We start from the raw sequence: 144179 nt of genomic DNA on the forward strand, positions 1-144179 counted from the left end.
AATTGGACTCAAAAACACACAGAAATGTTGAGATCACTGCAAACAGACATGTTAGCAAAAACAAAATTAGATACACGTGACAACACGATCGATCTTGTAATCCGAGTCATCCCAGGAAGATGCGGATTCACGTACCTAACCTCTAATGAGGGAGAAAAGGTACCAATTTCAATTAAATCTCACTTGTACACACAAGCAGAAAAAGCATTCAGTCACACAGAAAGAACTGTGAACGCAGTGCAAATCGCATTAGCAAATGAACGAGAACTAGCACACGGCAAACGGATTAATATCCTTACAGCGGAATCCGCCTTCGAGGCGCTATTCAGCCCAGTAAACCTGCCTACAGTGTCACTGGATCCGAAATGGATACAGTACATAGATTCTCTAGGAGCGGAAGACGTGAAATACTATTTCGCCCCGCAATTTGAAGAACTGAATGATTTAGAATATGAAGAAGAATATCCTCTGCCAATCGAAATCCTGCCTCTCCCACAATACGCCTGTATAATCTATACAGATAGCTTTGTACAGCATTTTAATGTAGAGAGAAAATCCTACGATGCAGCATGTGCGATCATTAAATGTCGTTGGCTGTGCGGTAAAATCAAACCGAAAATAACAAAAACTGAATCAGTTAAGTACTGTTCGGCTCAAAGAACTGAAATCAGATGTTTAAAGATGGCGCTCGAAAATGCAGAACGCGAATTCCCCACACTTATAGTGTGCGATTCTCATTTTTGCGTCAATTCTTTCAATAACAAACTGCAGAGTTGGATCGAAAACGACTACAAAGATGACACAGGTGCCACAATAAAGCATAAAAAGCTCTGGAACGAGGTAGCTCTTTTACACAAAGAACTACAAAAGACTCACGTGATTCACGCACAGAGTCTTCAACGTGATGGCGTTCACGTTGCAGGGAATTCATTGGCTAAAACAGCCACCGCGGAAGCAACTAACCCGGCTTCCGTAGCCACAAAAAAGCGTACAGATAAATACATAGACGGGGAAACCATGCTGGCAGTAAAAACGACCGTAAATGGCGACTGTGCAGCACTACCCGTAAACTATCCACTCAATTATGCATACATAATCGATGCAAACTCCGTTCCGTTTGCTCGAATCCCTGGAGTGGGGGATAGAGTAATTCCAAACACGAACAGGAGAATATTTTTAATAGCAGATGCACATATGGGTTTGGGTCTGAGACACCAAACAATTAAGGTTTCTCTGACTGAATTACAATCAGTATACTGGTGGCCAGGAATGAGTGTAGAACACCAAATATATGCAAACAACTGTGAAAACTGCAATAGGGATCGCAGTAGCGAACCTTGCTACCAGCTACCAGTCAGAAAGAGCGTAACGCTGCCTGCACCCCAACATGCGTCCTATTAATTAGTTAAGATGAAAAGCATTTTAAAAATGAGTCCTCCAGCACTCGGCTGACGCCTAGAACTGTTATAAAAGATTAGCGAGTCCATATCGGCACATACGCAATTACCACGTTCCATTCTGACCAGGGTCCTGCCTTCAGCTCTCGAGCCTATAAGGAGGCCATGGCTAGCATGGGGATTGGGTTGCGGTATTCTTGTCCGTCGCACAAGTGTGGTAGAGAGAAAAAACCGGGACATAAAGCAATCTATAACAGCGAAGGTATTAGGTTCAGGCGCTGGGTGGGTCAAACATTTAATAAGTGTCCAGACTAGTCTTAACAACATGCCAAGAAATTCTCTAAAAGGTTTCAGCCCATACGAACTATTGTTCGGAATTAGAATGAACGTTCAGGACCTCGATAGTCAAATGTCAGTGGTACAAGAAGAAACAAAGCAGTTTGAAGTAAAAGACTGTTTGGCTGTTTTACAGGAACTGAATGAAACAAGAAAATCATTAAGCAACATAAAGTTAAAACAACAGCCAAGTACCACTGACGAGGCACCACCCGCAACAGCCCCAGCAAGGTCTGTCTGGATTCCAAAGATTGGGGATCTAGTCAGAGAAAAGATCGCGGTGAAGAAGGAATTTGGGCCTTCTTACAGAAAAGCAGTACCTGTCTTGGCAGTCACCGGAACAAGATCAGTCGTGCTACCGCCCCTTGCTGGTAAAAAGGAGAACAGAGTCGTGTCCATCGACCTGGTAAAACCACAAGCATGTGGCCTATAATCAACAGTAGGCCCAGTGGACTCCCAAGAAACAACAGAATACCCAAACTTGCAACAATCCAAGAGGTTCAAACTGAAAGACTAATCACATTCGATCAGCCTGCAGTGCACAATGAAGGACTATGCAATAATGCCATGGAACTCGTGCCTCTTGAAACACAGATTGAAACAGTTCGTCAAGAAACAACACCAGTCTACAATGATGTGGCATCAGAAAGTGCTACCGAGAGACAGATTGAAAGAACAATCCCATCAATTGACAGAACTGCCTCTGGTTATTTCATCAACTTCGACAACTTCTCTGAAGATTTAAACAACCCCGAAGTGATGCCAGAAACAAAAAAGTCTTTTAAAGAAAAAGCAACGGAACTCTTTCATCAACTGAAGGAAATCTACCTTGTTTCCCCTTGGCTAGAGTTCTGGTTCGGTCTAGGTGTATTTTTCCTCCTGCTTTGGCTCATCATGGTACTGTGTTTGGGAAAATTCATTGAAGGAAAATATATTACAATGGACACAGCAAGTCAGAACATCAACCTAGTCCTGAAACCACACAGATCATCCCACGTGAAGAAAAGAGAACTGTCAGCAGTAAATGTCACAGCAATTCCAATACCTGGTGGGGTAGTATGGGAGAAAACAGACTATGAGATCTATGGTCCGGTCCAAATCCTGAAGTATCCTCATCAACTAAAGGTTTCCTTAAGTGACTTTGTTACACCAAGTACATTCTCTGATGATTGGGACTTTAACAGTATTAATGACATGATGTCTGATTTAGTAATGTCAGCTAGATTCACAGATCATGATTATTTACAAGGTTCATCTAGTTATGAGCAGTTATTCTGTTACACCCACTATGGGGATCATTACTTGCATAAATCTGCACAGCCTAGAAATGTTTTTATGTATAATCAATGGGAACATTGTTCTACACCACCTAAAAGCAGTTCTAAAGCGTTTTTGAGAAATTCAAATATTTTTCAGGGTTTAACACCAGTGATGCAGAAACGTTTTATTATAAACTGTTAGATAAAACAGGAATGAAAACAATGCTGACAAATTCTAAATTGATATATTCAGAAGCATTTTATGACAAAATGATGACATTTGGTTTTGATTATTGGAAAAATAATATTGAAACGAAAACAATTTGGGGTACAAATGATTGGCAGGTGCAAGGCACAGAAGCACTATTTAGAACCTGCATGATACCAGAACAAATGTTATTTTTGAATGACACAGTACACCAAACATCTTGTCTTGGCCTAGCTAAGAACAAAGAACTTAAAACACCGTCTATACCAAAGCCAATACCTGAAAATACAACAGCTGATATTGAATTAGACGTGTCACAAATTTTACATTTCAACAGAACACATCCTGATTGGAAAAAGTGGTTAATCTGGCCTACAGACACAAATAGCTGTCAAGATAGGTTCCTGAATAAAACACAGGGATTAAAAATGACCAGATTAGACCCGAGATACTCCCAGAGACAACATCCAGGGATTATAACAACATACAGTGTAGGGAAACTCTGCCTAGAATGGCTAACTACATCCACACTGGCTGAAATTAAGCAACACTTGTCTTTACTAAAAGATGGTGCTGATTTGCGCGATTTCATTCTTGGACCACGCAAACAGCGTCAAAAGCGTTTCATAGCGACCAGCATCTATGCTGCTTACAACGAGGCTTGGAAAGTAAAGCAAATTGAAACTGCTGAAAAGATACGAGAAATTGATCGTATTAATTTGGAGAAATCATTTTCTGTGGTAGACAATGGGTTAATGACTCTGTCTTCCAGAATATATTCATTGGACAATATTGTATCCTCTGCCTTTGATGTGATAGACAGAGATTTGCTAATGTTACAACATGGCCAGTCTCAATTGCGCTCTATTATAGAATTAGGCTGGACGTTGCAAAACCTTCGTTCAGGCTATGTGCCTTGGCGTTTAATCAACACAACGTCATTATTTTCCAGTTTTAACCTTACTGATAAACAGATCAGTTTGGCACAGAAAGGAGCAGACTAAACAATCCTGAGCATCGAAAGACTCAAGAGATTACCATTGACAATGTCAGAAAGTCCTGTCATTGAATGGATAATACACGGGATTATCACAATTCCGATAACAACTTTCCGATTTAAAAAGTGCCTTGAGTACATACCTGCGGGCCAATATGAACAATTGGGTAAAGGATATGTAAAATCCGAATGGAAATTACCATACACTCATTCTTGCTATAGTGACAGCGACAAAAATGTATTTCTTAGTGGTGAGAACTGTAAACATTCACTAAGCGGTATACTTTTGTGTCAGGGTATTAATTTACACGGAGCATGTGATGGAAATTCAAACAACCTTTCATGCCACCAGCTAGTCACACCTGCAACTCAGATAGAGCCCTTCTTTATGCAACTTTCGAACGGGAGTTACATTCTTAGAACGGATCACAGGTGCTGTGGCCTCGCGCCAGGGACAAGTTATCTAGTACAAGTAACATCCACGGTCAAATGCTGTATGCAAGCATTGTTCCCGAGCGGGCCTCCAGACATAGTGACTCCCCTCTGGCCTCGTCTGAATCTCTATTCTATACGAATTGAAACATTAAGCAAAATGAAATCTGTGCTTTTACAGACAACAGTGCCTATAACGTCATCTAAAGAGACGTATGATCTTCTAGTCGCAAGGACGGCTACTGAGGTCCATGACCTTTTATCAACAAATTGCCCCGTGCATTTCGTAGAAATGTGCGGCCAACTCCTTAACATGTCTAGTGCAACAAGCATCCCAGGCATATTTAAGACAGTCTTTACGGGACTGCTAACACCCTTCCAGGCAATTTTGGGAATCTTTCCTAATTTTGTGCACTCCATTTTTGGTGGTATTCCACTATTTTTGGGACTCATCGCAGGGATTCTATTTTTGACCATCCTGCTACGTTATGGCAAGCCTCGGCTCAGACATAGCTCCCATGGGAATGGAAGAGACAATCCTAGCAATGCGCTACAGGGACAGGATAACTAACGTCCTCGGATTGGCCAGGCTGAGAGATCTAAACATGACCTGGTTCCTTTCATTCAGACCGATATGGCAAAATTGCATTTTACCTGTGCTACGGTGTATGCTTTGCGGAGAGGAATGCGTGTTGGACATCTGTCTTTCACTTCCATCTATAGGATAAACAGGAGGGAACCCATAAACCAAGTTGGGATGGGTGTAGACTGTAAGTGTAAACAATTCCCAACAGGTATCAATAGGAAGACAGTTCAAAGGATGTATGCAATATGCATTACAATTGAAAAGAAAAGGAGTCACTGTAAATTTGAGGACAAACGGGTATTATTCACCATTTAGAAAGCTAGGCAGGTCTTTTTGCAACATCATACAGTTAAAGCAGCACTGTATACAATAAATGGGGTGACAACCCGGTGGCACTTGGTGCAAGTGGTATATACATGAATATGTACAGTGAGTAGTGACGGTAGTGCAAGTGCAGGGGTGAAAACAGCGTGGTCGGCGCAAAGTGACAGTGAAAAATACACAGAGTAATGGCTCCAGGGATTTAGGTAGTAATCACTTAAAACAAGATTCAATTCCAGGAGTACAAAACAGGTAAAGCGCCATAAAATTAGGCTGTATTGTCGACGGCGTTTCGATCCTCTTCACTCGGGATCATCATCAGGACGGGGTTGTCGGGGGAAGACAGTGAAATCCGCTGCTGTCAAAAGTCGTGCAGTCGGAAGGGCTGGAAATTAAGGTCCGGAGCTGAAAGCAGGGGTGTCTTGAGTAGACGGTGAATATCTGCGTCTGAATCAATCAGAGGTATGCCGGGTGGGTGATTCCAGGGTGTAGCTTCAGGCATTCATTGCCTGAAGCTACACCCTGGAATCACCCACCCGGCATACCTCTGATTGATTCAGACGCAGATATTCACCGTCTACTCAAGACACCCCTGCTTTCAGCTCCGGACCTTAATTTCCAGCCCTTCCGACTGCACGACTTTTGACAGCAGCGGATTTCACTGTCTTCCCCCGACAACCCCGTCCTGATGATGATCCCGAGTGAAGAGGATCGAAACGCCGTCGACAATACAGCCTAATTTTATGGCGCTTTACCTGTTTTGTACTCCTGGAATTGAATCTTGTTTTAAGTGATTACTACCTAAATCCCTGGAGCCATTACTCTGTGTATTTTTCACTGTCACTTTGCGCCGACCACGCTGTTTTCACCCCTGCACTTGCACTACCGTCACTACTCACTGTACATATTCATGTATATACCACTTGCACCAAGTGCCACCGGGTTGTCACCCCATTTATTGTATACAGTGCTGCTTTAACTGTATGATGTTGCAAAAAGACCTGCCTAGCTTTCTAAATGGTGAATAATACCCGTTTGTCCTCAAATTTACAGTGACTCCTTTTCTTTTCACTTCCATCAGCAGTACCAATGGACGTCGATACTTTGCTAAGTCCAATAACGGCTCACGCATTGTGTTGTCCCCAGCGGCTACCAATCCTGATGACGGCATTTGTGGAGACTCCTGTACTACAGCCATGTGGTAACAGTGGAGCGAGTGACAAAAGCAACATCACCCAGGTACAACGTTCTGTGAGCATTGCTGGTCCTGCCTTCGATGACAGCAATCATTCTCACACCTGCCAAGTTACAGCGCTATCTAATTTGGTTGAACTATCACCTGATTTTGTAGACCAATTCTTTGCGAGCCTGTCTGATACGATGTTCTCACCCATAGAGAAACAATAACTTTTTAAACTTTTGAGAAGCTTTCCGATACACAGTGTTCCCACGAACTCTGAATTCGGCCTTCAGTTTTGATCAACAAAAACTGCCAGGAGCTTTGGAAATCTATTTTCTTTGAATTGGACAATTTTTTCTAATATTGACCTTTTTTGGCACGAACAATTCTTTGCTTAACGTAAAAACTATTCTTAGAGAACAGAAGCTTCACACTTCTATTTCTAAACACATCTAGAGACATAACAACATAACACCAGCCTCTAGCACACATGTTATTACAATGCATTTTTATGTGATGATTTATCTCGCATTTTCTTCTGTCAGAGATACTTCATGTGTAATTCTTTATGCAGAATCGTTCATTGATTTCATATGCAATACTTTTTGAATGATTACTATGCTTTTAAAACTACGTACAGTACCTAAATTCCATGTATTACAAGTACGCCTATTTCGAATGCATTCATGTATTTTGGGGTGGGCTATGTTACACAATGTTACACATGCATCTAATTGCTTAGTTTTAGTAATTTTGATGGACATTACCCGTGGAGTGGGTGTTGCGTGTTAATCTAGGTTCCTGATCGATACTGTGACCTTATGCCCCTATTCGGCTATAAATCACTTTATTCCCTATATTGGCATAACCGTTCAAGTGCGATTTTCTGTAAAGTCATCTCTGGCCTCACACGAACAGAGCCACAGAGCCACATTCCAGCATGACTCTCTGCTACTTCCTTTGCGACCAATTAGTGCAATGACAGAGCAGCAGTCACTATCTGATATTCCTAGATAACACTCCGAGTTCTTCAACAAGATAAAAACTTAGCAAACCTGGAAATCCCCGCTTGCTATGTTTTGATTAGTAATGGAACTCTAATGAGCAACTGATAACTGTCACTTCCTAGTGACATCTTTAATTGACGTCTTATGTCCAGCAAACTTGCGTCAAAGCCGGCACCTGTCAGGTATAAATATTACCAACGTTGCCTTAAGCAATGAGAGAGATACGAGCTGTGAGTTCGTTGCCTGTTGCTGATGCCAGCTGCCTGCATGACCCCGTGTTGGTAAAAACTAGCACTCTGTCGCTGCAGCCTGCTATCCTGTGGTGGTGAAGCTACTGATTACCATTATCGCCGCTACAGCGCGACCTATGGTGCAGTACGCTTGAGGAGCCGTGCAGCCGTCCTCTGCGAAGACATCCAGCCCAGCTGCCCGCGGACGCTGTCACCCCTCCTTCCTCGACGCGCTGAGAGAAGCCGCTGCCTTTCTCGTGCAGAGAAATCCAGTCCCGGCGCTTCCGGTTTACCCTCGCAGGTGACTGGGATATCGAGAGAGACCCCTGAAGGAGATACCAATCCTCCATCATTCTATTCAGAGGTATGGTGTTGACTAAACCCTTAGACGAGAATTCTTGAAACAAACCTTGGCAAAACCAACTTAACTTAAGCTACTTACTTACTCCCCTTCTCACGTGTTAGGCTTAGGTCAGGCACACTGGGGTAGGCTTAGTTAGAAGCACCAGTTGAGTATGTTAGCCTAATGTATATATGACTGTATATATGTTTTATTACTTTTAAACCATTGTATGGCTAAGAAACCATATCAATGCTTTTACAGTTCTATTTCGCAATTCTTATCTTACTGTACGTACTTTTTATAATAACAGTTATTGCAATTGTGGCAATACATTTCTCTTGTACGAGAAGAAAGACTGTTCAATAAATGTTAACCTTTATTGATACACGCCCGTCTCTATTTCTCTACATCTCGTGAAAGTAAACTGCACCAGACTGACTGAGTGAAATCTATGTCTATTGTTTCACACGACCCTAGAGATCGACTCTTGATCTGAGGAGCAAAGTTGTCATGTTGCACGGTTGTTGGAAAACTGAATCCCTTCTTGTCTGTGCCAAGGAAGCTGATCACTTCCTATGCAGAGAAGAAAGTTTCCAGTGACCTCTGAGCTAGTTGGTAACACAACCTAATTAAGTTTAGCATAGTCAGTGGAGGCCTGGAATATAGCCAGTTCCACGTCGATACTACTGTTTATGTTATTCCAATGCGCAGGGCCTAGTGGGAAACTAGGAACTACACTACAGATCGATATATCATGAAGGGTCCGTAGGGGACAAGGAGGGAATGAGGTAATATAAATTTTGCGATCGATTGTGTCCCCTATCTTAGACCCCAACGACTCCGTGTACACGCTACAAGTACATGTATGTTCCCTCCCCTTCAAGCTATGAAGACGCAAATACATTTGCGTCCAACGTTAACATGTCCTCTTTCAGATCCACCATGAATGGGTCAAATAGTCCGTTCCTAAATATGCCATGCCAACGTCTTTATGTAATGTACTTTACACGTTTTTCAGCTCTGGCGAAGTAGGCCCCGAATTCTGCCATCGAGCCTTTTCCTGCCTTCTGACTCTGAATCTCAAACCTGGGCTTGCTTCTGTACCCATGACCTCTGCCTCACTCCCTGTGCGGCTAACGGTGCTTGGCTCAGCCTGTTGCCTGCCAAGACTGTATTCAACCTTCGAATTATCTGCTCCACTCCTCAAAAATACATTCCTGTCTAGTAGTTTCATGTCAACATCCTTCCAGCTGCAGAGCAAAGGGCTTGGCCTCACTGTCTCTATGCAAGTAATTCATGGCTCTGTTTCCATGGTAGGCCCATGCCCTCCCTCGCACCCCTCGCATCTCATGCAGACACGTAGACGCTCATACACGCACTCACAGTCAGTATAGAATAGCCTCTTGTCCGAGAGACCTTTTCCTTCCAGATAATACAGTTCCTTAAACATGAGATATTAGATACGATTTGGGATTAGGTTGATCTGACATCTAGACATCTGTCTCCACATGTAGGGCTAAATGTCAAGTCCCCCTTCACCCCTCAAGTTACACGTACATTACACGTCATGCCGCTGCGCGCGCATCTCTGCCATGTATTTCTGCTGACACTGCCGGATTCACTCATGGATCCGCCTACTTGTGACATCATGATAAATGACGTTCTTGTTCACGCCTTCATGCACGCCTATTGTAACGCCTTTTTGTATTACGTACATGCATTCTTATCTCTCTTCTCAGCTGTTACGCCTCCTGCATATGCCTTTACTGTAATGCATTGACTATATATATGAATGCCTGTCAATAATGTATTGTCGCATACTTGCATACCCGCATATTACCATTGACTCTGTCAGTCTGTCCCTTCCCGAACCCATGTGGTGACGGAACGGTATGCCACCTTGGCTCGAGCCAATATGCTAATCACCCAATTCCTTTTATAGGAATAAAACCCTTTTTGAGAAACCTCAATTATCACGGATTTTGCCTCTTATTTATTATGAGTTATTCTTATTGACTTTACCGCATAGAAATTCAGTACCAGGTAATTAATTTTACCACAGGGCGTAGGCCGTGGCCACGTGGTGCAGCAGCGGGGCCTCGTCGGAAGCAGGCGCACCTCCTCCACGCCGGCCGGCGAATAGAGGGAGCGCGGGGATCGCGCAGGCGGGGCCGAGGAACACTCACCCGCGGGAAGACACCGCAGTGCACCAGCTCCGCGAGTCCCGCCAGCTGAAGGCGCTCCCTCACGGGAGGCGCGTGGGCGGGTCTCGGGTGTAGGACGAGCCGGCACAACGGAGCGGGTGGGCACCGCAGCAGGAGCAGGCGGCAGCGGGCACACGTGGGGAAACAACTGGCCTTGTCGCCAGTGTGGAGTCGTCAGGTAGGCCCTGACACGTGGCAGTTGGCTAGTGTAATAAGGACAATAGACACTCAGTATGGATTAGCCGGAAAGACCTCGAGCGGTCTTCCGCATGTTTATTTATACCCTGGCGCGAGCCCGCCCCGGGGTTGTGCGTGAGTGCGTGGGGGAAAAGTTACAATGTAGTGGAGAGCCCGAGTGGCTCTCTACAGTCACAACAACTGCTTTAAGGTAAGAATGAGGCGCACATCTAGGAAGCCGCCAGCACTCATGGTGGTCGAGTCCTTGCATTACTGCAAGATAACGTTTTATTCAGATGTTAACAATGTCTAGTTCTTATTGATCATTAACTGCATCCTGATAGGATGTCATTTTTAAATAAAGCCACACATTTGTAAAAGTCATATAAATAAATGAGCAGGTTTCATGAATCTGAGTGGATACAAAAGTCACTTTTCACGACCTTTGGTGCTGGTAGCCTTTTCAGCAGGACTTGGCTGTGGAGTTGGGGATGTGTCTGTTCCAGATGTGTGTTGGTGTGTTCGTCTTGTACCGCACACATATTCATTCCCGGTGGTGGCACAGTGTTAGGGACAGAGAGGTTGTGTGTCTGAATGTTCTCCAGAGCTGTGGTCACTCCGACCAGCCCCCCCAGCTCACTTCGGATGTGCATAGGTCTCCTGGCGAGAGTGGTGGCGGCCGCTGCTAATCGAGTGGTTGGTCTTATAAATGCCTATTAGTGCACCGCGTGGTGCTGGAACCTGCAGAGCTGCCGACGCTGCTCCTTCTCGTGTCCTTTCTGTGAGGACAGCATTGATTAGACATGCCTTGCAGATGCCTGTTTATTTATGAGTTTATCTATTGTCGGTGTTTGTTCCAAAGAGGATAACACGGTGCTCTGGCAAGCCAAGTGACAAAGGCAGAAGTACTGAGCGAGGGAGGAATAGGATAATCAGTATTTTAGAAACAGCCAAGTTTTCAGCTTCTCTCTGAATCCAAGAGAGTCATTAGAGCAGCGGAGATCTCGAGGCGCTAGGTCCAGTGTGCAGCGCCTAGATGGGTGAAAGAACGGCCCCAGCTCTTGCCTTTTTCACTTATTGAGTTTTAGTGAGGGCAAGACTGGCAGATCTCCACTTCTTGTGGGGGTAAAACTCTAATTTAGGTTGGAGGGTCTCAGGACCTTTGTGCAATGCATAGAGTGTGAAATCAGCCCTCAGACGAAGCAGCCAATGCAGGGTTCAAGGCCAGCAATGCAGGGTTCAAGGCCAGCAATGCAGGGTTCAAGGCCAGCATTGCAGGGTTCAAGGACAGCAATGCAGGGTTCAAGGCCAGGAATGCAGGGTTCAAGGCCAGCAATGCAGGGTTCAAGGCCAGGAATGCAGGGTTCAAGGCCAGGAATGCAGGGTTCAAGGCCAGCCAATGCAGGGTTCAAGGCCAGGAATGCAGGGTTCAAGGCCAGCAATGCAGGTTTCAAGGCCAGCAATGCAGGGTTCAAGGCCAGCCAATGCAGGGTTCAAGGCCAGGAATGCAGGGTTCAAGGCCAGCAATGCAGGGTTCAAGGCCAGCAATGCAGGGTTCAAGGCCAGCAATGCAGGGTTCAAGGCCAGCAATGCAGGGTTCAAGGCCAGCAATGCAGGGTTCAAGGCCAGCAATGCAGGGTTCAAGGCCAGCAATGCAGGGTTCAAGGCCAGGAATGCAGGGTTCAAGGCCAGCAATGCAGGGTTCAAGGCCAGCAATGCAAGGTTCAAGGCCAGCAGAAGCCGAGCGGAGTCTATCTTGGTTGCATTTAAGGTTAGCAGCCATGTTTGTAATCACCTGCAGGTGGCAAAATAGATGGTCCGACATCCCACAGTAGAGGGCGCTATCACAGTCCAATCTGCTTCCAACCAGGGCTTGGACTGTGGTTCAACCTCAGTTGACTGGAGCTCAGTGGAACAAATTCTTAAGTTTCAAGAGACCACAACTTTTGCCACATTCACTGATGATTTTCTTGCACAATGTTAAGGACTCATCAGTCAGGATCCCAGGATTTCTTACCCCTTCTTTGTTTAGGGTCAAGTCCCAAGGACTCCAGCAACCGAGATGGGTCGTGGGCGCCACCAAAAGGCAGAGCATTTATTTTTTCAGCCTTCAACTTCAGGTGATGAGTTTTCATCCAAGTGGCACCTCCTTGGGACTGATGTACTCACGAGAGCATCTAAGGAGCCGGGTATGAGGCCGCTCTGAGATGCAGCTCAACCGCCAGAAGCAGATGCTGAGGTGCGGGAGGTGTTGAGTGGGCGATGGATGAAACAGATGTGAGGTGGGGCGTGCACGCATGAGTGTGCGGAACACAACAGGGAAGACGGTCTGGGAGCAGAGTTTTATATGGAATATGTGGATTTGTTGTGTGAGCCACTTTTGAACATGTGTCTGGAGGCATTTGAAAGAGGGGTTCCACCTGATACATTTAGAGAGGCATATATTGTGATTTCACGAAAGCCCGGGCGTGACACGACTGAATGTGAGTCATATCACCCATTGGCCATGAGGAATGTGGACGCCAAGTCGTCGGGAGTCTCGGTCCACTGGTTCGCCTGATCAAGCAGGTTTTGTTGGAGGACTCACCACCATCACCAACATCAGGAAAGTGTTTCTTATAGTGGAACAAGTTCAAAAAGGGGGTGAGCCTCGTGCAGTTCAGCTTTGACGCACATAAAGCGGTCGATACTGCGGATTGGCGGGATACGGTGCGCGTATTGAGAAGGCACAGTCTGGGTAAACAGGAGTACAATCACTCTACACTGAGCTAGGACGAGAGAAGGCAATAGACTCCCTAACAGCTGGATGGTGACTCGGGCACCAGACAGGGGTGTCCTCTATCTCCATTCGTATTCACATCAGTTATTGAGCCCCTATCGAGGCTGATAAGGGCTCGACATCAGAGGGAAAGGGTAATGGTGTGACCGCAAAGAGAAATGATTTCTTCATATGCTGGCGATATTTTATTGACTGTCCAGGACCCTGTAGGAACGTGGCCCATTGTATATAACACGTTTAAGGAAGTAGGGGCCCATTCAAGATCAATGCTTAATACAGATAAATAAGTTATTCATCCAGTCCAGGCACCGCAACGAGCAGATGAAGCTGTCAGTCATAATAGGTTATGGGGAACACCCGTAAGTACTTCGGGGTGCACCTGTGCCCCAGTGTTCAAGGTACAGGTGGTACTGATTCTAGGGTGTCCCATTGCGCCTTCGGTTATTGCTGTAATTTGATCTCAGCACTCAGAATCATGCTATCAGATGCCATATTCATCTGTGAATTATCTATATAATATGCTCCCATGGAATCATGGAAAGGAGAAGGGGATGGATGGAAATTGTTCAATGTCATTATTGTTATGATGTAAAACACAATAAAAATATATATAAAAAGAAGAACAAATGAATTTGTAAGATTCGCTGCTGTGTAATTCTCTTCTATACACGTCACAATTAGTGCTTTCCAAATAGCAATTCCTAATAAATCACTATTTGTGAACAGCAAACAGTGACCTTCATGCATGTGGCCGTTTGTCACTGGAAGTTGGTGACATTTCTTTAGGCAACATTTCTTTTTCATTCTCATAAGACTCATTTTGAACTTTTAGTTGGATGAAGGCTCGGTATTGTTTTTTGAGAAACCTTTTTTCAGTATTTACAACCATGTGGTATTGTTCTCTAAATGTAAGCTGCAGAATAGTGTGAGGAGCTGGATGGGGCTGGATGGGGCTGGATGGGGCTGCATGGGGCTGGATTGGGCTGGATGGGGCGAGATGGGATGGGATGGGGCTGGATGGGGCTGGATGGAGCTGGATGGGGCGGGATGGGGCTGGATGGGGCTGGATGGAGCTGGATGGGGCGGGATGGGGCGGGATGGGGCTGGATGGAGCTGGATGGGGCTGGATGGAGCTGGATTGGGCTGGATGGGGCTGGATGGAGCTGGATTGGGCTGGATGGGGCTGGATGGGGCTGGATGGGGCTAGATGGGGCTGGATTGGGCTGGATGGGGCGGGATGGGGCTGCATGGGGCTGGATTGGGCTGGATGGGGCGAGATGGGATGGGATGGGGCTGGATGGGGCTGGATGGAGCTGGATGGGGCGGGATGGGGCTGGATGGGGCGGGATGGGGCTGGATGGGGCTGGATGGAGCTGGATGGGGCGGGATGGGGCGGGATGGGGCTGGATGGGTTGGATTGGGCTGGATGGGGCTGGATGGGGCGGGATGGGGCGGGATGGGGCTGGATGGGGCTGGATGGAGCTGGATGGGGCGGGATGGGGCGGGATGGGGCTGGATGGAGCTGGATGGGGCTGGATGGGGCTGGATGGAGCTGGATTGGGCTGGATGGGGCTGGATGGAGCTGGATTGGGCTGGATGGGGCTGGATGGGGCTGGATGGGGCTAGATGGGGCTGGATTGGGCTGGATGGGGCTGGATGGGGCTGCATGGGGCTGGATGGAGCTGGATGGGGCTGGATGGGGCTGGATGGGTTGGATTGGGCTGGATGGGGCTGGATGGGGCGGGATGGGGCGGGATGGGGCTGGATTGGGCTGGATGGGGCGAGATGGGATGGGATGGGGCTGGATGGGGCTGGATGGAGCTGGATGGGGCGGGATGGGGCTGGATGGGGCGGGATGGGGCTGGATGGGGCTGGATGGAGCTGGATGGGGCGGGATGGGGCGGGATGGGGCTGGATGGGTTGGATTGGGCTGGATGGGGCTGGATGGGGCGGGATGGGGCGGGATGGGGCTGGATGGGGCTGGATGGAGCTGGATGGGGCGGGATGGGGCGGGATGGGGCTGGATGGAGCTGGATGGGGCTGGATGGGGCTGGATGGAGCTGGATTGGGCTGGATGGGGCTGGATGGAGCTGGATTGGGCTGGATGGGGCTGGATGGGGCTGGATGGGGCTAGATGGGGCTGGATTGGGCTGGATGGGGCTGGATGGGGCTGCATGGGGCTGGATGGAGCTGGATGGGGCTGGATGGGGCTGGATGGAGCTGGATGGGGCTGGATGGGGCTGGATGGAGCTGGATTGGGCTGGATGGGGCTGGATGGAGCTGGATGGGGCTGGATGGGGCTGCATGGGGCTGGATGGGGCGGGATGGGGCTGGATGGGGCTGGATGGAGCTGGATGGGGCTGGATGGGGCTGGATGGAGCTGGATTGGGCTGGATGGGGCTGGATGGAGCTGGATGGGGCTGGATGGGGCTGGATGGGGCTAGATGGGGCTGGATGGGGCTGGATGGGGCTGGATGGGGCTGGATGGAGCTGGATGGGGCTGGATGGGGCTGGATGGAGCTGGATGGGGCTGGATGGGGCTGGATGGAGCTGGATGGGGCTGGATGGAGCTGGATGGAGCTGGATGGGGCTGGATGGAGCTGGATGGGGCTGGATGGAGCTGGATGGGGCTGGATGGGGCTGGATTGGGCTGTATGGGGCTGTATGGGGCTGGATGGAGCTGGATGGGGCTGGATGGAGCTGGATGGAGCTGGATGGGGCTGGATGGAGCTGGATGGGGCTGGATGGGGCTGGATGGGGCTAGATGGGTCTGGATTGGGCTGGATGGGGCTGGATGGGGCTGGATGGAGCTGGATGGGGCTGGATGGGGCTGGATGGAGCTGGATGGGGCTGGATGGGGCTGGATGGAGCTGAAAGGGGCTGGATGGGGCTGGATGGGGCTGGATGGGGCTGGATGGAGCTGGATGGAGCTGGATGGGGCTGGATGGGGCTGAATGGAGCTGGATGGAGCTGGATGGGGCTGGATGGGGCTGGATGGAGCTGGATGGGGCTGGATGGGGCGGGATGGGGCTGGATGGAGCTGGATTGGGCTGGATGGGGCTGCATGGGGCTGGATGGGGCTGGATTGGGCTGGATGGGGCTGGATGGGGCTGGATGGAGCTGGATGGGGCTGGATGGGGCTGCATGGGGCTGGATGGAGCTGGATTGGGCTGGATGGGGCTGGATGGAGCTGGATTGGGCTGGATGGGGCTGCATGGGGCTGGATGGGGCTGGATGGGGCTGGATTGGGCTGGATGGGGCTGGATGGGGCTGGATGGGGCTAGATGGGGCTGGATGGGGCTGGATGGGGCTGCATGGGGCTGGATGGAGCTGGATGGGGCTGGATGGGGCTGGATGGGGCTGCATGGGGCTGGATGGAGCTGGATGGGGCTGGATGGGGCTGGATGGAGCTGGATGGAGCTGGATGGGGCTGGATGGGGCTGGATGGAGCTGGATGGAGCTGGATGGGGCTGGATGGAGCTGGATGGGGCTGGATGGGGCTGGATTGGGCTGGATGGGGCTGGATGGGGCTGCATGGGGCTGGATGGAGCTGGATGGGGCTGGATGGGGCTGGATGGGGCTGCATGGGGCTGGATGGAGCTGGATGGGGCTGGATGGGGCTGGATGGAGCTGGATGGAGCTGGATGGGGCTGGATGGGGCTGGATGGAGCTGGATGGAGCTGGATGGGGCTGGATGGAGCTGGATGGGGCTGGATTGGGCTGTATGGGGCTGTATGGGGCTGGATGGAGCTGGATGGGGCTGGATGGGGCTGGATGGAGCTGGATGGAGCTGGATGGGGCTGGATGGAGCTGGATGGGGCTGGATGGGGCTGGATGGGGCTGGATGGAGCTGGATGGGGCTGGATGGGGCTGGATGGGGCTGGATGGAGCTGGATGGGACTGGATGGGGCGGGATGGGGCGGGATGGGGCTGGATGGGGCTGCATGGGGCTGGATGGGGCTGGATGGGGCTGGATGGGGCTGCATGGGGCTGGATGGAGCTGGATGGGGCTGGATGGGGCTGGATGGGGCTGCATGGGGCTGGATGGAGCTGGATTGGGCTGGATGGGGCTGGATGGAGCTGGATTGGGCTGGATGGGGCTGCATGGGGCTGGATGGGGCTGGATTGGGCTGGATGGGGCTGGATGGGGCTGGATGGGGCTAGATGGGGCTGGATTGGGCTGGATGGGGCTGGATGGGGCTGGATGGGGCTGCATGGGGCTGGATGGAGCTGGATGGGGCTGGATGGGGCTGGATGGGGCTGCATGGGGCTGGATGGAGCTGGATGGGGCTGGATGGGGCTGGATGGAGCTGGATGGAGCTGGATGGGGCTGGATGGAGCTGGATGGAGCTGGATGGGGCTGGATGGAGCTGGATGGGGCTGGATGGGGCTGGATTGGGCTGTATGGGGCTGTATGGGGCTGGATGGAGCTGGATGGGGCTGGATGGGGCTGGATGGAGCTGGATGGAGCTGGATGGGGCTGGATGGAGCTGGATGGGGCTGGATGGGGCTGGATGGGGCTGCATGGGGCTGCATGGGGCTGGATGGAGCTGGATGGGGCTGGATGGGGCTAGATGGGGCTGAATTGGGCTGTATGGGGCTGTATGGGGCTGGATTGGGCTGGAGGGGGCTGGATGGGGCTAGATGGGGCTAGATGGGGCTGGATTGGGCTGGATGGGGCTGGATGGGGCTGGATGGAGCTGGATGGGGCTGGATGGGGCTGGATGGAGCTGGATGGGGCTGGATGGGGCTAGATGGAGCTGGATGGGGCTGGATGGGGCTGGATGGGGCTGGATGGAGCTGGATCGGGCTGGATGGGGCTGGATGGGGCGGGATGGGGCTGGATGGGGCTGGATGGAGCTGGATGGGCCTGGATGGAGCTGGATGGGGCTGGATGGGGCTGCATGGGGCGGGATGGGGCGGGATGGGGCTGGATGGGGTGGATTGGGCTGGATGGGGCTGGATGGGGCTGGATTGGGCTGGACGGGGCTGGATGGGGCTGGATGGGGCTGGATGGGGCTGGATGGTGCTGGATGGGGCTAGATGGGGCTGGATTGGGCTGGATAGTGCTGGATGGGGCTGCCTGGGGCTGGATGGGGCTGGATGGGGCAGGATGGGGCTGGATGGGGCGGGATGGGGCTGGATGGGGCGGGATGGGGCGGGATGGGGCTGGATGGGGCTGGATGGGGCTGGATTGGGCTGGATGGGGCGGGATGGGGCTGGATGGGGCTGCATGGGGCTGGATGGGGCTGGATGGAGCTGGATGGGGCTGGATGGGACTGGATGGGGCGGGATGGGGCGGGATGGGGCTGGATGGGGCTGCATGGGGCTGGATGGGGCTGGATGGAGCTGGATTGGGCTGGATGAGGCTGGATGGGGCGGGATGGGGCGGGATGGGGCTGGATAGGGCTGCATGGGGCTGGATGGGGCTGGATGGGGCTGGATGGGGCGGGATGGGGCTGGATGGGGCTGCATGGGGCTGGATGGGGCTGGATGGGGCTGGATGGAGCTGGATGGAGCTGCATGGGGCTGGATGGGGCTGGATGGGGCTGGATGGAGCTGATTGCCTGGTCAAAATTCAGGATCTATGAGTGTTGCAAGGATTCTGCTCATACACAGAACTGTGCACAGAGACCCCGGACCTCAATGAATTGTGGTGGACCAAAAAACTCACCTCAGCACCTAGAACCCCCTAACCCACTAGCATCAGTGTCTCATTAGCTCTTCATTCTATAGCAAAGGTACAGATGATTAGACAACCCCGAACATGCGACTTAGCATACACTCAGGAATGGTGGGAATCACGAAAACTCTTTGTTATATTCTCATACCAGTCCACACCAAGGGTAAAAAGAGACACAATAAAGTTTCAAATGTTTATTTTAACAACATGCTCTAAGGTGCAGTATTTTTGCTAGCATAAGCAGACATAGGATTAAAAATAATACAATCAGCATTGTTTCAATTCCATAAAACACAAAGGGAGAAATCATATTATAATGATAGTGCCTTATGTACCACCCTCCCTAGCTAGGAACTATGTTTTATAAAAATAACAGAAGGTCTCTTAGCCTTGAATGGGGAACCCCATACCTCCAAGATCAGTAGAGACTAATCATATCAGGATCTGCAAAAAGCTCTCTCTCTGGAAACAGATTTTCTCCAAGTGTTCAAATCATGCATGCAGTGTACTATTAAAGGCGCCAGAATTTCAGCTAGCTGCAGCTGCATGCATGTTGTGTCTAGATCAAGAGCTGATCAGCCCGAACAACACCTAACATTGTTTTGATAACCTTGTAGGCTTCAGCACTCACTGTGCAGACTAAGGTCGATATGTAAATCTAGGGATATTGAAAACAAGCCATTCTCATGTGAAGAGTTTCACGCAGCCTAACTTACAACAACAGTTACATGTAGTGTCGTGTGCAAATGCAGCAAAAAGGTAAAATGGTGCTTAAACTTCTAATAAGCCTATGCTAACATAGCAATGAGTGCAAGCAGGGCCGTGCCTTCACTACATGAGCAAGTAGAAGACAAGCGTTGTTTGCAGACCGCCTGCTGTTAGTGTGTGGGGCACCATTCCAAGGTGTACAAGCTGGAATAGGGTGCAAATAAGGTCTAAATTGTGAACATGTTAAGGCATGAACCTTGTGCATTTGGTACTCACTGTGTGCATTATATACACCATGAGAGGTCAACATTTGTGGTCTATATCCCCCTTGGTGCGCTCCCACTGCCTTTTCAAACTGGGCTAGCAGAAGGACCAAGAGGCAGACTGCAATTCCAGCAAGTGTTTTCTGTGAGTGCTTAGGTGTAGTTAGGTGCGAGAAAGGGTGTGACCAGAATGAATGATTCTGGCTGGTACCTCTCCACATTAGCATATTTATTACCAATTAAAAATCAAGGAATTAGAAATAACTGTGCTTACGTGGATTTAGAGTGTAGAATTTTGTATGCGATTTCCAATCACAGGGGTTTTAGCACACACTTTTACAACCACCTCTGAGCAAGTGAGAAATGTGTGCCTAAAGGCGGGTGCAAGGTAAGGGGAGCATAGTGGGGTAACTAAGAGAATGGAAGGATAATACCTGTATTAGAGGAGCATTACATGCTCCCGACCATTGAAAGGGGTCAGGGACAGGTGGTCAGGGACAGGTGGTTAAGGGAAGGGGAGACAGCCATTACAACGCGGGCTTTGCACCGCGCTACCATTACGACGCAGCCATCCCAAAGCAAGTCGTTACAACGACTTGCGCTGGATGGCACTATATACTAAGGAATAGAATGGTTTACTATTCCAACACCTTCCCTACTGTTACGTAGGCTGGAGTTGGAATAATAAATCATACTATTCCTAAATCCAGCGCCTCCAACGCAAGTCGTTGTAACGACTTGCGTTGTGATGGCTGCGTCGTAATGGTAGCGCGGTGTAAAGCCTGCGTTGTATTGACATACATCCCTAAGAGAATGGAAGGATAATACCTGGATAAGAGGAGCATTACATGTTCCCGACCATTGAAAGGGGTGAGACAGGGGGTCAGGGACTGGTGGTTCAGGGAAGGAGAAAGCCTGGCTGGGAGGGTCACTACAAGCTCTGCGTCTTGAAAGTGGGTTAGGCAGGGGGTCAGGGACAGGTGGTTAAGGGAAGGAGAGAGCCTGGCTGGGAGGGTCACTACAAGCTCCGCGTCTTCAAAGTGGGTCAGGCAGGGGGTCAGGGACTGGTGGTTAAGGGAAGGAGAGAGCCTGGCTGGGAGGGTCACTACAAGCTCCGCGTCTTCAAAGTGGGTCAGGCAGGGGGTCAGGGACTGGTGGCTCAGGGAAGGAGAGAGCCTGGCTGGGAGCTCCACTCCTTCAAAGGGGGTCAGGCAGGGGTTGGTGATGGGGACAGGTGGTTAAGGGAAGTAAAAGGCCTGGCTGAGAGGACCTTTGAAGCGGGCCAGACTGCAGAAGGGGAGGAGAACAGGCTGAAGCCAACTTACAAGGTGATTTTACCATCAGGAGTTTCTGACAGAAGGGCAAGGAAAATCCAAGTGTAGGAGCAGTAGGCTACTTATAATTAGATGAACCGATATCTCAGCCGTGGACACAAGTCTGGCTAACCCCTCACCGGCATACAACCTGGGCTATGATTAGGTGGAAATCTGACCTCGCCTGTGCTGCAAAGGATGAACCATCAGTTTTAATCAATGTTTACCTTTTTAAATGGAGATAAGCTCTTGTCCATAGTACACATAAGTGCTATGTAGACAATAAATGATATCTGAGAGCGTGAGTGTACCAAAGGGGTCTCCAACCTTTCCTGTAATAACAGCTACTTATGTTCGTTCAATAAAAATCATGCTGAGCTATTAGTATTATGAGTGCTGTAACAGTGGCCACTTCAGACAGGGTTAGGCTAGTGGCCACCATGCGCACGATGGCCAGTAGCTCTCGTATAAGTACATCAGGCAGGGCACGTCAACAATAATGGAGAGAAGGCTGTGACTATGCTGAGTGCCTCTACATGGGTAATACATGGCGGCCATAGCTGCAAAGCATCCAGTTAATCATATGAGTAATATGTCTCCCCGATGCCACGTGATTTATCTCTCAAATATCAGCTCTAATATATTTTGGAAATTCAAACGTTTTTCTCCAAATATCAGCTCTGACAAATACACATTGGCATCTCAAATACACACTTTAGGCACACATTTATTAATTGAACCAAGAAAAAGCTTTTAATTTATTAGTCTGGGCTGCACAATGAAGAACTGTTTCCATGGAGCTGGAGAGCTGCCAGGAGCTCACGCGCCACTCAGAGAGAACTAAACAAGCGTAATAAAGAATGAATCACAACATATTGAGCCTGCATGGGAGACTCACACTGACTCCATTGTTCAATGTATTGGAAGGCACAGTAATGCATGAAATACCCATTTGGCCACAAAGACACAATCCGTATGACCTTGGGGTGGAGGAGAGAGAGTAATGAACTGAAAGAAAACCTGACAGTTTCACACCAGTCATAAAGTTACATTAAAGGAGAGGAGAGGTGAGAAAGAAAAGTACAATTAGTATCAGCAATAATGAGTTTTGCAAGAATGGAAAGTGACAAAATGTTTCCTCTCTGATTGACATGTCTGTTTATCAATTCAGATTCATCAGTTGACTGAGGAGCTATTTCTTTCTGGCATTGACATATAAAATACCTGTATAATCTGCCACGTCATACAAATGAATAACGCTCCTAGGCATCACCTCTATCTCCTCAATGACATAACAAGCATCGTCAAGGGCTTTCCTCACAAAGTCCTCTGTGATGCATAAGTTTGGAAACTTGAAGTCCTCCACCATGAAATATGTGAGTTCCAGGCCCGCTATGATGATGAGATGCCCCCCTTCTTTCAACAGCGATGACGCGTTTCGGAGAGCAATGCAGAACCCCTCTTTGTCGAGCACGTGACTCTCCAAAAAATGTTTCAAAAAGAGACAGTCAGCCGGAGGAAGGACGACGGGACACAAAGGGTTACTGTTCCTGACATCATATTTGAGAACTAGCTTTATTTTACATTGTAACGAGTTCTGCTTCTCCTTCCATGCTTCCCTGGAATAAAGATATGTGCACAGTTAATGCCAGGTGAGGGGTTATTCTCGCCTCCCAATGTACCTTAAATAATGACATTTCCTCTGACTGTGTTTCCTATTAGTCTTATGTAATGCACCCTAAACCTCAATGTTCCTGATGACGATACATAAGTGCAAAATTATTGAATAGAAAATGTAATTACACCACACACACACACATACCTACATGTACATATTTATTTAGAAATATATATTTTTAGTGGAAATATCAAAGGTTATGTCTAGCTATAGTTAAATGTAGAAATGAGAAAATAATTCATGTTTATAAAAAAACAACTGAAATGCACAATATTTCGCTCCGCCATCCCAGACTGCTTATGACCTCGCAGTGTATGTCACTCATGATAATTTAAATGATCATTTTGATGAAACCACTGATTAAATCTTCTAAGTGGAGTGGTGCGGCTCACTGGTTAGAGGTGGCTGACCCGGGAGCAGAGGACGGCCCGGGACCAGGGTTCAATCCCCGACGCGGCAGGGTCGTGGACCAGGGTCAGCAGACTCGATAATTCTCGCCTCAGTGCCTACTCTAACCAGGGATCACACTTGGCAACTCTGGGCATTAGCTTGCCTCATCTCCACAACTCCCCCTCACAAACGCCGGGGATGCCTGGTTTCACCTTGGAGATACCCAGGAGGGACTATCTCACAGGGAAAGCCAGGACGGGTTCCCCAGCGGTCTATAGCGCTACGAGGCCTGCGGTGCGGGTAGCAGTGCGCTTTACAAGACACACAATTTACAATTTAATGATTGTGAGGGTGTAGTTTCACTTTGTGGACTTTTCTATCACCAATAAAGTGATATAGGACACTTTTAGCCATGTGCTGGACACATAGCATATCTTTGAAGCCACCCATATTTGGTGGACGTTACCCTCTTTTTATTGGTATTCCGCCACCTAGCCCACAAAATGCCCCAATAGACTTTGCTGGGGCCGCCCGCTTTTAAAACTTTCAACACCTTCCAAAAATGTATTTGTTTTCACTTCATCTTAGTGAAATGACCCTCTTAAATGCTCTCAATCCCTCAGCCTTTTCCATCGACAGCGCAATGCTTGAACCCATCTTCACCCTATCTGCTCCATGCCCAACACCATTCTCCTTTCAACAGCCGCAACAATTTTTTGGAAAGATATGTGAACAACCACACCCCAACTTCAACATGCAGGTGCAAGACAAAGCCTTCAGCACACTTGTATTCCACATACCTTGCTGACAGTAATCGATCCATCCACAAACAGGAACGGAAATGGAAGTGAAACTGAACTCTCGTGGAACTTTTGATACTAAAGTCCCTCTGCGCAACATGCAAACAACTCCACACATCAGGCAAAAGAAAGTACTATACTAACACCACCAACGACGGCACCAAAAGACAATCAAGCTCTGCATCATCGTCCTGCCAGGACCACCTATGCCTCACCCCCCCCCCCGATAAGCACAGTGCCACTACCCTTTTCTTCAGTGAAAAAATATAGAAGATCCGACCGCACATTGACACCACCAGGCCTGCTTCAATTCTTACACCCACTCCTTCCGGTATAATGTTGCAGCCGTCAGCCATCAAAGCCCTGCCTCTCCCAGATCTTGCAGACTCACTCAAGTCCCTCAAAGCCACTTCGTATGAAGATGATGTTTTACATCGTCCCTAATCAAAGCTATCTTACCATTGCCAATGCCTCTCTCACTCAAGGCATCTTCCCAAAAGTTCTGACAACAGGACATATCCTGCCACCCCTGAAGAAACCCTCACTAGATCCCTATGACCTCGTCATCTACAGGCCCATCATTCACATACCATTCACTGGCACCTTCATTGAATACACAGTCTCTGTTCAACTCCTAATGATCTTCTGCGAGATTGCCAATCTGGCTTCATGCCACTCAATGCCTTCTTGACCATCGATGAAGATGACCCCTGCCTCCTGACATTGCAGGACCTCTCAGCTGCCTTTATACACTCTACTGAGCATCAAATGGGATTCACCAATAAAGCACATCACTGATTCTCCTCCTCCCTTTCCAAATAACATTAGTTTGTTCACAGGGCCACATCTAGGTCACAAAAGGTCCCTGTCATCTGTGGAGTCCCCGAGGGCTCCGTACTTTCATTTTCATACCTATACCTGGAGATTCTTGGAGCTCCACTCTTAGAGCATCACAATTCATTAAAATAACAATGACACTCAACTGTACTTGAAAGTCTCCTCCGCCTCAGACAACCACCCCATAAACACTGCTCGACCATCATCTAGACCTGGAAGTCCAGTGCATTCCTGAAGCTCAATCCAACCAAGGGAGAAGTCTTGGTATTTGCCAAGAACATTAAACAAGCTGCAGTGAAAACATGAACCAATAGCATCAACCTTAAAGGAATGCCAACCATTTCTTCCAGAAAGGATCTTCAGAACTGTTGTTTAAGCATGAACTCTTCCGAATCGATGGTGGTATTGCCCTGCTCTATGACCTTCCACTGTCAACATAGGCACTCCTCAGGCGTATCCTAAATGTGGCTTCATGTCTCATCCAGATCCTGATGAAACATGACCACATCATCCCTTTCCTGATACAACTCCATAGGTTCCCTTGCTGGCTCACACCATCTTCAATTCAAGCTACATCATTTACAAATGTATCACAAGCAGTAAACAGCACAACTGCTGATCTTGCAGAGAAACTCTTAATCTGTGGTGTGTCTCAGCACACCCATAGTCTCGACACAATTAGACTGTGGATTTAGAAGTGTAAAAATAAAAAACAGGCCTTCTCCATCCATGCACCCAGTATCTGGAACAAGAGCCCTGTATCCTGGACGGCCCCAGCATTGTTCCAATGAAGAAAAGAGTTGAAGATTCACCTTGTTAAGGAACACTTCATTACAAAGCATTAGGGGGCAGATTTATTTTAACTGGCGCATCCCCAGGGATGCGCCAGTTAACATGCGCCACAGTGCGCCACAGCTCCGCCATCCATGGTGCGCCGCATTTATAATGCGTCGCACCATGGTGCAAAAACGGCACAGATGCGTGACGCATCTGTGCCGGAAATGTGGCGCATTGCTGGAGTTGCGTCGCAAGCGCGACGCAGCTCCAGCAAGGCTCGGGGGTGCCCCATTTTAACAATGCTTTGTCAAGACCTACGCCTGCTTCAAGCAGGCGCAGGCTTTTGACGCAGCATTGGCTTAAAAGTGACTGAGTGAAATCTCATAGATTTCACTCAGCCACTTTTGCGAGGCGCACCTGCCCCGGAACGCCCACCCTGCGCCGGAACGCCCACAAGCGGCGCAGGGCTTTACAACGTGACGCATCTGCCTAGATGCGTCACATTGTAAATCGTTCGTAGGGATGCGCCACGTTTACGCTGCCTTGCGTGACGCAACAGCGGCGTAAACATGGCGCAAGGGTCTCATAAATCTGCCCCTAACAGTCCACAACGTAGCTTCTTCTCCACTTACCTAACAGGGGGCAAGGCAGACGGAAAGATGGAGCAAGGATGGAGCTCCAAAGACTGCTTGCCTACATCACCCCATCTAACGGTACTGCGGGAGATTCAGAGGCTGGGTTCCGATGCCTCCTTCCTTACCCATATTTGCAGCTGCCTGGACCATTCTTCCAGGCTCTCTTGACTCTCCTCCAGGGGAGCCATGGATCGAGTGGTTCCGCAGACCCATGAAGGCTACCTCAACATTCCAGGTGTGACCTGAGCCCAACATCCTTCAAGACAGTGCGCTCCAAGTCTTTACCTAGCAAACAATCCACAGGCAGGGCAGATCTAACATCCACCTTGAGAAAACCTGAGACCCCTCCCAAAGGGAAGCAAAACCATCAGTTAGAGGCTTTCACGGTTATCTGCTACTACAACAAGGTGAGAACACCAGATGACACCTGAAAGTAGTAATTCTGGTTCCTGTGTCTCTCAAGGCCTCCACCATTTGCTCATTGATGGTGACCCACTACCTATATGTGGAAGTATTGGCTGGCATGTGGGCCTTAGGTACAATCTCTTTATCACGCAGGGTCACTGAGGTAATCTCAGCCCCACACTGACTAGGGCCATCTCCTCTCCAAGTGCTACACTTGCCATCCCCTGGGGCTGTACCCTGTTAGACCACTTAGCTTCTCCCTTGATGTGCGCATACTAGTAGCACACATAGAACTTAGGCACAAATTAAATAGTATTTTTGTGATCAATACCTTTCTTTTAGTGGCTTGATTGGTAGTCTTTTCACTGTGAACTATTCTGGGGGTCTTATGAGGATTCCTTATTGTTTTTAAACCCCTCCTCCTTTTTGTGGTGGGAACCCTGACCACCGCTTTGGGAGTTCCCCCCAGATTCTTTCTTGGACTCCCTGATACTGATCCAGATGCCCACCTCTTTCGGCAAGCTTCCTGGGATCAGTCAACTTGCTATCCACCAGGTGCTGGAGCAGCTCTGTAACACAAACATTGGCCATGGGCTCCCTCAGAATCAGGTTGTACAGTCAATCATAATCATTACCTTTGCTGCCCCTCACCCAGATATACAGTGCCTTACAGGACAAATCCAAGAAATCTACCCAAGAGTGGTTTAGACTTTTGTGGCTGCCCTTGACTCCCCCATGGAATTTGTCAGGGGTCTGCCCAAACGTTGCAACAAGGACGGCTTTCATGGGTGCATTCTCGGTCTGGTCATCTACCATTAGTGTGAGTAGTGTATTCCACCCCACTGTAGGCATATGATTCAACATCCACTCACCCACACACTGCCACTACTCCTCTAGGATCTCGGGTACCCTCAGAGCTTCCTTATATGTGGCAAGGCGTTCGTCAATGTCATTCCCCACCACATAGTTGGGCACCAGGTCTTTGAGCATGCAAACCTTTTTGTCACCTTCCGATATTGCAGGTAAGATACCACCATTGCTGCTGGATTCTGAGCTCCGTCAAGCTTTGATTTCCAGCTTTTTTTTCAGGTTACTCTAGAAACGTCCTCCTCAGAGTTCCCAGGCTGGGATTGCATCCTAGTGACTTGCTCATAGCTTTGTTGCCCTCTTTCCTTGCAGAGTTTCTGCGGCTCCCCTCTGCTCGGGTTATCCACATTGAGCCTCTCCACTTCCATGGTATGAGACAAAAGGGCAGGGAACTTACATTTAGAAAAAAATTAAAACATCCATTCAGATACTAGAGAGAACTTGAAAAGGCTCAAAGTGGTCTAATATTACCTATTACCCCTGATCACCAATGTGAGAAATTGGGTTACTGGTTAAGGGGTGAAGCCCTACTCAAGATAAAACCACAATCCTTGTCAGTGTGTGGTCAGAAGCAAACCGTAAATTAACCTGTGCTTAACCCTCTGGTAGCTTGGCCCAGAGCAGTCAGGCTTAAGTTGGAGGCAAAGTTTACGGCATATATGCAGCAATTTAAACAGCAATAAAGTGAAAACACGATACAAGAGAAAATTCCACACCAATTTAGTAAACAAGTACATTGTAATAAATAATTTAAAATCAAAATCATATAGATCTAATGAAAATAGCACCAATAAAGTAGCAACTGTGGATATCTGGTGACACTATACCTGGATAGCCCCACAAGTTCAGGCTGACCCCAATGAAGCATGGACCAGCTACAGGGAGGCAGGTAGGTGTGCTGAGCAGGAGTAACTTATATCCTGGTTGTAAAGAGTTGTGGAGTTCCAAGTACAGAGCGCTTTGCGCAGCCGAGGTGATGTGACGTGCTGGTTGAAGATGCATTGCGCAGTGTCAGTTCTGAGGAGCTTGCGCTGTTGTCAAGGAGGCAGTCGATGAGGGGGCTTGCGATGTGAGGGCCTGCATCAGAGATGCATCATACAGCGGCAGTCTCAATAAGGCTGTGGGGCTAGGGATGCTGTTTAGGCTGCTGTCGCCGTGATGCAAGGTCCTGAATCCGTAATGCGTCACGCAGTGGTGGCTCCAATGAGGCAGCACAGTCATTGCGCCTGGAGAGTTCACACAGCAGAGGCAATGCTTCGGCTCTGCTTCAGGCTGTGCCACATAGCAGAAGAGGTGGGTTGGTTCTGCTGGGTTCACAAAATGGCTGGCACAGCACCTTCATGGCCCACTTCCTCGGATCCAGGACTAGGGTGGCATCACTTGGTAGGGTCGGACTCATAGATGGCAGAGTCCAGGTGCTGGGTTCAATGTTGTGGGAAGAATAACTGGATACATTAAAGTGCTTGTGCAAGAATATAATGAGAAATATGCAAAACCTTGAATATAGATAGAAGGATCCTGTAATAACAGTTTACTTCAGGGAGAGAGATGAAAATCATTGTTGTCGACAGTTAAACACCAGTCCTGATTCATGATAGTCTTAAAACCTAGTATTACATACCTTAAGTATGATTAGGGTGACCAACCATCTGTAAATTTCATGGACAGTCCGTAAATTGGACCTCACGTCCGTTGTCCTTGAGGATCCCTTTTAAGGACGCTTTTAGTCTGTAATTGTGGGACTTTCAGGGAACAGAGCTGTTCCCCTGTGAAAGGCCACAGCTCCCTGATGTGGCCACCTTGCACTCATACTCTGAGCACAAGAGCAGCCTCACCACGCCCATTGTCATTCTGTGTGGGGCTGATTGCCACATACAGAGTGACAATGCATCAGTCTGGGCTGGCACAGCATGTGGTGGCCTCCTCCTGCCTCGGTCAAGGGCAGGGCATTCTGTCACATGGAAGTACAAAAATGCCCATGCTGCTGCTAGCTGAGAATCCAGTTAACCAAAGGAAGGGGTGAAAGAAATTCAAAGGCAAGCGGTGTAATTAACATGTGTCACAATTCCAAAATGAAACTTTGCCCAGTTTAGCGACCTCACAAGAATGAAATACCAAGTTGACCATGCGCTCTTTGCACTCTTTGAATAACGTTTCCAGACTGCGACCCTTCCCCTGGGTATGAAAGGTGAGGGGTAGAGTCCATGGTCAAACCGAATTACAAGCAGAGGACATCAGGCTGTGCTCAGGAGCGGTCTGTGCGGGCCCTGCGAGCGGCGCCTCACCCGCCTGCGCATGCGCAGTAGCTCCTTAGCTAGTCTCTCGCAGCGCTCCTGCAGGGGCTGGTGAAATGCGTACTTGCCCCGCTGCGGGTAGATGTGTCAAAGGTGTCGGGATGGGAAGGACACTGCTGTGCATCATGGTATCCCAACATCGTGAATGGTATATGCAATCATTGATTAATCATACGCGTTCTCTAAAACAATGCAATACCCGTGGCGAACGCCTGGTTTGATCCATCAGCCACTGAACTTTAAGTCCATCAAATCTGAGGATCTGACCCTACTCTACGCATCGGTCATGTCTGGAACCCCCACTTGACTCAGCTCCCCTCTTCATCTTGGAGGGGGGCCTGGACTTTGTTCACCCGTGTTATTGGAGCTTCTAAACAGCTCCCTGGCCTTGAGCCAGGTCCCAATCCTTAAAAAACCTTTGCTGAACGCCACCAAGCCAGAAAACTAGTGTCCCATTTCATTGATTCCACTATTTTCTAAGATCACCAAAAAGCATGTCAACAAGCAGCTTTCAATCAATCAATCAATCGTTTGTAAAGCGCGCTACTCACCCGGGAGGGTCTCAAGGCGCTATGTGTGTGGGGTAGCAGCTACTGGTCAAACAGCGAGGTCTTGAGAAGTCTCCTGAAGGGCAGCAGGTCATGGATCTGACGAAGGTGGGCGGGGAGGGTGTTCCATGTCTTGGCAGCGAGGTGGGTGAATGATATTCTGCCGGTGGTCGTTCGGCGGATGCGTGGGACAGTGGCGAGGTCAGCGGAACGAAGCTGGTGGTTTGGGGTGTAGAAAGACAGTTGTTCATTGAGATGCTAGGCCAGCGTTGTGGAGCGCTTTGTGATCGTGGATGGGGAGCTTGAAGGTGATCCTCTTGTTGACCGGGAGCCAATGCAGATCTCTCAGGTGGGCAGTGAGGTGGCTGTGGCAGGGGAGTCCGAGAATGAGGCGTGCAGAGGCGCTTTGTATTTGTTGGAGTCTCTTCTGAAGTGTAGCCGTGGTTCCTGCTTAGAGGGCGTTGCTGTAGTCCAGCCTTCTGCTGATGAGTGCTTGGGTGACCATTATTCTGGTTTAGGTGGGGATCCATCTGTAGATATTGCGGAGCATGCAGAGGGTGTTGAAGCAGGAGGAGGAAACGGCGTTGACTTCCTTGGTCATAAAGAGCGTTGAGTCCAGGATGAACTCCAGGTTGCGGGTGTGGTTGGTGGATGTCGGAGCAGATCCCAGCGTGGCCAGCCACAAGGAGTCGTCCCATGCGGAGGGGGTGGAGCCGTGGATGAAGACCTCAGTATTGTCTGAGTTCAGTTTAAGCTAGCTAGTCTATCTTCATCCAGTCTGCAATGGCCTTTATTCCCTTGTGGAGGTTGGATTCGGTGGTGGCCGGGTCCTTGGTGATGGAGAGGATCAGCTGGGTGTCGTAGGCATATGAGGTGATGTTGAGGTGGTATGCTCGGACAATGTTGGTGAGCTGTGCCATGTAAATGTTGAAAAGGGTCAGGCTGAGGGATGATCCTTGGGGTACGCCGCAAATCATGGTTCCTTCGGATCAGAAAGGGGGGAGGCGGACTCTCTGGGTTCTGCCGGTCAGGAAGGAGGTGATCCAGTCCAGGGTTTGTCTCGGATCCCTGTGTCGTGGAGGCGTGTGCACTGGGTGTGGTGGCAGACAGTGTCGAAGGCCGCCAAGGTCCAGGAGGATGAGGGCCGCAGTTTTGCCATTGTCCAGTAGTGTCCTGATGTCGTCAGTGGAGGCGATGAGGGCGGTCCGGTGCTGTGATTGCTACGTAAGCCAGATTGGGGGAGGAGTCCATGACATTGTTCTCTTCCAGGAAGTGGGTCAGTTGTCTGTTGGCGGTCTTCTCAAAGACTTTCACGGGGAAAGGGAGCAGAGTGATGGGTCGAAAGTGCTTGAGGTCCTTTGGGGCCGCATGGGGTTTCTTGAGTAGGGCATTAATCTCGGCGTGTTTCCAGCTCTCTGAGAAGGTGGCGGTCTTGAAGGACCTGTTGATGATCTTTCGAAGTTATTGTGCAATGATGGAGCTTGCCTCGTTGAAAATGTGGTGGGGCAGGGGCTGGATGGTGAGCTGGAGTGGATGGTGTTCATGATTTTGACGGTGTCTTCATAATTTTTTTTTTCTTTTTTTTTTTTGGTCCTCATCTTGCCAATTAACCTGTTGGTGATACTCACTTTCCCCTGCTAAGAGCGAAATGGGAAAAGAGTATTTCCAGACAAGAAATCTAGCTGTTTCCACTCCAACCCCTCGTACGCCTGACAGGCAAGAGTACAAACGAGGGGGACCAGGACCGACAGCTATCTCTTGGCTTAATCATTGGACCCCATTCCCCTGGCACCGCTCGACCAACATGACCCATATCTTTTCCTGACTTCTAGTCTCACATTCCATGTCTTGTTGGCTTACATGTATAATGCTGATTTTACAGTCCGAGAAAAGGGGAGGAACAGCCGATTTCCAAGCTTTACAGATCTCTCTCCTTCCCAATAAAGTAACATAAAAAATAAACCTTGCTGCAGTCTTAAGGACAGAATACTATCCTGACACAATCCCAAAAATATAAGCTCTGGGGTTACTTATGTTCGGATTCCTGTTACATCCGTCAAAAATTCACCTAAATCAATCCAAAATTGGGTAATTACAGGGCAAGTAAAAAACATATGATAATCATTTGCTGAGGGGTCCTGACATTCCGAACATACATATTGGGTCCTGAAAATGTTGTCAGCTTAATGAACTCACCATTACCATGTTGGGTATAATCGATTCAGCTGAATCCTTTAATCTCCCAGTGACTATGGTGGCAGTAGGCGCTGCTAAAGCGTTCAACCAGGTTCACTGGTCGTATCATTGGGAAGCTTTGAGAACTTTTGGTTTTCCTACAATTTTAATAAAAGCGTTACAGTTGCTTTATAGTGCACCTAAAGCTAGCATTTTAGTTAATGGAAAATTAACTGATTGGTCGAATATTTTGCGGGGAACAAGGCAGTGATGCCCGTTGTCCCCCTTGTTGTGCAACATATATATTGAACCTTTTGCAGCTTCGATAAGACAGGACCTCTCTATTCTTCCTTTTAGATATAAAAACTTTGAGGTGAAAGTAGCTCTATATGCGGATGACCTCATTCTTTATACTCAGAATCCTAAGGAGGCCATTCCTAAGATGTGGGATAAAGCAGACTTATTTGGGAAGGTTTCTAGATATAGTGTAAAAAAAGATAAGACTGAGGTTATGGAGTAGAATTTATCTTCCCAGACCCCCGGAATCAAAACTCAAATGCAATATCTTGGCATAATAATTACGCATAAATTAGTAGATCTTCCCGGGGTCAACTGGAGAAAGATCAGTCTGGAGGTAGAAAGATTGTTGATCAGATGGGCTAATCTTCCTCTTAACATATACGGAAGGGTAAATCTGATCAAAATGATTTTACTCCCCAAGATAACTTTTCTTTTTAATAATATACCCCTCCCATTTAATAAGAATGAGGTAGCAAAATTACAGGGCAAGTTAGGTAGTTTTGTGTGGGCATCAAAAGCTCCGCGTATTTCTTGGAAAAGGTTAAGGAGAAAGCTAAAAAGAGGCGGTCTTGCCTTTCCTGACTTATGGTTCTACACTCATGTATTTTATTTTAAGAACTTCCGGATACTAGTAAATAAGCCAAATGACTCTCTACTAGGTGTATTGTATGGGGCATTGCTCAGCGATTTGGGGAATGGACAGGATCAGTTCCTTTTTAAGTTCAGAGACCCAATTTTTTTTAAGTTAGGCTAAAAATTCTATTGCAGGCACTAAACAATTGGGTATTTATGCGGAAAAAATTGGGAATCTCATATTACTCAGATTATTCTCCAATTTGGGGTTCCCCAGGTACTCCAGCATGTTTAGATGATCTACTTAGTTTACCGTTGAAACAAGCAGGTATCCAAAGTTGGGGAGATTTAAAAATAGGTAGAGATCTGATGAGTTGGGAAATGTTGACATTATGTACTCATAGTCAATTAACCAGATTCAAATATTATCAACTGCGTGCTTGGTGGGCGCGGCAACAGCGGAGGAACAAAAGGATGATACTTGGCTAATTCAAGCCATGAAGAACGGGACTATTAAAAAAGAGGTGGCTTTATGGTATCGAACTTTGACTGAATCAGAAGACGATTTGAGTCAGGATATTCAAAAGCTCTGGAGTGATGATTTAGATACCACTAATCTGAGGGATCTTTAGTTGAGCTCGTTTACATTGCTTTGTCAGACAGTTAAACCGGCTCCCCTTAAGAGAAACCATCTTTTTACCCTTTATCGGGTCTATTGGTCTCCGGTGTCTTCATCATTGACGTTGTGCAGGAGAGCAGAAGGTCAGTGTGTTTGGTGGGTGTTGAGTTTAGGGTGTTGGCATCTGTCGTCGGCGTCTGTGTGTCGGAGCTGTTGTGGATGTCTGCGATCTTTCCGTGGAAGAAGGTAGCCAGGGAGTCGCAGAGTTCTTGTGACGGCGGTACATCATTGGAGCTGCAGCTGGGGGGGTGAGTTCTTTCACGATGTTGAACAGCTCTTTGCTGTTGTATTGTCGTCCATGCATTCCTTGAAGGAGGTTCTTATGGCGGATTGGATGAGTTGGTGGTGTTTGTGTCTGGTGTTCATGAGGGCTGCGTGGTTGTCTGGTGTCTGGTCATTGCTCCACTGCTTGGAGTTCTGGAGGTCGGCGTTGAACCAGAAGGCTCTCATGTCCGTGCGTCTGTTGGAGGGTTTCCTGATCAGGGCGAGGGAGTTGGCGCAGTCGTCGATCCATTTTCTGAAGATGTGGGCTGCTGCGTCGGTCTCGGAGGGCTCTGGTGGAGGGTCAGGAGCGAGTGTGGTGATGAGCTGGTCTTCAGTGATTTTTTCCAGCTGCGGTATGGGATACGTTGCGGTTGGTTGTGTGCGGTGTGTTTCTTGAAGGAGAAGTGTATACAGTGGTGGTTGGTCCAGTGGAGTTTGGTGGTGTGGTTGAAGGTGACGTGGTTGCTGGCTGAGAAGATGGGGTTGATCGTGTGTCCGGCGGAGTGGGTGGGTGTCGTGACAAGCTGTTTGAGTCCAAGGTTTTCGATCAGTGTTGTGGAGTTTCTGTCGTTGGCGTTCTCGAGGTGGAAGTTCAGGTCTCCGAGGAGGATGTAGTCTGTGGAGGCAAGGGCGTGCGTGCTGCTGAGGTGGGCGATGGATTCGCTGAACTGTGGTCGGGGTCCTGGGGGTCTGTAGACGAGGGTTCCTTTGAGGGTGGTGTTGTGATCGACGTGGATCTGGAAGTGTAGGTGTTCAGCCATGCTGAGGGAGTCTTTGGTGTTGGTTAAGATTCTGATGGTGTTCCTGAGGACGATGGCGATTCCTCCTCCTGGTTTGTTGTTTCGGTCCCTGCGGGTGATCTTGTAGCAGTCCGGGATGGCTATGGCCATGTCAGGCACAGAGGAGGTGTTGATCCAGGTCTCCATCAGGAAGGCAACGTCCTGGGCAGAAGAGTCTAGCAGTTCCCAGAGTTCAACAGCATGCTTGTGGACTGAGCGGGTGTTGAGTAGTATGCAGATGAGATAGTTGTGGCCTCCAGTGTTGGGATGGGCACGATGTGCAGATGTGCGCTGGCTGGTGTAGCTGCAGTTTTGGCAGGTGAGGGGCCCGTGGGTGAGCTTCGGGTGGCCTGGAAGCATGTCGAATTTTGGCCGGCGTTGAGTGCTTGGAGGGTGTTAGCGTCGTAGCGGTGTCGGGTCTTGTGGTGGTCGGGGGGATGAGGGGGTCTGGTGCTGTCCAGGCAAGGAAGGGTGCGGACAGGCTTGCCTTAGGCACACCTTTGGCCCACCAGCGGAGTGACCGTGCAGCAGTCACCATAAGAAGACGAGCGGAGCAGAGGTAGGGGGCGGGAATGGGCAGGATCTGGGGCAGGGGCGCAGGGGCAACAGCGGCAGGAAAAACAAGGCACAATACAGGCACAATAACAGTGAAATGCACGGTAAGATACAAACAGTGAAAATGAATAAGGAATGAGGAAAGAAAAACAACAGGAGCACAATCAGGGCACACAAGGCAACAAGAGGGACAGGGAGAGAACCTACAATGGATGAACTGCAGGGGTTTGAGCAGCAGCGCCGGGACGGGCTGCTGGCTCTTGGTACGGAGCTGGAGGCTGGTGGTCCGGCTGAGTGGCTGAGCAGTGAGGCTGCAGGGGGGAGTGCTGGCCTTGAACCAGGTCAAGGTTCACACGCACTCCCCCACAGCGTTCTCCATATGAAGGGGAGGGGGGCGGGAGCAGGCAGGTTTCCAATTTCATTGAGGCCATCGACCTACTGGCTTCACGGGATCCAGCCAGGACTCTGCCCCTCCTATATGACCGAGTCAGTCTTGCTGCTAGCTACTGAATCAATTCACCAGGTCTTGGATGCTGGCGCCACTGCAGCACTATGAATGGTGGATCTAAGTGCCACGTGGGGCATATTTATAAGGACTTAACGCTGATATTCTGGCGGTGTTAAGTCCTGGACCTTATTTACAATGCGGCATTATGCCACTTAACATGGCTTCACACCGCCTTGTAAATAATACCCATATTTATGCAGCACTTAGCATGAAAGGGGGGTGCAATGGTTGCAGCAGTGGGTGTTTCAAAGCAACACCCATTGCTTTTTGATACTTCTCCATATTTACAAGGTATGTGGCAGAGAAAACAATAAGACCAGAAATAGCTTGTCTTAAACAGGCGATATGAGTAGGAATGTTGTATTTCTCCTCGTGTTTTGCTCTTTCCATGAGTGTTGCATTCGGCAGCACGCCTAGAAACAGCAAACCGCCTGTAAAGTTTGTTTATTTACAGGAAGGGCGGTGGGTGCTGCAGGGGGCGTCCACTTGCTTTTGATGCTGCTCCGGATTTACAAGGCAGAGTCAAAGCCTAAGGCTCGGCAGGGCCGGGTCTTAGATTGGTGATGCAAGGAGAAAATATTAATTTCTCCTTGTTTATTGCTCTTTCTATATGTGCTGCATTCTGCAGCACACATAGAAAGAGCAAATCACCATTATTGATTGTTTATCTGCAGAAACTAGAAAGGTGTCCCTGAGCAAACAGTAAACTCTATTATTTTTGATGTCACTGTGCTTATTTTGCCCCATTGGCTAATCCGCCCCTAAAGTGACCACATCTGGGTGTAAAGGTCACTTTTCTACCCAGAACCCTCTATTCTTCCACTTTTATAAAAAGTATTTCTCAGCTGTACAGTCCAGGTAGCCCACCCTAGAGGTGTGAATAGTGTTCTGAGGGGATGTGCCCCAAAACGACCTAATTTCCTCACCTGCCCGAATGCAAATGTGCCTGGGCGCGGGGGCTGTTAATTTCTCTGGGAGGCAGTCGGGATGCATATCAGAGTCAGTGTAGCCTTTGAACCTCACCACCTTTAAGTACTACTTCATAAGATTTCCTGGGATGGACGAGGTGTGACCTCCTTCCTGCCCAGACCTTTGTCCCTGACTCCTGGGGTTTGTTCACACTGTCTGGTAGGTGATCCAAATCCTGTCTTGATGGCAGCAAGCATGGGCTGTCAGTCAGAGCACATGAAAGCTGCACAATCTGCAAGGTATCCATCTGGGTGCATGCCACAACCCCCTCAACACAAGATTCATGTCAGGGTTAAGAAGGTACTCTGCATGATACCAAACTTGATATATTTAGGTGGAGTCATAATGGAGCTAGAGACCCTGGGTTTGCACGGGTGCAAGCCCTTGTTATCCTATGGAACACGTATAGTGTACTTTAATGAAAATGGCCACTAAAGGGACATACAACCTTACACTAACATGTCCACACCTGTAGTATAGGGCACCCTCCCTTTTGGGCTCAGGAGGTGTTCCTTAGGGATTACTGACATACTCTAAAAGCAGTGTATTGATTTTGCCACAGATGGTGAGGGCAAAGTCTAAATGAAGCAGTTAACACTTTTCCTAAATTCTGCAATGGCAAGCCTGCTGTCAGTAGTTTACTTGGGTCCCTCACGGTGGCATAATCAGTTCTGCAAGCCTGGGGACCCCTCGACCACCCATGTCCTCGGTACCACTGGTCCCATGTACCACGGGCTTATAAAGGGAGTAAAGTCTAGTGTCAATTTGGATTGCCAATATACACATACTAGTTTTAGGGAGAGAAAACTGGTGCCTTGTTAGCAGGATTCGGTGCACTGTCAGAGTCAAAAACCAGCCTAAATGAGTCCAAATGGGGCAAATAAGTAGGGGAGGGGACATCTTCAAAACGCCCTAAGTTCAAACACACACGCCCTCCAGCCAACATATCCAAGAAACTCAGCCCAATTCTCGCAGCATTTTCCTGACTTGTCAGTGAGAGAGAATGTAAAGAAAACTGGCTGTCCATTGCAGGGCCTATTCTGCCTCACACCCTTTGGTTAGGGTCACTCCCACTGGGCGTATGACCCATCTCAACAGTAACAGGACCAAATTTAAACTGGACCCTAACTACAGCTGTGTCTTTACCTTCCTCCCATTCCATTTTGCATAGTGAGGTTCCCATCACTTCTAACCCTATCTTTGCTAGGGCAATGCCTAGCTTTTTCTTTTTTAACAGTTTCTATTTGTATTTCATAAATATAACAACGGTGAGGCGGCAGCCTCCAAGGGTTAAAAGGAAGGAGTGCGGGGAGCAGGAAGGTCGAGGAAGAAAGGCTGGGGGCAAGGCACTTCAGCAAGTTCATTACTGCATATGGGCAACACCTAGCATATGCACAGAGGTCACCCAGCAATAACCAGCAGGGTCAGACAGCCTAACTTACTTTTGGCTGCGGAGTCCAGTGCTGCTATGAAAGCCAGCAACCAGCGGAGGCTACTGGCAGCTGTCTGAATCCAGAACCACAACCTGAGCTCTCCAAAGACAGGTGGATGACCTACCTTAGGGACAACTGTGGGTTCAATGTTCAGAGCTGGGGCCAGCACCCCTTTGGCAGATACCCTGCTTCCGCTCTCCCTTCTGTCATGTAAGGGGTGACACCCTTGTTCTGGACAGCTGGCCTTACCAGTGCTGACAATGGGGTTCTCCCTTGGGGTAGAATGCCCTTGACTTCCAGACTTACCTTTCCTTTTCTTGCCATTTACCCTGCCTGTTTGGACCTAATTCTCTTACCTTAAGGGACAGGATCCCAAGGATGTTTGTGCTGGGTGGCATTCTGGGTGGTCGGCACTTTTGGGATCAGGCCAATCTCTGTCAGGTCATTACCTAGGATACAGTCTAGGGAAGGTTAAGACTGACTACAATTGAGCTGTGGGATGTGATCATGTATGAGATCTGTGCCACTCGGTGCGAAAGGAGGAAAATGTGGCATGTGATCAGTGTAAGGCATCTGTCTCACCCAGTGCAGATGGAGACAGGGGTGGGATGTGATCGCGTAAAAGATCAGTGTCACTTATTACAGAGGGAGACAGTTGTAAGATGTGATCGATGTCAGGGATCTGTCTCAACCAGTGCGGAGGAAGATAACGGGGGAATGTGTCACCGTCAGGGATCTGTGTCACCCAGAGTAGAGGGAGAGAGTGGTCGGTTGTGTGATCGCTGTAAGGGATCAGTGTCACCCAGAGTAGAGGGAGAGAGTGGTCGGTTTTGTGATCGCTGTAAGGGATCTGTGCCACCCAGAGTAGAGGGAGAGAGTGGTCGGTTTTGTGATCGCTGTAAGGGATCAGTGTCACCCAGAGTAGAGGGAGAGAGTGGTCGGTTGTGTGATCGCTGTAAGGGATCAGTGTCACCCAGAGTAGAGGGAGAGAGTGGTCGGTTTTGTGATCGCTGTAAGGGATCTGTGCCACCCAGAGTAGAGGGAGAGAGTGGTCGGTTGTGTGATCGCTGTAAGGGATCAGTGTCACCCAGAGTAGAGGGAGAGAGTGGTCGGTTTTGTGATCGCTGTAAGGGATCTGTGCCACCCAGAGTAGAGGGAGAGAGTGGTCGGTTTTGTGATCGCTGTAAGGGATCAGTGTCACCCAGAGTAGAGGAAGAGAGTGGTCGGTTTTGTGATCGCTTTAAGGGATCTGTGCCACCCAGAGTAGAGGGAGAGAGTGGTCGGTTTTGTGATCGCTGTAAGGGATCTGTGTCACCCAGAGTAGAGGGAGAGAGTGGTCGGTTTTGTGATCGCTGTAAGGGATCTGTGTCACCCAGAGTAGAGGGAGAGAGTGGTCGGTTTTGTGATCGCTGTAAGGGATCTGTGCCACCCAGAGTAGAGGGAGAGAGTGGTCGGTTTTGTGATCGCTGTAAGGGATCAGTGTCACCAAGAGTAGAGGGAGAGAGTGGTCGGTTTTGTGATCGCTGTAAGGGATCAGTGTCACCAAGAGTAGAGGGAGAGAGTGGTCGGTTTTGTGATCGCTGTAAGGGATCTGTGCCACCCAGAGTAGAGGGAGAGAGTGGTCGGTTTTGTGATCGCTGTAAGGGATCTGTGTCACCCAGAGTAGAGGGAGAGAGTGGTCGGTTGTGAGATTGCTGTAAGGGATCAGTGTCACCCAGAGTAGAGGGAGTGGTTGGTTTTGTGATCTCTGTAAGGGATCAGTGTCACCCAGAGTAGAGGGAGAGAGTGGTCGGTTTTGTGATCGCTGTAAGGGATCTGTGCCACCCAGAGTAGAGGGAGAGAGTGGTCGGTTTTGTGATCGCTGTAAGGGATCTGTGTCACCCAGAGTAGAGGGAGAGAGTGGTCGGTTTTGTGATCGCTGTAAGGGATCAGTGTCACCAAGAGTAGAGGGAGAGAGTGGTCGGTTGTGTGATCGCTGTAAGGGATCAGTGTCACCCAGAGTAGAGGGAGAGAGTGGTCGGTTTTGTGATCGCTTTAAGGGATCTGTGCCACCCAGAGTAGAGGGAGAGAGTGGTCGGTTTTGTGATCGCTGTAAGGGATCTGTGTCACCCAGAGTAGAGGGAGAGAGTGGTCGGTTTTGTGATCGCTGTAAGGGATCAGTGTCACCCAGAGTAGAGGGAGAGAGTGGTCGGTTGTGTGATCGCTGTAAGGGATCAGTGTCACCAAGAGTAGAGGGAGAGAGTGGTCGGTTTTGTGATCGCTGTAAGGGATCTTTGCCACCCAGAGTAGAGGGAGAGAGTGGTCGGTTTTGTGATCGCTGTAAGGGATCTGTGCCACCCAGAGTAGAGGGAGAGAGTGGTCGGTTTTGTGATCGCTGTAAGGGATCAGTGTCACCAAGAGTAGAGGGAGAGAGTGGTCGGTTTTGTGATCGCTGTAAGGGATCAGTGTCACCCAGAGTAGAGGGAGAGAGTGGTCGGTTGTGTGATCGCTGTAAGGGATCAGTGTCACCCAGAGTAGAGGGAGAGAGTGGTCGGTTTTGTGATCGCTGTAAGGGATCTGTGCCACCCAGAGTAGAGGGAGAGAGTGGTCGGTTGTGTGATCGCTGTAAGGGATCTGTGTCACCCAGAGTAGAGGGAGAGAGTGGTCAGTTGTGTGATCGCTGTAAGGGATCTGTGTCACCCAGAGTAGAGGGAGAGAGTGGTTGGTTTTGTGATTGCTGTAAGGGATCTGTGCCACCCAGAGTAGAGGGAGAGAGTGGTCGGTTTTGTGATCGCTGTAAGGGATCAGTGTCACCAAGAGTAGAGGGAGAGAGTGGTCGGTTTTGTGATCGCTGTAAGGGATCTGTGTCACCCAGAGTAGAGGGAGAGAGTGGTCGGTTTTGTGATTGCTGTAAGGGATCTGTGCCACCCAGAGTAGAGGGAGAGAGTGGTCGGTTTTGTGATCGCTGTAAGGGATCTGTGCCACCCAGAGTAGAGGGAGAGAGTGGTCGGTTGTGTGATCGCTGTAAGGGATCTGTGTCACCCAGAGTAGAGGGAGAGAGTGGTCAGTTGTGTGATCGCTGTAAGGGATCTGTGTCACCCAGAGTAGAGGGAGAGAGTGGTTGGTTGTGTGATTGCTGTAAGGGATCTGTGCCACCCAGAGTAGAGGGAGAGAGTGGTCGGTTTTGTGATCGCTGTAAGGGATCAGTGTCACCCAGAGTAGAGGGAGAGAGTGGTCGGTTTTGTGATCGCTGTAAGGGATCTGTGTCACCCAGAGTAGAGGGAGAGAGTGGTCGGTTTTGTGATTGCTGTAAGGGATCTGTGCCACCCAGAGTAGAGGGAGAGAGTGGTCGGTTTTGTGATCGCTGTAAGGGATCTGTGCCACCCAGAGTAGAGGGAGAGAGTGGTCGGTTGTGTGATCGCTGTAAGGGATCAGTGTCACCCAGAGTAGAGGGAGAGAGTGGTCGGTTTTGTGATCGCTGTAAGGGATCTGTGCCACCCAGAGTAGAGGGAGAGAGTGGTCGGTTGTGTGATCGCTGTAAGGGATCAGTGTCACCCAGAGTAGAGGGAGAGAGTGGTCGGTTTTGTGATCGCTGTAAGGGATCTGTGCCACCCAGAGTAGAGGGAGAGAGTGGTCGGTTTTGTGATCGCTGTAAGGGATCAGTGTCACCCAGAGTAGAGGAAGAGAGTGGTCGGTTTTGTGATCGCTGTAAGGGATCTGTGCCACCCAGAGTAGAGGGAGAGAGTGGTCGGTTTTGTGATCGCTGTAAGGGATCTGTGTCACCCAGAGTAGAGGGAGAGAGTGGTCGGTTTTGTGATCGCTGTAAGGGATCTGTGCCACCCAGAGTAGAGGGAGAGAGTGGTCGGTTTTGTGATCGCTGTAAGGGATCAGTGTCACCAAGAGTAGAGGGAGAGAGTGGTCGGTTTTGTGATCGCTGTAAGGGATCAGTGTCACCCAGAGTAGAGGGAGAGAGTGGTCGGTTTTGTGATCGCTGTAAGGGATCAGTGTCACCAAGAGTAGAGGGAGAGAGTGGTCGGTTTTGTGATCGCTGTAAGGGATCAGTGTCACCCAGAGTAGAGGGAGAGAGTGGTCGGTTTTGTGATCGCTGTAAGGGATCTGTGCCACCCAGAGTAGAGGGAGAGAGTGGTCGGTTGTGTGATCGCTGTAAGGGATCAGTGTCACCAAGAGTAGAGGGAGAGAGTGGTCGGTTTTGTGATCGCTGTAAGGGATCAGTGTCACCCAGAGTAGAGGGAGAGAGTGGTCGGTTTTGTGATCGCTGTAAGGGATCTGTGCCACCCAGAGTAGAGGGAGAGAGTGGTCGGTTGTGTGATCGCTGTAAGGGATCAGTGTCACCCAGAGTAGAGGGAGAGAGTGGTCGGTTTTGTGATCGCTGTAAGGGATCTGTGCCACCCAGAGTAGAGGGAGAGAGTGGTCGGTTGTGTGATCGCTGTAAGGGATCAGTGTCACCCAGAGTAGAGGGAGAGAGTGGTCGGTTTTGTGATCGCTGTAAGGGATCTGTGCCACCCAGAGTAGAGGGAGAGAGTGGTCGGTTTTGTGATCGCTGTAAGGGATCAGTGTCACCCAGAGTAGAGGGAGAGAGTGGTCGGTTTTGTGATCGCTGTAAGGGATCTGTGCCACCCAGAGTAGAGGGAGAGAGTGGTCGGTTTTGTGATCGCTGTAAGGGATCTGTGTCACCCAGAGTAGAGGGAGAGAGTGGTCGGTTTTGTGATCGCTGTAAGGGATCTGTGCCACCCAGAGTAGAGGGAGAGAGTGGTCGGTTTTGTGATCGCTGTAAGGGATCAGTGTCACCAAGAGTAGAGGGAGAGAGTGGGCGGTTTTGTGATCGCTGTAAGGGATCAGTGTCACCCAGAGTAGAGGGAGAGAGTGGTCGGTTTTGTGATCGCTGTAAGGGATCAGTGTCACCCAGAGTAGAGGGAGAGAGTGGTCGGTTTTGTGATCGCTGTAAGGGATCTGTGTCACCCAGAGTAGAGGGAGAGAGTGGTCGGTTTTGTGATCGCTGTAAGGGATCTGTGCCACCCAGAGTAGAGGGAGAGAGTGGTCGGTTTTGTGATCGCTGTAAGGGATCAGTGTCACCAAGAGTAGAGGGAGAGAGTGGTCGGTTTTGTGATCGCTGTAAGGGATCAGTGTCACCCAGAGTAGAGGGAGAGAGTGGTCGGTTTTGTGATCGCTGTAAGGGATCAGTGTCACCCAGAGTAGAGGGAGAGAGTGGTCGGTTTTGTGATCGCTGTAAGGGATCTGTGTCACCCAGAGTAGAGGGAGAGAGTGGTCGGTTTTGTGATTGCTGTAAGGGATCTGTGCCACCCAGAGTAGAGGGAGAGAGTGGCCGGTTTTGTGATCGCTGTAAGGGATCTGTGCCACCCAGAGTAGAGGGAGAGAGTGGTCGGTTTTGTGATCGCTGTAAGGGATCTGTGTCACCCAGAGTAGAGGGAGAGAGTGGTCGGTTTTGTGATCGCTGTAAGGGATCAGTGTCACCCAGAGTAGAGGGAGAGAGTGGTTGGTTTTGTGATCGCTGTAAGGGATCTGTGCCACCCAGAGTAGAGGGAGAGAGTGGTCGGTTTTGTGATCGCTGTAAGGGATCAGTGTCACCCAGAGTAGAGGGAGAGAGTGGTCGGTTTTGTGATCGCTGTAAGGGATCAGTGTCACCCAGAGTAGAGGGAGAGAGTGGTCGGTTTTGTGATCGCTGTAAGGGATCTGTGCCACCCAGAGTAGAGGGAGAGAGTGGTCGGTTTTGTGATCGCTGTAAGGGATCAGTGTCACCAAGAGTAGAGGGAGAGAGTGGTCGGTTTTGTGATCTCTGTAAGGGATCAGTGTCACCCAGAGTAGAGGGAGAGAGTGGTCGGTTTTGTGATCGCTGTAAGGGATCTGTGTCACCAAGAGTAGAGGGAGAGAGTGGTCGGTTTTTTGATTGCTGTAAGTGATCTGTGTCACCCAGAGTAGAGGGAGAGAGTGGTCGGTTTTGTGATCGCTGTAAGGGATCTGTGCCACCCAGAGTAGAGGGAGAGAGTGGTCGGTTTTGTGATCGCTGTAAGGGATCAGTGTCACCCAGAGTAGAGGGAGAGAGTGGTCGGTTTTGTGATCGCTGTAAGGGATCAGTGTCACCCAGAGTAGAGGGAGAGAGTGGTCGGTTTTGTGATCTCTGTAAGGGATCAGTGTCACCCAGAGTAGAGGGAGAGAGTGGTCGGTTTTGTGATCTCTGTAAGTGATCTGTGTCACCCAGAGTAGAGGGAGAGAGTGGTCGGTTTTGTGATCGCTGTAAGGGATCAGTGTCACCCAGAGTAGAGGGAGAGAGTGGTCGGTTTTGTGATCTCTGTAAGGGGTCTGTGCCACCCAGAGTAGAGGGAGAGAGTGGTCGGTTTTGTGATCGCTGTAAGGGATCAGTGTCACCCAGAGTAGAGGGAGAGAGTGGTCGGTTTTGTGATCGCTGTAAGTGATCTGTGTCACCCAGAGTAGAGGGAGAGAGTGGTCGGTTTTGTGATCTCTGTAAGTGATCTGTGTCACCCAGAGTAGAGGGAGAGAGTGGTCGGTTTTGTGATCTCTGTAAGTGATCTGTGTCACCCAGAGTAGAGGGAGAGAGTGGTCGGTTTTGTGATCGCTGTAAGGGATCAGTGTCACCCAGAGTAGAGGGAGAGAGTGGTCAGTTTTGTGATCTCTGTAAGTGATCTGTGTCACCCAGAGTAGAGGGAGAGAGTGGTCGGTTGTGTGATCGCTGTAAGGGATCAGTGTCACCCAGAGTAGAGGGAGAGAGTGGTCGGTTGTGTGATCGCTGTAAGGGATCAGTGTCACCCAGAGTAGAGGGAGAGAGTGGTCGGTTTTGTGATCGCTGTAAGGGATCTGTGCCACCCAGAGTAGAGGGAGAGAGTGGTCGGTTTTGTGATCGCTGTAAGGGATCAGTGTCACCAAGAGTAGAGGGAGAGAGTGGTCGGTTTTGTGATCTCTGTAAGTGATCTGTGTCACCCAGAGTAGAGGGAGAGAGTGGTCGGTTTTGTGATCGCTGTAAGGGATCAGTGCCACCCAGAGTAGAGGGAGAGAGTGGTCGGTTTTGTGATCGCTGTAAGGGATCAGTGCCACCCAGAGTAGAGGGAGAGAGTGGTCGGTTTTGTGATCGCTGTAAGGGATCAGTGCCACCCAGAGTAGAGGGAGAGAGTGGTCGGTTGTGTGATCGCTGTAAGGGATCAGTGTCACCCAGAGTAGAGGGAGAGAGTGGTCGGTTTTGTGATCGCTGTAAGGGATCTGTGCCACCCAGAGTAGAGGGAGAGAGTGGTCGGTTTTGTGATCGCTGTAAGGGATCAGTGTCACCCAGAGTAGAGGGAGAGAGTGGTCGGTTTTGTGATCGCTGTAAGGGATCTGTGCCACCCAGAGTAGAGGGAGAGAGTGGTCGGTTTTGTGATCGCTGTAAGGGATCTGTGTCACCCAGAGTAGAGGGAGAGAGTGGTCGGTTTTGTGATCGCTGTAAGGGATCTGTGTCACCCAGAGTAGAGGGAGAGAGTGGTCGGTTTTGTGATCGCTGTAAGGGATCAGTGCCACCCAGAGTAGAGGGAGAGAGTGGTCGGTTTTGTGATCTCTGTAAGTGATCTGTGTCACCCAGAGTAGAGGGAGAGAGTGGTCGGTTGTGTGATCGCTGTAAGGGATCTGTGCCACCCAGAGTAGAGGGAGAGAGTGGTCGGTTTTGTGATCGCTGTAAGGGATCAGTGTCACCCAGAGTAGAGGGAGAGAGTGGTCGGTTTTGTGATCTCTGTAAGTGATCTGTGTCACCCAGAGTAGAGGGAGAGAGTGGTCGGTTGTGTGATCGCTGTAAGGGATCAGTGTCACCAAGAGTAGAGGGAGAGAGTGGTCGGTTTTGTGATCGCTGTAAGGGATCAGTGTCACCCAGAGTAGAGGGAGAGAGTGGTCGGTTTTGTGATCGCTGTAAGGGATCTGTGCCACCCAGAGTAGAGGGAGAGAGTGGTCGGTTGTGTGATCGCTGTAAGGGATCAGTGTCACCCAGAGTAGAGGGAGAGAGTGGTCGGTTGTGAGATTGCTGTAAGGGATCAGTGTCACCAGGAGTAGATGGAGAGAGTGGTTGGTTTTGTGATCGCTGTAAAGGATCAGTGCCACCCAGAGTAGAGGGAGAGAGTGGTCGGTTTTGTGATCGCTGTAAGGGATCTGTGCCACCCAGAGTAGAGGGAGAGAGTGGTCGGTTTTGTGATCGCTGTAAGGGATCAGTGCCACCCAGAGTAGAGGGAGAGAGTGGTCGGTTTTGTGATCTCTGTAAGTGATCTGTGTCACCCAGAGTAGAGGGAGAGAGTGGTCGGTTGTGTGATCGCTGTAAGGGATCTGTGCCACCCAGAGTAGAGGGAGAGAGTGGTCGGTTTTGTGATCGCTGTAAGGGATCAGTGTCACCCAGAGTAGAGGGAGAGAGTGGTCGGTTTTGTGATCTCTGTAAGTGATCTGTGTCACCCAGAGTAGAGGGAGAGAGTGGTCGGTTGTGTGATCGCTGTAAGGGATCAGTGTCACCAAGAGTAGAGGGAGAGAGTGGTCGGTTTTGTGATCGCTGTAAGGGATCAGTGTCACCCAGAGTAGAGGGAGAGAGTGGTCGGTTTTGTGATCGCTGTAAGGGATCTGTGCCACCCAGAGTAGAGGGAGAGAGTGGTCGGTTTTGTGATCTCTGTAAGGGGTCTGTGTCATCCAGTGCGGAGGGGGACAGCGGTGGGATGTGATCACTGAGAGGAATCTGTGTCACCCAGTGCGGAGGGGGACAGCGGTGAGATGTGATCACTGTATCAATGTCATGTCTTGGCTTTAAATAACAAAGCCAGACGTTGAGAGGGGCAAGTGAAACCATGATGCTTTACCAGGAGGAAACATGTTTCACCCTTTCCTCGGAGTGGAGACTTCCAGCATCCTGATTCAGTGTGGGCGAGAAAGAGGGGGGACATGTCTCATGGAAGAAGGCCCGTTTCCGATCTAGAAAAGTAAAACAGAGTTTGACAGGAATTCTTTGGGAGGAGGGGAAGTAATGAACTCTCCCCCCAAAAAAAATATATAATGAGACTTGGTCGATCTATCACTGCTTGATTGAATCATTAACAAAATCAAAGAAAACCATAATAAAAGTATTAGCGAACATGATTGCTCAGTGAGATGAAAGATCACCTCGACCAAAGAGAGGGCTCCATAGGCTATGAGTGTGACTCCTCGTAAGGGGAACCAAACCTCACAGCCCCCCATGTTCAGTCATTTGAGAGACATCATTTGGGTGAATATGACGTGCGATATTACGGCTCCTAGAAACGGCAGCAGTGCGGCATGAGGTGAAAGGTTCTTTTGATAAATTATAGATATTGCAAATTTTTGACCCTTTGCAACACTGGAAAGAGTCAGGAGGTTCTCCCCAAAGATCTAGAGTGACCCCCCTTCCAGGATGAGATGGGAATGTTTCACTCCAGAAAGGATTGGTGTGTTGGGGAATAGATAGCTTTCTCAACCAGCAAAACGAGAACCCTGCGGAGAAGGAGGTTTGGGGGGCAGCCTCATGTAGTGAGGCCTGCCCCCTGGGCTGTTTAGGAGGGGTTTTGGGCTGGCCGAATCAGCCATTTTGTGGTTTTGGGCTTTTTTGGGGAGTAGCCCAATTATAGCCCAATGCTTATATAATCCAATGAGGGGATTTGCAGACACCATTTTATGTTTTGGTGACCTGTGGCTGGCAGCAGGGGAGCTAGTAATAGTTTACATGTCCCCGCCCTCCCATCCCTCTTTTTAAGATTTTTAGCTGGGTGGAGTCTTTGGGGTTTGTTATTTGGTTTAGGCCAGGTTTGTGGAGACAGGTGCATAAGGGATCTTATGGAGGTTGTCGCTTGGAACAGGTGCTAGCAGGGTTTTGAAAAGTTGGCCAGGGGTGGCACAGGTTTTTGTTGAAGTATTGGAGGTTTGTGAGCAAGGGCAGGAAAAGGGTAGGCAGGTAGTCTAAGTTTCAGGATAGACGTTTGTTAGGTACAGTTGCAGGAAGGCAGGGAGGGAACACGTTGTCAATGGGAAAAAGTTTTAACTGCAATACTGTGCAATGTTCTTATGTTAATGCCAGGGTGGGGGGACTTTTGAGGGGATCATAGGGAGGCGGGGTTTGGGGTCAGCTATTCAATGTATAGCTAGGCTTTACTTTTGTAAGGCAGTTGCCAGTTGGTTATTTTGTAATATGCACTTTTTTTAAATAAAGCGGCCTTTTTCACATACAAAATGGGTGTTGGTGTGGCTTGCCCACCCCTCGCTCCCAAAGAAATGCTTTTTCAAATTCAGTTGCCCTTCCAAATTCGGAGTTGCACAGTATGCACATGTCCACACATGTTTGGACTAGCCTAGATCATTGGCATAACATGTGCCTTGCTACTCCTGGAAACAGCAGCTGATGTGGATTCCAGATGTGCTAGTGTGTCTTTGCGAGAGTAAGAAGACGTGGACGTGTAAACATCAGCACAGCGGGGGCATGCATTGGGCCCCGTCTGTAATACCCCCAGTGGTGCAGAACCCATACCTGTTGCCCTGAAGCTCACACGTCAGCTGGGCAGCGTGGCTGCAGTCAAGAGCCCCCGGAGCATTTGTGCGCCATTTCTCCACCTCAGCCAGGCATTGATCTGTCGGGCTGCCAATCACGATCTCTTCGAAGTAGTCACAGGCTGGTAGGAGGTACATGAAGTACGGACCGATGGACAAGTGGAGCAGGATCCGCCCTTTCACGCGGCCTGGGGAGGGAATGTCCATCATTAGAATTAAGAATATGACAAACCCTCTGAGATCAACTAACTATCTATCTAACTAACTAACTATCTCTCAAGTCATGCATAACACCCTTGAAGGCAACCACTGCATACTTTTCAGAGAAATATTGATATATATTTTAGGAGAAGGGGTAGAAGGAGAATTGAATAAGACAATTGCATATCACACCCAAAATCCAGGGGGCTTGAGATGGAAGGCGGCCTGTCGATGCCAACAAAGAGCGGGTACGGTTTCGGGGTGGGATGTTTGAACCTCCTATGGTGAATAGTCTGTTTTGGCAACGACGAATGTGCGGATCCGTGCTGCGTAAGCCCTTCCATCGGTTCCATTCCTTGTGTTTGTTGTGTGAATATGGCGTCTTCCGGTGCAGGGCCCATGGCGTTTCAAGCCAGAAACCCATTCTTCAGCGTCCACCAGGTGACAGAGGGGTCCTGGCTCCATCGAAGGCCCCTTATAGCGTCTTCTTCTGCGGTGGAACTGTGCCCGGAAGTTGTGACGCAAATACTCAGTCAGTGGTTGATCAGTTTGGAGGAGATTCCAGGGGCTTCAGGAGCAGACGGCTCAGACTTACCAGGGAAAGGCAATCCCTCTATGCAGGGAGTCTCCGCACTCGAAAATGTGTTTTAAGTCGTAGTTTCGGAAATATATAAAAGGTGTGAACTCACACAAAAGAGTGAATATAGCTTTGTGAATCCGGCCCTCTGACCATTCCCTTTCATTATCCCATTATTTTAATAATGTGAATATAGGCTTTTTAATTTGAGTTTTAGCAGAAAGTGTGACGTTCTTGAACACATCCATGACCGGTTCCCTTTAGTAAGCCTGTCTGTACTTTAGTTCTCAGTCAGCGGGTTCCTCCTCTTTTGCAGAAGTTGTGCTGGTGAATAATGCCACAAGTCTGGTATGTTCTCTTCGTATGTATATATAAAGGTTTTAGAAGTACACCCTCAAAGCAAACATGAGCTAAAGATGACACAATGCTGAAGGCTTTTGTACATCGGAGGAATACTGCGCATTGTGCAGGTTTAATTTGGTTAAATAGAGTGTATTAATATCCCCATGTGATTCTGCAATGCAGCCTAAACGTAAGTGGTCAATTCTATTTACTCTTGTGGAACTGACCACAGGACAGATCCGGATGGGCCCAAAACCATATTCCACCTAAATCAGAGAAGGCTCCATCGAGGCGCTACAAAGCATTCTGCCTTCACCGATGGGTTCCAGGAGTGTGTTCTCACAGAGACCTGAGCTCCTTGCCTTCACCGACAGGTGCCTGGAGTGTGTTCTCACAGAGACCTGAGCTCCTTGCCTTCACCGACGGGTGCCTGGAGTGTGTTCTCACAGAGACCTGAGCTCCTTGCCTTCACCGACGGGTGCCAGGAGTGTGTTCTCACAGAGACCTGAGCTCCTTGCCTTCACCGACGGGTGCCAGGAGTGTGTTCTCACAGAGACCTGAGCTCCTTGCCTTCACCGACAGGTGCCTGGAGTGTGTTCTCACAGAGACCTGAGCTCCTTGCCTTCACCGACAGGTGCCTGGAGTGTGTTCTCACAGAGACCTGAGCTCCTTGCCTTCACCGACCGGTGCCAGGAGTGTGTTCTCACAGAGACCTGAGCTCCTTGCCTTCACCGACGGGTGCCAGGAGTGTGTTCTCACAGAGACCTGAGCTCCTTGCCTTCACCGACAGGTGCCTGGAGTGTGTTCTCACAGGGACCTGAGCTCCTTGCCTTCACCGACGGGAACCTGGAGTGTGTTCTCACAGGGACCTGAGCTCCTTGCCTTCACCGACGGTTGCCAGGAGTGAGTTCTCACAGAGACCTGAGCTCCTTGCCTTCACCGACGGTTGCCTGGAGTGTGTTCTCACAGAGACCTGAGCTCCTTGCCTTTACCAACGGGTGCCAGGAGTGTGTTCCCACAGAGACCTGAGCTCCTTGCCTTCACCGACGGGGGCCTGGAGTGTGTTCTCACAGAGAATTGAGCTCCTTGCCTTCACTGACGGGTGCCTGGAGTGTGTTCTCACAGAGACCTTAGCTCCTTGCCTTCACCGACGGGTGCCAGGAGTGTGTTCTCACAGAGACTTGAGCTCCTTGCCTTCACCAACGGGTGCCTGGAGTGTGTTCTCACAGAGACCTGAGCTCCTTGCCTTCACCAACGGGTGCCAGGAGTGTGTTCTCACAGATACCTGAGCTCTTTGCCTTCACCGACGGGTGCCAGGAGTGTGTTCGCTCAGAGACCTGAGCTCCTTGCCTTCACTGACGGGTGCCTGGAGTGTGATCTCACAGAGACCTAAACTCCTTGCCTTTACCGACGGGTGCCAGGAGTGTGTTCTCACAGAGACCTGAGCTCCTTGCCTACACGGACGGGTGCCAGGAGTGTGTTCTCACAGAGACCTGAGCTCCTTGCCTTCACCGATCGGTGCCTGGAGTGTGTTCTCACAGAGACCTGAGCTCCTTGCCTTCACCAACGGGTGGCTGTAGTGTGTTCTCACAGAGACCTGAGCACCTTGCCTTCGCTGACGGGTGCCAGGAGTGTGTTCTCATTGAGACCTGAGCTCCTTGCCTTTACCGACGGCTGCCAGGAGTGTGTTCTCACAGAGACTTGAGCTCCTTGCCTTCACCGACGGGTGCCTGGAGTGTGTTCTCACAGAGACCCGAGTTCCTTGCCTTCACCGATGGGTGCCAGGAGTGTGTTCTCACAGAAACCTGAGCTCCTTGCCTTCACCGACGGGTGCCAGGAGTGTGTTCTCACAGAGACTTGAGCTCCTTGCCTTCACCGACGGGTGCCTGGAGTTTGTTCTCACAGACACCTAAGCTCCTTGCCTTCACCGATGGGTGCCAGGAGTGTGTTCTCACAGAGACCTGAGCTCCTTGCCTTCACCAAAGGGTGCCAGGAGTGTGTTCTCACAGAGACCTGAGCTCCTTGCCTTCACCAACGGGTGCCAGGAGTTTGTTCTCACAGAGACCTGAGCTCCTTGCCTTCACCGATGGGTGCCTGGACTGTGTTCTTACAGAGACCTGAGCTCCTTGCCTTCACCGACGGGTGCCAGGAGTGTGTTCTCACAGAGACCTTAGCTCCTTGCCTTCACCAACGGGTGCCAGGAGTGTGTTCTCACAGAGACCTGAGCTCCTTGCCTTCACCAACGGGTGGCTGTAGTGTGTTCTCACAGAGACCTGAGCTCCTTGCCTTCACCAACGGGTGCCAGGAGTGTGTTCTCACAGAGACCTAAGCTCCTTGCCTACACCGATGGGTGCTAGGAGTGTGTTCTCACAGAGACCTGAGCTCCTTGCCTTCACCGACGGGTGCGTGGATTGTGTTCTCACAGAGACCTGAGCTCCTTTCCTTCACCGACGGGTGCCAGGAGTGTGTTCTCACAGACACCTAAGCTCCTTGCCTTCACCGATGGGTGCCTGGAGTGTGATCTCACAGAGACGTGAGCTCCTTGCCTTCACCGACAGGTGCCAAGAGTGTGTTCTCACAGAGACCTGAGCTCCTTGCCTTCACCGACGGGTGCCAGGAGTGTGTTCTCACAGAGACCTGAACTCCTTGCCTTCACCGACGAGTGCCAGGAGTGTGTTCTCACAGAGACCTGAGCTCCTTGCCTTCACCGACCGGGGCCTGGAGTGTGTTCTCACAGAGACCTGAGCTCCTTGCCTTCACCGACGGGTGCCTGGAGTTTGTTCCCATAGAGTTCTGATCTCCTTGCCTTCACCGACGGGTGCCAGGAGTGTGTTCTCACAGAGACCTGAGCTCCTTGCCTTCACCGACGGGTGCCTGGAGTGTGTTCTCACAGAGACTTGAGCTCCTTGACTTCACCGACGGGTGTCAGGAGTGCGTTCTCACAGAGACCCGAGCTCCTTGCCTTCACCAACAGGTGCCAGGAGTGTGTTCTCACAGAGACCTGAGCTCCATGCCTTCACTGACGGGTGCCAGGAGTGTGTTCTCACAGAGACCCAACCTCCTTGCCTTCACCGACGGGTGCCTGGAGTGTGTTCTCACAGAGACCCGAGTTCCTTGCCTTCACCGACGGGTGCCAGGAGTGTGTTCTCACAGAGACCTGAGCTCCTTGCCTTCACCGACCGCTGCCTGGAGTGTGTTCTCACAGAGAACTGAGCTCCTTGCCTTTACCGACGGGTGCCAGGAGTGTGTTCTCACAGAGATCTGAGCTCCTTGCCTTCACCGACGGGTGCCTGGAGTGTGTTCTCACAGAGACTTGAGCTCCTTGACTTCACCGACGGGTGCCTGGAGTTTGTTCTCACAGAGACCTGAGCTCCTTGCCTTCACCGACGGGTGCCAGGAGTGTGTTCTCACAGAGACTTGAGCTCCTTGCCTTCACCGACGGGTGCCTGGAGTTTGTTCTCACAGACACCTAAGCTCCTTGCCTTCACCGATGGGTGCCAGGAGTGTGTTCTCACAGAGACCTGAGCTCCTTGCCTTCACCAAAGGGTGCCAGGAGTGTGTTCTCACAGAGACCTGAGCTCCTTGCCTTCACCAACGGGTGCCAGGAGTGTGTTCTCACAGAGACCTGAGCTCCTTGCCTTCACCAACGGGTGGCTGTAGTGTGTTCTCACAGAGACCTGAGCTCCTTGCCTTCACCGACGGGTGCCAGGAGTGTGTTCTCACAGAGACCTGAGCTCCTTGCCTTCACCAAAGGGTGCCAGGAGTGTGTTCTCACAGAGACCTGAGCTCCTTGCCTTCACCGACGGGTGCCAGGAGTGTGTTCTCACAGAGACCTGAGCTCCTTGCCTTCACCAACGGGTGGCTGTAGTGTGTTCTCACAGAGACCTGAGCTCCTTGCCTTCACCGACGGGTGCCAGGAGTGTGTTCTCACAGAGACCTGAGCTCCTTGCCTTCACCAACGGGTGGCTGTAGTGTGTTCTCACAGAGACCTGAGCTCCTTGCCTTCACCGATGGGTGCCTTCACTGTGTTCTTACAGAGACCTGAGCTCCTTGCCTTCACCGACGGGTGCCAGGAGTGTGTTCTCACAGAGACCTAAGCTCCTTGCCTACACCGATGGGTGCTAGGAGTGTGTTCTCACAGAGACCTGAGCTCCTTGCCTTCACCGACGGGTGCGTGGATTGTGTTCTCACAGAGACCTGAGCTCCTTGCCTTCACCGACGGGTGCCAGGAGTGTGTTCTCACAGACACCTAAGCTCCTTGCCTTCACCGATGGGTGCCTGGAGTGTGATCTCACAGAGACCTGAGCTCCTTGCCTTCACCGACAGGTGCCAAGAGTGTGTTCTCACAGAGACCTGAGCTCCTTGCCTTCTCCGACGGGTGCCAGGAGTGTGTTCTCACAGAGACCTGAACTCCTTGCCTTCACCGACGAGTGCCAGGAGTGTGTTCTCACAGAGACCTGAGCTCCTTGCCTTCACCGACCGGGGCCTGGAGTGTGTTCTCACAGAGACCTGAGCTCCTTGCCTTCACCGACCGGGGCCTGGAGTGTGTTCTCACAGAGACCTGAGCACCTTGCCTTCACCGACGGGTGCCAGGAGTGTGTTCTCACAGAGACCTGAGCTCCTTGCCTTCACCGACGGGTGCCTGGAGTGTGTTCTCACTGAGACTTGAGCTCCTTGACTTCACCGACGGGTGTCAGGAGTGTGTTCTCACAGAGACCCGAGCTCCTTGCCTTCACCAACAGGTGCCAGGAGTGTGTTCTCACAGAGACCTGAGCTCCATGCCTTCACTGACGGGTGCCAGGAGTGTGTTCTCACAGAGACCTGAGCTCCTTGCCTTCACCGACGAGTGCCAGGAGTGTGTTATCACAGAGACCCGACCTCCTTGCCTTCACCGACGGGTGCCTGGAGTGTGTTCTCACAGAGACCCGAGTTCCTTGCCTTCACCGACGGGTGCCAGGAGTGTGTTCTCACAGAGACCTGAGCTCCTTGCCTTCACCGACCGCTGCCTGGAGTGTGTTCTCACAGAGAACTGAGCTCCTTGCCTTCACCGACGGGTGCCAGGAGTGTGTTCTCACAGAGATCTGAGCTCCTTGCCTTCACCGACGGGTGCCTGGAGTGTGTTCTCACAGAGACTTGAGCTCCTTGACTTCACCGACGGGTGCCTGGAGTTTGTTCTCACAGAGACCTGAGCTCCTTGCCTTCACCAACAGGTGTCAGGAGTGTGTTCTCACAGAGACCTGAGCTCCTTGCCTTCACCGACAGGTGCCTGGAGTGTGTTCTCACAGAGACCTGAGCTCCTTGCCTTCACCGATGGGTGCCTGGAGTGTGTTCTGTCAGAGACCTGAGCTCCTTGCCGACACCGACGGGTGCCAGGAGTGTGTTCTAACACAGACCTGAGCTCCTTGCCTTCACAGACGGGTGCCTGGAGTGTGTTCTCACAGACACCTAAGCTCCTTGCCTTCACCGATGGGTGCCTGGAGTGTGATCTCACAGAGACCAGAGCTCCTTGCCTTCACCGACGGGTGCCAAAAGTGTGTTCTCACAGAGACCTGAGCTCCTTCCCTTCACTGACGGGTGCCAGGAGTGTGTTCTCACAGAGACCCGAGCTCCTAGCCTTCACCAAAGGGTGCCAGGAGTGTGTTCTCACAGAGACCCGAGCTCCTTGCCTTCACCGATGGGTGCCTGGACTGTGTTCTTACAGAGACCTGAGCTCCTTGCCTTCACCGACGGGTGCCTGGAGTGTGTTCTCACAGAGACCTGAGCTGCTTGCCTTCACCGACGGGTGCCAGGAGTGTTTTCTCACAGAGACCTGAGCTCCTTGCCTTCACCGGCGAGTGCCAGGAGTGTGTTCTCACAGAGACCTGAGCTCCTTGCCTTCACCTACGGGTGCCTGGAGTGTGTTCTCACAGAGTCCTGAGCTCCTTGCCTTCACCGACGGGTGCCAGGAGTGTGTTCTCACAGAGACCTAAGCTCCTTGCCTTCACCGACGGGTGCCTGGAGTGTGTTCTCAGAGGGACCTGAGCTCCTTGCCTTCACCGACGGGTGCCAGGAGTGTGTTCTCACAGGGACCTGAGTTCCTTGCCTTCACCGACGGGTGCCTGGAGTTTGTTCTCACAGAGAACTGAGTTCCTTGCCTTCACCGACGGGTGCCTGGAGTGTGTTCTCACAGAGACCTTAGCTCCTTGCGTTCACCGACGGGTGCCTGGAGTGTGTTCTCACAGAGACCTGAGCTCCTTGCCTTCACCGACGGGTGCCTGGAGTGTGTTCTCACACAGACCTGGGCTCCTTGCCTTCACCGACGGGTGCCTGGAGTGTGTTCTCACAGAGACCTGAGCTCCTTGCCTTCACCGACTGGTGCCTGGAGTGTGTTCTCACAGAGACCTGAGCTCCTTGCCTTCACTGATGGGTGCCTGGAGTGTGCTCTCACAGAGACCTGAGCTCCTTGCCTTCACCGACCGCTGCCTGGAGTGTGTTCTCACAGAGACCTGAGCTCCTTGCCTTCACCGACGGGTGCCAGGAGTGTGTTCTCACAGACACCTAAGCTCCTTGCCTTCACCGATGGGTGCCTGGAGTGTGTTCTCACAGAGACCTGAGCTCCTTGCTGTTGGACTTGGCCCTTCTGGCAGGTTCACCCCTGAACTTTTTGCCTAGTGATTTCTGGTCTTTGCGCACTTTGACACTGTGGCGCAGTGTAAAGTGCGTCCTCTCCCTGAGTGCGTGTGTGAGATTGGCCTGCTCTCCCATAGGAATGCATGGGGAATGTCTGTGTCCCTGGTAGTTCCTGATGCGTGAGGCGTGCATGGTCAAGTCTGGTATGTGCGAACTCGTGAGAGTTAATGCTTCGCAACGATGTATGTGACATGGTTGTGTCTTGTGCGGAAGTGCTACTTCTAGACATGACTGTGTATGTGCTGTGAAGGTGCTGGCGTGTGATTGGCTGGAGCTGGCTGGGATGCCAGGCTCCAGGAAGTCTGTGTGGGTCTGCCCTGGTGGTGAATGGAGAGATTAGCATGCTGATGTGAGGGAGGGGCTGCGCCTGTGTCCTGAATGAGGCTGGGTTTCCCCCACACAATGCTGGCTCCGCCCCCTGTGGTGCGACTGATGACCCTAGCCTGCCTGATGAATGAAAGGGGTGGTTGAGCAATCTTCAGTGCTCACAGACCAGCTGCGACTGGTTCTGCCCCCACCCTGCACCTACAGACAAAGGGAAAAGGTGTATAAAAGAGGGGCTGTGACCCCATGAAAATGTTCTTGTTCCCAACTTGAATCTGACCTGGGGCATGCTGCTGCTGGGGCCCGGGAGAAGGCTTGCCTCCCTGGGCCCTGCCCAGTCCCTGGACTCCTAAAGGACTTTTGCTGGACTGTGGAATTCCCTAAAGCGCCTGGGAGTGCTTGTTCCTTGCCCTAGCGCTGTGGAAGCGCTGTGTCTTGCCCTTCTAGCGCCTGGGAGCGCTGGATTGTCTACTAAGCGCTTGGGAGCGCTTCCTTTCTGCCACAGCGCGCTGAGAGCGCTTTGTTTGCCAAGCCGGTGCCCACCCGGCATTTGTGGAGTTCTGCTGCACTCGGTATTTATTTTACGAGTGCCCACCTCGCTTTATTGTTATTTTAAAGCCGGTGCCCACCCGGCATTTGCCCGCTGTAATTGCCGATTTCGAAGCCCCTGGCGAGTGCCCACCTCGCCAGGAACCGTGCCGCTATTTTTGTGGCCATAGCGAGAACCCACCTCGCCTTATTTAAATTATCGGGAACTCACCCCGTGTGGAAATCACCGCCGCAGCCCAGGGTGTTTTGAAAACGTTGCCGGGCCGCTGCCAAGTGCGACCCGGAAGTCCCGCCTCCATACCCCCAGGGCGGCCCCAGAGGAAGTCAGGCGGATTGCGGTGTGACGGGGCCAGGCAAGAGAAGCAGGAAGCAGCCTGCACGTCCTGCCTGCCGAGGCTCCCGAGTGAGAGGGAGAGCCCCGGGGCAAAAGAGCAGAGGCGCGGGCGCCAGCGAGGCCCCGGAGGAGGGGAGCCCCGCCAGCGGCACCTGAGCAGCAGCCGGAGCACCAGGGACGATCCCCGCCGCCGGACCGGGTGAGTGACGGCCCGCAGTGTTGTTCTGGTGAAGGGGGAGGCGTCGGGGCACATTGCTGGTGCCCGCCCCCCTCCCCCCCCAGTGCTCTCTCCCCGAGTGAGGGGAAGGGTTAGTGAAGCCCTGAGAGGGCTCCGTGGGCCATAATCATTTTGAGTCCCCAGGAGGGGGACTCCACCGATTGCCCCACATTTGTTTTCAGAGCCCGGAGAGGCTTCAGAGACGGCCGCATTTTGTGGTTGAGCCTGGAAGGCTCAAGGGGGCATTTTTTATTTACTGCGAGCCCACGAAGGGCTCAGGCACCACCAATATCATTGAGAGCCATGAGAGGCTCAAAAGCGCCACAGTTGTTCTCAAGCCCGGAGAGGCTTAGGGTGCCACTTTATTCTACGAGCCGAGAGAGGCTCCATCATTTGCATAATTGTGGAGAGCCCAGCGAGGCTCCCACATTGGCCCCATTGTTGTTCTTGAGCCCTGGAAGGCTCAAACAGTGTTGCACCAGTTGCCCAGCACTTTGTGGGCAACTGCCACGTTTAGGCCCTGACATTGGGACACAGGGACTGCCACAGGTGGTGGCAAATGTGGATTTTGCGCTATTGTGTTGCTGTTCCTTGCACCTCTGAATGTGTTTTTATGCGTCATGTGCTTTGTCCTTTTACACCACTGAATGTATTGTGATGCATCATGTGTTTCCTTCCTTAGACCCCTACAGGTATAGCGATACTTAGGTGGTTTCCTTCTTGCTAGTACAGGTGGTACTAGCGAGGCCCAGGTTCCCTAGTGTAATCTCCTAAGGTAGTGAGGATTGCATAGGTGGTGCTCACCTGGTACCAGTAGTGACTGGTTGTATGTTATTTTTGTGCTACAGTGATAATTCTATGATCTAAAAAGTGCTATTTCTAAAATTGTTACTTCTGAAAGTGCTGACTCCTGACAGTGGTCCAGGAGGCCCTGTCTTGTAAATATCCCCTGTAAATTCTGCCCGTGCCCCTGGCACATTGTAAAGTGTGTGTTTTATCTAATGTGTTTTGGTAATACAAAGGCTATTTTTATATATAACCTTGTGTGGAGTTTCCTTTGTGGTGGGCCTTGGGTGTTGTTGCTGGGGTGCCTGCGCAAATACTTAACTCATATCGCCTCCAAGTTTAGCCTTGCTGCTCGCGCCACGTTACCTAGAGGGTGAGTAGGGGTTATCTTGGTGTGTAACTCCCTTGCCCTGACCTTAGGAATGGTGATCCCTGACTGACCTCGACGCGAGTCTTGGCCAGCCAGGATCCCATTTCTAACACTTGCCTTCACCGACGGGTGCCAGGAGTGTGTTCTCACAGAGACCCGAGCTCCTTGCCTTCACCGATGGGTGCCTGGACTGTGTTCTTACAGAGACCTGAGCTCCTTGCCTTCACCGACGGGTGCCAGGAGTGTGTTCTCACAGAGACCTGAGCTCCTTGCCTTCTCCGACGGGTGCCAGGAGTGTGTTCTCACAGAGACCTGAACTCCTTGCCTTCACCGACGAGTGCCAGGAGTGTGTTCTCACAGAGACCTGAGCTCCTTGCCTTCACCGACCGGGGCCTGGAGTGTGTTCTCACAGAGACCTGAGCTCCTTGCCTTCACCGACCGGGGCCTGGAGTGTGTTCTCACAGAGACCTGAGCACCTTGCCTTCACCGACGGGTGCCAGGAGTGTGTTCTCACAGAGACCTGAGCTCCTTGCCTTCACCGACGGGTGCCTGGAGTGTGTTCTCACTGAGACTTGAGCTCCTTGACTTCACCGACGGGTGTCAGGAGTGTGTTCTCACAGAGACCCGAGCTCCTTGCCTTCACCAACAGGTGCCAGGAGTGTGTTCTCACAGAGACCTGAGCTCCATGCCTTCACTGACGGGTGCCAGGAGTGTGTTCTCACAGAGACCTGAGCTCCTTGCCTTCACCGACGAGTGCCAGGAGTGTGTTATCACAGAGACCCGACCTCCTTGCCTTCACCGACGGGTGCCTGGAGTGTGTTCTCACAGAGACCCGAGTTCCTTGCCTTCACCGATGGGTGCCAGGAGTGTGTTCTCACAGAGACCTGAGCTCCTTGCCTTCACCGACCGCTGCCTGGAGTGTGTTCTCACAGAGAACTGAGCTCCTTGCCTTCACCGACGGGTGCCAGGAGTGTGTTCTCACAGAGATCTGAGCTCCTTGCCTTCACCGACGGGTGCCTGGAGTGTGTTCTCACAGAGACTTGAGCTCCTTGACTTCACCGACGGGTGCCTGGAGTTTGTTCTCACAGAGACCTGAGCTCCTTGCCTTCACCAACAGGTGTCAGGAGTGTGTTCTCACAGAGACCTGAGCTCCTTGCCTTCACCGACGGGTGCCTGGAGTGTGTTCTCACAGAGACCTGAGCTCCTTGCCTTCACCGATGGGTGCCTGGAGTGTGTTCTGTCAGAGACCTGAGCTCCTTGCCGACACCGACGGGTGCCAGGAGTGTGTTCTCACACAGACCTGAGCTCCTTGCCTTCACAGACGGGTGCCTGGAGTGTGTTCTCACAGACACCTAAGCTCCTTGCCTTCACCGATGGGTGCCTGGAGTGTGATCTCACAGAGACCAGAGCTCCTTGCCTTCACCGACGGGTGCCAAAAGTGTGTTCTCACAGAGACCTGAGCTCCTTGCCTTCACTGACGGGTGCCAGGAGTGTGTTCTCACAGAGACCCGAGCTCCTAGCCTTCACCAAAGGGTGCCAGGAGTGTGTTCTCACAGAGACCCGAGCTCCTTGCCTTCACCGATGGGTGCCTGGACTGTGTTCTTACAGAGACCTGAGCTCCTTGCCTTCACCGACGGGTGCCTGGAGTGTGTTCTCACAGAGACCTGAGCTGCTTGCCTTCACCGACGGGTGCCAGGAGTGTTTTCTCACAGAGACCTGAGCTCCTTGCCTTCACCGGCGAGTGCCAGGAGTGTGTTCTCACAGAGACCTGAGCTCCTTGCCTTCACCTACGGGTGCCTGGAGTGTGTTCTCACAGAGTCCTGAGCTCCTTGCCTTCACCGACGGGTGCCAGGAGTGTGTTCTCACAGAGACCTAAGCTCCTTGCCTTCACCGACGGGTGCCTGGAGTGTGTTCTCAGAGGGACCTGAGCTCCTTGCCTTCACCGACGGGTGCCAGGAGTGTGTTCTCACAGGGACCTGAGTTCCTTGCCTTCACCGACTGGTGCCTGGAGTGTGTTCTCACAGAGAACTGAGTTCCTTGCCTTCACCGACGGGTGCCTGGAGTGTGTTCTCACAGAGACCTGAGCTCCTTGCCTTCACCGACCGCTGCCTGGAGTGTGTTCTCACAGAGACCTGAGCTCCTTGCCTTCACCGACGGGTGCCAGGAGTGTGTTCTCACAGACACCTAAGCTCCTTGCCTTCACCGATGGGTGCCTGGAGTGTGTTCTCACAGAGACCTGAGCTCCTTGCTGTTGGACTTGGCCCTTCTGGCAGGTTCACCCCTGAACTTTTTGCCTAGTGATTTCTGGTCTTTGCGCACTTTGACACTGTGGCGCAGTGTAAAGTGCGTCCTCTCCCTGAGTGCGTGTGTGAGATTGGCCTGCTCTCCCATAGGAATGCATGGGGAATGTCTGTGTCCCTGGTAGTTCCTGATGCGTGAGGCGTGCATGGTCAAGTCTGGTATGTGCGAACTCGTGAGAGTGAATGCTTCGCAACGATGTATGTGACATGGTTGTGTCTTGTGCGGAAGTGCTACTTCTAGACATGACTGTGTATGTGCTGTGAAGGTGCTGGCGTGTGATTGGCTGGAGCTGGCTGGGATGCCAGGCTCCAGGAAGTCTGTGTGGGTCTGCCCTGGTGGTGAATGGAGAGATTAGCATGCTGATGTGAGGGAGGGGCTGCGCCTGTGTCCTGAATGAGGCTGGGTTTCCCCCACACAATGCTGGCTCCGCCCCCTGTGGTGCGACTGATGACCCTAGCCTGCCTGATGAATGAAAGGGGTGGTTGAGCAATCTTCAGTGCTTACAGACCAGCTGCGACTGGTTCTGCCCCCACCCTGCACCTACAGACAAAGGGAAAAGGTGTATAAAAGAGGGGCTGTGACCCCATGAAAATGTTCTTGTTCCCAACTTGAATCTGACCTGGGGCATGCTGCTGCTGGGGCCCGGGAGACGGCTTGCCTCCCTGGGCCCTGCCCAGTCCCTGGACTCCTAAAGGACTTTTGCTGGACTGTGGAATTCCCTAAAGCGCCTGGGAGTGCTTGTTCCTTGCCCTAGCGCTGTGGAAGCGCTGTGTCTTGCCCTTCTAGCGCCTGGGAGCGCTGGATTGTCTACTGAGCGCTTGGGAGCGCTTCCTTTCTGCACAGCGCGCTGAGAGCGCTTTGTTTGCCAAGCCGGTGCCCACCCGGCATTTGTGGAGTTCTGCTGCACTCGGTATTTATTTTACGAGTGCCCACCTCGCTTTATTGTTATTTTAAAGCCGGTGCCCACCCGGCATTTGCCCGCTGTAATTGCCGATTTCGAAGCCCCTGGCGAGTGCCCACCTCGCCAGGAACCGTGCCGCTATTTTTGTGGCCATAGCGAGAACCCACCTCGCCTTATTTAAATTATCGGGAGCTCACCCCGTGTGGAAATCACCGCCGCAGCCCAGGGTGTTTTGAAAACGTTGCCGGGCCGCTGCCAAGTGCGACCCGGAAGTCCCGCCTCCATACCCCCAGGGCGGCCCCAGAGGAAGTCAGGCGGATTGCGGTGTGACGGGGCCAGGCAAGAGAAGCAGGAAGCAGCCTGCACGTCCTGCCTGCCGAGGCTCCCGAGTGAGAGGGAGAGCCCCGGGGCAAAAGAGCAGAGGCGCGGGCGCCAGCGAGGCCCCGGAGGAGGGGAGCCCCGCCAGCGGCACCTGAGCAGCAGCCGGAGCACCAGGGACAATCCCCGCCGCCGGACCGGGTGAGTGACGGCCCGCAGTGTTGTTCTGGTGAAGGGGGAGCCGTCGGGGCACATTGCTGGTGCCCGCCCCCCTCCCCCCCCCCAGTGCTCTCTCCCCGAGTGAGGGGAAGGGTTAGTGAAGCCCTGAGAGGGCTCCGTGGGCCATAATCATTTTGAGTCCCCAGGAGGGGGACTCCACCGATTGCCCAACATTTGTTTTCAGAGCCCGGAGAGGCTTCAGAGACGGCCGCATTTTGTGGTTGAGCCTGGAAGGCTCAAGGGGGCATTTTTTATTTACTGCGAGCCCACGAAGGGCTCAGGCACCACCAATATCATTGAGAGCCATGAGAGGCTCAAAAGCGCCACAGTTGTTCTCAAGCCCGGAGAGGCTTAGGGTGCCACTTTATTCTACGAGCCGAGAGAGGCTCCATCATTTGCATAATTGTGGAGAGCCCAGCGAGGCTCCCACATTGGCTTCATTGTTGTTCTTGAGCCCTGGAAGGCTCAAACAGTGTTGCACCAGTTGCCCAGCACTTTGTGGGCAACTGCCACGTTTAGGCCCTGACATTGGGACACAGGGACTGCCACAGGTGGTGGCAAATGTGGATTTTGCGCTATTGTGTTGCTGTTCCTTGCACCTCGGAATGTGTTTTTATGCGTCATGTGCTTTGTCCTTTTACACCGCTGAATGTATTGTGATGCATCATGTGTTTCCTTCCTTAGACCCCTACAGGTATAGCGATTCTTAGGTGGTTTCCTTCTTGCTAGTACAGGTGGTACTAGCGAGGCCCAGGTTCCCTAGTGTAATCTCCTAAGGTAGTGAGGATTGCATAGGTGGTGCTCACCTGGTACCAGTAGTGACTGGTTGTATGTTATTTTTGTGCTACAGTGATAATTCTATGATCTAAAAAGTGCTATTTCTAAAAGTGTTACTTCTGAAAGTGCTGACTCCTGACAGTGGTCCAGGAGGCCCTGTCTTGTAAATATCCCCTGTAAATTCTGCCCGTGCCCCTGGCACATTGTAAAGTGTGTGTTTTATCTAATGTGTTTTGGTAATACAAAGGCTATTTTTATATATAACCTTGTGTGGAGTTTCCTTTGTGGTGGGCCTTGGGTGTTGTTGCTGGGGTGCCTGCGCAAATACTTAACTCATATCGCCTCCAAGTTTAGCCTTGCTGCTCGCGCCACGTTACCTAGAGGGTGAGTAGGGGTTATCTTGGTGTGTAACTCCCTTGCCCTGACCTTAGGAATGGTGATCCCTGACTGACCTCGACGCGAGTCTTGGCCAGCCAGGATCCCATTTCTAACACTTGCCTTCACCGACGGGTGCCAGGAGTGTGTTCTCACAGAGACCCGAGCTCCTTGCCTTCACCGATGGGTGCCTGGACTGTGTTCTTACAGAGACCTGAGCTCCTTGCCTTCACCGACGGGTGCCAGGAGTGTGTTCTCACAGAGACCTAAGCTCCTTGCCTTCACCGACGGGTGCCTGGAGTGTGTTCTCACAGAGACCTGAGCTCCTTGCCTTCACCAACGGGTGCGTGGAGTGTGATCTCACAGAGACCAGAGCTCCTTGCCCTCACCGACGGGTGCCAGGAGTGTGTTCTCACAGAGACCTGAGCTCCTAGCCTTCACTGACGGGTACCAGGAGTGTGTTCTCACAGAGACCCGAGCTCCTTGCCCTCACCAACAGGTGCCAGGAGTGTGTTCTCACAGAGACCCGAGCTCCTTGCCTTCACCGATGGGTGCCTGGACTGTGTTCTTACAGAGACCTGAGCTCCTTGCCTTCACCGACGGGTGCCTGGAGTGTGTTCTCACAGAGACCTGAGCTCCTTGCCTTCACCGACGGGTGCCAGGAGTGTGTTCTCACAGAGACCTGAGATCCTTGCCTTGCCTTAATTGCTTGTGGCATACGACTAACCTCTTTTGTTGTGCAGGTTGCCGCTATCTTTCATCCTGGACAGCCGCCCTCGCAGGATACTAATTCCCGCCGGGTCGCGCTGTTTGGCCGCCATATTGGGTGAGCGGTGCAGCGCTCGGCCCCTCACGACCTCAGCCCATAAAATGGCGCCCCTTTACAGGGAGCGCAGCGGCCGGGCGCAGCGGGCACGCCGTCAGCGCGCCGAAGTCGCGCCTAAGTCCAGCCCGTCTGCGCCCATCCGCGGCCGGACGGGCCCAGGGGCTAGGGATGCTGCCACTCCTATATTGTACTCTCCCTCCGCTCTTAAGTGCCTACACGCCTTTGCCAGCCCTCTCTCCCCCGATACCTAGACTCGTATCACATCACTCGGCATTGCAGGCACTTCATTCCCTCATCTTGTGTCGACGCCAGCACTCATTGCTCCGGCTCCTACCGAGTCACAGATTCGGGTTTTATATCTAAACACCCGCTCCATGGTCAAGCACCAAGCTGACATTCTGCACTTACTTATGACTGAAAGTCCTGACCTCCTACTGTTATCAGAGACCTGGCTCACTGACGAGTCACTCCCCGACATCTTGGCTGCGCTACCCCCAGACTACTTTCTGTTGAATACCAACCAATCAGGGGGTCGCACCGGGGGAGGGGTGGCGGCGGTAATACGCAAGGATCTCAAGATTATTGCCTCCGCTGCCATGACCCTACCGGAAGTGGACACCCTGGTCCTCAGCCTCCGGACTGAGGTAGGTGCAGTCACTCTTATGGTACTTTATCGTCCCCCCCACTCTATGCCGTCTTTTCCCTCATCTTTCATCGACCAGCTGACCAACATCACTGCCTCCTCCCCCCGTATAGTCATCATTGGTGACTTTAATTACTGGTTCCAGCACGAGGACGCCGGCCCGCATGCTTCCGAACTGTTCGAGGGTCTCTCGAGCCTGAATTTTATTCAACTAGTCAGGTCCGCCACCCACATCCTCGATCATATTTGGACCCATGGGGTCAAGTCCTCTCGCCCACTAATAACACCTTGTGTGTGGTCGGATCACTCTCTCGCACCAGCCTCGCACCAGCACCCACCAAGCCGAACACCAGCAGCAACCACCTCAAGTGCATCCTGCTCAACACCCGCTCCGTCCACAGACACGCCATCGAACTCTGGAACCTCCTCGACACCACAGCCCCTGACGTTGCCTTCCTCACGGAGACCTGGATGAACGCCTCTTCAGCGCCCGACATCGCCATCGCCATCCCAGAGGGATACAAGATCACCCGGAGAGACCGCTCCGCCAACCAGATGGGAGGAGGCATTGCCGTCATCCACAGGGACACCATCCGCATCACGACCAACACCGACAACACCCTGACAACCGCCGAACACCTGCACTTCCAGATCCACACCGACCCGAAGACCACCCTCAGAGGCACCCTGATCTACCGACCCCCGGGACCACGCACACAATTCAGCGAGGACATCGCCGACTTCATCAGCCCGCATGCCCTCCCCTCCGCCGACTACATCCTCCTGGGGGACCTCAACTTCCACCTGGAGAACAACAGCGACCGCAACACCATCACCCTGCTCTACAACCTCGCCAACCTCGGACTCAAGCAGCTGGTGTCCACCCCCACCCACCTCGCCGGACACACCCTCGACGCCGTCTTCTCATCCAGCAAAGACATCGCCTTCAGCCACGCCACAGGACTCCACTGGGCGGACCACAGCTGCGTCCACTTCACCTTCAAAAGAACGACGATCCACCACCACCAGCAACAGGTTGCCCGAAGAAGCTGGAACAAGATCACAGCCGACCAGCTCGCCGCTTCCCTGAGCCAGCACCCTCCTGCCAGCTCAGCGAACCCCAGCCAGGCCGCCGACAACCTCACGAAGTGGATCAGCAACTGCGCGGACGAACTCGCCCCTCTGAGGACCCCGCCCAGCAGACCCGCCAGCAAGAAAGCCCCATGGTTCACCGACGAACTCAAGAGCTCCAAGAAGAACTGCCGAGCCCTCGAGAAAGTCTGGAGAAGGGAACCAACACCGGACAACATGACCACCCTCAAGCTTTCCACTCGAAAGCGCCACCAACTGATCCGCGCCGCCAAGAAAACTGCATTCAAGGACCGGCTGGACAACAACGCACACAACTGCAAGGAACTCTTCAACATCGTGAAAGAGCTCTCCAACCCCAACGCCGGAAACAAAGACATCACCCCATCGCAAGACCTCTGCAACTCCCTCGCCTCCTACTTCCACAACAAGATCGCGGACATACACAACAGCTTCAGCATTCAACCGACGCACGCCACGACCACAGCAACGCCGCCCACCACCACCCTCCGCGCCTGGACTCGGATCAGCACCGAAGACACCGTCCGCATGATGAACTCCGTCCACTCCGGATCTCCGACCGACCCCTGCCCTCACCACGTCTTCAACAAGGCCGACGCTGTCATCGCACCCCACCTGCGGGACATTATCAACACCTCCTTCGACACCGCCACCTTCCCTGAGAGCTGGAAGCACGCCGAACTCAGTGCTCTACTCAAGAAACCTACAGCGGACCCCACCGAACTCAAGAATTACCGCCCCATCTCGCTCCTCCCGTTTCCAGCCAAAGTCATCGAGAAGACCGTCAACAAACAGCTGGCCGCCTTCCTCGAGACGAATGGATCCCTCGACCCCTCACAGTCTGGCTTCCGAGCCAACCACAGCACCGAGACCGCCCTCATCGCCGCCACCGACGACATCCGAGCCCTGATGGACAACGGAGAAACAGCGGCCCTAATCCTCCTAGACCTCTCCGCGGCATTCGACACTGTCTGCCACCGCACCCTAGTGCAGCGCCTCAGCAACGTCGGAATCCAGGAGAAGGCACTGGAATGGATCGTCTCCTTCCTCGACGGAAGAACACAGAGAGTCCGCCTACCACCGTACAAGTCAGAGGCCACTGAAGTCATCTGCGGCGTCCCTCAAGGATCCTCGCTGAGCCCCACCCTCTTCAACGTCTACATGAGCCCCCTCGCGGCCATCGCACGCCAACACAACCTCAACATAATCTCCTACGCCGACGACACCCAGCTGATCCTCTCCCTGACCAACGACCCCGCCAGAGCCAACCTGCACGAAGGGATGAAAGATGTAGCCGAGTGGATGACGACCAGCTGCCTGAAACTGAACTCAGACAAGACGGAGGTCCTCATCCTGGGCTCCTCGCCCTCCGCCTGGGACGACTCCTGGTGGCCCCCCGCCCTGGGCACCGCACCCAAACCGACGGACCACGCACGCAACCTGGGCTTCATCCTGGACTCCTCCCTCTCCATGACCAGACAAGTCAACGCCGTCTCCTCGTCGTGCTTCAACATCCTGCGCATGCTACGGAAGATCTTCTGGTGGATCCCCACGGAGATCAGGAAGACTGTCACCCAGGCCATCGTCACCAGCCGACTGTGCTACGGCAATGCCCTCTACGCCAGAACCACCGCCAAGCTCCAGAAGAGACTCTAGCGGATCCAGAACGCCTCAGCCAGACTCATCCTCGACATCCCACGAAACAGCCACATCTCCGGACATCTGAGAGACCTGCATTGGCTCCCCGTCAACAAAAGAATCACCTTCCGTCTCCTCACCCACGCACACAAAGCCCTATGCGATCAAGGCCCGAGCTACCTCAACAACCGAATCAACTTCTACGCCCTCAAACGCCACCTCCGATCAGCCAGCCACGCCCTCGCTGCCGTCCCCCGCATCCGAAGAGCGACAACAGGAGGAAGGTCCTTCTCCTACCTAGCCGCCAAGACCTGGAACTCCCTCCCGACCGACCTGCGCTTGACCCAAGACCACCTCTCCTTCAGGAAGAAGCTCAAGACCTGGCTGTTCGAGCAGTAACGGCACCCCCCCCCCCCCAAGCGCCTTGAGACCCTACGGGTAAGTAGTGCGCTCTATAAATGTCTTTGATTGATTGATTGATCTCTGATCGACACCACAATCTCTGCGGTTGGCCAGATCAGGGTCCCCCCGCGGGAGGGCAGCACTGCCCGTAAGTGGAAGGCTGTCGACTCCCCCAAACTGCTGGCTCTCCTGTCCCAAACTTGTCCCCTGCTACCCAATGACACCGGCACCGATGAGCTTTATGGGCTGGTGGCAGACTGGCTCACGACAGCCAGTGACATTTTTGCTCCCCTAACTAAGTTCCCCCAATCTCGGCACAGCAATTCCCATAAATGGTTTACTCCCCATCTTAAAACCATCCACTTGAAACTTCGTCAACTTGAGCGTAAGTGGAGGAGAGACTACTGCCCTCTAAGTAGAGATGCCTATGTGGCCGCCCGCAATAGGTATAAACTTGCCATCCTCGCAGCAAAAAAAGCTTACGCTTCAGGACAATTTTTATCTGCCCCCTGCCAGTCTAAGGAAATTTTCAAAGTCCTTAATGAATTCACCTCCGATCCTAGGACGCTCCCAACTCAGGCCCCCACACAGGAAGCATGCAATACTCTCAGCACCTTTTTTATCGAAAAAATTGTATTGATCAAGGACACCATTCCAGTCACTTCTCCTGGCGCTGGTTCTGTTTCCCCCCTACAACACCTTTTCACTCACACAACTCCCTCTTTTAGACCCTACTTCTCTGGCCACTCTTGCCACCCGCATTAAGTCTGGATCCCCAGACGACTGCTGCCCCCCCTCCATACTTCGGGACATCTGCCATTCTCTACCCGACTGCATTCTCCCCCTGCTAAACTCTTCTCTTTCTTCCGGTACGGTGCCTGGCTCCTTCAAGGAGGCCGTGTTGGTGCCCCTTTTGAAGAAGCCAGGGGCTGATCCCGCCGTCCCGGCGAACTACCGTCCTATCTCCCTCCTACCTTTCTTTTCTAAAATCCTGGAAGCCCACGTCACCACCTGTCTCTCACAGTTTATCGAGAGCTCCAACTTTCTCGAGGCTAACCAGGCCGGCTTCAGACCCGGCCACTCTACGGAGACAGTGATCTTGGCCGTGCTGGATGCCCTGAGAGACGGTGTCGACAAGGGTATCCCCCAGGCCTTGGTATTATTAGATCTGTCAGCCGCCTTCGACATGGTGGATCATAACATCCTCCTCCACCGTGTCGAGCAGGCTGGCACCCAAGGCCTGGCGTTGGCCTGGGTCAAATCCTTCCTGACCGGCAGGTCTCAGACCCTCAGCCTGGGCACTTTCAGGGCTCCTAGGGAGCACTCGCCCTGCGGGGTTCCCCAGGGTTCTTCCTTATCCCCTCTTCTTTTCAATCTTTATCTTCGCCCCCTTCTTTTTTCTTTGAGGCAGTGGGACGTCACCGTGTTTAACTACGCGGACGACCTGCAACTCATCTTTTCTCTCAACTCCCCCTCTGCTATTCCCAACTTTCAGGCAGTCATGTCCCACATCCTCCAGTGGATGGGCCACAACCAGCTAAAATTGAACCCCGGTAAGACGGAGCTCCTCCTTCCCGGTAGGAGCGCCACCTTCTGGGGGCCACAATTCTGGCCGGTGGAACTTGGTCCCTCTCCCACTCCTGTGGCCTCGGTGAAGAGTCTGGGGGTCACAATTGACTCCGGTCTATCCCTCGGGCCGCAGGTGGGGACGGTGGTCTCGTCCTGTATCTACCAGCTGCGCAGGATCAGGAAAGTGGCATACCTCCTTACACCTGATGTCCTCCTGCAGGTCATCATGGCCCTCGTCCTCTCCCGCTTGGATTTTTCTAACGCGATCTATCACGGTCTGCCTAAAACATCGGTGGCTAGACTGCAAGCGGTTCAAAATCAAGCGGCGAGATTGGCCCTAGGGATCCCAAAGTCCGCCAGGCCCCTCCTTGTCAAACTCCACTGGCTCCCTGTCACCTCAAGGGCTGCCTTCAAGACCGGCTACCTCATCTTCAAGTCACTAGCTGGGCCCTGTCCCGCCTTTGTGAAATCTCTCATTAGACCCTACTGCCCATCCCGGAACCTGAGATCCTCTCATCTTCACTTTTTGACTGTCCCCTCTTACAAGCTCTGCAGATCTGGAGGCCGGAGATTTGCATACCTGGCCCCCAAGCTTTGGAACTCTTTTCCTTTTCCTCTTAAAACCTCTAATTCTCTGACTCTCTTTTGTAAGTCCTTAAAAACCTGGCTCTTCCCCCAATCTGGTTAGTTTCTCTGTCCCCTCTACTTCCAACCAGCGCCAGGAAACCCATGGTGTCAGTGCGCTCTACAAGCACCCCTTACAATACAATACAATACCGGGGGGTGCCAGGAGTGTGTTCTCACAGAGACCTGAGCTCCTTGCCTTCACCTACGGGTGCCTGGAGTGTGTTCTCACAGAGACCTGAGCTCCCTGCCTTCACCGACGGGTGCCAGGAGTGTGTTCTCACAGAGACCTAAGCTCCTTGCCTTCACCGACGGGTGCCTGGAGTGTGTTCTCACAGGGACCTGAGCTCCTTGCCTTCACCGACGGGTGCCAGGAGTGTGTTCTCACAGGGACCTGAGTTCCTTGCCTTCACCGACGGGTGCCTGGAGTTTGTTCTCACAGAGACCTGAGTTCCTTGCCTTCACCGACGGGTTCCTGGAGTGTGTTCTCACAGAGACCTTAGCTCCTTGCCTTCACCGACGGGTGCCTGGAGTGTGTTCTCACAGAGACCTAAGCTCCTTGCCTTCACCGACGGGTGCCAGGAGTGTGTTCTCACAGGGACCTGAGTTCCTTGCCTTCACCGACGGGTGCCTGGAGTTTGTTCTCACAGAGACCTGAGTTCCTTGCCTTCACCGACGGGTTCCTGGAGTGTGTTCTCACAGAGACCTTAGCTCCTTGCCTTCACCGACGGGTGCCTGGAGTGTGTTCTCACACAGACCTGGGCTCCTTGCCTTCACCGACGGGTGCCTGGAGTGTGTTCTCACAGAGACCTGAGCTCCTTGCCTTCACCGACGGGTGCCTGGAGTGTGTTCTCACAGAGACCTGAGCTCCTTGCCTTCACTGATGGGTGCCTGGAGTGTGTTCTCACAGAGACCTAAGCTCCTTGCCTTCACCGACGGGTGCCTGGAGTGTGTTCTCACACAGACCTGGGCTCCTTGCCTTCACCGACGGGTGCCTGGAGTGTGTTCTCACAGAGACCTGAGCTCCTTGCCTTCACCGACGGGTGCCTGGAGTGTGTTCTCACAGAGACCTGAGCTCCTTGCCTTCACTGATGGGTGCCTGGAGTGTGCTCTCACAGAGACCTGAGCTCCTTGCCTTCACCGACCGCTGCCTGGAGTGTGTTTTCACAGAGACCTGAGCTCCTTGCCTTCACCGACGGGTGCCAGGAGTGTGTTCTCACAGACACCTAAGCTCCTTGCCTTCACCGATGGGTGCCTGGAGTGTGTTCTCACAGAGACCTGAGCTCCTTGCCTTCACCGATGGGTGCCAGGAGTGTGTTCTCACAGAGGCCTGAGCTCCTTGCCTTCACCGATGGGTGCCAGGAGTGTTTTCCCACAGAGACCTGAGCTCCTTGCCTTCACCGACGGGTGCCAGGAGTGTGTTCCCACAGAGACCTGAGCTCCTTGCCTTCACCGACGGGTGCCTGGAGTGTGTTCTCACAGAGACCCGAGCTCCTTGCCTTCACCGATGGGTGCCTGGAGTGTGTTCTCACACAGACCTGAGCTCCATGCCTTCACTGACGGGAGCCAGGAGTGTGTTCTCACAGAGACCTGAGCTCCTTGCCTTCACTGACGGGTGCCAGGAGTGTGTTTTCACAGAGACCTGAGCTCCTTGCCTTCACCGACTGGTGCCTGGATAGTGTTCTCACAGAGACCTGAGCTCCTTGCCTTCACCGACGGGTGCCAGGAGTGTGTTCTCACAGAGACCTGAGCTCCTTGCCTTCACCGACGGGTGCCTGGAGTGTGATCTCACAGAGACCTAAACTCCTTGCCTTTACCGACGGGTGCCATGAGTGTGTTCTCTCACAGACCTGAGCTCCTTGCCTTCACCGACGGGCGCCAGGAGTGTGTTCTCACAGAGACCTGAGCTCCTTGCCTTTACCGATGGGTGCCTGGAGTGTGTTCTCACAGAGACCTGAGCTCCTTGCCTTCACCGAGGGGTGCCTGGAGTGTGTTCTCACAGAGACCTGAGCTCCTTGCCTTCACCGACGGGTGCCTGGAGTGTGTTCCCACAGAGACCTGAGCTCCTTGCCTTCACCGACGGGTGCCAGGAGTGTGTTCCCACAGAGACCTGAGCTCCTTGCCTTCACCGGCGGGTGCCTGGAGTGTGTTCTCACAGAGACCTGAGCTCCTTGCCTTCACCGATGGGTGCCTGGAGTGTGTTCTCACAGAGACCTGAGCTCCTTGCCTTCACTGGTGGGTGCCTGGAGTGTGCTCTCACAGAGACCTGAGCTCCTTGCCTTCACCGACCGCTGCCTGGAGTTTGTTCTCACAGAGACCTGAGCTCCTTGCCTTCACCGACAGGTGTCAGGAGTGTGTTCTCACAGACACCTAAGCTCCTTGCCTTCACCGACGGGTGCCAGGAGTGTGTTCTCACAGAGACCTGAGCTCCTTGCCTTCACCGACGGGTGCCAGGAGTGTGTTCTCACAGAGACCTGAGCCCCTTGCCTTCACCGACAGGTGCCAGGAGCGTGTTCTCATAGAGACCTTAGCTCCTTGCCTTCACCGACCGGGGCCTGGAGTGTGTTCTCACAGAGACCTGAGCACCTTGCCTTCACCGACGGGTGCCTGGAGTGTGTTCTCACAGAGACCTGAGCTCATTGCCTTCACCGATGGGTGCCTGGAGTGTGTTCTCACAGACACCTAAGCTCCTTGCCTTCAGCGATGGGTGCCAGGAGTGTGTTCTCACAGAGACCTGAGCTCCTTGCCTTTACCGACGGGTGCCAGGTGTGTGTTCTCACAGAGACCTGAGCTCTTTGCCTTCACCGACGGGTGCCAGGAGTGTGTTCTCACAGAGACCTGAGCTCCTTGCCTTCACCGACGGGTGCCAGGAGTGTGTTCTCACAGAGATCTGAGCTCCTGGCCTTCACCGACGGGTGCCTGGAGTGTGTTCTCACAGATACCTGAGCTCCTTGCCTTCACCGATGGGTGCCTGGAGTGTGTTCTCACAGACACCTAAGCTCCTTGCCTTCACCGACGGGTGCCAGGAGTGTGTTCTCACAGAGACCTGAGCACCTTGCCTTCACCGATGGGTGCCTGGAGTGTGTTCTCACAGATACCTAAGCTCCTTGCCTTCACCGACGGGTGCCAGGAGTGTGTTCTCACAGAGACCTGAGCTCCTTGCCTTCACCGACTGGTTCCAGGAGTGTGTTCTCACAGAGACCCGAGCTCCTTGCCTTCACCGACCGGGGCCTGGAGTGTGTTCTCACAGAGACTTGAGCTCCTTGCCTTCACCGACGGGTGCCAGGAGTGTGTTCTCACAGAGACCTGAGCACCTTGCCTTCACCGATGGGTGCCTGGAGTGTGTTCTCACAGACACCTAAGCTCCTTGCCTTCACCGACGGGTGCCAGGAGTGTGTTCTCACAGAGACCTGAGCTCCTTGCCTTCACCGACGGGTGCCAGGAGTGTGTTCTCACAGAGACCTTAGCTCCTTGCCTTCACTGACCGGGGCCTGGAGTGTGTTCTCACAGAGACCTGAGCTCCTTGCCTTCACCGACGGGTGCCAGGAGTGTGTTCTCACAGAGACCTGAGCTCCTTGCCTTCACCTACGGGTGCCTGGAGTGTGTTCTCACAGAGACCTGAGCTCCTTGCCTACACCGACGGGTGCCAGGAGTGTGTTCTCACAGACACCTAAGCTCCTTTCCTTCACCGATGGGTGCCTGGAGTGTGTTCTCACAGAGACCTGAGCTCCTTGCCTTCACCGACGGGTGCCAGGAGTGTGTTCTCACAGAGACCTGAGCTCCTTACCTACACCGATGGGTGCCTGGAGTGTGTTCTCACAGACACCTAAGCTCCTTGCCTTCACCGACGGGTGCCTGGCGTGTTCTCACAGAGACCTGAGCTCCTTGCCTTCACCGACGGGTGCGTGGAGTGTGTTCTCACAGAGACCTGAGCTCCTTGCCTTCACTGACGGGTGCCAGGAGTGTGTTCTCACAGAGACCTAAGCTCCTTGCCTACACCGATGGGTGCTAGGAGTGTGTTCTCACAGAGACCTGAGCTCCTTGCCTTCACCGACGGGTGCCAGGAGTGTGTTCTCATAGAGACCTGAGCTCCTTTCCTTCACCGACGGGTGCCTGGAGTGTGATCTCAGAGAGACCTAAACTCCTTGCCCGTGTGCTCAAAAGAGCTGTGCACAATACCTCTGAAACACAGGTGGGCTTTTTTTATTCCTCTGCTACAGCTAGCGTAGTGCCTACGGATAGCAGTGATGGTGTCAAGGCTTACAAATGTGATAATGATACAATTTCTCCCTGTTTTTTGTTTATGAAGCGCATGGTTTATTGTGTAGGTGCCGAATTATCATTCCACTTCAGTTCTGTCAACTTCCTCTTCCTGCTTCTGATGTCTCTCCTCATTTTCAACCCTCGCCAACAGACCTTTCTCGGAGAACAAAAGATTGCTGTAACCAATATCCCAATTATACTTTTCATCTAGTAAGCAGAGCTAGGGAAATAACTGAGATCCCCAATCAGACTGCCCCCACATATTTTACAGGTTCAAAGAAAACCTGCAGCAGTGTTCCTCCATTCCTTCTGACTCCACTCTAGAAATCTCTGAACTCCATGCACCCTATGCTAACGTTACAGGGTAATTCAAACACAGCTAAGGATGCAATGAAAGTGAAGGACCCCCTACCCAAAGAGAAGGTCTTGTTCAGAGCAGCAAACATCCTTGTGACGGTGTCTTCGCGGAAGCCAGACTGGGGTCCAGCGTAGATGTTCATGAGTTTCTTCGGGTCCAAGAGCCGGTCATGCAGCTCCCTCAGATCAGAAGTGTACGCCATCGTCACACTCTACTCCTGTGGCCCGCGCACCGAGCTTTATACAAAGTCATCTAAATTGTAGATTGAATACTCATGTGTCCCACAATGAGTTGAAATTTCATTCCTTTCTTGTTGACAGTTTTCAGCTGAGAGCAGTTTGTAAATACGACTCGTCTTGTTTGCCAAACTTAGTCATGGGACTCACAGGACAAACAGCCGGAGGCAACGAGAAAGAAATCTCTCATTACCATCATGGGAACAGGTCAAGCAGCAATGTTTCAAGGTCCTACTGTTACAGTAAATATACTTTTCCTTGCTCACCATCTTACATTTTCTTTTGTTACGTTTTTGACTTTTTCAATCATCTTTGCGTAAGAAGTCTGGCTGAATTCACTTCACAGAATCACAGCGGTCCCCCAGTAGCCATGCTTGCCCCTTCTGGTGCAGGCAAAGGATTGAAAAAGGGTAACTCACCAAACTCTAAAATAAGCCCTGCATGGCTACCGTTCCGTCCCAAGACAGCTAGGCTTTTCAGCCCCAACTTTTTATTGCCCCAACAAGTAAGAAGTGTGCCCACAGAAAATGAGTCACCGCCTTTCAAACCACCACACAAAAATAAAGAGAGCAAACATACCCTCTTGGAAGTGTACCCCTGGAGAACACCTGATTCACCTCTGTTAGACCTGACAGCTTTAGGGTGGCCTTCCCCCAGACTTTTTGTCTACCTCCTCATTTTTCTGACCTCATTTTTGCTGGCTTTAGGACTCAGGGTACTTTACCACTGCTAACCAGTACTAAGTTCTTGTGCTCATCCCCAATTGGTATATTTAATTTACATGTAAGTCCCTAGTAGAGTGAACTGCCTGTGCCCTGGGTCTGTAAATGAAATGCTACTAGTCAGCCTGCAGCACTCATTGTGCCACAAACTTAAGAAGCCCTCTAACAATGGTTCAGACCTATCATTGCAGAGCCTATCTTTGCAGATTACACTGCCCATTTTGACCTGTATATGTCCGTTTTTATGCACACAAGTCACCCCAAAGGTAGTCTCGGTGCAATGTACATAAAATGTAGAACATACACTCTTAAGTTTTACATGTAGTTTTGAAAATGCCACTTTTAGGAAGTTGGCATTTTCTTACTTTAGCCATTCTGTGCCTGCTGCCTGTCTCTGAATACACGTCCATGGTGGGTGACAGCTAGGCTTTGTGAATTCTCTCTAGACAGCCATGCACAAATGGAGCTTAGGTGTGACTGATGGGCCATCCACATCCTGATGGACCACCCTGGGCACCATGGGAGGATGCGCTGGACACAGCTTCACACTTACACCTGAATATGCTGTATCCTGTCCAGACACAAAGGGAAGCATACTCCCCTATAGTGAGTCTGGAGCCAGGGCAGGAAGGTAGGACCTCTATACACTTCAACGACCTTTCTTTGAAGTCTTCCCCACTTAAAGGCACAACTGGGTGTAAGTACTGGGCCTCTGACACCACCACGTTTGTACTCTTCTGAACCTGTGAAGACTCTACCAGGAAGAAGAACTACTGTGCTGCTTAAGTTCTGCTACTCTCCTGGACTCTGCTGTTTGGACTCATGCCCTGCTGTGCTGCTATTCTGCCTGTTGTTCTCCTGCTTGGGTAAGAAGGACTGGCCCTGCATCACTTCAGCCCAGAGTGACTCCAAGGGCCTGCCACCTTATAGAATTCACAAGGACATACCGGTATCTGCACCTTGACTTTGCCATTTGTGAGTCTGTCCTACCAAGTTGTGCCACCCCAGTCCTGGACTCTTTGAAGTGAGGTCTACAGACCCACTGCATAGCCCTTGGAATTGACACATCCTCTGCTACAGGAGCAGACCCTATGCATCACATTTGGAACTAGCCAATCGCCCTCGGAAAACAATGAATCGCTGACTTTCCGTGGAGAAAACGGACTCATCTCTTTCTGTTGCAGCATTTCATCGGCGGCACAACATATCTTCCTTGACATCAACACAAACCACGACCAAGGTACTATAGTTCAGCGGGTGCAAGTGGGTGCCTCCAGCTGGCCCGCTCTCCATCGTGGGTAGGCTGAACTTTTAACTTTGCCCCAGTCAGGTGGACCAGATGTCCCAAATAGGCGTTTGTTGCTTCTAAGCGTTTTTCACAGTTTATTATTTTAAAATTCATATCTCAAGTTCTAATGATTGGATTTTTGTTGTTTTATTTATTAAATTAAGTTATATATTTTTAACCTGGTTTGGATTTATTTGGTGTGGTGTTTTCACTGTTTTACTGTGTGTGTGTTGCACATATACTATACACATTGCCTCTTAAATTAAGCCTGCCTGCTCTGTACCATGCTATCTGAGGGTGAGCACAGGTTAATTTAGGGTGTGTTTGTAAATTACCCTAAATAAGATTGGGGTTCCCTCTTGGTCAGGCTGTATGCCTCTGCCAACCAGAAATAAAATGTCTAAGTCTCAAAAATGTCTTTCATGGGTCTCCTTCTTTGAGGAGCCTCCCAATCTAAATTATCTTTCCAGGCATGGCGCTGTAAGCTTCCTTGTGTCTCTGCAGCTTGTTTCCAGCTACTCTGCTTCATTCTCAATTGGAACCTCTTTTTTTGTGACCTTCCTTTGAGAATGAGGTGAACTGAAGTAAGTCAGATTTACGCACCCTTTATTCACAGGCAGTGTCTGCTGGACCTTAGGCCTCAACCTCCTTCCTCTGTGGGGTACCTTCATTCTGATTTCTTGCATTTTCTAGAAATCCTCAAGATTTTCCTGCCAACTTGCTAGACCCTATTCTCTTCAAAGATTCATACGTATGTTTCTAAACAGGCACATTTTGGCAACCTTGACTGTGATTGGACTTCCTTCCTTTAAGCTTTGGGTATAGGTACTGGACCTCTGGCACCACCACTTCAGCTCGGTCATTGTACTGGAGTCTAAACGTCACAAGCCGCCATATCCTCTTTGAAGGATAAAGGAAGAAGGACAATGCAATGGATCATTTTTTTCCCAGAATTTTAGTCGCAATCTTTGCTTCTTGATATCAAGTTTCTCCCTAGTAATTCTCAATTGTCACTCACACACTTTAATGTTTATATGTCTCTCTTCTCATCCCTGATGTCAGGGGGTATTTGCTGATTGATCACCCCAGCTATTATCTTCATGTTCAACCATGTTGCTTCCTAATTGAGACCCTCATAAGGAGACACTTGACTCCTTTCGCGTACACTATTCTATGCAGGGTGGCTCAACAGACCTTCCCAGGGTCCAGTCCATGTGACTGTCATTGAAAGGTACTGCCGAAACATAGCTTTAAACCTACAAACACATTGCATTATCCGTAACAGTAAAACAATTTGATAACTTGTATTCCAAATATTTCTATATATATGTTATATTTACAAACTATAATTCTACAATCATTTGACACAATACACAATAACAAATATCACCTGTGTACTCCCCACTGCAAAGACCTCCATGCAGCATTAAAATGTGTTAAAAACGCCTGAAGAAACATAGTATTGCAAGGAGTGAAGACTTTTTCTTCATCCTTCTGTTAGGACCCTCTGGGTTCAGATTCTGGTGTAGGGAATGGGAAACTACAGACCTGGTGTCAAAGAGACAGCCCAAGAGAGGGAAAGAAAGAGCACTCTGCCATGATGAGAGTTGCCTTCATGATTTCATGGGATAGATCATTAAAATCACTACAGTTGTTGTCCAGCATTCTGCTACGGGGTTGTTATATGGTTCCTATGAATTCAGTAGGAGTGTGTATTAGATCTACAAGCGTCATAATACAGACACTGAGTATTCTTGTGTCATTACTAAATGTTGGTTTGGCTAGCTCACAGTAACGCTTCTAAACTCCAAAACCTCCAGAGTCATAGATGCAGTCAGCAACCTCGAACATTGACAATGTTGTTCCCAAGGAATTTGTGGAAACAGATCTAACTCTTTCATTTGTCACTTCTGCATGCCTAAAGTTTTACAAAGAGGAGAGACAAAAATACATTTTCAAATGTTTATTGAAAAGATTTAATTTCTGTAAGTAAAACATGAATGGCAATATTTGGACAGATGAGACACATCATTGTTGTAAGCAATATTAGAATGGTGAAAAACAGAAGCAGAAACAATTCAACCATGTTAATTGTTCCTAAAGGTACTACAATCTACCACTAACACCCCCACCTTAGGGAGAGAATGGTTAGAGTACCATTCTCCCTGACCCATTTGAGTGATCAAACCCCATAACTTGGTGTATTTTCCCAGAAAATTGCCTTAGTGCAGTAACAAATGCACTCTGTCTCAGTGTGCAGGCCAGAGCACATCTGTCTTCACAGCTATCTTCCTTCTTAGGATGAAAGTCGTGGCTTGCAAAGCTGCATTTCAGTCACAGCTCTCAGCAGCATACATTATAACTCTGGTGTGAAGTGCCTCGTATCAACTTCAAAACAGACACTGTTTAAACAATAAAACACCTGCCTTATCACATTCTGCTAGAGGCGCAGAATAACATCTTTACTTAGTTTGGGGGAAAGGAGTCATCTCCTACGAGCACATAATAAAGCAAGGGCATCTCCTTCTAGAATGTGTGTCCCTGTGTAGTAGTGGGCCTCAGCAAGGCCTACCAGTGCTAGGGGTTCTCCCTTCTCTGCACAGAGTCCTCAGACCATAGAATAGAAGTTAGCACAGAAACTGGAATAGAAAATACAAGATTTGATAAACCTCATGAGGTGAAAATACATTCACACAGCACCCTTCGGTAATGTATGAAGTAGCACACTGAATGGAAGGAGCTTGGTCGTTTTATACCTACACAGGGGCTCAAATGAAGGAGGTACAAGTACAAAATGCTGGTTTTAGGTACATATAAGGTCATACAGAAAATCCACGGTCAACAAGTGGGAGGAGCTAACTGTTCCTAATTCTGGTGAATACATCCTGACAGTTACAGTCTGGGGACAGCTGCAAGGACAGCTGCAAGCTCAACTGAGCATGTGCGAATCAGAAAAGGCTAAATATATCTCGTCTCTAAGCAGATTTTAAGAGCAGTTAACAGGAAGGTAGGACAGAGCACATGGCGAGCACATGGTAGCACATGGCAAACAAAATGGCTGACAGAAATACAAAATGGATTCCACAAAATGGACAAGATAGTCTCTAAATACAGGATGGCTTCTGCTAATGCTAACCTAATCGCTGCCAAATTACAACAGATGACCCTTTTAGCATTAGCTGAAGACAGTCGTTCATCTGGGGTAATCTAGATATGCATCCTGTACATTGATGCTAATAATCTCAATGATCTCTTTATTTAGCATTTGTTGTTCTTTTATTTCTGCAATATTTCTCTTGGCAGGTGTACAAGCAGTGATGCACATGGATCAAAACATAGGACCACATTGTATACAAGTACAGCATGTAAATAATATCGCCAACAGTATACATAAAATAGTCAGTAGTTTCCAGCCCCAAGTAGCAAATAGTGTCCAGAACCAGGTCGAAAAAGTCCATGTACCAGTCTCTTGGTGAATCTCTGCAGCAGTCTTATGTAGTTTTGATATTGCGTCATATACTGAAGGTGAGTGATCTGGTATAAATACGCCACAACTGCTACCGATGATGCGACATGCACCACCTCGATCAGCCAAAATCACATCAAGCACCATTCTGTTTTGGAGTGCTACAATCCTTGCAATTTGCAGTTCCTCTGTAATGTTCCCAAGTGCCATAGCTGTTTGATTGGTGACAGCTTCCACAACATGAGTCAATCGCCTTATCTTTCTGATATTCAATGCAGCACCCACAAAGAAGAATAAACCAAATTTAAAATTGACATATTGTTGCAAAGGGTATCAGTCTGATCAACCTCATCAGTACTTATTGTTCGTTTGTATCTGTTCTCAGAGATATCGTTGTATAATTTAAAATCCCGATGATACGGTGGAGGTGCTAAGAACACAGGTGGTAACAAAAATGATATGTAACATACCCCAGACCACCCAGCAGGCAATTGATAGTATCCTTTATTACCACAAACAAAATAGGTATTGTGCGAAGATGTCAAACTACTATTATTAGCTCCTTTAATAGTCAGTGTCAAAATACATTCACTCCGTCCCACTGGAATTGTCCCAACACTACTTATACACAAATCTGCTTTAGCTCTGGTCACAGAAATTACAAAAGGTCCATTGTTTTTAATATTTCTCATGTTTGTAAAGACATATGGTGTCGAAATATTGTCAGGTTGATACTCTTCCCATTCCCATTTAGTCCATTTAGCTTCAGGATAACCATCTGTATCTTGAAAGCATACTTTTTTCAGACAAAAGGTAATCCCACCTACTGAAGGCTTTCCAGAAGCAAACAAAAGTGCATACCAAGCTTGACATGAACCATTATGGGAAAACGGCAGAGGAATAAAAGGTGTTCCTTCCTTTTTCTGGAGAGCAGGTATCATCTCACAAATCCCAACAGTTGGTGGTATTCGTGGCATTATGTGTATGATGCAACATTTGAATAAATGTGTTGTTTAAATAGGATTATCGATGATTCTGCTCGTGATAGCATGAAGTATTGATGTTCCATTGGTACTGTAGTAGTGGCAACAAAAAGCTGTCGAGCAGGAGCCACTTTCTCAACAAACCAGGTGATTATTGCCATAACCACCAGAGCAACAACAAACCCTACAGCACAAATGATTCTTTTGTTATGCATTTTAGCAACAGCGATAATTGATCTTTCTACAAACTCATTGAAACAATCGTTGGAGCTCTTATCCCTGGGCAGCCACTGATTTCTTCACCACAGGCCAAGACGGGTGTCACTACACTATGCAGGACTGATCCCCCCCCCCTTGCCACATCGACGTTCTGTTTCACGAACCCAGGGCGGTAGCTCAACCAGTCTTTTTCGGCAAAGCAGATTCTTTCCTAGGTCTCAGCTGTTATCGGGATTCTCCAGCGATCGTGTGGTCCGAAAAGACTTCCGCAGATTTACCAGGTGAGATAGCTTGACCTTTCTCCGTCTTCAGAATCTCTTGATGGTCGGTCATCACAGCAGGTTCCACCAAGGCAGGTAGTACTCTCTTGCAGTGAGTACTATGGACCCAATTCTTTCGATTCGTCACTCGAACAGCAGCCCTTGTCGCAAGGAGCACTTGCTCTGGTCCTCGCCACCTCGGCTCCAAGCTGTACGATCTTTTGAAGACCTTGACCATCACGTGGTCACCAGGACGAAGTTCATGGGCCTCACCTGTAGATCTGTCAGGAAGAGCTTCACGAACCTGTTGATGAATGGGGATCAAACTGTCGGTTAACTGTGCCAAATAATCATTCGTCAGAACACATGGAACATCATGTATGGGGCGTGGCTTGGGAACTCCCAAAATGTTCATTGGTCTCCCAAAGACCACTTCATATGGGGTAAGGTCAGGTCATCAATGTGGCACCGATCCTATGGACAACAATGCCAAGGGTAGTGCATCTGGCCACTTCAAAGACGTGGAAGCCAGTATTTTCAGCCAACTTCAATTTCAAAGTAGCGTTGTACCTCTCCATTAATCCTGCTGATTGCAAGTGGAAGACTGCATGGAATTTCTGCTTGATCCCTAATCCTTTCAGGACATGCTCAACAACTTACCAAATAAAATGAGGTCCATTGTCACTCCACAAAAGTTTACAAACACCATATCTAGGGAAAAACTCCTTTAGAAGCACCTTCGCTGTGGTGAGAGCAGTATTACAACCCTCATCGTCCAATATTCCTTCTTTAGCCCATTGCTCAAGTTCTGCTACAGAAGCAGATCTCTGTACATCAAATACTTTCTGTCTAGCATCATGCCATCGCTCAGCTTGAGACTTCATTACATACATAGAAGTAGTGCTTAGTTGCATTGCAGTCTCACGAGCTACGCGATCTGCAAAGGCATTACCTTGTCCTATCTTATCAGTCACTTTCCTGTGTGCGCAACACTTCACAATCGCAATCTTCTTCGGATAAGTCAGTGCAGTCAAAAGGTTATGCACTAATTCTCCATGCATTATCTGCATCCCGTGGGATGTAAGAAAGCCTCTTTCCTTCCAAAGCAGGCCAAAATCATGGGCCACTCCAAAAGCATAACAGCTATCTGTATAGATGTCCACACACAAGTCAGTGTTAAGCTCACAGGCTCGTGTCAAAGCTATTAGCTCAGCTGCTTGAGCCGACTTCTGAGGTATGCGAGCTGTTTCCACTACTGTCTGAAGTGTCGTAATTGCATATGCAGCTGAGGTCGTGCCATCTGGTAACTTCAACAGGACCCATCAACCCACAGTTCCCCATCTACATCTGGAAGGGGCGTATCTTGCAAATCGTTGCAACCCTTTGTCTGTTCCTCAGTAAGGAATATACAATCATGAGGCTCCTTTGACTGAGACTGAGTCACAGGATATGGTAACAAAGTGGCTGGGTTCAGTGTCGCGCATCTCTTCAAGGTAATATGAGGTGCTAACTGTCAATTCATATCCTGTCAGGCGAGCACTAGTTAAGTGTTGTGTCTTGGTCTGATTCAAAAGGGCATCTACTGCATGGGGTACTAGCACAAAAGTTTGTGTGACACAAAACTATCCCTTCACTCTGACGTATGGACACAGCTGTTGCTGCAACTGAACGAAAACACCCAGGCAACGCACGAGCAACAGGATCAAGGACTGCTGAACAATATGCACAGGGACACTGCTTGTCACCATGTGTTTGTACTAGAACTGACAATGCACATCCATCTTTTTCGTGTACATAGAGTGTAAAAGGCTTCGTGTAATCTGGAGTGTCTAGCACTGGTGTAGAACAAAGAGCTTGACGTAACTGTCGAAAAGCATTCTCACATTCATCTGTCCATGGAAGGGGCATTGGAGTATCTTTCGTCAAAAGTGCTAGCAAGGGTTTGACAATGTGAGAAAACCCTAATATCCATTACCAACAAAATGAGATCAGACCAATGAATGCACGGATATATTTCTGAGTGAAAGGTACTGGTGTATCTAAAATTGCTTGAATGTAATCTGGTGTCAGTGCACGGCCCTCCTTAGACAGAAGGCGACCTAAGTAGGTTACCTTCGGTCTACGATATTGCAATTTCTTCCGTGATACTTTATGATGGCGTGTAGCAAGAAAAGAAAGTAGAGACAAAGTACACTCTACACATAGTTCAGGCGTATCGGCTGCCAACAAGATGTCATTGACATATTGTATAAGAACCACTCCTTCAGGTAAGACGAAAGAATCAAGTTGTCTTTTCAGTGCTCGGCTACAGATACTAGGACTCTCAGTGTACCCTTGAGGAATTCTACAAAATCTCTATGATCGATTATTTAAAGTGAAACCAAACAAATATCTGCTATCAGGATGAATAGGGATCGAGAAGAAAGCATTCATCAAATCAATCACGCTAAATGTAGTCGCTATTGGGGAAACAAAGTAAGTAGTGTCGTTATGTCAGAAACCACTGGGTATTGTGGTACTACAATCTTGATAACTTCTCGCAAATCAATAATGAATGAATCTGTAAATCCTAGTATCAATATCCTTTTTCAAAATGGGCAGAATAGGACTGTTACAAACATTGTAAGGGACTTCCTCCACAACCCCCACTTTAATCAAATCATGGACAATGCGAATAAGTGCTTCTTCGCCTTCCTGAGAAATTTTATATTGAGGCAAGCGCGGCAATGAAGCGCCCTCCTTAACACTAATATGCACTGGCGGAATAACCATTTGTCCTACATCAGTGTCTGAAGTAGCCTACAAAACACTAGGGAGTGAAGCTAATGCAGTATCTTCTTTAACCAAACAAGATCTCTCAGTCATGGGGTAGTTGTCATTCAAAATAACATGCACTCCTTCAGGAGAACATCGTATCGTAGCCCTGAAATACTTGAGCATATCAAGACCCACGATATTGTCTGGTGTGCTCGGAGAGAGCAAAAATGGACATGGAGCAGTAAACTTATCAACATGGAATGCGAGTGGTTGTGACAATGGGCTAAGGGAATGTGTTCCATCGAAACCTATCGATATAATCATTAAGCCAGACAGGGGAGCCCTTGGAACCAGTTGTTTAGATAAGGCGCTACGAGTAGCTCCTGTATCAACCAGAAACTGATCAGTAGAACCCAAAACATGTGCTGTAACATAGGGCCCCCTTTGATCTACTGGAACTGCAACGGATTCCTTACCTCCTTCCTAGGCAATCCTATGCATAAGCAGAATCTTGAAAATCAGACAGCACATAGTCGGACATTTGATATTGGTTCCTTCTATCAAAAGTGTTAAACCCATCCTGCCCACGTGTATTAGCATCAAACCTAGCACAATCATTTGTGCTTCTTCTAGGCCCTGGATATCCTGAACGATTTCTAATTTGTCCCGACCACGTGGACAATGCTGAGCACGCAGCACTGGACAATCAGAAATCCAATGTCCAAATTTCTTGCAGTAGGCACACTGGTCAACAGACAAATTCGAACGAGTATAGGAAGGAAAGGATGAACAATAAGATCCACGTCCACCTCTACATTACCTTTAGAAGGGGGACCATAAGCCTGAGCCATCATAACCTTCATTTTCAACTCTTTAGTCTTTTTATCCTTATTACCATTCGCTTCTAAATCCTGGTGTTCATAATACTGAGCCATAGTCAAAAGAGCAACCGAAGAAGAGGTAGTCCATGAACTCTCACTGGCCTTTAGGCAACTAGCTATTCCTGGTAAAAGGTTTACAACATATTTATCGACAAACCGATGCCTACCGGTGTCATCTGTCAATGACTGGCCACTAAAATCGTGGAATGCCTCCTAAAAGTGTGTAAAAAAATCTGAAACCGATACATCTTCCCTTTGCTTACACAAAGCTAATACAATCCAATCTATCTTTTTAGGGGGAATAATCGTCTTTAACTTAACCAATATAGCTGTAGGGAGATCTAAAATAAATTTACATGGTTTCTGTGCAGGCTCCCGCTCTACATCCATTTGTTCTAACTCTTTCCATAATGCCCCAAAAGTTGCACGATCATCAACTTTACTCACAATTCTCCACATGTCAGGCGGCAATATCAATCCGAAAAACAAATCAATATCAGGCAAAGTCATGGTACAAGCGCTAATAGCACCCTCAACTTCCTCATAAAAAGCTGCTGGATTTTTGCGTGGATCAGGCAATGCATTTTTAAGGGCCATAACATCCGCTCAATTCCAAGGAGTATAAACCCAATTATAAATAAAGTAACCCTTTGCATAATTAGAAGTCTTATCATCACTCGTACCCGCTCCTTTAGGAGGAACATACAAAGGTGCGGCTTCCCGCATAGGTTTCGCATGAACTATCATAGTCTTATCTGTTCCAAAGATAGAAGCTTGTGCCACGCCGGTCTGAGATGTTTGTGCAGCTGCGTCTGCTGCCTTTTTCTCCTCTCGCAAACGGACTGCCTCAACACGTAATTTAACCAAACGCCTGATTGTATCAGCCACCTGAGAAAAGACAAAAATACCATCAAGCATTTGTTTACAATCCTGTGCTACATCATCAGGCTCCAATACATCAGAATGTTTCCTAAACCGCTCAACGACCTTTGCGGCAAATACCTCAGTAAAATATATTTGCTCCCTTTCCTGCCAATTTTTTACCTCCTCTAAAAGCTCAGAAGCAGGGGCGGTACTGCGAAAGGCTTTTCGGGCAGCAGATCTAAGCTCAGACGAACGCTGGGCGGGCAGCATAAAACTAGTTTCACACGCTTTCTCCTACTCTGTAGGAGAATCTTCATCTGAGGTGGAGAACGATCTAATAACAAGAAATCATCTTGCGGTTTATTAAGGATAGGATAAAGGGGTTGCCTAACAGCGTATTGGCCAGTTACCTGTAAATGGCGCTACCTGTCTTCTCTCTCTTTTAGTTCTTTTGTTTCCTTGTTTTTTAACTCTAATGCTTTCGCATAAATGTACTCTTTGTACGTTGAGTCGTTCAAACAAATTCAAATAGAGAAAAAATCTCCTCATTACCTGCCTATATAAATTGCAATTTATATATACCTTACAAACAAATGCAAATATTGGCCAATCCTTCAAATCAAAAGCCACAGTGAGGGGGTCATTAGGATGATGGGCGGACTTAGTCCGCCCGCCATCCCATCGGGGGATGGGACCGCCTGCCATAAGGGTGGGGGTCCCGTGGGAGGTATTAGGATGCGCCTGCCACAGTGGCAGGCGCATCATGCATGTTTAACATTGCGGCGGGTGATGTTTACATCAGCACCCGCGGCAATGTTAAAAATGCACGTTTTGCATTTGCATACACAAAGCGGCAGGCACTGCGCTGTGCCTGCCGCATTGTGTATGCAAATGCAGGGGGGTACCACAGGTACCCCCCATGTGCACCCCCCACCTCGCCATCACAATGGGGGCCTGCAACGGGCCTCCAAAGTAAAGACCGCTTTCCTTTCTGTGGTGCAAAATGCCCATCCTGATATGGCTGGCGTTGTCTGATAGACACCGCCACCATATAAACCCTTTTCTGCCCCGGTTGCACGGCGACCGGGGCGGAAAAGCGGCGGACAGTAATATGGCGGGGGCTCATTGAAGCAAGGATGGCGGCCAGATCGCCCCTGCCAAGCCGGCGGTGGCTACCGTCAGCCTGGTGGGGGCGATCCGCCCGCCATCCTAATGGGCCCCTAAGTGTTACTAAGCTAACTTACCAATCGAAGGCATTAAAAACCAACAGCAAGTGCTGCATGACGACTCTTACCAATCAAATGGTGTCCAGGTGTCCAGGTTCCAACTGCCAAGTTCTCAAATCAACCAAATGGTCACTGCACGGCGAATCAACAGAATAGATCTCAGTTGAGGACCGGCACCACCTGGATGGTCAGATCAGAAAGAAAGGAAAAACGCTGTGGTTGCCAAGACTCGGGTCTCCTCGGGCAGCGATCGTGTCCAAAGCGAGATTCCAATCCTTCGTTTTGACCAGTCCTTCGGGCATCCGAGTCGCCGATGAGCCCAGAGTTGGAGTGCCAATTTGTAGTAGTGGGCCTCAGCAAGGCCTACCAGTGCTAGGGGCTCTCCCTTCTCTCCACAGAGTCCTCAGACCATAGAATAGAAGTTGGCACAGAAACTGGAATAGAAAATACAAGATTTATTAAAACTCATGAGGTGGAACTACATTCACACAGCACCCTTCGGTAATGTATGAAGTAGTACACTGAATGGAAGGAGTTTGGTTCTTTTAATACCCACACAGGGGCTCAAATGAAGGCAGTACAAGTACAAAATGCTGGTTTTAGGTACATATAAGGTCATACAGAAAATCCACGGTCAACAAGTGGGAGGAGCTAACTGTTCCTAATTCTGGTGAACACATCCTGACAGTTACAGTCTGGGGACAGCTGTAAGGACAGCTGCAAGCTCAACTGGGCATGTTCGAAGCAGAAAAGGCTAAATATATCTCGTCTCTAGGCAGATTTTAAGAGCAGTTAACAGGAAGGTAGGGCAGGGCACATGGCGAGCACATGGTAGCACATGGCAAACAAAATGGCTGACAGAAATACAAAATTGATTCCACAAAACAAACCAGATAGTCTCTAAATACTGGATGGCTTCTGCTAATGCTAACCTAATCGCTGCCAAATTACAACACCTGGAACTGTGCAAACTACAGAACAACAATGTCTAGTAGGAGCTGTAGAAAGCCAGCCACAGTCCTCACCTTGAGATCACCGGGGCATCTGGACTCTGTGTTTGAGTGGATACTGGTTCACACGTTGGAGGCGACCCTCACAGGTCCTCAGTGCAACCTTCCACTTTTGGACTGCACTTGCTTTCTTTGAGTGACAAGTGTTTTGGGACATGCATATTGCACAAATTGTTTATGGTTATGTTACATTTGGTTTCATGCTACAGTGACTAGTACGCAATGACTGCTTGGTCAGCCCTCTCGGGCCGACCAAACCAGTCATGCGCATTTCCCCCATTCTCCATGCAGGCTGAATTACAGCCTGTATGGAGAACATGTCCAGTCTCCCATTTCCTTGTTGAGCGTCAAACCTTTGCAGCTTTGTGATTGGTCAGGTGAGCCTGGTTGCCTACCAATCACAATGCTGCATTGCAGTATTGTAATTCGTCAGTGGGGCCTGGCTGTGCCTCCCGATTCTTGGGAAAAGCAGGAACAGAGATGCGGGTCCCGGCAAAAAGGTACGTTATTTTTTAAAATGAACACCCCGCCACCCACGAGCTATGCTTGCCACCACTGCAGCATCACGCTAGGTTTTTAAGGCACAGTGGCTCAGCCCAGCCAGTCTCACTGTTCACCTCTAGATTTGATCCTATCACAGGATATAATACATGCCCTGACCTCATTGAAAACACTGAGCTGCCTCCACTTGATCTCACTCTGACATCTCGTACATACGTCAAGTTCACTGTTCACCCTGGTGCAGGACTACTAGGAATACTGGCGTGCATGTCACTGCGGCCCGTTAGATTAGCACTACACAAATAGAAATATTCACATGCATGGGTTCTCAGCCAGTGACACTGTGGTGCGGAACGATGATGTGGCAGTGGAATATTGGATGAGTGAGGATGTCAGTTGGCTGCTCCTGGTGACATATTTTGGCAACAATTTTTAAAAGAACCTGTGTCTGAGAACTGGATGGTGGAAACTAAGAGTAATGGAAACATAATCTACTGAAATATGAAGCCTGAAGCAACTTCTTGTTGAAGGACCTCCTATTGAAACTAAGCGCCGAGTGTGTAACAGCAATCTGGATGCCCTGAGCCCCACCAGTGACCTCAAGACCGGTCGGGCCCAACCCGGGCGTGCCAAACTCTGCTGTGTCTCCCTGGATTTTCTTAGTGGAAATGCTGTTGCTCCCGTGACCCTGGCATTGGTCTGCTGCACCCATGGTGTGAGGAGCACATGCTGCGATAGTGGCCCTGGGAGACTTTGGATCACAATTAGTTATAAGGCCAATTGCTAGTGAATTGTGTGTTTTGACAGCCTACCAGCAGGGCGTATGTTTGTCAGTTTTGGAGTCGCAAATGTTGCAAGTGATTGCAGAACTTAATTTGAAGTGTTGCGCCCAGCAGTTTACTACACTCTGAATGTATTTGGGAAACCTGGAGCCTTACAACGGAGTCAAGCGAGAGGTGTACATTGGATCAGCTTATGGTTTGGTTTCCTTGGATTCCACTAGGTGATGCAGTTGGGAATAAAAAATTAGCCAGCTATTGCGCCAAGAATTTTCAATTCTATTAAGGACACGGAGGCGAGGATTATGCTTCTCTTTCTTTTAATGCTGCACACAGCAGCCAATGAAATTAGTATGATGTATTCAAAAAACTACATTTATCATGATGCAAAACAACACATCACATCCTGTAATAGCCCTTCGAACAATAATTTCATAAATAACTTTAAATCCTATAGAAACATCCTCCAACGTGGAAGAACAGCCAACTGGAATTAAACTTCTTCAACCGGACGCGTATTTAGTCCATCTTCTTCTCAGAACCTGGAAGAATGAGAAAAAAAGCCCGTAAATTTTGCTTAAACAGACCATCAAATCATTGGTGGGCCAATTTATTACAATACATGTAATATAACCGGGTGGGATAATCCTCGCCTCCATGTTCTTAATAGAATTGGAAATTCTTGGCGCAATAGATAGCTAATTTTGTATTCTATTACAGGACCGGAGGCTTCGTATTATGCTAGTTTAACGCTGTTGAAACACTACGGAGGAAATATCACCCACCGGTTTGTAGTAAAAAAGTTTGAAAGTAGATTCTGAAGACCAATCAGCAGAATGCATAATGTCTTGAACAGTAGACCCTAACATAAAACTCTTAGAAGCCATGGCACCACGAACTGAGTGCGCCCCAAAAACCTGGATATCAATACCCGCTTCCTGCATAACATTTTTCAGCCATCTGGCTATAGTAGCCGCAGTAACAGGTTTGAATGGCTTCTGCAATTCAAGCAATAATTGCGTTACACCTGAAGGCTGAATAGACCTTGTACATTCCTCATAGGCCTTAAGGCATTGCACCACACAAAGCTTAACATTACTTGGAAAAGCATGATAATCAACACTTCTAGACATTGTCTTGGTCCTGGCAGTAATATTAAAAGAGACTCCTTCTGGAGTATATACTCTACCTGTAATGTCCAAGGCCTTGATATCCGATGACCGTCTACATGCCACCAGACATAGCAGCATAGCTAACTTGGCCGAGAGTTGTTTCCTTGCCAAATAATTCTGGGGACAAAGATTGAACAGGAAAAGAACTAGAGAGACATCCCATAATGAAGTATATTTAGGTTTGGGCGGATTTGCTACCCTAATACTTTTCAGAAGCTTGCAAACAAGCGGATGCATACCTACAGGTTTACCTTCAATTTGAGAATGACCTGCTGATATCGCGGAACAGAAATTATTAACGGAACAATACGCTAAACCTTCCGAAGCTTTCAGGGAAAGGAAGTTCACAATGCAGGTTAACACCACCCCCACGGGATCCACGTGTTGTTCCACGCACCAACGAACCCAGCCTTTCCAGGCTGAAGTGTATCTCTTTCTAGTGGAAGGAGCCCAAGCTTGATTGATAAAGGCTGAAGCTTGCTCCGAAAATCCTGGCATTTGCCAACGTTGCCGGAAAGTCTCCAGGCCATCAGGGACAGATGCCCCGACATTACCATCGGGTGCGTCTCTCCATGAGGGCCCTGGAGCACCATCGGGGACTCCGGAATCTTTCTGGGAAGGTCGAAACTCACCTCCAGAAGACTCGGAAACCAGGGCTAAGACTTCCAAATGGGAGTCACTAAGATCACTTCCACCCTCTGTCGCATTATCTGTGAATACACTCGAGGGATCAATATGAACAGGGGAAAAGCATAATTCAGAGACTGAGACCAGTCCTGAGTGAAAGCGTTGCCAGAGCTAATGGATCCGGTCTCCAACTGAAGAACTGAGACATCTGTCGATTCAACCTGGACGCAAAAGGGTGGATCTGGCATGCCCCCCAGATGACTTGTAACCAATAAACTACCTGCGGCTGGAGTTGCCAGTTGCTGTAGTCCTTCAGGTGTCATGAGTGCCAGTCTGCCACTCATTGTTCGACTGGCCCAGAATGTATTCGGCTATAACCTATATCTGGTGACTTAGGCAATAGTGCCAGAAGTCCTTCGCTATCTCTACTAACATGGAGGATCTTGTGCCTCCCAGTTTGTTGAAGTAGCGGACTGTTGAGATGTTGTCCATCCTTAAAAGGATGCAACATGAGACTTTCTTGGGTGACAGAGTCTTGATCGCGAATGAGCCTGTCGAGCAGCTCTAGGCAGTTGATATGGAGGTCTAGTTCTTGGAGGGACCACCGTCCTCCTGTGGAAATATTTCTGCAACGTGCCCCCCAGCCCCAACGGCTGACGTCAATATTGGAATGGCCAGAAAACCTGTAAAAAACAGGCAGTAGCGAAGTGCATAGCCCAATCCTACGCACATCGAAACCTACCAAAAGTGAAAGTTAAAATGCTCCAAGTGCTTCCGGCCAATGAAGGGGGCCTCCGCACTCCAAAATATATAAATATTACCCCCGCCGTCATCGGGTCGGTTACCGGTGATGTTAAACCTTTGCAATCGGGCCGCAGTGGCCGCTGTAAGTAATAGACCCGCCGCGCACGTAAATCAACCAGGGAATGCCACCGAAGGAGCGTCACAAGAGAGAGCAGTCGAGGAAACCCTGTGCGCGATGCTCGCGCTGCTCATTAACCCCGGGGCTCCGCAGGGACGAATTGGCAAGACGCGTGCACACCCCCGTTGACAGCGGGGTGTCGAGGTCAGCCAAATGCCACAGAACAAAGCTGCTGGAAGCAGAAAATGCCAATAACGATAACAACAGTGCAAACACAGCAATTAGCAATGCGACAACGCGTGAAATAACGCTTAAGCAATATACATCATATACATCAGCATAATCATAAGTATCAAATAAAAGCACTTAACTGGCTGCGTGAGCAGCAAAGAAAGAGGAGGATATCCGGTATTGACTGGCTTATATGGGCTGTTACAGAATGTGATGTGTTGTTTTGCATCATGGGAAATGTAGTTTTTTGATACATAATACTAATTTCATTGGCTGCTGTGTGTAGCATTAAAAGAAAGAGGAGCATAGTACGAAGCCTCCATTCCTATAATAGAATTCGAAACGCACCGTTGGGTAGCACGGAACTTGCGTGAGCCTTACCATCTTCAAAAGTTGTTTCAGCATTCATATGAGGGGTGTGCAGGCTGCTTCTGACGTCGGCATCAGTCAGAAGGCCCCATCTTCATTGAAGTTGGATGCAAGCCTAGGCACTGGTGGCCATCTTTGGTTGTTGGGAAGAGTTTCTTTGGCTTTCATGGCGGTCACGACGTTGAGGGAAGTTCTCACTCTTTATTGCCTGTGGAACACGCATTCTCCTGTTCTTAAGGGTCGCGTGGTTTACTATGAGGTAGTCGACGTTGAGATGCTCATACAAGCCGGAAGCTTCTCAGCGTTGTTCTTCCTACCTGAGAATCTCTATTTGTTGCACTTGCCCCGGTGCCTGAACCGTGTGACAGTGGCAGTTTATTGTACTACCTGCACCTGTACTTCATCATCCTGTGCACCCTCATCATTGGTTTAGCCGGAGTACGTCTCGTGTGGGTGAGAGGTCGGTTCCCAGGGACTGTTTTCTGCATGAAGATTAAGGACTCAGCGTGAATAGAAGAGGCTTGGTTACAGTTTCTACAGGAACTCGGCTAGAACAGAACCTCACGATCGCCACAGCTAAGTGCGGCTTTAAGAAGTACTTTGACCTGGGAATAGAAATTAACACTTTCTAAACTGAACTCCTTGTGAGAGAGACTCTCAACACAGAGAGAACCCTTTTATGGGTGTCATGAGTTCTGTAACAATTTAGTGTATATGTTTGCGGGATCCATATTGCACTACTTGTGAAGACTTTCAACAAAATGGGTTCTTTCAAGATCAGTAGTTTTTTTGGTTGGTTTGGTTAAAGGTTGATTCATTGTCAAGTTCTAAAGAGATTACATCTGAAATGTGAAATAGCTCACACCTGGGGCATTTGGAGGTGTTAGTCATACTGTTGTGGGTATTTTGAGATGCCAAACTTTCAAATGTGTTTGCATTTGATAAAGGGTGCTGGCGTTGCCCTTTCGTTTTTTTTTTCACTCTTTCTCCACAGTTTTGTTTTTGGGGTGTGACATATTCACTGTTGGGCCCAGTTGTGAGTGTTCTGAAGTTTGAGTCCTATGTCTTTAGGTATATAGTCGTGGGATGATGCAGTAATATCATCCACCTTTAATTTTAGGTTGTGATGATTTGGGGTTCAAAGTGAAGTGTTTTTAAATGTTCGTATCACCCTTGCTACGGGTAAGGGTGAAGGGCAGAATTTTTGTTGTTTTACTGGTGTTTGGAGTTTGTTATTCTTTTCCCAAATGAGCAGACAGACGGGTAAGCAGATACTCTGGAAGACCCAGATAAAGAACGTTTACATAGTCCAGCCTAGAACCAATCAAGGCCTGGACCACAGTTTACCTGTAGGGGATCGAAAGTAATGGAAGAAATTGTTTGAGCATTTTCAGAAAGCCAAAGCACTGACAGGCCACAGTCTGAACGTGTGGCTTCATACTCAAAGAATTGTCCAGTTTTACACCAAGAATTTTTAGGGACGGCAAGGGTTAGTGGGAGGGTGCATGTCCTGAGACCACCAGTTCTTCCATAAGTTGTTAGATGGGCAACCAAAGAAGATGATTTCTGACTTATCGGAATTACATTGAAGTTCATTCAGCTGGAATCAGGGGAACACCGCCGACAAGCAGGCCTTACATGCTTCCCACTTGAACTCGGAATCCTTGTCGCATGTGAAAAGGAGTTGGGTGTTGTCAGCTTACGACACTATTTTAACTCCACGCGACTCAACTAGACTAGCCAATGGGGTCTTGTACAGATTGAATAAAGTTGGACTAAGCTCTAAGCCCTGAGGTACACCCACCTCCAGAGAAGGGATCAAGGCGGAAAAAGGGGGGGGGGAGTCAAAACAGTTGGTTTGGCGCCCTGACAGAAAAGAGGCAAACCATTTGATCACCATTCCTCTAAAACCAGCCTCCTGGAGTCTCTTCAGGAGTCGGCTGTGAGGGACGGTATCAACGGCTGCTGAAAGATCTAACAATATCAGCATAGCCTTGCCGCCTTTATCCAAGACGTCCTTGATGGATTCCGAAATTTCCAGAAGTGCTGTTTCGGTGCTAAAATGAGGGCGAAACCCAGATTTATTTTCATGCAAAATGTTGTTAGTCTCAAGAAATGCCGAAGTGACTGAGTGAACATATTTTTCCAGTACTTTGGAAAAGAAAGGCAAAGGGGATATGGGCCTATAGTTAACGGGAAGATCTGGGTCCATATTGGGCTTTTTCAGAAGGGGAAGAATGTGTGCTTTCTTCCACTTGCCGGGAATCAGCCCCTGCTGCAGGGAGGTATTCAACATCTGGTTCACATAGGGATTAATGGAGGGAGCTATTGCTGCCAAAGTAGACGCAGGGCAAGGGTCAGAAGGAGCACCTGATTTCACGTGCTTCAGAATGCACAATGAGGTTGAAAAAGGAGGAAACTCCATGAAGAGAGGGCAGCGCGCCTGAAGGTCAAGATGGGAGGGGACCTTATCCTGATTGTTAGCCCCTTGGGAGCTAGGGAAAGTGTCCTGGATCTTTCTAATTTTGTTAGCTAAAAATAGTGCCATCTGATCCACCCACAGTACTGAGGCGGAAAAATTCCTAGTTGCAGCATTGGGGGATGCAAACTCTACTACTACTATTTTAAAATTCTCTTTATTTGTATTCCCGGCAGCTTCTATTCTTGAAGAGAAAAAGCCTTTTTTCTCTTTGAGGAGAAGTTTATGATGCGGTTTAAGTTCTTCTTTATACACAGTTTTCTCCCTGCTCTGAAAGTTTTTCCGCCACGCTCTCTCAAGTCTTTTGCAGGTCTTCCTGCTTTCTTTAATAGCAGGCGTAAACCAAGGAGCAGAGACTCCAGAGGTCAAGGCAGGATGAGAAGGAGGGGCAAGCTCACCGCTTCAGGCGTAATACAATGATAAGGTCTAAAACTGCCCATACGGGGCTTACTCTGGATGTTAGAGGGTGCGGTCTCACGGTAGACTCTAAACTCCAAAAGGAACTGGCCGAGTTGGAGAGACATTTAAGTCCCATGTGGAAAAGACCTGGTCAAGAATATGGCCCTTTTTAGGTCTCGCTCTCGAGACCTATTGTCGTTGAGATGCCTCTCAAGGGAGACAGACCGGGACACGCGCGGCGATTCAGGTCTGTGGACGCGCACGTACAGGCACGCGTGCACACACCCACACAGCGTTACTGAGGCCGGCCGGCATGCACAAACGCGCATACACACACAGACAAACGCACAAACGCACACGCGCGCGCGCGCACACGCACACACGCACGCACACACACAGACACACATACACACACACACACACACCGCCGCCCCCCCCCACACACACACACAGACTCACACATACACACACACCGCCACGCACAGAAGCCAATAAATACCCTCAGGACCTACGGTCCCCTCCCAGGGGTCCTCTGTACTGCGCCATACGTACTCCTGGGACCTTCTCCCCGTCAGGGCGTCGTACTCACCTCTCCCTCCGCCTCTTCCTCCTGCTCCTGCGCCAACAATTGAGAATCCCGGGAAGTCGAGGCCTGCTCTCCATTCATCTCTACGGGGGTGCAGCTGGCTTCAAGGATGGGATACAGACAAACTCAGGGCGCTCCTCTTAATATCAGGGAAATGTGTAACCTATATTCTCAATCAGATTTGGTGCATCTAGAGGAAGGGCGTGTATCCAACACCCCTGTCTTTCTGTTATAAACAGAAATAGAGCAGTACTATATGCCCCTGAGCACACAATAAGGTATTATAATCAATATGTCCAATTGTCTTTGTACTTCAAATCGATCAGCAGACCACAAAATAATAACACTTTAGTCAGTAAAATATCTCTCGATTGTCCTTCAGAGTTTAATTCCAAATGTTCCAAGTTAGATCTGATTCCAATATGTATTTCTTCAGTACATCAATTCAATGGGGATAGTAAAGTTGCCAACACGTGTTTTGTCGTGTGTACATTCCACACATAGACTTCCTCAGGGCTGTAACACAATATACACAAAAGCCCTATATTAGAATCATACATATTATTAGTTACTGGGAAAGACAAATATAGTCCCCATCACCTCCGAAAATTCTTAAGTGCAACTAATGTGTAGGCTCTAGACCGGAGAAAAGTAGAAAAGAAGAAATCCACCAGCTAAAAATCACCAACATATGATGTATACCTTATGACCCAATAGCAGAAGAGTGAGAGGGCAGTGTAATATTCACCTTGAAAAAATATATTTGCAATCCTCTCTATACTTCTGACCTCCACTCCAGTATAAATTCGACCAAATGTCTGAATGGTAAAAAACAGACATTTAAAAATGTACTCCAAAATATATAATCAACTACTCCCTACGTTCTTAGCAGAAGCCTGCATATTAAAATAAACTCATATAGTTGGGGAACAAAAATCGCGCGAAAAGGTTACATCATGATATTACATGATAATCATAATGTGTATATCCAGTGATAGACCCGCCATTAACTTTCGTATGTTATTCCAACACCCTAACTCGGGTGCAAATCAGAAACTCACCCAATATCATGAAATAATTCCTTCACATGAGATATCTTACTCTCAGAGTCACAGTCGTTCTGAAAACAAAAATATCCGTGTAACGTAAAGTGCATTGAGCTGACTGTGTATATATCATATCAATGAAATCTCAGTAAGAGAGCCTCCACTCACCCACTCCAATACTGCGTGTCTCTGTATGCTGGGGCACTAAAAAGTAAAACGAATATATTTACTCTACACTCACATCAATCTGTTAATTGTATCAGTAATAATAAATCTTGTAGGTTCTCACCCTCATATCACAAAAGTTCTGCCCGGTCCCCAGACGAATCTGTATCATTCAGTAGTATCTCTTATTTAAGCCAAAATCTAGATAGTCGAGGACCTTTGAATCAAAAATATATAGGAAAATCTGTAAGCGGTAGTTTTCTAAGTTATGGTCGTAAAATCTGTGCACATCTGACCCCACATTGTCATCTTACCGAGGGTAGTCTGTATCAATGGAAATTCATCACCGTCCCGACCTAAAACACGAAGGAACACATTGAAGGCCAAGTATTCTACAAAAATCATCTGCTCTCTCAAGACCCGGTAACGGTCTCAGAGCAAGAAGACACTCACCCGTGGTTCAGCGGTAAGTGTCCTCGCTGTACTCCGGCGTTTGCCACAAGCGCCATCTTGAAATGTCTAAATATAGGCTAAACCGTAGTCGCCATCTTGTAGTGGTGTACTCACGTTCTTCGTTTTTCCACTACGTTCATATAGAGTTTCCACATTATTTCGATACGACATTATTTATCGACATAGTACTATTAAAATTAACCAATCCTCCGTGCCTGGTAAAAATTGTGAACAATTCGTCGTGTGACAATTAATAGTATTATGTCACCGCGAGTATTACGTGCGTGTCTTTGATAGTAGTTAGAGACACGAAAATATTCTAATCCATCCTATTGTAAGATTGGCTACCTCCATTTAACTCTCTATTTACACTGCGGCCTGCGCGCACGCCTGTTAGAAGCCAGCCCAGTCTGTCAGTGCTGTCCGTACGTGTGACGTCAGATCATTACGTGCCGCGTCGACTGTCTGACTCTTCATCAAGGAAAGTGTGCTGCTGCAGGAGTCCGTTTTAATTTTTTTGGTCTCTTCTTCAAGACCATTTTTTGGTTGAGCGTCAGCTGTAGCAAGGCCGGCTTTAAACACTCTACCATAGTGTAATCTGGCAATATGGCCCGCTTCTTGTAATTGGCATTTTGTTTCCTTGGTCCTTATTTGTTCCTGATCCGATACATCATTTCCGATTTTACCCGGGGAGCACCGGCTAATTACTGTTCCCTTACTCTCGTAAGTGTTATTGTGTTATTTGGGGACTACTTGTTTATTGAATTTAATGCTAGTGTGTTTTTGATTTATAGTATGTGCCTTTATTTGGACTTTTTTGTTTACACTGTTTACTTTAATTGGCTTGGCTAGAAATCAAACCAGCTCCAGCAATTGTTTTCTTCACACTCTGCATTTACGTTTATTTTTTGGGGGAGAGACACATGGTTATTGTTGTGTCTAGGCTCTAAAACAAACGTGCTCCGCTGAAGGCATTTTTTTTTTAAACACATACGGCATTCACTTTTCATTTTAATTTTAAATGGGGAGAGCTGATGCTGAGAACCCGTCCACACTCTGTTAACACTGAACAGGAAGGTATTAGAGACTAGATGCAGCTTTCCATTGTCACCGCTAGCTGCAGCCTCCCTTTTGCGCTCCTCCTCCCCCAGACTCATTTGCTCCAGAGCCAAAACACCGGCCAGGAAAGCAGACCACCACTTCCTAGTGAAGTCCTGGCCCCAGCATTCAGAGTCCCCTTCCATCGAAGCTAGTTCTCCCTCCGATTGTTTGAATGGCTTTGGGCTTCTCCAGAACGCCCTTCCTGCAGCTCCAATGAAGGTAAGCATGTTATAAGCACCTGCCTTAAAGTTACAACAATGCACTGCAAAAAAAGGGCGCACATAGAGCCAGGACCACATTTACTCCTGCCAGCCTGGCCGGAGGAACCATGTGCTGCACGCAAACACACTGTGTAGGGCGCCTCGCCAGCCGCCCAATAATCATTACCAGCAGTGCAGCGCGTTAGTCAGAGTTGAGGGGTTGGTGTGTTGTATTTTATTGTTATCGTCGATTTGGAGTGACTTGTTCGGCACTCTTATTAAGGGCAGCTTCTAAGTCACAGGTATGTGTAGCTGACTAGAGGGTCGGCGTTTTGTGGCAGGTGATATCTGTATGTTTGTGTTTTTAGTCCTTTTTCACATGATGTTTACTTTTTTTTCTATGTTTTCTATGTAGCCTGAGCTCGAGTGGAAGCTATTGAAGGATTTTACAAAAGCAACACTTATATAATAGAAGGGCACGTTCATTTTGCTTTAGGCATGGGGAAATCAAGTGACTTGCCCAGAATCTCAGGTTTTTGAACAGACAAAAGGACTAAAACCTGGTTCCAAAGTTCCAAAAACGGCAGCTGTAGCCCTTCCTACAACTGCTCATTACCTCTGCGTCCCTCGTCCTCGACCCGGTGATCACACATGAGGTATTGCACACGGCAGGAAACAAAACAGGAAACGCTTTTAGACTCCACCCTCCCTCCTGTCAGGTGCTATAACACACCTCACCACCAGAAGCACATCCTGTTTTGTTTCCTGTCGGATGGAATTCTGATGGGTGACGCTTGGGTGAGTGCCGGGCACTTACCTGCTACGCCTGTCCTGTGGTTTCCTCATTTGCTGGGCCTTGGGGGTAATCGTGGACCTCCGTGGGATTTTGGAAGCCGGGCTGCTGGGCTTCCTGTGCTTTCTTGGATCGCAGGGGACCTGGGTTGCGGGGCCTCTCCGGTCCCCGGGGATTTCTTCTGGTCTTTGGACTCCCTGGCTTCCTGTGCTGGTCGGGCGCGTGTGTGCGTCCCGGGGCCTGCTTTCTACCCGATGCCTGAGCCTGAGGGTTCCGGTTCCTTCTTCTGCCCTGTGCTTTTAAGGTTTGTTTAGCTGCCTGGCACGCCGCGGCTCCTCGTCTCTCGGCCGTTCCTGCTTCCGGCTTGTCTACCTGTGCTGGGCGCGCTCGCCTCCTGGGACTCTGAGCTCGTCTTTGTGGATGCTGGTGTGCGGCGGCCGTTTCTCCTTGGCTGCGGGGGCTGGAGGTTCCGGGATGTGTCGGACTGCGGCTGGGAGGCCGGTTCCGGCTTCTGCTCCTCATTTGCCTGTGCAAGCACCTGGGTGGGCTCCGGGATGCTTGCCTTCCGTCTTGGTTGGAGGGAGGGGGTGACGTCATCATTTCCTTTGGAGTCGGTGCCTTCTGGAGGTTTTCATTCGACAGCCGCTGCTTCGGCCCCTCCTTCTTCCTCATCAGTTCTGCGCTGTGGCTCAGCCGATGGGTGAGTGATTCTTCATTTATTTGGCGGGAATCTGATGTTCTTTCATTCCTTTGTGCTACTTGTGGTGCTGCTGTGTGTCCCGAGTCTGCTCTGTTTGCTGGTTTGCTGTGGCTCGTGGGTGCTGCTTTGCTATGGGGAAACACCACGGGAAGAGAAAGCATGTCTCTCCTGTTCAGTCTTCCTCTTCCTCCACAGATAGTGGGGATTCTGCTCCTGCTGCTAGGAGTGCCAGTTTGGATGACATTAAGCGTCTGAAGCGCCTGGTTTTGTAGACGCTGTCTGATCTCAAGGCTTCCAGAAAGGGTACTGGGAGTCGCTCTGAGGCTGCTGCTGCCCTGTATTCGGATATTTCTTCCTCTGCTTCCTCGGATGAGTCTACTTTGGGCGCAGTGGACCTAAAGGGAAAGTACATTTCCAAGGACCTGATGCCTGATCTTCTTTGTTATGTTTGGGAGAATATGGGCTTCCCTGAGGACTCTGTGCCCAGCTCCTCTCAGGACGCTGTTCTGCCGCAGTTTCGGAAGCCTGTGGCTTCTTCCATGCCCATCCACCCCTTTGTCATGGATGTCCTCCTTAAGGAATGGAAGGACCCGGACCATATTTCTATGCCCAGATTTATGTCAAAGCTCTATCCTTTGCAGGATATGGAGGTTGCCCTGCCTGATTTGGTGCAGGTGGACTCTATTGTTGCTTCTCTGGTGGGTCGGCCTTCCATGGCGGATGATAATATCCTGAAGCATGGCGTTGAAAAAAAGATGGACTCTGCTCTGAAGAAGTCCTATGCTGGCTCTCACCTGGCCCTTCGGTCGGGAGTGTATGGTGCTTATGTTGCGCAGTCTTTGCTGGCTGACTTCAAGACTTTGTTTTCTGCAATGCAGGAGGGGGCAGTTGTCCGGAGTTGCTGGAATCTATGGAATGTCAAACGGAGTTCCTTTCGGACATTGCCTTTGACTCGGTCAGGGCTTCGGCTATGTCTTGTGGTTCCTCTGTTGCTGCCGTCGGAACTTGCTGCTCCGGGGTTGGAAGACGGATGCTGCGCAACGATCTATGGCCTTAAGATTGCTGTTTTCTGGTACTCATCTTTTTGGGGACGCCCTGGAGGACAAGCTCCATAAGGTCTTCAAGGAGAGGAAGCATTCATTGTCATTCCGTCATACTCCTTCTCATAAGGGGTCCTCCTTCGCGAATGCCAGGTCCTTTCGCCAGCCTTCCAGATTTCAGCAGTCCTCGTTTAAAGGCCAGCGTGGTGCTCGTAGATCTGGTGGTTCCAGAAGAAGCCCCTGCCGGATGGTGGGTCTGGCGCTCCTCATTCCTGACTACGCCGTTTCGGTGCCCGGTCTCGTTGGTGGTCAGCCCACAGTTGGTGGGAGACTGCGGCTGTTCCTCCATGCTTGGCTGCTGACGACCTCTGACCAGTGGGTGCTGGATGTTCTTTCCAGAGGTTACCAGATAGAGTTCCTGTCTCCTCCGCCTCCCTCAGGTGTTGTGGTGACCCCTTTGCCTTCGGACCCATCTCGCCATCTGGCGTTGCTGGAGGGTGTTCAGGTGCTGTTCAACAAGCGGACGATTGTCCCGGTCCCCCCCCTGGAACGTGGACTAAGGACTTATTCCATCGTCTTTGTGGTTCCGAACATCACGGGGGGTTTCCGTGTTGTCATCAATCTTCGGGCCCTGAACTTATTTGTGCAGAAGATCCCATTCAAGATGGAGACTTTGCAGAAGGTGATTCCCCTGATCCAGGAGGGTTGGGTGTTCACCTCGCTCGATCTCCAGGATGCCTACCTACATGTTCCGATGGCTTTGGTGGATCAGCAGTTCCTGCGCTTCTGCCTGGAGGGTCATCACTGGCAGTTCTGCATCCTTCCCTTTGGTCTCCGGTCCGCCCCCACGGTGTTTCCGTACCTGGACGATTGGCTGCTGCAGGTTCCGTCTCCGGAGGTCATGTCTCGCCACCTTTCCTTGACCATGCGTACGCTCGAAGATCATGGTTTTCTTATCAATCTGCCGAAGAGTCACCTAGACCCTGCAACTTGGAGGACCTTCATTGGGACGGTGTTCGACTCTGTTCAAGGCAAGGTCTTTCTCCCGGAGTCCCGGATTCTGCGTCTTCAGTCTTTGCTGAGGAAGTTGCTTTCCCGGGTTTCGGCTCCTCTCCTGCAGTGGCTGGTGGTTCAGGGCCACATGTCTGCCACTGTGTTCACGGTGCCCTGGGCCAGGGTTCATCTTCGGCCTCTGTTGTGGCATGTTCAGAGTTGGGTGCCCTTTCCTGTCCAGGACTTCTCGATTCCTGTGCCTGTGTCTCCAGAGTTGGTGTCTGCTCTCCAGTGGTGGCTGGATTCTTCGAATCTGTCGAAGGGCATGTGGTTCCATCCTCCGCCCCCCTTGGTTTTGACAACGGATGCCAGCGCTTCCAGATGGGGTGCGACTCTGGGCCCTTGGGCGGTGCAGGCGCGATGGCTTCCTTCGGAATCGCGCGGTTCTTCGAATTGGAGGGAGCTGTCTGCGGTGGAGATGGCTCTTTGCCTTTCAAGGATCGTCTTCTGGGGTGCAACGTGTTGGTGAGGTCAGACAACACTGTGACCGTGGCCTACATCAACCACCAGGGCAGTACCCGCTACCTTTCCCTGAACTTGGTGGCGTGTGCAATTGCAAGTTGGGCTGAGTGTCATCTGGTGGCCCTCTCTGCTCTGCACATTCGGGGTGTGGACAACGTGGTTGCAGATTCCTTGAGTCAGAGGTTCCCGTCCTCTCTCTCCCTGTGTCTGGCCCCTCGGATTTTCCGGTTGCTCTGCCGGAGGTTCGGGACTCCGGTGCTGGACCTGTTTGCCTCCCTTACCGATGCCCTGCTTCCCCTATTCTGCTCCAGGACTCCGGAGTCAGGGGCTTGGGGAGTGGATGCCTTGTCTGTCCTTTGGCCTCCTTGGTTCCTCTATGCATTTCCCCCATTTCCTCTGATCCCTGCTCTCTTGCTGAAGGTTCAGTGGGTGGTGGCTCAGGTGGTGGCTGTTCTCCCTTAATGGCCTCGCCTCTCCTGGTTTCTTCTGCTGCTGAGTCTGGCGGTGGGCCCTTCGGACGGGTTGTTGGTTTCCCGTCTGTTTCGGAGTTTCTCTCTTTCTGCTCCTTCTGTCCGCTCTACAAGTTCCTCCTTGGGATCTTTCTTTGGTTTTGGGTGCCTTGCGGTCCCCTCCCTTTGTGCCTTTGGAGTCAGTGGAATTGAAATTCCTGTCTTTCAAGGTGGCCTTTTTGGTGGCTGTTACTTCTGCTCGGAGGTTGGGCGAGCTTACGGCATTACGTTGTTCTCCCCCCTATTTGAGGTTTCTGGACGACGCAGTGGTCCTTTCTTTGGACCCCGGGTTTTTGCCTAAAGTTCGTTCCCGTTTCCATTCCTCCCAGGAGTTCATTCTTCCTTCTCTCTGTCCTTCTCCTTCCTCGCCTTCTGACGTCTTGCTCCATTCTTTGGATGTGAGGCCTGCGTTGACTGTTTATGTTGCACGTTCTGCTGGGTTTCGGTCTTCTGACTCCCTCTTCGTGACCTTTGGTTTGGCTGGTAGGGGTAAAGCTGCCTCTCGTCTTACTTTGGGTCACTGGATCAAGGCTGTGATCTCTTTGGCATACCAGGGCTCTGGTTTGCCTTGCCCATCAGGGGTTCAGGCGAGGTCTACCAGGGGTGTGTTTGCTTCTTGGGCTGCTTTCCATGGGGTTCCCCTTGAGGAGATTTGTAGGGCGGGGACCTGGACGTCCGAGTCCACTTTTGTGCGACATTATCGCTTGAATTGTGCTCTGTCTGGCCACCCTAATTTTGGTTCTGGAGTGTTGCAAGCTGTGGGGGTTCCCCCCCTGTTTGATTCTGTTTGTTTCTGTTTATTATTAAACTCTGTCTTGCTGCACTCCTTGTTGTCTGGTCTGTTTTCTGTTTCTGGCGTGCCAAAGGCCTACTTGGGCGATGCTTTGGTATGCCTCATGTGTGATGACTGGGTCGAGGACGAGGGACGTAGAGGTAATGCTATGATTACTGGGGGTAATCCCCATTACTCTTAGTCCTACTCGTCCTCGACCCGATCATACATCCCACCCGCTCTCCCTTTCCAGGCCTTTGGTGCTTGGTACATCAGGATGTGCTTCTGGTGGTGAGGTGTGTTATAGCACCTGACAGGAGGGTGGGTGGAGTCTAAAAGCATTTCCTGTTTTGTTTCCTGTCGTGTGGAATACCTCATGTGTGATGACCAGGTCGAGGACGAGTAGGACTAAGAGTACTGGGGAATACCCTCAGTAATCATAGCAATACGTCAGTTGCAGCATCTCACCCTCACATTACTCTTTCTACATGTTCTTCCCCCATCCCCTATGTTCCTTCCCCCTCCTGTGCCCCCATATGGTTTTACCAAACGCTGTCTGTGATACCTTACAACCCCCACTTGTTATTGCTCTCTCCTCCAGTTCCACTGTTTTGTTTTTCTATACCAGTCCAACTCAAAGCAGCAAGCAAAATCTTTTTTAATTTAAAACTGCCTGTGTCATGTTGTAGGTGCATGCATGCTTGGTGCTTGCGCCTGCAAATTACAAAGCCGACTGCGTGTACCCTTTTTTCTGTTATTAAAATAAAAGCAGCGCTGTACAGGGATGCTGTACAACAGGCCTTACAATCTTAGCAACGTCAATTGGGGCAAGGGCGAGATATATTGACTTTGCCAAGAGCGTTTTTTTACTAATCTCCCCTTCTCTGACATCTCAGACAGGCCCAATAATCCCTATAAAATCTCACTTATCAGCAAATCTCATGTTGAGGCGATTACTATTAGGTCTTCTCTCTGGGACTTTGCTTATCACACATGTTGGTGTTACAGAGAGAGCCTTCAGTGTCTATGTATCACTTTACAGTTGTTTTCACTGCACCCTGTGATGTTTTTCACATGTTCATACTGGGGACCCAAATGTTTGGGTTATGCTTTACAAGGGTTTCACTACGCTCTGATTTTTTTTTTAATAATTAACAGACGCTTTTAGGTCTCGCTCTCGAGACCTATTGTCGTCGAGATGCCTCTCAAGGGAGACAGACCGGGGCACGCGCGGCGATTCTGGTTTGTGGATGCGCACGTAAGACGCGCCTGCCACAAAGCGTGCACAGCTGGCTCGAGTCAACAGTGCAAACGCGCGAAATTGCAGTGCAGCATGAAACCAAACAGGCCTTCGCGTTTAGAGCTTTGTGGCCTACCTGGTGCTGTGTTGTGTAACACGCCCCAGCCACACATCATGTGTCAGGCTGTGTGGACAGTCTAGTCACAATATATAATCACACCGCCCAGACCACCACCAGACTCATCCTTCACTCTCCCTTACAGCTACGCACATTTATATTGACAACAATAAACTATAACACCCGTCTGACTGCCCCATCCTCACCCTTTAACTGGCTGGTAGTGAAAAAATTACTGTACATACAAATCAGACATTTTTAGATTATTTTATTTTTCTCTCCTTTTTCAGTTACTATGCATTATATATACTCGTCGCCTAACCCACGAGATATACAAATGCATCCTGTGTAAAGCACTTAAACATGCCTTGGGATGATGTCCACTCTATGCAAAACAATTGACTAAATACTGCTCTGTTATTCTGTGTATGACACCTGTCATACGTGTCGTGTGTCCCTATACACTTTAACACAATTACCGAATATTTACTCCAACCCCAGCAGCTTGATAATAGGCAGCCCTCCACCTCGGGTGCTTTTCACCTTCCACCCCTACCCCAGTCTCCCCCCCAGCCATGGCCCTCCCCGGGCAGTGCTGCCCCTGCCCCAGGCGTGCACTCAACTGCGTAGGTCTGATCCGCGCCGCTGGCCTGGGGAGCTGCCGCACCTGCTCCTGCACGCGGGCGTTCTTCAGCTGCTCGCGGTCCCGCTGGTCCAGCTGGTGGTCGGAGGGCAGCGTCAGGGAAGAGGTGTCCATGTTGGGCCTCAGAGCCGACATGGGGAAGGTGCCGCCGAGCTGCGCAGCACCCACCGACCGGAGCACGGTGAAGCCTGCAGGCGCCGCCACGGGGCACGAGCTGCAGACCATGGCAATGTGCACGCCTACAATGCGTGCGCGTCTCTCCCACCCCTCCCCATTCAAGCAGCAAGCTGCCCATTGTATTTATTTATTTATTTATGCGTTTTAATATAGCGTGGACTGTACCCGAAGGTGTCAGAGCATTTTACAAAAGGAACAGAACTGATATAAGTGAACAATACAAGTTAACAAATTGCAAAAGTTACATTCCATGAGGCAAAAGTGACAATCGTGAGTGAACAAAGTACAAGTGGTAGCAAACGGTGCATTACAGGAGGAGAAAGTGACAAGTGTGCAGGTTACAAAAGCGTACAAAGTACAAGAAGAGGTATAATACTGCAATAAATGGAGGACACTCAAACACAAGAACAAATGTTACATAGGCAATGGTGGCACTTGTGCAAGTATCGAGAGCAAACAAAAATTAAGAGGTAGCAAACTGTGTAAGCCGGTACGAACAAAAAGGCACACCACTTCACCTGCATGGAAGTGTACACACAAATATGGCTTGTTGTGATACCTTCCAAGTAATGCAGACCAGTGCGCGAGCTGACTTTGGTCTGTGAACGCGCTTCCCACGAGCAGGTCTGTGAACGTGCTTCACATGAACAGCTGTTGCGCGTTCATTTAATTTTAGTGCTCCTCTCCGGAAGACCTGCTGCGTTAATTATAGGTCCTTTCCGGGAGAGGTGCTATTATTTAGCAGCGTGGGGCGCCTGTCGGCATGCTGTTTTAATGACTTTCTTTTTATTGGAATGCAGCCTGTTTCTCTTGCTCTTTTTTATTTAAGATAAATGGAATGCTCCGAAATAGTTCTTAAATCGTTCCTTTTCCTTTAAATGGCATCGCAGAAGACCTTTCAGTTTCATCAACGCCAGGGTTTTTTTAAAAGGACAATTCTTTCTTTTTCACAGAAATGTCTTTGTTCTCACTGCATTAGGTGTCTACTACGTAAAGTCACATGGTGTAACCATATGCTTCCTAAAATGTAGCTCAAATTGCCTCCAACCAACTTCCTGTTCTGATGTGCGTTTTTTTCACCCCTTGCTGCGCTCGTCCGCTCTGGAAACTTCCTCCCTGCACCAACAAATAAACAGGACTGGCAAGCAACTACCTCAAAGGGTGCACCCACATCGGAACTTTTTATTTAAACAAAAACTTTATTGAAAATATCTTCAATGGTCAAAACCATGGAAGAAGGACTCATGCGTGCACTAGTTTATCGCAATAATAGACAAGCATGAAGGTTCCTTGCAGTCTGCCAACTAGTGCTCAGCACTCACCGTGGATGTCCTCTGGCTTGGTCCAGCATGTCAGCCATATAAGCCCCGCCTTCTTGCTTGCCGGCGTCTCTTTTGATTTACTCAGTCGTCATCTCGACGCTTCTGGTGAGTCTATTTCCAACCTCGATTGCCCTTTTGATTTGTGCACAGGCCTCAGTTAATTTTTCCTGCAAGGCCTCCATCGTGCTTATGGTTTTGGCAATCTGCTACGTCCCCTGACCTCCCGGTATTTTGCCCCGCTGTTCTCGAGCTCCGCACTCCCACCTTAATTTGCCAGGGGTCACACCGCGAGATTACAAACACAACACGGCATCAGTACTTACATTCACACGGCCCATTGACTAAGTTTTGATTTTTTTAAACTGCTCTCTTCCCTGCTCTTTCTGCTATGCTTAATTGTGTCCTGCGTACCAATTGGTATTGGTCTTGGCCTCGAAGGCTTATTATTCCCGTAACCCCACATGCATTCAGTGCTTTTCTCTTTTCACAACACACAGACCCAACGTTGCATGGTCGTGGTACACGCCGTACTTACGTGGGCTTATGATGTTTTGTACATCCTCACAAAATTAATGTCTCTTATTCACGGCAATCCACCTGTACACGGTTGTGCTTCACACAGTGTTTATACAGGATTCCTTTAAATGAGCCTATTCACTAGCGTTTCCCTGCTATTTTATCACCTTCAGGGGGTCTGACATTCAGGGTGCAGGGTTTTGATAACATTAATAATGCGTTTTCCAACCCAGTTACCGAAGCCTCCCTTTTGTTTTAAGGTTTCCGCCCATTCTGGTTATTTCTCCTCTCACTCACAAGGGCCTGTGCGTTTGCTCAATTCTCCAAATAATACTCTGCACCCATTTGCTGTTTTCGTGTGCCTCTGTTGCCTGCTTGTGATCGGGTTTGCGTGCGCCTCTGTTACCTGCTTGTGATCGGGTTTTCGTGCGCCTCTGTTACCTGCTTGTGATCGGGTTTTCGTGTGCCACTGTTGCCTGCTTGTGATCGGGTTTTCGTGTGCCTCTGTTGCCTGCTTGTGATCGGGTTTTCGTGCGCCTCTGTTGCCTGCTTGTAATCGGGTTTTAGTGCGCCTCTGTTGCCTGCTTGTGGTCGGGTTTTCGTGTGCCACTGTTGCCTGCTTGTGATCGGGTTTTCGTGTGCCTCTGTTGCCTGCTTGTGATCCGCTTTTGGTGTGCCTCCGATGCCTGCATGTGATCTGGTTTTGTGTGGCTCCAAATGCAATAGGTGTCGCATTTGCGAGAGATTAGGCTATTGGCATTGTAAATGACAATGCCATTTATTTATCTGTTTTCAAAGCCAACACATAAATAAAAATGTTGTCATTTACAATGCCAATAGCTCTAACTTTTGCAAAGGCGAGACCGTTGCATTGCAAATGCTTGTTGTGGGTTAGAGTCAAAACACAAGGATTCAGGTTGAAAATATTCAGCACCTCCGCTAAGCTAGTAGCATCAGGATCGCTGACTTTATTCATGTGGACATTAAAGTCCCCTAATATTAAACAGTATTTGTATTTAAGCACAATGGGGACCACAGCATTATAGCTTCTCTGAACAGCCCAACGGGACCCGGTGGTCTATACACAAGTAAGCCGGCCATGGATTGATGGGGAGATATTACCATATGGAACCCTAAGGTTTCAGCCCCGACAACATCTTCCGAGTGGAGAATAGATGCTCTTAAAAATGATGGCAAGGCCTCCTCCCTGCCGCTAGGGCGATCTTTCCTGACCATTTGGTAGCCCTTAGGAATGGCTGTGGCAACTGCAGGATTAGATGAGTCACATAGCCACGTGTCCGTTAAAAATAAGAAATCCGGGCTGACATCTTCCAGCAATTCAAATATATTGAGGGCGTGCTTACGCATAGAGCTAGTATTAAGGAGCAAGCCAAGCAATTCACCTTCAGTCCTGGCCCTAATAAAGTAGATAGCACAAAGGGAGCCTGAGTCAGGGGATTACCAATTGGTTCAGAGGATAAGATTGGCGCCCAACCGCAGTGAGAACACAGCAATTCCTTGGATAGACTGTAAGGGGTCAAGGGGGAGCAACAGCTCACATCCTTGCGCTGTTCCCATAGCCTATCTATGGTGAAAGTCCATCGAGCAGTAATACTTCCACACTTACTGCCCTTACTTCAGGTTTGGGTGAAGGGCTGAGTTGAAGACAGATTTTTGAAGAGTGAGTGTTTTTCCTAGTGATTGCTGTTTTCTCAAACTACTTTATTGGGTCTAGAGTTGTGCACTTTTATATTTCAGTGTGGAGCGGCTTTCCACACTTACCTCCCTAACTTGGGTTTGGGTGTAGGGCAATTTTTCTGTTGTATGTTTGGTGTGGTGTCTTGTTCCAGACTTACCATCCTTAATACGGGTAAGGGTGGAGGGTAGCTTTTATGCCGTTTGTTTGGTGTGGAATGATTTCCCAACCGTGCTTCACAGTCCGTACCCTTCATACCACTTTCTTGTTGGCCTGGCCAGCCAGCTTGTTTTTGGGATCTAGGGTTGCTTTGTGTTTTGTGGTATGGTAGTGTGTGTGTTATCTTGGCTTGGTTAGAAAGGGAGATGATATGTGTTTTTTCTTTTTATTATCGGTATGGTCTTCTTTGCATGTATTATTTTATCAATTGCTGTACACATGCATGAAATGTCTCCATTTATTATCTTCATGCTCTGACATCGACACTTTGCTACAATGATTATTTGCATGCATTTGTTCTGATGTCATCGTGTTGCATGTAATAGTTTTTATGTCATTGTTTGCATGCACTATTGTTAATGCTATTCTTTTTAGGGCTTTTTTGTCATTAGTATAAAGAAAAGAGATGTGTTATACCTGCTGCTCAGCCAGTGTGACTGTGGTGCAGAATTTTGGTGTGAGAGGTGGCAGTTGAATGTTGGATGAGTGAGGATGTCAGTTGAAGGATGGACTGAGCAGGAGAAAGGCTGCTCGTAGTCGGGCTCTACTTTTTAACATCTTATTTGAATAAAACTACCTTTGTAATACATGGACTACGAGACCTCTTCATTACCGCAAAGACACATTGCATTACAGGCTCTGAGAACACTCACTTCTAAATGCGGTTGTCAATGTTCATTCACTTGGGGCCTGGTGTATGATCATGACAATTTGCGAGTTGCAAATTGCCATGTACAACAGTGTCTGAGCCACTGTTTGCGATTCCCAAAGGGGTCGCAAATTGCATGCCTCATCAACATTCATGGGGCACTCGCAATTTGGACCCCACTGGGAATGAATGGCCCTCTCAGGTATTGTGGCCTGCTGTGCCTTAAAGGAAAATGAGATGCATTGAAAAAATAAAAATACAATTTTACAGTTACATTTTTTAAGGGCAGGCTGTGGTCCCTGGATGCAGCTGCGCCTCTGGGGCTGTGTAATCTCCTCATGCATTAAAAATCAGGGACACCAAGGAAGGCAAGGCCTGGCTCTTTCCCCTTTTCAGTAACACCACACATCGCTGCCAGCCTGCAGGGATCAGCCATAGTTCCCTGAGCAGAACCCCCACGACCACAGGGAAGGGTGGCATCCCTAGGCCTGAAGCACAATGCAGCCTGTCACGTGGCCGATAGGGACATTGCTGACATCGCTAAGTTGGCATGAGCTCGACAACCACAATGCTGCTTTTGTGCACAATACTACATGGCTTTATTTTTGCAAGACTCTGTTTATACCTTACACATGAGAACCATCTGCTTTGTTTGTTCTCTTCCTGTTCCTGGAGTTTAGTCTGAACACTGTGAGCAAGGTCATTAAACATCGCCCCTTGATATTCTGTTCTGGTCAATCTCTAGCACCTAGACAGAACAGGCTAATACAGCTGCTGTTCTCAACGCGTGCTATAATGTTATGGGGATGCATGTTTAGGTGACACACACTTGGGGAGGGAGCTTTCCAGGGAGAAGAGCCATGCGGTTCCAATGACGTAGATATACCATCTAGGCACTAAGGTCTGGGGTCTGCCGACAAAGCTCAGAGATCTTCTGTTATATGATAATACTTCTTCTTACCAAGGGGAGGGTGGTTAGGCCTTATCGTTCTATATCTAATGTCTTTATATGATGTCATCTCCCTTATGATTTATGGCCTTGCTGCAATGCTAACTGTATTAGTTTTATGCATTTTTCTTCTAATTGTGGCTCGAATACTGCGGTTTAGAGCACAATTGTTGAAATAAACATTTTAAACTATATTTGTGTTCCGGTCAGTAGTTATTGTGGACAGGTACGAGAGTGTGAGCAAAAAGGTATGTCTTGTTTAACCCTGGGTGTAGTTCGCGAAGTAGCGCTACGTGTAGCTACATGAAGATCATTTTGCACTACATGAGCTACGCGTAGCACTACGCGAACTGCATAGTACCCTGTTTGCGTTGATTGCACATTTCAGGATGCTTGTCCTCACTGTACAATAATTGAAAACGGCATCTTGCACAGTGTGGGCTGTCATTTACTGCCGCTCAAGTAGATTTTTACTCGAGCTGCAGCTTTCTCAACTCGGACTGGTAGTTTCTCATTCCGAGCGGTCGCAAGCATACGCGACTACTCGAAATGAGAAACCTGACCTCCCTGCGTTGAGAATCTCGCCGGGAGGTCTATTTTCCACGCTCACGATCGGCAACTTGATGTTGCTGATCGCTAACGAGGAAACAGTCTCGCCGGGATGTCATTTTGCTTGCTCGCGGTCGCCAACTTGACGTTGAGGACAGCGAGCAAGAAAAAAATGACCGCTGCACTATGCTACGCGTCTTTGCACTGTGCTGCATGCAGTTTGCATAGTGCATGGTTGCGCAAACTTCGCAAACTACACGAGCGTAGCGTAGTGTTTTGCCCAGGGATAGTCTTGTTACCGGGATTCCTGAGAAATCTGGGAGTGTTGTGTTCTGGGGTGTCTAATCATTTTCTTCTACATGAGTGTGTAGGAGAGCGAGAGATACACTTTAGCTAGTCGGTCTTGGGTTCGTTGGCATTAAGGTGGTGAGAAGGCTTAGCCCCTATACACCAAGATCCCATATTCCTGTGCATAGTTCTGTGTATGTGCAGAATCCTGCCAAGATCCCTTTTACAGGCCTCTTACTTAACAATGCCTCCTGAAAAGACAATAAAAAAAGGGCTCAAAACTCCCTACAACTCAAAAATGAAATCAAAGAAGGACTTGTAGCAAGGCGACCCCAATCAAAAAACAAAAGAAGGACTCAGCTTATAGCAGGCAGGAGGAGGTACCTCTGCCCCGATTGAAATGAGCCGAAGAGCCTCCTCTCTCACTGGGTGGAAGGAAAGCGTCCTGTGTGCCTTGAGGTAATAACTAATAGGAGGAATTCTAACAGCCTCCTTAGTTTTATCCTCCAAACTCCACATAAAATTCAGGATTTCCTAGGGCTAAGGACAAGACCTGTTTCTGACCCATCCCTCACCTTTTTACAATGTTCTGTGGTTCTTTAGTGGTAGACACCTGGCATCACTAATGGCACAGCACACCCACTCCCAGCAAGACATCTCACCAGAGCATCACAACAAGGACGTCAAAGAAACATCTCCCCTCAACAGCACTATATATGGTCAGCTTCAGAGCAGTAACATTAAACGGTTGCCCACAGTTGTAAACACACCACCCCAAAGATGCCCATGTAACAGGCACAACAGATACCCCCACAAGCTTGTCAAACAGGAAGTGCCAACCCCAGAGGCATCTGAAGACCTCACTTCACATCAAACCGGTATTGGTTTAACCAAGCTACTAAGATGCTCTCATGGAGAAGTCCACCATTCAGCCGTCAAGCCAACCATCACCCATTCAACCCCGTGTCCCCAACATTCCAAGTTTGAACCGCTAAGGAGAGGAGGAAAAGGGAGGGGCCAAAGGAGGTGGAGATGTTATAGAAGACAGAAGGGAAAACAATATAATATCATGGTATATCTCACAATGTACAACACGCAATGCTATAAATATGGCTATATTGAACCCATCTCCCCCTTGCGCAACGGAAGAAACGTTTGCAAAGATATGATTTTTGAGTAATTCTCCAAGAAGGAGCACCAATCCTTAAGGGTGACTTCACCCAATAGGCAATGGAAGCCTTGCACAGGTCACCATGCTTTGCATTTCACCAGCACCATCAGGGACTTTGCAATAGAATCCATTCTCCCATCATGTGGTGGCGGCAAAGCTCTTGGTTCATCCTCAACTGAGAATGTTCCATTGACGTCAGGCTCAAATCAAGGTTTGAAATCATACTCAATGCCACGGGTGTCTACAAGTGGGAGTTTGAGGGGGGTTGCCCCCTCCCGACCCTACAGTTTTTACTTGCCCTGAAAGTAAATGTCAAATCGCACTGCTGGCATAATTATGACCACTGAAAAAGAATAAAAATCTGCAGACACCCATGCTCAATACCACTGAGATCAACACTATAGTTTTCAACATATGTCATCGATCTCTGCACATCGATAAGTTGGATCAATTCTATTAGAAGAGAAAACAAAAAGATTGTCTAATGTTATGTCGGAATAACAGATGATTATACAATTGTGACTCTTATTATCAGTGCTTTGGGAATATTGTTTTATCAAATTTGTATATGTATCTTTTTCTATATGGAAGCTATTTTTGTATCTAAAAAAATAATTTTAAATTTTTTACAAAATAATAAAATATGAATAAATTGACTAATGTGGTTGGTTTGATGACATTCACAAAGAAATGTGATATATAGCTATTCAGAGTCCATATGCCCTTTCCTAAAGGTTAAACAATACTGTGCCTGGTAAAATAAATTCTCAATCAACACTATTGTCACCAGGAGTTTCATAATTACACTTCATTTGTAATGTGAACAGTTTTTATAGGTTTAGAAAGCCTAGAAAATCCCATCTCAACGTGCCACACACGGTAGTGGTGGATATACTGTCGCACTTCAAGACAAAGGTGTTGTCAGGTTTGGGTACAATTTAACTAGCACTTCTTCACAATTCACCAATTCTAGTAGGTGCCACTCAGGGTAAGATACCCCACTACCCAGAGTATCGATTGGAATATGACACACAAATGACTTATTCAAAGTACACAAAAGTCAGAACACCGGCACTCTAAATGCATTGAGTACACATTTTAAATACATTTCTTTAGCACAGAAAGCACCCCAAGATCATGAGAGAGACGTTATGTCTCAGGGATTCAGTATACAGAACGAATTTGCATGATTCAGAGTGAAGTAGTGTGGCTCACTGGTTAGAGGCGGCAGGCCCGAGAGCAGAGGACGGCCCGGGACCAGGGTTCGATTCCCGGCGCGGCAGGTTTCTGGACCAGGGTCAGCGGACTCGATAATTCTCTCGCCTCGGTGCCCACTCTGATCAGCGATCACACTCGGCAACTCTGGGCATTAGCTTGCCTCATCTTCACTAATGGCCCCACCAGACCGCCGGGGATGCCTGGTCTCACCCTGGAGATACCCATTAAGGGACCATCTCTCAGGGAAGCCAGGAAGGGTTTCGCAGCGGTCGAAGCGCCTTGGGACCCTCCGGGTAAGTAGTGCGCTATATAAATGCCTATACATTACATTACATTACATTTATTTCCTCACAAATACATGAGTTAGATTTCAGACAGTCTTAACAATAACACAACAAAGATCTCCTAATTGGAGTTCCAGTTCCTTGTCTGTGTAGCACGGAAACAGCCTGGGCTGGTGACGTTATGTCATCCCTGTGACTTAACATCTCTCTCATGATCTTAGGGTGCTTTCTGTGCTATAGAAATGTATTTAAAATGTGTACACAATACATTTAGAGTGCCGGTGTTCTGTCTTTTGTGCCCATCTCAATATGACCAGGTATCCTAATTTTCACCATCTCTCCCACCTGGAAAAAATGTGACTGGACACAATGACTGAAGCTATATATTTTAAAGTTTTTTTGCGAGGATCCCACCTTTTAAGACACCCTTTGCACTTCATCATTGCACAAACTTCACTTGGTGAAAGGAATATTACTCCTGATCCACCAGAAAATCAGTTCAGACCTGGGTTGTCTATCCTTAAATATGAGAAATAGACTGCTGCGGATGACAGAATGTGGGGATATTCTGCTTAAATGCCAAGCCAAAGTGGCAGTAAAACTGCACACAGGCTCTGCAGTGGGAGGCCTGAGACATGTTTAAAGGGCCACTTGTGTGGGTGGCACAATCAGTGCTCCAGGCCCACCAGTAGCATTTCATTTAAAGGCCCTGGGTGTATGGTATACCACTTTATAAAGGAGTTGCACGTAAATTAAGTATGCCAATTGTGTATACACCAAAGTTACCATGTTTTTGGGAGAAGCCAGCAGTGGTAAAGTGCTCAGAGTCACAAGGCCAACAAAAGAATCAGCAATAAGAGGAGGTAAGCAGTCAAAATGTTTCATGGAGGACCACCCTAAGGCTGACAGGTGAACCTGACTTTCCGACATCATTCAAATTTAGCCTTTGGTTACGATCACGAGCACAGAGAGGGCCCTGGGCAGTGTATACAGAGATCCCTTCATCTCATCTACAAAGCATATTTTCTAAATTGATATTACAAATATTGAACTAATACTATTTGTTCAGTCAGGTCTTTGTGTGCAGTTCTGTCTCTGTGCTGAGTTTGATTTTATCCATCCTCATTATGTTGACTCCTCTGCTGGTAGACCTTGGCTATTGGAAAACAAATGAAAAATACATGAGGCTGAAACTTGAGAAGCAGGAACTGATCCCCAGGCCATGGCCAGCTCAGGTAGCAGATCTGAGAGCCATAGAAGGAAAATGGCAAACCATTACCAGTAGCTCCTGGGCACAGCCTCTTAACGGAGAGTGAGGGTGCCCTCGTCAAGGTCGGGAGAATCTATTCTAGGTCACTCGTGTGGGCAGTGTAGAGGCCAGGCAGCCCAATGAAATGACTGATGATCCCAAAGTTGCTGTAACAAACAACCCTACAGAGGAACACTGCCTCAAGGCATAAATAAACTGGACTGAGACTGCTCAAACCCCATCCCAGGAAGTATGAGTGTGAGTCTGTGTGTTTAATCACCAGCAGCGCTTTCAACCCAACTATTGTAGGACGCTAAGAACCAAGGGGCAGATTTACAAGCCCCGTGCGCCACCAGTACGTCTCTTTTCATGATGTACTGGTGGCGCAGGGGGCTCCTCCTCCATTTTTACCAGGAGAGGAAAAGCCACCCTGCGTGACTTTTCCTCTCCTTGTAAATATGGCCCCTTCACGCACAGCACTTTGCGTTGAAGGGGCATTCCATGGCTGTTGCTGTGGGTGTTCCCACGCAACACCCATGGAAGGAGACACATCTCTAGATTTACGAAAAATCGTAAATCTGGAATTGCGTTTGAATGCTTCGCCACCCTGAGGTGGCGTAGTGAGGGACAACGAGGAGAAATGTTTTCATTTCTCTTCGTTTTTTCCTCTTTCAATGCATGCTGCATTCCAAAGGGCTTGCGGAGCCACGCTGCGGCACTTTCTTGTAGATCTGCCCCCAGATTTACAAAGGTGTTGCATTTCTTTTTTAATGCAGACCCGAAGCAAAATTTTTGGGGGGACAAATTGATACTTGTATTAGTTTGTGAGAAAAAATAAAAGTAACTCAAACATGTGAGAAATGCTGCCTTTGCATTGCTGTGCCCATGGGCGGTACACAGGCATTCACATGCCCCATGGGTTGTACATAGGCAATCACATGCCCCATGGGTGGTACATAGGCATTCACATGCCCCATGGGTGGCACATAGGCATTCACATGCCCCATGGGCGGTACATAGGCATTCACATGCCCCATGGGTTGTACATAAGCAATCACATGCCCCATGGGCGGTACACAGGCAATCACATGCCCAATGGGCGGTACATAGGCAATCACATGCCCCATGGGCGGTACACAGGCATTCACATGCTCCATGGGCGGTACATAGGCAATCACATGACCCATGGGCGGTACATAGGCATTCACATGCTCCATGGGCGGTACATAGGCAATCACATGCCCCATGGGCGGTACATAGGCAATCACATGCCCCATGGGCGGTTCATAGGCAATCACATGCCCCATGGGCGGTACATAGGCAATCACATGCCCCATGGGTGGTACACAGGCATTCACATGCCCCATGGGTGGTACATAGGCAATCACATGCCCCATGGGTGGTACTCAGGCAATCACATGCCCCATGGGCGGTACATAGGCAATCACATGCCCCATGGGCGGTACATAGGAAATCACATGCCCCATGGGTGGTACACAGGCAATCACATGACCCATGGGCGGTACATAGGCAATCACATGACCCATGGGCGGTATATAGGCAATCACATGCCCCATGGGTGGTACATAGGCAATCACATGCCCCATGGGCGGTACATAGGCATTCACATGCCCCATGGGCGGTACACAGGCATTCACATGCCCCATGGGTGGTACTCAGGCAATCACATGCCCCATGGGCGGTACATAGGCAATCACATGCCCCATGGGTGGTACACAGGCATTCACATGCCCCATGGGCGGTACACAGGCAATTACATGCCCCATGGGTGGTACACAGGCATTCACATGCCCCATGGGTGGTACTCAGGCATTCACATGCCCCATGGGTGGTACATAGGCAATCACATGACCCATGGGCGGTACATAGGCATTCACATGCCCCATGGGTGGTACATAGGCATTCACATGCCCCATGGGTGGTACATAGGCATTCACATGCCCCATGGGGGGTACATAGGCATTCACATGCCCCATGGGTGGTACATAGGCATTCACATGCCCCATGGGCGGTACACAGGCAATCACATGCCCCATGGGTGGTACATAGGCAATCACATGCCCCATGGGCGGTACATAGGCATTCACATGCCCATGGGCGGTACACAGGCATTCACATGCCCCATGGGTGGTACTCAGGCAATCACATGCCCCATGGGCGGTACATAGGCAATCACATGCCCCATGGGTGGTACATAGGCATTCACATGCCCCATGGGCGGTACACAGGCAATCACATGCCCCATGGGCGGTACATAGGCAATCACATGCCCCATGGGCGGTACACAGGCAATCACATGCCCCATGGGCGGTACATAGGCAATCACATGCCCCATGGGTGGTACTCAGGCATTCACATGCCCCATGGGTGGTACATAGGCAATCACATGACCCATGGGCGGTACATAGGCATTCACATGCCCCATGGGTGGTACATAGGCAATCACATGCCCCATGGGTGGTACTCAGGCATTCACATGCCCCATGGGTGGTACTCAGGCAATCACATGCCCCATGGGAGGTACACAGGCATTCACATGCCCCATGGGTGGTACACAGGCAATCACATGCCCCATGGGTGGTACATAGGCAATCACATGACCCATGGGCGGTACATAGGCATTCACATGCCCCATGGGTGGTACATAGGCAATCACATGCCCCATGGGTGGTACTCAGGCATTCACATGCCCCATGGGTGGTACTCAGGCAATCACATGCCCCATGGGCGGTACATAGGCAATCACATGCCCCATGGGCGGTACACAGGCATTCACATGCCCCATGGGTGGTACTCAGGCAATCACATGCCCCATGGGCGGTACATAGGCAATCACATGCCCCATGGGTGGTACATAGGCATTCACATGCCCCATGGGCGGTACACAGGCAATCACATGCCCCATGGGTGGTACACAGGCATTCACATGCCCCATGGGTGGTACTCAGGAAATCACATGCCCCATGGGCGGTACATAGGCATTCACATGACCCATGGGTGGTACATAGGCATTCACATGCCCCATGGGTGGTACTCAGGCAATCACATGCCCCATGGGCGGTACATAGGCATTCACATGACCCATGGGTGGTACACAGGCATTCACATGCCCCATGGGTGGTACACAGGCATTCACATGCCCCATGGGCGGTACATAGGCATTCACATGACCCATGGGTGGTACATAGGCAATCACATGCCCCATGGGTGGTACACAGGCATTCACATGCCCCATGGGCGGTACACAGGCATTCACATGCCCCATGGGTGGTACATAGGCAATCACATGCCCCATGGGCGGTACATAGGCAATCACATGCCCCATGGGCGGTACACAGGCATTCACATGCCCCATGGGTGGTACACAGGCATTCACATGCCCCATTGGTGGTACATAGGCAATCACATGCCCCATGGGCGGTACATAGGCAATCACATGCCCCATGGGCGGTACACAGGCATTCGCATGCCCCATGGGTGGTACACAGGCATTCACATGCCCCATGGGTGGTACACAGGCATTCACATGCCACCACCCATGGATTTTGATGCAAACCCCCATCTTCAAACAGAAGTGACATGGTTTTTGATTTTGATGCAAACCCCCATCTTCAAACAGAAGTGACATGGTTTTTCACCACAATATAATGCCATATGGAAGCAGGCTTTAAAAAGAGAAATATTTTAATGTCACCATTCTTTTGTAACTCTGCCTGTGTGCTGCACTGTACAGGACACTTACAAAGTAGAAAACATGTTACATGTTATCTAAGCATCGTTTTTAGTACTGGAGGGGGACCTACCCTTCCAGTACAAAATGTATGTTAGACTCACACAGACACACTTGCATCAAGGTACAAAGGTGCATGTGTGTCACATGGCTGCTTGATTGTGCATCTCTGCTAGGAAGAGGGGAGGGGAGTGTCATATCCCCTTAAATGTGGTGGCCTCCTGTTCTCTCCTTGTCATGCAATATGCACAGCATTGTCATAAATTGTTGTGAGTCTAGTCTGGCATTGGCAACAAGGGGTGATCACCCCACTGCACCTGCACTGCCACTTGCAACCGATCCCTCCTAGGACAGATGACAGGACAGACATGAGCAAGATCCTTATCTGTGATCCAAGAACCCCAAAGGGGGAAGGGTGGTGCCGCTTGCCCTTCCCCACCTCTACTTGGACTTTGAAAGGGCCAATGGGTTGATTCCTGCCTCCCACCAGGTACCCACTGCACCAAGAATGAGGCAGCGGGGTCACGCCAACGATGACTGGATAACAGCGAAGGGAGAGCATAGAAAGGAGCACCACTGGCAAGATCTAACAAGATCTGAATCTTGCATATGTGAGCATCAACCAGGTGGACTCAAAGGTAAGTCACATAACCAACACTCATGTATCCACTACACTGGGAGTGAAGCTGCAGGGATGAGCCCCTGACATTCAGATCACCTCAGAGGCAGAGCAGGGAAAGAGTCACTGCTGACAGAGGTTACATCCCATATATGCGAGCATCAACCAGGTGGACTCAAAGGTAAGTCACATAACCAACACTCATGTATCCACTACACTGGGAGTGAAGCTGCAGGGATGAGCCCCTGACATTCAGATCACCTCAGAGGCAGAGCAGGGAAAGAGTCACTGCTGACAGAGGTTACATCCCATATATGCGAGCATCAACCAGGTGGACTCAAAGGTAAGTCACATAACCAACACTCATGTATCCACTACACTGGGAGTGAAGCTGCAGGGATGAGCCCCTGACATTCAGATCACCTCAGAGGCAGAGCAGGGAAAGAGTCACTGCTGACAGAGGTTACATCCCATTTATGCGAGCATCAACCAGGTGGACTCAAAGGTAAGTCACATAACCAACACTCATGTATCCACTACACTGGGAGTGAAGCTGCAGGGATGAGCCCCTGACATTCAGATAACATCAGAGGCAGAGCAGGGAAAGAGTCACTGCTGACAGAGGTTACATCCCATATATGTGAGCATCAACCAGGTGGACTCAAAGGTAAGTCACATAACCAACACTCATGTATCCAGTACACTGGGAGTGAAGCTGCAGGGATGAGCCCCTGACATTCAGATCACCTCAGAGGCAGAGCAGGGAAAGAGTCACTGCTGACAGAGGTTACATCCCATATATGCGAGCATCAACCAGGTGGACTCAAAGGTAAGTCACATAACCAACACTCATGTATCCACTACACTGGGAGTGAAGCTGCAGGGATGAGCCCCTGACATTCAGATAACATCAGAGGCAGAGCAGGGAAAGAGTCACTGCTGACAGAGGTTACATCCCATATATGCGAGCATCAACCAGGTGGACTCAAAGGTAAGTCACATAACCAACACTCATGTATCCACTACACTGGGAGTGAAGCTGCAGGGATGAGCCCCTGACATTCAGATAACATCAGAGGCAGAGCAGGGAAAGAGTCACTGCTGACAGAGGTTACATCCCATATATGCGAGCATCAACCAGGTGGACTCAAAGGTAAGTCACATAACCAACACTCATGTATCCACTACACTGGGAGTGAAGCTGCAGGGATGAGCCCCTGACATTCAGATCACCTCAGAGGCAGAGCAGGGAAAGAGTCACTGCTGACAGAGGTTACATCCCATATATGCGAGCATCAACCAGGTGGACTCAGAGGTAAGTCACATAACCAACACTCATGTATCCACTACACTGGGAGTGAAGCTGCAGGGATGAGCCCCTGACATTCAGATAACATCAGAGGCAGAGCAGGGAAAGAGTCACTGCTGACAGAGGTTACATCCCATATATGCGAGCATCAACCAGGTGGACTCAAAGGTAAGTCACATAACCAACACTCATAAATCCACTACACTGGGAGTGAAGCTGCAGGGATGAGCCCCTGACAACCAGATAACCTCAGAGGCAGAACAGGGGAAGAGTCACTGCTGACAGAGGTTACATCCCATATATGCGAGCATCAACCAGGAGGACTCAGAGGTAAGTCACATAACCAACACTCATGTATCCACTACACTGGGAGTGAAGCTGCAGGGATCAGCTCCTGACAACCAGATAACCTCAGAGGCAGAGCAGGGAAAGAATCACTGCTGACAGAGGTTACATCCCATATATGCGAGCATCAACCAGGTGGACTCAGAGGTAAGTCACATAACCAACACTCATGTATCCACTACACTGGGAGTGAAGCTGCAGGGATCAGCCCCTGACAACCAGATAACATCAGAGTCAGAGCAGGGAAAGAGTCACTGCTGACAGAGGTTACATCCCATATATGCGAGCATCAACCAGGTGGACTCAAAGGTAAGTCACATAACCAACACTCATGTATCCACTACACTGGGAGTGAAGCTGCAGGGATCAGCCCCTGACATTCAGATCACATCAGAGGCAGAGCAGGGAAAGAGTCACTGCTGAGGTAAGTCACATAACCAACACTCATGTATCCACTACACTGGGAGTGAAGCTGCAGGGATCAGCCCCTGACAACCAGATAACCTCAGAGGCAGAGCAGGGAAAGAGTCACTGCTGACAGAGGTTACATCCCATATATGCGAGCATCAACCAGGTGGACTCAGAGGTAAGTCACATAACCAACACTCATGTATCCACTACACTGGGAGTGAAGCTGCAGGGATGAGCCCCTGACATTCAGATAACATCAGAGGCAGAGCAGGAGAAGTGTCACTGCTGACAGAGGTTACATCCCATATATGCGAGCATCAACCAGGTGGACTCAAAGGTAAGTCACATAACCAACACTCATGTATCCACTACACTGGGAGTGAAGCTGCAGGGATGAGCCCCTGACATTCAGATAACATCAGAGGCAGAGCAGGGAAAGAGTCACTGCTGACAGAGGTTACATCCCATATATGCGAGCATCAACCAGGTGGACTCAAAGGTAAGTCACATAACCAACACTCATGTATCCACTACACTGGGAGTGAAGCTGCAGGGATGAGCCCCTGACATTCAGATAACATCAGAGGCAGAGCAGGGAAAGAGTCACTGCTGACAGAGGTTACATCCCATATATGCGAGCATCAACCAGGTGGACTCAGAGGTAAGTCACATAACCAACACTCATGTATCCACTACATTGGGAGTGAAGCTGCAGGGATGAGCCCCTGACATTCAGATAACCTCAGAGGCAGAGCAGGGAAAGAGTCACTGCTGACAGAGGTTACATCCCATATATGCGAGCATCAACCAGGTGGACTCAGAGGTAAGTCACATAACCAACACTCATGTATCCACTACACTGGGAGTGAAGCTGCAGGGATGAGCCCCTGACAACCAGATAACCTCAGAGGCAGAGCAGGGAAAGAGTCACTGCTGACAGAGGTTACATCCCATATATGCGAGCATCAACCAGGTGGACTCAAAGGTAAGTCACATAAACAACACTCATGTATCCACTACACTGGGAGTGAAGCTGCAGGGATGAGCCCCTGACATTCAGATCACATCAGAGGCAGAGCAGGGAAAGAGTCACTGCTGACAGAGGTTACATCCCATATATGCGAGCATCAACCAGGTGGACTCAAAGGTAAGTCACATAACCAACACTCATGTATCCACTACACTGGGAGTGAAGCTGCAGGGATGAGCCCCTGACATTCAGATAACATCAGAGGCAGAGCAGGAGAAGTGTCACTGCTGACAGAGGTTACATCCCATATATGCGAGCATCAACCAGGTGGACTCAAAGGTAAGTCACATAACCAACACTCATGTATCCACTACACTGGGAGTGAAGCTGCAGGGATGAGCCTCAACCAGGTGGACTCAAAGGTAAGTCACATAACCAACACTCATGTATCCACTACACTGGGAGTGAAGCTGCAGGGATGAGCCCCTGACATTCAGATAACATAAGAGGCAGAGCAGGGAAAGAGTCACTGCTGACAGAGGTTACATCCCATATATGCGAGCATCAACCAGGTGGACTCAGAGGTAAGTCACATAACCAACACTCATGTATCCACTACACTGGGAGTGAAGCTGCAGGGATGAGCCCCTGACATTCAGATAACCTCAGAGGCAGAGCAGGGAAAGAGTCACTGCTGACAGAGGTTACATCCCATATATGCGAGCATCAACCAGGTGGACTCAGAGGTAAGTCACATAACCAACACTCATGTATCCACTACACTGGGAGTGAAGCTGCAGGGATCAGCCCCTGACAACCAGATAACCTCAGAGGCAGAGCAGGGAAAGAGTCACTGCTGACAGAGGTTACATCCCATATATGCGAGCATCAACCAGGTGGACTCAAAGGTAAGTCACATAAACAACACTCATGTATCCACTACACTGGGAGTGAAGCTGCAGGGTTGAGCCCCTGACATTCAGATCACATCAGAGGCAGAGCAGGGAAAGAGTCACTGCTGACAGAGGTTACATCCCATATATGCGAGCATCAACCAGGTGGACTCGGAGGTAAGTCACATAACCAACACTCATGTATCCACTACACTGGGAGTGAAGCTGCAGGGATGAGCCCCTGACATTCAGATCACATCAGAGGCAGAGCAGGGAAAGGGTCACTGCTGACAGAGGTTACATCCCATATATGCGAGCATCAACCAGGTGGACTCAGAGGTAAGTCACATAACCAACACTCATGTATCCACTACACTGGGAGTGAAGCTGCAGGGATGAGCCCCTGACATTCAGATAACCTCAGAGGCAGAGCAGGGAAAGAGTCACTGCTGACAGAGGTTACATCCCATATATGCGAGCATCAACCAGGTGGACTCAGAGGTAAGTCACATAACCAACACTCATGTATCCACTACACTGGGAGTGAAGCTGCAGGGATGAGCCCCTGACATTCAGATAACCTCAGAGGCAGAGCAGGGAAAGAGTCACTGCTGACAGAGGTTACATCCCATATATGCGAGCATCAACCAGGTGGACTCAGAGGTAAGTCACATAACCAACACTCATGTATCCACTACACTGGGAGTGAAGCTGCAGGGATGAGCCCCTGACATTCAGATAACCTCAGAGGCAGAGCAGGGAAAGAGTCACTGCTGACAGAGGTTACATCCCATATATGCGAGCATCAACCAGGTGGACTCAGAGGTAAGTCACATAACCAACACTCATGTATCCACTACACTGGGAGTGAAGCTGCAGGGATGAGCCCCTGACATTCAGATAACCTCAGAGGCAGAGCAGGGAAAGAGTCACTGCTGACAGAGGTTACATCCCATATATGCGAGCATCAACCAGGTGGACTCAAAGGTAAGTCACATAAACAACACTCATGTATCCACTACACTGGGAGTGAAGCTGCAGGGTTGAGCCCCTGACATTCAGATAACCTCAGAGGCAGAGCAGGGAAAGAGTCACTGCTGACAGAGGTTACATCCCATATATGCGAGCATCAACCAGGTGGACTCGGAGGTAAGTCACATAACCAACACTCATGTATCCACTACACTGGGAGTGAAGCTGCAGGGATGAGCCCCTGACATTCAGATCACCTCAGAGGCAGAGCAGGGAAAGAGTCACTGCTGACAGAGGTTACATCCCATATATGCGAGCATCAACCAGGTGGACTCAGAGGTAAGTCACATAACCAACACTCATGTATCCACTACACTGGGAGTGAAGCTGCAGGGATGAGCCCCTGACAACCAGATAACCTCAGAGGCAGAGCAGGGAAAGAGTCACTGCTGACAGAGGTTACATCCCATATATGCGAGCATCAACCAGGTGGACTCAGAGGTAAGTCACATAACCAACACTCATGTATCCACTACACTGGGAGTGAAGCTGCAGGGATGAGCCCCTGACAACCAGATAACCTCAGAGGCAGAGCAGGGAAAGAGTCACTGCTGACAGAGGTTACATCCCATATATGCGAGCATCAACCAGGTGGACTCAAAGGTAAGTCACATAACCAACACTCATGTATCCACTACACTGGGAGGTAAGTCACATAACCAACACTCATGTATCCACTCCACTGGGAGTGAAGCTGCAGGGATCAGCCCCTGACAACCAGATAACCTCAGAGGCAGAGCAGGGAAAGAGTCACTGCTGACAGAGGTTACATCCCATATATGCGAGCATCAACCAGGTGGACTCAGAGGTAAGTCACATTACCAACACTCATGTATCCACTACACTGGGAGTGAAGCTGCAGGGATCAGCCCCTGACAACCAGATAACCTCAGAGGCAGAGCAGGGAAAGAGTCACTGCTGACAGAGGTTACATCCCATATATGCGAGCATCAACCAGGTGGACTCAGAGGTAAGTCACATAACCAACACTCATGTATCCACTACACTGGGAGTGAAGCTGCAGGGATCAGCCCCTGACAACCAGATAACCTCAGAGGCAGAGCAGGGAAAGAGTCACTGCTGACAGAGGTTACATCCCATATATGCGAGCATCAACCAGGTGGACTCAGAGGTAAGTCACATAACCAACACTCATGTATCCACTACACTGGGAGTGAAGCTGCAGGGATCAGCCCCTGACAACCAGATAACCTCAGAGGCAGAGCAGGGAAAGAGTCACTGCTGACAGAGGTTACATCCCATATATGCGAGCATCAACCAGGTGGACTCAGAGGTAAGTCACATAACCAACACTCATGTATCCACTACACTGGGAGTGAAGCTGCAGGGATCAGCCCCTGACAACCAGATAACCTCAGAGGCAGAGCAGGGAAAGAGTCACTGCTGACAGAGGTTACATCCCATATATGCGAGCATCAACCAGGTGGACTCAGAGGTAAGTCACATAACCAACACTCATGTATCCACTACACTGGGAGTGAAGCTGCAGGGATCAGCCCCTGACAACCAGATAACCTCAGAGGCAGAGCAGGGAAAGAGTCACTGCTGACAGAGGTTACATCCCATATATGCGAGCATCAACCAGGTGGACTCAAAGGTAAGTCACATAACCAACACTCATGTATCCACTACACTGGGAGTGAAGCTGCAGGGATCAGCCCCTGACAACCAGATAACCTCAGAGGCAGAGCAGGGAAAGAGTCACTGCTGACAGAGGTTACATCCCATATATGCGAGCATCAACCAGGTGGACTCAAAGGTAAGTCACATAACCAACACTCATGTATCCACTACACTGGGAGTGAAGCTGCAGGGATGAGCCCCTGACATTCAGATAACCTCAGAGGCAGAGCAGGGAAAGAGTCACTGCTGACAGAGGTTACATCCCATATATGCGAGCATCAACCAGGTGGACTCAAAGGTGAGTCACATAACCAACACTCATGTATCCACTACACTGGGAGTGAAGCTGCAGGGATGAGCCCCTGACATTCAGATAACATCAGAGGCAGAGCAGGGGAAGTGTCACTGCTGACAGAGGTTACATCCCATATATGCGAGCATCAACCAGGTGGACTCAAAGGTGAGTCACATAACCAACACTCATGTATCCACTACACTGGGAGTGAAGCTGCAGGGATGAGCCCCTGACATTCAGATAACATCAGAGGCAGAGCAGGGGAAGTGTCACTGCTGACAGAGGTTACATCCCATATATGCGAGCATCAACCAGGTGGACTCAAAGGTGAGTCACATAACCAACACTCATGTATCCACTACACTGGGAGTGAAGCTGCAGGGATGAGCCCCTGACATTCAGATAACATCAGAGGCAGAGCAGGGGAAGTGTCACTGCTGACAGAGGTTACATCCCATATATGCGAGCATCAACCAGGTGGACTCAAAGGTGAGTCACATAACCAACACTCATGTATCCACTACACTGGGAGTGAAGCTGCAGGGATGAGCCCCTGACATTCAGATAACATCAGAGGCAGAGCAGGGAAAGAGTCACTGCTGACAGAGGTTACATCCCATATATGCGAGCATCAACCAGGTGGACTCAAAGGTGAGTCACATAACCAACACTCATGTATCCACTCCACTGGGAGTGAAGCTGCAGGGATCAGCCCCTGACATTCAGATAACCTCAGAGGCAGAGCAGGGAATGAGTCACTGCTGACAGAGGTTACATCCCATATATGCGAGCATCAACCAGGTGGACTCAAAGGTAAGTCACATAACCAACACTCATGTATCCACTACACTGGGAGTGAAGCTGCAGGGATGAGCCCCTGACATTCAGATAACATCAGAGGCAGAGCAGGGAAAGAGTCACTGCTGACAGAGGTTACATCCCATATATGCGAGCATCAACCAGGTGGACTCAAAGGTAAGTCACATAACCAACACTCATGTATCCAGTACACTGGGAGTGAAGCTGCAGGGATGAGCCCCTGACATTCAGATCACCTCAGAGGCAGAGCAGGGAAAGAGTCACTGCTGACAGAGGTTACATCCCATATATGCGAGCATCAACCAGGTGGACTCAAAGGTAAGTCACATAACCAACACTCATGTATCCACTACACTGGGAGTGAAGCTGCAGGGATGAGCCCCTGACATTCAGATAACATCAGAGGCAGAGCAGGGAAAGAGTCACTGCTGACAGAGGTTACATCCCATATATGCGAGCATCAACCAGGTGGACTCAAAGGTAAGTCACATAACCAACACTCATGTATCCACTACACTGGGAGTGAAGCTGCAGGGATGAGCCCCTGACATTCAGATAACATCAGAGGCAGAGCAGGGAAAGAGTCACTGCTGACAGAGGTTACATCCCATATATGCGAGCATCAACCAGGTGGACTCAAAGGTAAGTCACATAACCAACACTCATGTATCCACTACACTGGGAGTGAAGCTGCAGGGATGAGCCCCTGACATTCAGATCACCTCAGAGGCAGAGCAGGGAAAGAGTCACTGCTGACAGAGGTTACATCCCATATATGCGAGCATCAACCAGGTGGACTCAGAGGTAAGTCACATAACCAACACTCATGTATCCACTACACTGGGAGTGAAGCTGCAGGGATGAGCCCCTGACATTCAGATAACATCAGAGGCAGAGCAGGGAAAGAGTCACTGCTGACAGAGGTTACATCCCATATATGCGAGCATCAACCAGGTGGACTCAAAGGTAAGTCACATAACCAACACTCATAAATCCACTACACTGGGAGTGAAGCTGCAGGGATGAGCCCCTGACAACCAGATAACCTCAGAGGCAGAACAGGGGAAGAGTCACTGCTGACAGAGGTTACATCCCATATATGCGAGCATCAACCAGGAGGACTCAGAGGTAAGTCACATAACCAACACTCATGTATCCACTACACTGGGAGTGAAGCTGCAGGGATCAGCTCCTGACAACCAGATAACCTCAGAGGCAGAGCAGGGAAAGAATCACTGCTGACAGAGGTTACATCCCATATATGCGAGCATCAACCAGGTGGACTCAGAGGTAAGTCACATAACCAACACTCATGTATCCACTACACTGGGAGTGAAGCTGCAGGGATCAGCCCCTGACAACCAGATAACATCAGAGTCAGAGCAGGGAAAGAGTCACTGCTGACAGAGGTTACATCCCATATATGCGAGCATCAACCAGGTGGACTCAAAGGTAAGTCACATAACCAACACTCATGTATCCACTACACTGGGAGTGAAGCTGCAGGGATCAGCCCCTGACATTCAGATCACATCAGAGGCAGAGCAGGGAAAGAGTCACTGCTGACAGAGGTTACATCCCATATATGCGAGCATCAACCAGGTGGACTCAGAGGTAAGTCACATAACCAACACTCATGTATCCACTACACTGGGAGTGAAGCTGCAGGGATCAGCCCCTGACAACCAGATAACCTCAGAGGCAGAGCAGGGAAAGAGTCACTGCTGACAGAGGTTACATCCCATATATGCGAGCATCAACCAGGTGGACTCAGAGGTAAGTCACATAACCAACACTCATGTATCCACTACACTGGGAGTGAAGCTGCAGGGATGAGCCCCTGACATTCAGATAACATCAGAGGCAGAGCAGGAGAAGTGTCACTGCTGACAGAGGTTACATCCCATATATGCGAGCATCAACCAGGTGGACTCAAAGGTAAGTCACATAACCAACACTCATGTATCCACTACACTGGGAGTGAAGCTGCAGGGATGAGCCCCTGACATTCAGATAACATCAGAGGCAGAGCAGGGAAAGAGTCACTGCTGACAGAGGTTACATCCCATATATGCGAGCATCAACCAGGTGGACTCAAAGGTAAGTCACATAACCAACACTCATGTATCCACTACACTGGGAGTGAAGCTGCAGGGATGAGCCCCTGACATTCAGATAACATCAGAGGCAGAGCAGGGAAAGAGTCACTGCTGACAGAGGTTACATCCCATATATGCGAGCATCAACCAGGTGGACTCAGAGGTAAGTCACATAACCAACACTCATGTATCCACTACATTGGGAGTGAAGCTGCAGGGATGAGCCCCTGACATTCAGATAACCTCAGAGGCAGAGCAGGGAAAGAGTCACTGCTGACAGAGGTTACATCCCATATATGCGAGCATCAACCAGGTGGACTCAGAGGTAAGTCACATAACCAACACTCATGTATCCACTACACTGGGAGTGAAGCTGCAGGGATGAGCCCCTGACAACCAGATAACCTCAGAGGCAGAGCAGGGAAAGAGTCACTGCTGACAGAGGTTACATCCCATATATGCGAGCATCAACCAGGTGGACTCAAAGGTAAGTCACATAAACAACACTCATGTATCCACTACACTGGGAGTGAAGCTGCAGGGATGAGCCCCTGACATTCAGATCACATCAGAGGCAGAGCAGGGAAAGAGTCACTGCTGACAGAGGTTACATCCCATATATGCGAGCATCAACCAGGTGGACTCAAAGGTAAGTCACATAACCAACACTCATGTATCCACTACACTGGGAGTGAAGCTGCAGGGATGAGCCCCTGACATTCAGATAACATCAGAGGCAGAGCAGGAGAAGTGTCACTGCTGACAGAGGTTACATCCCATATATGCGAGCATCAACCAGGTGGACTCAAAGGTAAGTCACATAACCAACACTCATGTATCCACTACACTGGGAGTGAAGCTGCAGGGATGAGCCTCAACCAGGTGGACTCAAAGGTAAGTCACATAACCAACACTCATGTATCCACTACACTGGGAGTGAAGCTGCAGGGATGAGCCCCTGACATTCAGATAACATAAGAGGCAGAGCAGGGAAAGAGTCACTGCTGACAGAGGTTACATCCCATATATGCGAGCATCAACCAGGTGGACTCAGAGGTAAGTCACATAACCAACACTCATGTATCCACTACACTGGGAGTGAAGCTGCAGGGATGAGCCCCTGACATTCAGATAACCTCAGAGGCAGAGCAGGGAAAGAGTCACTGCTGACAGAGGTTACATCCCATATATGCGAGCATCAACCAGGTGGACTCAGAGGTAAGTCACATAACCAACACTCATGTATCCACTACACTGGGAGTGAAGCTGCAGGGATCAGCCCCTGACAACCAGATAACCTCAGAGGCAGAGCAGGGAAAGAGTCACTGCTGACAGAGGTTACATCCCATATATGCGAGCATCAACCAGGTGGACTCAAAGGTAAGTCACATAAACAACACTCATGTATCCACTACACTGGGAGTGAAGCTGCAGGGTTGAGCCCCTGACATTCAGATCACATCAGAGGCAGAGCAGGGAAAGAGTCACTGCTGACAGAGGTTACATCCCATATATGCGAGCATCAACCAGGTGGACTCGGAGGTAAGTCACATAACCAACACTCATGTATCCACTACACTGGGAGTGAAGCTGCAGGGATGAGCCCCTGACATTCAGATCACATCAGAGGCAGAGCAGGGAAAGGGTCACTGCTGACAGAGGTTACATCCCATATATGCGAGCATCAACCAGGTGGACTCAGAGGTAAGTCACATAACCAACACTCATGTATCCACTACACTGGGAGTGAAGCTGCAGGGATGAGCCCCTGACATTCAGATAACCTCAGAGGCAGAGCAGGGAAAGAGTCACTGCTGACAGAGGTTACATCCCATATATGCGAGCATCAACCAGGTGGACTCAGAGGTAAGTCACATAACCAACACTCATGTATCCACTACACTGGGAGTGAAGCTGCAGGGATGAGCCCCTGACATTCAGATAACCTCAGAGGCAGAGCAGGGAAAGAGTCACTGCTGACAGAGGTTACATCCCATATATGCGAGCATCAACCAGGTGGACTCAGAGGTAAGTCACATAACCAACACTCATGTATCCACTACACTGGGAGTGAAGCTGCAGGGATGAGCCCCTGACATTCAGATAACCTCAGAGGCAGAGCAGGGAAAGAGTCACTGCTGACAGAGGTTACATCCCATATATGCGAGCATCAACCAGGTGGACTCAGAGGTAAGTCACATAACCAACACTCATGTATCCACTACACTGGGAGTGAAGCTGCAGGGATGAGCCCCTGACATTCAGATAACCTCAGAGGCAGAGCAGGGAAAGAGTCACTGCTGACAGAGGTTACATCCCATATATGCGAGCATCAACCAGGTGGACTCAGAGGTAAGTCACATAACCAACACTCATGTATCCACTACACTGGGAGTGAAGCTGCAGGGATGAGCCCCTGACATTCAGATAACCTCAGAGGCAGAGCAGGGAAAGAGTCACTGCTGACAGAGGTTACATCCCATATATGCGAGCATCAACCAGGTGGACTCAGAGGTAAGTCACATAACCAACACTCATGTATCCACTACACTGGGAGTGAAGCTGCAGGGATGAGCCCCTGACAACCAGATAACCTCAGAGGCAGAGCAGGGAAAGAGTCACTGCTGACAGAGGTTACATCCCATATATGCGAGCATCAACCAGGTGGACTCAGAGGTAAGTCACATAACCAACACTCATGTATCCACTACACTGGGAGTGAAGCTGCAGGGATGAGCCCCTGACAACCAGATAACCTCAGAGGCAGAGCAGGGAAAGAGTCACTGCTGACAGAGGTTACATCCCATATATGCGAGCATCAACCAGGTGGACTCAGAGGTAAGTCACATAACCAACACTCATGTATCCACTACACTGGGAGTGAAGCTGCAGGGATGAGCCCCTGACAACCAGATAACCTCAGAGGCAGAGCAGGGAAAGAGTCACTGCTGACAGAGGTTACATCCCATATATGCGAGCATCAACCAGGTGGACTCAGAGGTAAGTCACATTACCAACACTCATGTATCCACTACACTGGGAGTGAAGCTGCAGGGATCAGCCCCTGACAACCAGATAACCTCAGAGGCAGAGCAGGGAAAGAGTCACTGCTGACAGAGGTTACATCCCATATATGCGAGCATCAACCAGGTGGACTCAGAGGTAAGTCACATAACCAACACTCATGTATCCACTACACTGGGAGTGAAGCTGCAGGGATCAGCCCCTGACAACCAGATAACCTCAGAGGCAGAGCAGGGAAAGAGTCACTGCTGACAGAGGTTACATCCCATATATGCGAGCATCAACCAGGTGGACTCAGAGGTAAGTCACATAACCAACACTCATGTATCCACTACACTGGGAGTGAAGCTGCAGGGATCAGCCCCTGACAACCAGATAACCTCAGAGGCAGAGCAGGGAAAGAGTCACTGCTGACAGAGGTTACATCCCATATATGCGAGCATCAACCAGGTGGACTCAGAGGTAAGTCACATAACCAACACTCATGTATCCACTACACTGGGAGTGAAGCTGCAGGGATCAGCCCCTGACAACCAGATAACCTCAGAGGCAGAGCAGGGAAAGAGTCACTGCTGACAGAGGTTACATCCCATATATGCGAGCATCAACCAGGTGGACTCAGAGGTAAGTCACATAACCAACACTCATGTATCCACTACACTGGGAGTGAAGCTGCAGGGATCAGCCCCTGACAACCAGATAACCTCAGAGGCAGAGCAGGGAAAGAGTCACTGCTGACAGAGGTTACATCCCATATATGCGAGCATCAACCAGGTGGACTCAGAGGTAAGTCACATAACCAACACTCATGTATCCACTACACTGGGAGTGAAGCTGCAGGGATCAGCCCCTGACAACCAGATAACCTCAGAGGCAGAGCAGGGAAAGAGTCACTGCTGACAGAGGTTACATCCCATATATGCGAGCATCAACCAGGTGGACTCAAAGGTAAGTCACATAACCAACACTCATGTATCCACTACACTGGGAGTGAAGCTGCAGGGATCAGCCCCTGACAACCAGATAACCTCAGAGGCAGAGCAGGGAAAGAGTCACTGCTGACAGAGGTTACATCCCATATATGCGAGCATCAACCAGGTGGACTCAAAGGTAAGTCACATAACCAACACTCATGTATCCACTACACTGGGAGTGAAGCTGCAGGGATGAGCCCCTGACATTCAGATAACCTCAGAGGCAGAGCAGGGAAAGAGTCACTGCTGACAGAGGTTACATCCCATATATGCGAGCATCAACCAGGTGGACTCAAAGGTGAGTCACATAACCAACACTCATGTATCCACTACACTGGGAGTGAAGCTGCAGGGATGAGCCCCTGACATTCAGATAACATCAGAGGCAGAGCAGGGGAAGTGTCACTGCTGACAGAGGTTACATCCCATATATGCGAGCATCAACCAGGTGGACTCAAAGGTGAGTCACATAACCAACACTCATGTATCCACTACACTGGGAGTGAAGCTGCAGGGATGAGCCCCTGACATTCAGATAACATCAGAGGCAGAGCAGGGGAAGTGTCACTGCTGACAGAGGTTACATCCCATATATGCGAGCATCAACCAGGTGGACTCAAAGGTGAGTCACATAACCAACACTCATGTATCCACTACACTGGGAGTGAAGCTGCAGGGATGAGCCCCTGACATTCAGATAACATCAGAGGCAGAGCAGGGGAAGTGTCACTGCTGACAGAGGTTACATCCCATATATGCGAGCATCAACCAGGTGGACTCAAAGGTGAGTCACATAACCAACACTCATGTATCCACTACACTGGGAGTGAAGCTGCAGGGATGAGCCCCTGACATTCAGATAACATCAGAGGCAGAGCAGGGAAAGAGTCACTGCTGACAGAGGTTACATCCCATATATGCGAGCATCAACCAGGTGGACTCAAAGGTGAGTCACATAACCAACACTCATGTATCCACTCCACTGGGAGTGAAGCTGCAGGGATCAGCCCCTGACATTCAGATAACCTCAGAGGCAGAGCAGGGAATGAGTCACTGCTGACAGAGGTTACATCCCATATATGCGAGCATCAACCAGGTGGACTCAAAGGTAAGTCACATAACCAACACTCATGTATCCACTCCACTGGGAGTGAAGCTGCAGGGATCAGCCCCTGACAACCAGATAACCTCAGAGGCAGAGCAGGGAATGAGTCACTGCTGACAGAGGTTACATCCCATATATGCGAGCATCAACCAGGTGGACTCAGAGGTAAGTCACATAACCAACACTCATGTATCCACTACACTGGGAGTGAAGCTGCAGGGATCAGCCCCTGACAACCAGATAACCTCAGAGGCAGAGCAGGGAAAGAGTCACTGCTGACAGAGGTTACATCCCATATATGCGAGCATCAACCAGGTGGACTCAAAGGTAAGTCACATAAACAACACTCATGTATCCACTACACTGGGAGTGAAGCTGCAGGGTTGAGCCCCTGACATTCAGATCACATCAGAGGCAGAGCAGGGAAAGAGTCACTGCTGACAGAGGTTACATCCCATATATGCGAGCATCAACCAGGTGGACTCGGAGGTAAGTCACATAACCAACACTCATGTATCCACTACACTGGGAGTGAAGCTGCAGGGATGAGCCCCTGACATTCAGATCACATCAGAGGCAGAGCAGGGAAAGGGTCACTGCTGACAGAGGTTACATCCCATATATGCGAGCATCAACCAGGTGGACTCAGAGGTAAGTCACATAACCAACACTCATGTATCCACTACACTGGGAGTGAAGCTGCAGGGATGAGCCCCTGACATTCAGATAACCTCAGAGGCAGAGCAGGGAAAGAGTCACTGCTGACAGAGGTTACATCCCATATATGCGAGCATCAACCAGGTGGACTCAGAGGTAAGTCACATAACCAACACTCATGTATCCACTACACTGGGAGTGAAGCTGCAGGGATGAGCCCCTGACATTCAGATAACCTCAGAGGCAGAGCAGGGAAAGAGTCACTGCTGACAGAGGTTACATCCCATATATGCGAGCATCAACCAGGTGGACTCAGAGGTAAGTCACATAACCAACACTCATGTATCCACTACACTGGGAGTGAAGCTGCAGGGATGAGCCCCTGACATTCAGATAACCTCAGAGGCAGAGCAGGGAAAGAGTCACTGCTGACAGAGGTTACATCCCATATATGCGAGCATCAACCAGGTGGACTCAGAGGTAAGTCACATAACCAACACTCATGTATCCACTACACTGGGAGTGAAGCTGCAGGGATGAGCCCCTGACATTCAGATAACCTCAGAGGCAGAGCAGGGAAAGAGTCACTGCTGACAGAGGTTACATCCCATATATGCGAGCATCAACCAGGTGGACTCAGAGGTAAGTCACATAACCAACACTCATGTATCCACTACACTGGGAGTGAAGCTGCAGGGATGAGCCCCTGACATTCAGATAACCTCAGAGGCAGAGCAGGGAAAGAGTCACTGCTGACAGAGGTTACATCCCATATATGCGAGCATCAACCAGGTGGACTCAGAGGTAAGTCACATAACCAACACTCATGTATCCACTACACTGGGAGTGAAGCTGCAGGGATGAGCCCCTGACATTCAGATAACCTCAGAGGCAGAGCAGGGAAAGAGTCACTGCTGACAGAGGTTACATCCCATATATGCGAGCATCAACCAGGTGGACTCAGAGGTAAGTCACATAACCAACACTCATGTATCCACTACACTGGGAGTGAAGCTGCAGGGATGAGCCCCTGACATCCAGATAACCTCAGAGGCAGAGCAGGGAAAGAGTCACTGCTGACAGAGGTTACATCCCATATATGCGAGCATCAACCAGGTGGACTCAGAGGTAAGTCACATAACCAACACTCATGTATCCACTACACTGGGAGTGAAGCTGCAGGGATGAGCCCCTGACAACCAGATAACCTCAGAGGCAGAGCAGGGAAAGAGTCACTGCTGACAGAGGTTACATCCCATATATGCGAGCATCAACCAGGTGGACTCAGAGGTAAGTCACATAACCAACACTCATGTATCCACTACACTGGGAGTGAAGCTGCAGGGATGAGCCCCTGACAACCAGATAACCTCAGAGGCAGAGCAGGGAAAGAGTCACTGCTGACAGAGGTTACATCCCATATATGCGAGCATCAACCAGGTGGACTCAGAGGTAAGTCACATAACCAACACTCATGTATCCACTACACTGGGAGTGAAGCTGCAGGGATGAGCCCCTGACAACCAGATAACCTCAGAGGCAGAGCAGGGAAAGAGTCACTGCTGACAGAGGTTACATCCCATATATGCGAGCATCAACCAGGTGGACTCAGAGGTAAGTCACATAACCAACACTCATGTATCCACTACACTGGGAGTGAAGCTGCAGGGATCAGCCCCTGACAACCAGATAACCTCAGAGGCAGAGCAGGGAAAGAGTCACTGCTGACAGAGGTTACATCCCATATATGCGAGCATCAACCAGGTGGACTCAGAGGTAAGTCACATAACCAACACTCATGTATCCACTACACTGGGAGTGAAGCTGCAGGGATCAGCCCCTGACAACCCAGATAACCTCAGAGGCAGAGCAGGGGAAGTGTCACTGCTGACAGAGGTTACATCCCATATATGCGAGCATCAACCAGGTGGACTCAAAGGTAAGTCACATAACCAACACTCATATATCCACTGCACTGGGAGTGAAGCTGCAGGGATGAGCCCCTGACATTCAGATAACCTCAGAGGCAGAGCAGGGAAAGAGTCACTGCTGACAGAGGTTACATCCCATATATGCGAGCATCAACCAGGTGGACTCAAAGGTAAGTCACATAACCAACACTCATGTATCCACTACACTGGGAGTGAAGCTGCAGGGATGAGCCCCTGACATTCAGATCACCTCAGAGGCAGAGCAGGGAAAGAGTCACTGCTGACAGAGGTTACATCCCATATATGCGAGCATCAACCAGGTGGACTCAAAGGTAAGTCACATAACCAACACTCATGTATCCACTACACTGGGAGTGAAGCTGCAGGGATGAGCCCCTGACATTCAGATCACCTCAGAGGCAGAGCAGGGAAAGAGTCACTGCTGACAGAGGTTACATCCCATATATGCGAGCATCAACCAGGTGGACTCAAAGGTAAGTCACATAACCAACACTCATGTATCCACTACACTGGGAGTGAAGCTGCAGGGATGAGCCCCTGACATTCAGATCACCTCAGAGGCAGAGCAGGGAAAGAGTCACTGCTGACAGAGGTTACAACCCATATATGCGAGCATCAACCAGGTGGACTCAAAGGTAAGTCACATAACCAACACTCATGTATCCACTACACTGGGAGTGAAGCTGCAGGGATGAGCCCCTGACATTCAGATCACCTCAGAGGCAGAGCAGGGAAAGAGTCACTGCTGACAGAGGTTACATCCCATATATGCGAGCATCAACCAGGTGGACTCAAAGGTAAGTCACATAACCAACACTCATGTATCCACTACACTGGGAGTGAAGCTGCAGGGATGAGCCCCTGACATTCAGATCACCTCAGAGGCAGAGCAGGGAAAGAGTCACTGCTGACAGAGGTTACATCCCATATATGCGAGCATCAACCAGGTGGACTCAAAGGTAAGTCACATAACCAACACTCATGTATCCACTACACTGGGAGTGAAGCTGCAGGGATGAGCCCCTGACATTCAGATCACCTCAGAGGCAGAGCAGGGAAAGAGTCACTGCTGACAGAGGTTACATCCCATATATGCGAGCATCAACCAGGTGGACTCAGAGGTAAGTCACATAACCAACACTCATGTATCCACTACACTGGGAGTGAAGCTGCAGGGATGAGCCCCTGACATTCAGATCACCTCAGAGGCAGAGCAGGGAAAGAGTCACTGCTGACAGAGGTTACATCCCATATATGCGAGCATCAACCAGGTGGACTCAGAGGTAAGTCACATAACCAACACTCATGTATCCACTACACTGGGAGTGAAGCTGCAGGGATGAGCCCCTGACATTCAGATCACCTCAGAGGCAGAGCAGGGAAAGAGTCACTGCTGACAGAGGTTACATCCCATATATGCGAGCATCAACCAGGTGGACTCAGAGGTAAGTCACATAACCAACACTCATGTATCCACTACACTGGGAGTGAAGCTGCAGGGATGAGCCCCTGACATTCAGATCACCTCAGAGGCAGAGCAGGGAAAGAGTCACTGCTGACAGAGGTTACATCCCATATATGCGAGCATCAACCAGGTGGACTCAGAGGTAAGTCACATAACCAACACTCATGTATCCACTACACTGGGAGTGAAGCTGCAGGGATGAGCCCCTGACATTCAGATCACCTCAGAGGCAGAGCAGGGAAAGAGTCACTGCTGACAGAGGTTACATCCCATATATGCGAGCATCAACCAGGTGGACTCAGAGGTAAGTCACATAACCAACACTCATGTATCCACTACACTGGGAGTGAAGCTGCAGGGATGAGCCCCTGACATTCAGATCACCTCAGAGGCAGAGCAGGGAAAGAGTCACTGCTGACAGAGGTTACATCCCATATATGCGAGCATCAACCAGGTGGACTCAGAGGTAAGTCACATAACCAACACTCATGTATCCACTCCACTGGGAGTGAAGCTGCAGGGATCAGCCCCTGACAACCAGATCACCTCAGAGGCAGAGCAGGGAAAGAGTCACTGCTGACAGAGGTTACATCCCATATATGCGAGCATCAACCAGGTGGACTCAGAGGTAAGTCACATAACCAACACTCATGTATCCACTCCACTGGGAGTGAAGCTGCAGGGATCAGCCCCTGACAACCAGATCACCTCAGAGGCAGAGCAGGGAAAGAGTCACTGCTGACAGAGGTTACATCCCATATATGCGAGCATCAACCAGGTGGACTCAGAGGTAAGTCACATAACCAACACTCATGTATCCACTCCACTGGGAGTGAAGCTGCAGGGATCAGCCCCTGACAACCAGATAACCTCAGAGGCAGAGCAGGGAAAGAGTCACTGCTGACAGAGGTTACATCCCATATATGCGAGCATCAACCAGGTGGACTCAGAGGTAAGTCACATAACCAACACTCATGTATCCACTACACTGGGAGTGAAGCTGCAGGGATCAGCCCCTGACAACCAGATAACCTCAGAGGCAGAGCAGGGAAAGAGTCACTGCTGACAGAGGTTACATCCCATATATGCGAGCATCAACCAGGTGGACTCAAAGGTAAGTCACATAACCAACACTCATGTATCCACTACACTGGGAGTGAAGCTGCAGGGATCAGCCCCTGACATTCAGATAACATCAGAGGCAGAGCAGGGAAAGAGTCACTGCTGACAGAGGTTACATCCCATATATGCGAGCATCAACCAGGTGGACTCAAAGGTAAGTCACATAACCAACACTCATGTATCCACTACACTGGGAGTGAAGCTGCAGGGATCAGCCCCTGACAACGAGATAACATCAGAGGCAGAGCAGGGAATGAGTCACTGCTGACAGAGGTTACATCCCATATATGCGAGCATCAACCAGGTGGACTCTAAGGTAAGTCACATAACCAACACTCATGTATCCACTACACTGGGAGTGAAGCTGCAGGGATGAGCCCCTGGCATTCAGATAACATCAGAGGCAGAGCAGGGAAAGAGTCACTGCTGACAGAGGTTACATCCCATATATGCAAACATCAACCAGGTGGACTCTAAGGTAAGTCACATAACCAACACTCATGTATCCACTACACTGGGAGTGAAGCTGCAGGGATGAGCCCCTGACATTCAGATAACATCAGAGGCAGAGCAGGGGAAGTGTCACTGCTGACAGAGGTTACATCCCATATATGCGAGCATCAACCAGGTGGACTCAAAGGTAAGTCACATAACCAACACTCATGTATCCACTACACTGGGAGAGACGCTGCAGGGATGAGACCCTGACATTCAGATAACCTCAGAGGCAGAGCAGGGGAAGTGTCACTGCTGACAGAGGTTACATCCCATATATGCGAGCATCAACCAGGTGGACTCAAAGGTAAGTCACATAACCAACACTCATGTATCCACTACACTGGGAGTGCAGCTGCAGGGATGAGCCCCTGACATTCAGATAACCTCAGAGGCAGAGCAGGGGAAGTGTCACTGCTGACAGAGGTTACATCCCATATATGCGAGCATCAACCAGGTGGACTCAAAGGTAAGTCACATAACCAACACTCATGTATCCACTACACTGGGAGTGCAGCTGCAGGGATGAGCCCCTGACATTCAGATAACCTCAGAGGCAGAGCAGGGGAAGTGTCACTGCTGACAGAGGT

General features: G+C 49.8%; 1 protein-coding gene across 1 annotated transcript; it reads right to left on the reverse strand.

Annotated features, from left to right (window-relative positions):
- Positions 1–22155: 22155 nt before the first annotated feature.
- LOC147669076 (indolethylamine N-methyltransferase-like) lies at positions 22156–76313 on the reverse strand. Its single transcript, XM_086948237.1, has 3 exons — positions 76164–76313; positions 49397–49604; positions 22156–23042 (listed from the first exon to the last, which is right to left on the reverse strand). Exons 1-3 carry the CDS (start codon positions 76309–76311, stop codon positions 22616–22618), a joined length of 783 nt encoding a protein of 260 aa, XP_086804363.1. The 5' UTR covers positions 76312–76313; the 3' UTR covers positions 22156–22615.
- Positions 76314–144179: the final 67866 nt, after the last annotated feature.

This window comes from Lissotriton vulgaris, unplaced genomic scaffold (assembly GCF_964263255.1).
Source record: "Lissotriton vulgaris unplaced genomic scaffold, aLisVul1.2 SCAFFOLD_227, whole genome shotgun sequence".
In the NCBI taxonomy this organism is placed as follows: domain Eukaryota; kingdom Metazoa; phylum Chordata; class Amphibia; order Caudata; family Salamandridae; genus Lissotriton; species Lissotriton vulgaris.

What these genes read in the sequence shown, in the direction of transcription:
- LOC147669076 (XM_086948237.1), bottom strand. Translation starts at nt 76,311, where the DNA reads ATGGCGTACACTTCTGATCTGAGGGAGCTGCATGACCGGCTCTTGGAC. An exon ending in GAACAAGACCTTCTCTTTGG is followed by an intron (nt 49,605 to 76,163) that starts GTAGGGGGTCCT and finishes TTCCCTCCCCAG; the next exon opens with GCCGCGTGAAAGGGCGGATC. An exon ending in TGTGAGCTTCAGGGCAACAG is followed by an intron (nt 23,043 to 49,396) that starts GTATGGGTTCTG and finishes TCTTTATTCCAG; the next exon opens with GGAAGCATGGAAGGAGAAGC.